At 47.1% G+C, this 110,056-nt stretch overlaps 3 protein-coding genes, 1 long non-coding RNA gene, 1 other non-coding gene and 1 pseudogene across 18 annotated transcripts; 5 read left to right on the top strand and 1 right to left on the bottom strand.

Moving 5' to 3' along the window:
• Positions 1 to 4,255: 4,255 nt before the first annotated feature.
• ZNF135 (zinc finger protein 135) lies at positions 4,256 to 20,462 on the top strand. Its single transcript, XM_055411207.2, is given in 3 exon segments — positions 4,256 to 5,630; positions 6,935 to 7,030; positions 7,790 to 20,462. Coding segments are annotated over 3 exon segments (1,959 nt in total). The 5' UTR covers positions 4,256 to 5,485; the 3' UTR covers positions 9,508 to 20,462.
• Positions 20,463 to 20,474: 12 nt separating this feature from the next.
• On the bottom strand, positions 20,475 to 63,521 carry ZNF329 (zinc finger protein 329). 13 transcript variants are annotated; one of them, XM_055411216.2, is made up of 3 exons: positions 42,607 to 42,868; positions 30,098 to 30,228; positions 20,475 to 23,064 (listed from the first exon to the last, which is right to left on the bottom strand). In XM_055411216.2, exon 3 carries the CDS (start codon positions 23,042 to 23,044, stop codon positions 21,443 to 21,445), a length of 1,602 nt encoding a protein of 533 aa, XP_055267191.2. In that variant the 5' UTR covers positions 23,045 to 23,064; positions 30,098 to 30,228; positions 42,607 to 42,868; the 3' UTR covers positions 20,475 to 21,442. The 13 variants fall into 13 exon arrangements, 5 of the variants coding, with proteins under 5 accessions (XP_055267191.2, XP_055267192.2, XP_055267194.2 ...); XM_055411217.2 differs by lacking the exon at positions 42,607 to 42,868 and adding an exon at positions 33,284 to 33,620; XM_055411219.2 differs by lacking the exon at positions 42,607 to 42,868 and adding an exon at positions 33,390 to 33,620.
• On the top strand, positions 33,639 to 37,152 carry LOC129546364 (uncharacterized). The gene is made up of 3 exons (XR_008683865.2): positions 33,639 to 33,889; positions 34,535 to 34,905; positions 37,031 to 37,152. It is a non-coding gene; the product is annotated as an uncharacterized LOC129546364 (long non-coding RNA).
• On the top strand, positions 50,193 to 76,900 carry ZNF274 (zinc finger protein 274). Its single transcript, XM_055411256.2, has 8 exons — positions 50,193 to 50,324; positions 50,741 to 50,816; positions 51,553 to 51,679; positions 52,418 to 52,510; positions 69,239 to 69,721; positions 73,462 to 73,553; positions 74,469 to 74,595; positions 74,992 to 76,900. Exons 2-8 carry the CDS (start codon positions 50,784 to 50,786, stop codon positions 75,918 to 75,920), a joined length of 1,884 nt encoding a protein of 627 aa, XP_055267231.2. The 5' UTR covers positions 50,193 to 50,324; positions 50,741 to 50,783; the 3' UTR covers positions 75,921 to 76,900.
• On the top strand, positions 57,841 to 57,946 carry LOC129547407 (U6 spliceosomal RNA). Its single transcript, XR_008684080.1, has one exon. It is a non-coding gene; the product is annotated as a U6 spliceosomal RNA (small nuclear RNA).
• Positions 76,901 to 93,877: 16,977 nt separating the features above from the next.
• ZNF544 (zinc finger protein 544) lies at positions 93,878 to 105,021 on the top strand (annotated as a pseudogene). The gene is made up of 4 exons (XR_016035867.1): positions 93,878 to 98,901; position 99,060; positions 99,186 to 99,269; positions 102,585 to 105,021. The product of XR_016035867.1 is annotated as a zinc finger protein 544 (transcript).
• The last annotated feature ends 5,035 nt before the right edge of the window (positions 105,022 to 110,056 follow it).

Below are 110,056 nucleotides of genomic sequence, written 5' to 3'. Positions count from 1 at the left end.
CTGTGCCACCCTGGCAGACATTGCTCATCCATCCCACTGATGGGCCTGGAACTTTCTCAACACAGGGGTCAGGGTCCATTCTCCCAGCTCACACTCCCTCCAGTCACTTGGCCAACATGTACTGAGTACTGCCTGTGAGCAGGCACTGTTCCATGTACTGCAGGTCAGAAACAGACAAGAAATCTCTGCCCCGCGGCTCACAGAGCACTTGAGGAATGTAAATGTGCCATGTGTTGGGCAGGGAAATAAGGCCCCAAAGAGGATGGGCTTGGGCCCCAGGAGGCCTCCGTGAGGCTGTGGCCCACAGGCAGAGACCTGCAGGAAGGGAGAGGGTGGGGTAAAGCCCACAGGCAGAATGCTGCAGGTGGAGGGGACAGCAGGAGCAGAGGCCTGGGGGTGGGACCGCACCGGGCACTTAACGTGAAGACCAGGCACACATGTGGCAGGAAGACGGAGAGCCAGGTCTCCTAGGCCAGCTGCAGGGGCCCGAGGCCTTGGGAAGAAGTTCTGGCCATTTTTACCATGTGCAAAGGACTGGCACACAGTAGGCACATGGAGAATGGGTGAAGATTGAGTGTTCTGAACCCTGGTCAGTGCTGGACATGTGTCGCTGGGTTCGACTTCCACATCAGTCCCACGAGGCGGGATGAGGAGGGACCAAGGCGCAGGGGCAAGTGATGCAGCTGGAGTGGCTGAGTTGGGCCTGAGTGTCGACCCCTGAGGCCCCAGAGCCCCGCGCACGTCCTGCTCCTTCGTGCCTCTTCCTCCAGGTCCCTCTGCCGCTGCTGCAGCAGCATCCCTCCCACTTTCCCCAGAGCACTGAGCCCTTCTGGGGTTTGCATTTTTGCTCCCTCCCTGACTCAGCAGCTATCACAGAGCAACAGGAGGGGTGTGTGTGTGTGTGTGTTGTCTCCACGGCCTCTGCAGTGTGTGTGTGTCTGTGTGTGTTGTCTCCACGGCCTCTGCAGTGTGTGTGTGTCTGTGTGTGTGTGTCTTGTCTCCACGGCCTCTGCAGTGTCCAGACCTGTGCTCAGTAGGACTCTGCAGATAACTGAGCAAGATCTAATGAGTCTGGAAAGTGTGGAGCAAGCAGGGAGGGTTGGTGAGAGAAAAGAAAACCACCCCTCCCTGCCCTCAGCATAATTTGAAGCTGGGTCTGCAGGTAAAGCAACCACTATGTGCTGAGTCCTGGGCACACTTCCTGTGACTTCCCTCATTCCTCCCAATAGCCTTCTCAGGGAGCTTCCAGCAAATTGCAGATGAGGCCAGAGGGGCAGAGTACAGTGCAGAGACACCTGGGGCTGGGGTTGGAATCTCCACCAAGTGGATCCACCGCCAGTCTTCACATCACCACCCCACCCTCGCCCCCCCCCCCAGGCCGTTGTGGTGGGAGAATCTCTAGCAGAGGCGGATTCTGCCTGGGAGACCAGGGTCCAGGAAGTGGGTGGCCTTGTGTCCCTGACCACCCTCTCCACATGGCCAAGTCCTAACTCTGCCCTCCACTCTGGCCATCCATAATACTTGCTTCAGTGATATGAAAATCTTTTTGTGGAGGATGTGAGTGCCCAAACCTCATGCGCCTTGGAAAAAAAAAGCATAAATTCCCCACCTGATCATGGAAGAAACTGGCCTTATTCTCTATTTGTGAGTCTGTTGTTGTTTTGTTTGTTCACTTGTTTATTTTTAGATTCCATACATGAGAGAATGTTCAGTATTTATCTTTCTCTGGCTTATTTCACTAAGCATATTACCCTTCAGGTCCATCCATGTTGTGGCAAATGGCAAAATTTCATTTCTTATGGTTGAGTAGCATTCCAGTGAGTGTCTGTAGGTGTGCGTGTGTGTACCAAGTCTTCTTTACTGGTTCATCTGTTGATGGACACTTAGGTTACTTTCACATCTTGGCAATTGTAAATAGTGCTGCTGTGAACAATGGGGGTGCATGTGTCTTTTAGAATTACTGTTTTTTGTTTTCTTCAGATAAATACCCAGGAGCAGGATTTCTGGATCATATGGAACTTCATTACCCCAATATTTAAAATTGAAGACTAGGAAACAGTCCTCAGGGGTCCTGCCCCTGGACATCCCCACCATTTCATTTTTCTGGCCGCTCTCCATTGCTCTTTCTCTTCACAGTTCCTGTTTGTATTTAGGCATTGTTTATGCACTGTGTAGATTTTGTGAGTGTGCAGCCTGCACATACGGACACCAGTGGATGGTTCAGCTGAGGCATGGGGTTCGCAGCCCCTCTGGGGCTCCTTCAGTCAATTCTGTGACATCTCAGGGGTCCTTATTTGTCCAAGGAGCAACCAGATAGGAGGGTGTAAGTTCCCTGCCTACCCCCAAGGCCCAGAACTCCCATTCTGACCCACTGGAGCCTGTTTTTCTCTCACCTGTCTTTCAGGGAATTGGCTTAGCCCCATGGCCAACAGGCAGTCGATGGACCCAGACTTCCTAAGTTCAGATCCTGGCTCAGCCCTTTCTCCAGGTGGTTTTGGGCGACTCCTGTTGTTGTCCTCCCTGGGTGAACAGTGGCTGGATGTGATCACCCATGGCTGGGGCTATTAAGTGAGTGATCCATGTGCATCTCTCACCATCTACATGTTTGCTCTGATTTTTTTTTTTTTAACGTTCAGAAATTTAAAGTTCTTGATGTTTCAACTCTGGTATCTTCCATAGTTGGCTGACTTTTTTTAAGACCACACAATCACATAATGATATTCTCACTGTGAAAGTGTCAAGCAGACTTAGAAAGCCCCCTTGCTCCTCAATCCCTCCTAGGCTTCCTTCTAAAGCTGCTGCTGGTGTCACTCTGTGCACCTCATTTTCCGGTGCTACTGTACACATTTTCAGACAAATAGGAATTAGAACTCTGTTTTGTTTCACATAAATAGCACTGTGCTGCTGATGTCCCACCCCTGGGATTTTTCCATCTGGAAGGTTATTCCCCAGCTGTGTGTATCAGTGCCCCCCATCTTGTGCTTGGCTACAGGTTTTCCAGAAACTGACTTTGGCTGCTCCCATATGACAGGCGTCTAGGCTATTACCAGTTGTCTGTCATGTATAGACAGTGCAGCAAGGGAGCAAGGTTCTTGGGGGGATAGGGAAGTGGAATTGCCATCATAACTACTATATGTATTTTTAAAAACCTGCCAGTTGTGCAAGTAATCCATGCCTGGGTACTCAGCCACCCTCTTCTCAGAAGGGCCAGACTCTCTGTCCTGTTGTTTGCCTTTTACTTACTGATTTGTCAGTTCTTTGCATGTGTTGGCCAGTAATCCTTTTCCTTTCATTTATGTTGCAAATATTCATTCTGCTGTTAATGGTCCTTGTGGCTTGTAAAGACTGTCATCTAGAAATCATGAATTTTCATTGCTGAATGTATCATTTTCCTGTTGATTCTGTAACAAATCCCAACAAATTCAGTGGCTTAAAACCACACAAATGTATTGTTTTATACTTCTGGAGACCAGAAGTGTGAAATACGTCTCAGGCTGAAATCAAGGCGTCTGCTGGGCTGTGTTGCTTCTGGCAGCTCTAGGAGAGAATCCACTGCCTTCCCTTTTCCAACTTCTAGATTGCCTCCTACGTTCCTTGGCTCCTGGCCCCCTTCCATCTTCTAAGACAGCTTCAGCCATTTGAGTCTTCCTCACATACCATTGGAGAAGGAAATGGCAACCCACTCCACTGTTCTTGCCTGGAGAATCCCAGGGACGGGGGAGCCTGGTGGGCTTCCGTCTGTGGGGTCGCACAGAGTTGGACATGACTGAAGCCACTTAGCAGCAGTAGCAGCAGCACATACCATTACTGTGAGGCTGACTCTTCTGCTTCTTCCTCATTGAAAGACCCTTGTGATTACATTGGGCTTACAGGATAACCTTATTTTAAGGTCAGCAGACTCAGTTCAGTTCAGTTCAGTCGCTCAGTCGTGTCCGACTCTCTGCGACCCCATGAATCACGGCACGCCAGGCCTCCCTGTCCATCACCAACTCCCGGAGTTCACTCAAACTCATGTCCATCGAGTCGGTGATGCCATCCAGCCATCTCATTCTCCGTCGTCCCCGTCTCCTCCCATCCCCAATCCCTCCTAGCATCAGACTCTTTTCCAGTGAGTCAACTTGTCGCATGAGGTGGCCAAAGTATTGCAGTTTCAGCTTTAGCATCAGTCCTTCCAATGAACACCCAGGACTGATCTCCTTTAGAATGGACTGGTTGGATCTCCTTGCAGTCCAAGGGACTCTCAAGAGTCTTCTCCAGCACCACAGTTCAAAAGCATCAATTCTTCAGTGCTCAGCTTTCTTCACAGTCCAACTCTCACATCCATACATGACCACGGGAAAAACCATAGCCTTGCCTAGGCGGACCTTGGTTGGCAAAGTATTGTCTCTGCTTTTTAATATGCTATCTAGGTTGGTCATAACTTTCCTTCCAAGGAGTAAGCGTCTTTTAATTTCATGGCTGCAATCACCATCTGCAGTGATTTTGGAGCCCAAAAAAAGCAACCTTAATTCCATCTGCCATCCTAATTCCTCCTTGCTATGTAATCCTGGGATGGTAGAGACACAGTTCTTCCTACCAAACTCATTTTTCTTCTTTCTGACTTTTAATGTTTTATTTGTGAAGACTTTCTTTGCCATCCATTTATTAAATTAATGGTTTATACTTTTCCAACTTTTTCCTTTTTAATATTCATCTCTTTGCTGCTAAGTCACTTCAGTCGTGCCCGACTCTGTGTGACCCCATAGACGGAGGCCCACCAGGCTCCCCCGTCCCTGGGATTCTCCAGGCAAGAACACTGGAGTGGGTTGCCATTTCCTTCTCCAAATTCATCTCTTTAAGATTTCTCAAATTTATTTATGGTGTGAGGTAGAGATCTACTGTTTTTCCTGCAAAGGGCCAGTTGCCCCAGTGTGCCCCATTGCTTTGAAATGCTCCCACTACCACACTGATGTTCCACTAATGCATGGATCTTCATGTACTTGAATTTAATTTACACGGTAAACAGATTCTTAATAAAATCTCCCAGATTCAACCCTTGGACTTGCTGCTTACTAGCTTTATACCTTTGGGCAAGATACTTAGGTTCTCCCAGTCTCTGGAAAATGGGCTTGTGGCAGCATGGACCCTCTTATCTCTTAAAGAGGGCTTTATTTCATTATGTATACATCATGGACCCCTCAGGTGTGATTTTGGCCAAAGGGTGAGGCAGAGAAACAGCCTGACAGTTTTCTAGGTGCTCCTTCCCCACCTTCTCCCTGAGGGACACCCACACAAACACACTTCCTGTGACCCCTGCATGTCAGGACCACCATCCTCTTCACTGTTACTCCTCGTTTTTTCATCTCAAGAGTCTCTCCTCCAGCAGGGGTCCTGGCCTCCCAAGGGAAACCTGACCCAAATCCCCTGACCTTCTCATCTACCTGGCCAAGGCCCCTGTTCACCAGCTGCTCTCCCCCGATGGCCACGCTGGGGACTCTGAGGATGCATGTGTATGATGTTTCAGGAGCAAGTGACTTTTGAGGACGTGGTTGTGGACTTCACCCGGGAGGAGTGGGGGCATCTGGAGCCAGCCCAGAGGACCCTGTACCGAGATGTGATGCTGGAGACCTTCGGGCTCCTGGTGTCTGTGGGTGAGGCCACCCCCGTGCCCTGATGATCTGCCCCCAGCACAGGTTTCATTTTCCTGGGATAAAAGTGGGAGTACATCTAGGCCTTAAATGGGGATACCTGGGCTGTGTCTTGGGCTTCAGGGACCTGATTGTTTTAGTGTAGGTAATTTTTGGGCTCCAGAATCACTGCAGATGCTAATTGCTGCCATGAAATTAAAAGACGCTTAGTCCTTGGAAGGAAAGTTATGACCAACCTTGATAATATATTAAAAAGCAGAGACGTTACTTTGCCAACAAAGGTCCGTCTAGTCAAGGCTATGGTTTTTCCCGTGGTCATGTATGGATGTGAGAGTTGGACTGTGAAGAAAGCTGATCGCTGAAGAATTGATGCTTTTGAACTGTGGTGTTGGAGAAGACTCTTGAGAGTCCCTTGTACCACAAGGAGATCCAACCAGTCCATTGTAAGGGAGATTGATCCTGGGTGTTCGTTGGAAGGACTGATGCTAAAGCTGAAACTGCAATACTTTGGCCACCTCATGCGACGAGCTGACTCACTGGAAAAGACTCTGATGCTGGGAAAGGTTGGGGGCGGGAGGAGAAGGGGACGACGGAGAATGAGATGGCTGGATGGCATCACCGACTCTGTGGACATGAGTTTGAGTGAACTCCGGGAGTTGGTGATGGATAGGGAGGCCTGGCGTGCTGTGATTCATGGGGTCGCGGAGAGTCGGACACGACTGAGCGACTGAACTGAACATCAGTTACAGTGTTTTGGTTGCAAATTACAGATCCGAGTAAACAATGCCAGAAGCAGAAAGTCCTGGGGTAAAAGGGACTTATCGGTCCCATGACCACAGAACCCCAGGGCAGACCTGGATCTGTCTTTGGTGCTGTTGGGAACCCCCTCCTCCCCCCATACCGCTTTCTTCCTCCATTCACAGATGGACCCCTCTGAAGGTAACTAGACAGCTAACAGTGTGCCTCTCCCGGGCTTGAGACCAGCAGGAGAGGCAGGGTCTGTGTCCCGGGCACCCATAAAAGGCCCCTAGGTTGTCTTGGTTTGGCAGCCAGGTCCCCTCCATGCTAGTCATTGTTGCCACAAGGGAAAGGAAGAAGCAGAGCTCTGATTGGACACACTGGGGCCAGGCAAGGGTTTAGGGACTGAGAGGGGGGAAGGGGCCTCTAAGGAAGGGCAGAAGCTGTTACAACAACCATGCCCTCCCAGAACCGCAGACACGTGGTCCTGGAAGACTGAAGGTGTGGGCAGAGGGTCAGGAAGGCTCCTAGGACACAGATGTTCACTGCATGGGTCTCCCCCTCAGCAGGACACTGGCTCCCAAAGCTGGATGTCATCACCCTGCTGGAGCAGGAGGCAGAGCTGTGGGCAGAGGACAAGGGAGGCCCCTGAGGTGTGTGCCCAGGTGAGATGAAAGCCCTGCAGTCTGGGGGGAGCCTGTTCACCCCCCAGCTTCTCTCTCCATACCCACCCTTCGTTCTTCAGAGCAAATTGACTACTCAGTCTCTCAGAGAACATTCAACAAGCACCTGTTCCGCTGTGAGAAGGGTAACCTCAAATTCAAAGCCTCCAGAGATAAGGACGTGGATATGTTTGGTAGTCTCTGTTCTGCCAACCAGATCTTGCTTGACCTTTTCTGTGTAACTTTTCATTGGAGTGTAACAAATGGGACAGGTGCCCACATCACACTTTTAAGCAAGTCTGGTGTCAGGGGTGGGGATGTCAGGCACCGATGCCATGGCTGTACAGAGAAAGTCAGATCCCAGGGCCAGAAGGGAGGAGGAGGAGATGCATTTGTTTCTTCCTTCAGCACATCCATTGAGCTCTGCTCTGGGCCTGGGGTACTCCAGGCGAGGACATCTGTCAACAGTCTCCCTGGATGCATGCTTTCTCCTCAGCATCCTCTCCTGCCCTCATTCTCTGTGCTCCCCTGAACACCCCGTCCACACCCCCATACCAATGCCCCACCCATGATTATTCTCTGTGCTTCCTTCCCTGATTTATAAAAATGTACTTTTTAATGGACAAAGCCACCTGTGCCTTGGACATTTCAAAACTATGAGTTTTTATTCTTCTGTCCACTCACCACACCCCCCCCCACACACACACAGACTTCCCTCAGAACCAGGATTAGGGGACAGTTCCATTTCTCTGCTTCTTTCAGATTTGGAAACCAGACCCCAAAGCAAGCTATCAACTGAAAAGCAAGGTATAACTGAAGAAATACCCAACAGTGCCCTGGTAGAAAGGTTCCAACAGGAAAGTCTGTGGCACTCTAAGGATGAAGATGCTGCAGGCCACAGGGAACAGGGCCCTGAGAAGTCAGATAGCTGTGTGGTGCAGGCGGCCTGCACGCCTGTGAAGACACTGACCCAGGAGCAGCAGCAGGGGGATGGATGTGGGGAAAACTTGAGTCTGAGGCTAGATCTCCCAACTCAACCAATGACTCCTGAAAGGCAAGGTGCCCCAATGTGGGGAACACGTGGACAGAGGGAGAATTCAGACTCAAATGCTCAACAGAAAACCTGTGCAAAAGAGAAGCCCTATGGATGTCAAGAATGTGGAAAGGCCTTTAGTCACAGCTCAGCACTCATTGAACACCACCGAACACACACAGGAGAGAGGCCTTACGAATGTCATGAATGTGGAAAAGGCTTTCGAAACAGCTCGGCACTTACCAAACACCAGCGAATCCACACTGGTGAGAAGCCTTACAAGTGTGCTCCGTGTGGGAGGACCTTCAACCAAATTGCCCCACTGATCCAGCACCAGAGAACTCACACGGGTGAGAAACCCTATGAGTGCAGTGAGTGTGGGAAATCCTTCAGCTTTAGATCCTCCTTCAGCCAACATGAGCGGACTCACACAGGTGAGAAGCCCTACACGTGCAGTCAGTGCGGGAAGGCCTTCCGACAGAGCATCCATCTCACCCAGCACCTGCGAATCCACACGGGGGAGAAGCCATACCAGTGTGGAGAGTGCGGCAAGGCCTTCAGCCACAGTTCATCCCTGACCAAACACCAGCGGATCCACACTGGGGAGAAGCCCTACGAGTGCCAGGCATGTGGAAAAGCCTTCACCCAGATCACACCACTGATTCAGCATCAGAGGATCCACACAGGCGAGCGGCCTTATGAGTGCAGTGAGTGCGGGAAGGCTTTCAGCCAGAGCACACTCCTGACTGAGCATCGGAGAATCCACACAGGAGAGAAGCCCTATGGGTGCAACGAGTGTGGGAAAACCTTCAGTCACAGTTCATCGCTTAGCCAGCATGAGCGGACGCACACAGGCGAGAAGCCCTATGCGTGCAGTCAGTGTGGGAAGGCCTTCCGGCAGAGCACACACCTCACTCAGCATCAGAGAATCCACACGGGGGAGAAGCCCTATGAGTGTAGTGACTGCGGCAAGGCCTTCAGCCACAGCTCATCCCTGACCAAACACCAGCGGATCCACACTGGGGAGAAGCCCTATGAGTGTAACGAGTGTGGCAGAGCCTTCAGCCAGCTTGCTCCACTCATTCAACACCAGCGGATCCACACGGGAGAGAAGCCCTATGAGTGTAATCAGTGTGGCAGAGCCTTCAGCCAGAGCTCCCTCCTCATAGAACACCAGAGGATTCACACCAAGGAAAAACCCTATGGGTGCAACGAATGTGGAAAATCCTTCAGCCACAGCTCATCGCTCAGCCAGCATGAGAGGACACACACTGGGGAAAAGCCCTACGAGTGCCAGGACTGCGGAAGGTCCTTTAGGCAGAGCACCCACCTCACTCAGCACCGGAGGATCCACACAGGAGAGAAGCCATATGAGTGCAGGGACTGTGGGAAGGCCTTCACACACAGCTCCTCCCTTACCAAGCACCAGAGAACTCATACTGGGTAGACCCACTCCAGTATGTGTGCTGGGACCCAGCAAAGCCTTAAGCCATAGCACGTTGCTTACTACATTTGACCCAGTCATACTCCTGATAAACAAAACACTGTAAACAAGCCTTTGTGCTCAACACACCCCTAAGACTCCCACACAGAGTTGACATTTATAGAAATGATTGTGGGAATAGCAAGCTCTGTGTCATCCATAGCCAGATGGCCAGATAGCCAGTCATCCAGACAGTAGGGAAGTGTGACGTTAATCACTGTTGAGAACCTTCAGCCATGCGTGCCCACCAATGCTTCACTATAGAACCTACAAAAGGGAGAAATGGAAAAAGTGTAGTGGACATGGGGTGGCTTCTAAGAAGTCGCCATATTCTAAACTAGACATTTTCAAAGTGGTGAGAAACTCAGCAAATGCCTTTCATATAAAAGAATCAGATGCAGTCAGAATTTGTCATTACTGCACATGACATTCTTGTGGGTAGGTGCTTATGAAAAGTGCAAGTTGACTTTCATATTTGCTAAAACCAATATGGCAGAATGTTCCAGACATGAGTGGCATTTTTATGGAATCATGAATATTCAAATATCTCAGCACAAAATTATCTGATTTGTGTGTAATTGTTTGAACAAGGTACATGGCCATCAGCCTCACAAATGTGAATGCCATATAGGATAATTATCCATGTACTATAAACATTTTAAAATAGTTGTATGCATTATGTGGCAATAATTTTTATAAGCAATGGAACTGAAAAGATTTGTATAGGAAGACTTGAAAGGTAGAGCCCCTTCCACAGAGTCTTGCAGATTCTGAGATGGCTTTTACTGCTTTGTTCTTGCTTTAAAATTTTCTACCACACTCAAAGGCATTAGACATGCAGATGTTGCTGTTTCACAAAGATTTATCTTTGTTAAGTCACCATCTTGGGGCTTCCCAGATGACTCAGTGTTGAAGAATCCACCTACCAAGCAGGAGATGCTGTTTTGATCCCTGGGTCAGGAAGCTCTCCTGGAGAAGGAAATGGCAACCCACTCCAGTAGTCTTCCCTGAGAAATCCCATGAAGAGAGGAGCCTGGCAGGCTACAGTGCATGGGGTTGTAAAAGGGTCAAACATAACTTAGCAACTGAACAACCACAGAGCCACCATCTCATGTGCAAGTGCACATCCACATTGGAAGCTTATGTTCTGCAAGACTTACCTCTTGAGAAATGTACAAGTTAATCTTTTTTGAGCTGTTTTTTTAAAACTGACTCTTTATCCTAGTGTTTAATAAGATTTTGTTTCTATAAAATTCAACTAGAAGGGAGTCTATAGTAGTTCACTGAACCCTGAATCCACTAACAGCAGTCGCCCTGACAACCATGATCCTTAGATAGTGACTTGTCACCCTTGGTAGAACCCAAATGTAAATTGCATTGGCTGATTTTGGTAACTAGCCATCAGTTAGGGTTATATCAATCAGTTTGATTTTTCGAATCACAATGCTGGAATATATGTTTCCAGTTAACTTGAAATTTCTCCATTGGAGGGGTCCATGTTTGCAAATGGTCTTCAATACTGTTCTTCAGTACCCTTGTATAATGCCTCTTCTTTTGTGGAATTAATTTGAGCCATTTAAGGGGATTTCCCTGGAAGTCTAGTGGTTAAGAATAAACCTTGCATTGCAGGGGATGCAGGTTTGATCCCTGGTTGGGGAACTAAGATTCCACATGCCTTGGAACAGCTAATCCTGCATACTGCAACTAAGACCTGACATAACCAAATAAATATTTTTAAAAACTGATAAAAACCACTTATGAATCAATAAATAGTGCATAGCAACACTCCCCAATTGAAACAATGTAAGCTAGAGAGGTAAATTAAATATATTGTAATAGTCCAATTTAAAAAGCAAGAGAACACAAGTGAAACTAATTTACTATTTTCCCTATATATCCAAATGTTACCACTTTGACATGTTAATATGCTGCTGCTGCTGCTGCTAAGTCACTTCAGTCGTGTCCAACTCTGTGTGACCCCATAAACAGCAGCCCACCAGGCTCCCCCGTCCCTGGGATTCTCCAGGCAAGAACACTGGAGTGGGCTGCCATTTCCTTCTCCAATGTGTGAAAGTGAAAAGTGAGAGTGAAGTTGCTCAGTCATGTCTGACTCGTAGCGACCCCATGGACTGCAGCCTACCAGGCTCCTCCATCCATGGGATTTTCTAGACAACAGTACTGGAGTGGCTTGCCATTGCCTTCTCTGGACATGTTAATATAGAAGGGCACTAATGAGATATTGTGCTTTTTCGGTATACTATGAGATCCAGTGTATTTAACATCTGCAGTACATTTTAATTTGCTGTGACCACGTTTCAAGTGCTCATTTGCCACACATAGCCAGCCAGTAGCTGTACTGAACAGGGCAGCTCAATAGCCTTGATCCTTTGACCAGGTGTTTTTTTCCTCCCATGTATCCTCTGCTGTTTCCCTGTGCTTTGTGTAGTTTCTTGTCCTCAAGGAAATCAGATGTGCTGGGAAGATCAGAAACAGAACAGAAATGAGACAAGTTGGAAACTGGCCAGAGATATTAACATCTGTATTATTGTGTATCGTGGATTGGGAGTTGGGAGGGAGCTCACATTAGGAGCCTCTGCACTTGTGGTTTATCAGTTTTTTCAGAGATTTGCCCTGATGCCTTGGTGAACACCCGTTTTATGGTATTGCTGTTCTTATTTTTGGTGCTTACGTTGTCCCAGAAGTGGCCAATGAGAGTCCCTTCAGGAAGTTCCTGACATCCCTGTGACGTGCCTCCATCATTTTCTGAAGACTTCCTTTCTTTTCAGAATGTTACAAGCTCATCTTGTTACTAACCCTGTAATAAGCCATAGTTCTCCAGTTCCAAAGAACTGGTTCCTTTTAGAGGGGGACTCTATTTAGGACCAAATCTGAGTCCCAGGTTCGCTTTTTGCTAGTAAATAAAGGCACACGTATAAACACACAGATTCATACCAAAAGGTACATGGGTGCATATACATATACAGAAATACCTCCAAATCCAATCTATGATTCCCTCACATATTTATGTCCCTTTTCGATAGAATGCTGATTACCCTCATAAACGCACTAATTTGCTGAATTCTAAAATATTTCTAAAATAGTTTCAGAGTTGCTTTTCTCAAGCCATCATAAAAACAAACCTATTAAAAGAAATTTAGGATGTGTTTGCTGTTCCCCTACTATCACCATCCTGCCCAAGACATGGTGAAACAAACCAATGGATGATTTGATTCTACAAAGAGAAAAATATCGCCAGAGGTCCCCATTTGTTAATATCAGGGGAAAGTGAGTTGGCCCAGGCATTAGGAGTCTGTGCTGAGGGTCTTACCTCACGTCCAAACGTGACGGGAAATGAAACACTGAGAACAAATTTGGTTTAAAAAAAAAACCAAAAACTGGGGAAGATTAATCTGTCCCAGTCTCCCTTTCAGAAGTCTCCACTACTGGAAACCGGAACCTCCATTGCGGAAGCCACACCCCTTTCCCACACTCCTGGGTAGCCTGCTTCCGGCTGGGGCAGGGGCATGGACGGTGTTGTTCTCGGAGAGTTGTCTCAATTTTTGTGTGGCCTCTCAGTAGCACAATTCTGAAGAGAGTTTTTTTGTCAGCCAGAGGCTGGAGCTGGAAAGCTAGTAGATATCACTGAGACTTCTGCAAACTGTCCTGTCTATACACTCAGGTGCTGGTAGGCTGAGAGAGGCCTGGGTTAAGTTATATTTAGAGGCTTGGGTTTCATGGATTTGTCACAAAGTGAAAGAAGCTATACTCCAAGGTCATTCACTAACTCCCGCCCCCCTTCCAAGGTCTAACACCTAATTTTATCTTGGCAATTTTAAATTTTTCCTCCTAAAGAGGCACTCCTCAGTCGTGTGAGCTTAGAATCCAATGAATCTGGACTGATGCCTGACTCAAGATACTTAAGAGAGACATTTATAGTGATGATGCTCATATATTTTATATATGCACTGAAGACATACATACCAAATCTTGTACACAGAAAAATGAGTCATCTATATAGGGTTTGAGTGAACTCCGGGAGTTGGTGATGGACAGGGAGGCCTGGCGTGCTGTGATTCATGGGGTCGCAAAAAGTCAGATATGACTGAGCGACTGAACTGAACTGAACTGATAGACTCAAAAGTCAAAAGTAATAGTTCCTGTGTGCTGGGAACATGAAAAAATACTTTTTCTCCTTTTTTTTTTTTAAGTTTTCCATGATTGGGAGAAGTTTTTTCAAAATGGTGGAAAGTAAATTTTATAGAAGCCCAGTAAATAATTTTCAAGAAAATGTTAAAAGCAAAACCAAATATAAGCAAAATTGCATGACTCCAACAAAACTATTTTAAGTTTTACACTTTCTCTGCTATGATTTGACCACATTCACTGTTTTACAGTTTTATAGTTACAACAAAATAAATATTTATAATTTACTTACTAAGCAATGCTTAGAAATAAATTTTTTTGTGTTCCCACACAGTCTTAATTATCATTATGCTTATTATTCCTTTGAATGATTCTACTAAAATTCAAGTCATAGTTCCTCTGTAATTGGCTTTTTAACTCCATGCAAATGAACATCCTAGTCACTTGTGTATATTTTGCTTTTAGTATCCCACATAGGTCCAGGAAGGATTTAAGCCTCAATGTACACAGCTTTCTCCTTCCCCTGCCCCCCCCACCAACTAATTCTTAAAATAATTTATTTTTGGCCGTGCCACACAGCATGTGGGATTTTCGTTCCCCAACTGGGGATCAGACCCATGCCCTTTGCATTGGAATCTCAAAGTCTTAATCACTGGACCACCAGGGAAGTCACTCCTCACTAACTGTTTAGGAAAAATCATCATGTCTTTACATTTCAAGAAACACAAATGTCAAAGTAAGTCTTAAGCAATTGGACTGTTTGTGTTCCAAGTATTTGCACTGGTTGACACTGATATACAAAGCTCATCAACCCAGGCAATGATGGGGGGCATGTCTGCTTGGGCTGCCATAACAAACAGGTCAGCTGGCTTAAACAACAGAAATTTATTGCTAGAGGCTGGAAGTCCAAGTTATGGAGTTACGGAGGCTGAAAGTCCAAGATCAAGGTGCTGTCAGGGTTGGTTTCTGGTGAGACCTTTTTCTCTAACGTCCTCTGTGCACACTGGGCAAGAGAGAGTCATCTCTGTTCTTTCTTCTACGTCTTGTGAGGCCACCAGTCCTAAGGAAGTAGGGCTCCACCTGTATGACCTCATTTAACCTTAACTGTCTCCCTAAAGGCCCTATCTCTAAATTATGGGTTAGGGCTTCAACTGATGAACTGGGGAGGAGGGGGGCATGTCAGCACATGACTCAGTCCATAACAGAGGGTAGTTAAGCATTTTCTTCACATTGGAATTCATCCCCATCTTGCCAGGTTGCCTTTTATGTGATTTTACCTTCCCCCGTCCCTTTGAACATAGGCACCCTCTGACACAACAGGCTTCCCTGGTGGCTTAGTGGTAAAGAATCTGCCTGCCAATGCAGGAAACACAGGTTCAATCCCTGAGTTGGGAAGAACCCCTGGAGAAGGAAATGGCAACCCACTCCAGTATTCTTGCCTGGGAAATCCCATGGACAGAGGAGCCTGGTGGATTAAATAAACCCTCTGACACTCCGTGTGAACCCACTAACACTCAAGCAGCAGCAACAACTACAAGACAGGGATGTGAATAAGGAAATAAATCCTTGATTATGTTAAGCCCCTGTGATTTGGGCATGATTACAACCGAACTGTATTGCTGGAGAAGACTCCTGAGAGTCCCTTGGACAGAAAGAAGATCAAACCAGTCAATCCTAAAGGAAATCAACCCTGAATATTCATTGGAAGGTTGAAGTTGAAGCTGAATCTCTAATACTTTGGCCACCTGATTTGAAGAGCTGACTCACTGAAAAAGACCGTGATGCTAGGAAAGATTGAAGGCAGGAGAAGAAGGGGACGACAGAGGATGAGATGGTTGGATGGCATCACCGACTCAATGGACATGAGTTTGAGCAAACCCTGGGAGGTAGTGAAGGACAGGGAGGCCTGGCATGCTGCTGTCCATGGGGTTGCAAAGAATCAGACATGACTTGGCAACTGAACAACAGACTTCCTGCCCCAAAACTGACAGAAATAGGCAACAGTATCTATATAAAGCAGTAAAGTTTATGCTCAGGCAAAAAAAAAAAAAAATGAACAATGCTACAATCTGAGACTAAATGCAGAAATCAAAAGATCACCTTATGCAGCCCAAGGAGTTAAGTTCCCCTTGCTCACACAGACAGAGCTCATCAACCTTTGTGTTTTCAGTTGTTTTGATCACAATCCTCCCCAATCCCTGCCAAGTAAAATACACATTTTAGATGACACCCAGTTTTCATATTTAGATATATAGCTGAAAAGTTTCATAAAACAGTATTTGCCTTTACTATATTATGAATTTTGACTTTTTAATTCTATGTCATTACTTTGTAATGTCGGTGGTCACCTGCTGATTTGATTTCACAACTCACTAATGGGCTGAAACACATGGTTTGAAAACACTCCATTACTAGGCTCTGAGTGTTTTTGTGATCTTTATAAGCCACTCCATACCTATACAGACATGTGAGTTAAACTGGAAGATAGTATTTACTGAGGATTCAGACATGAATGTGACATCACCTGTTTATGAAAAGGCCAAAACAGCTGGCAAGATTCCTGCTTGAACAGAAGCCTGCGGAAGTTCTACCAAGAGGAACAGAGACGAGGCTGACTTGGAGAAAGAGCAGATGACACACTTTAAGGCAATTACACACTTTGCACAGAGACCCGTGTTCCAATGTGTGGGTGGTGCTGGAGTGGGCATAGAAGAAAGCAGTCTTCATTCATTCTTGACGGCTTGTGCTCAAGGGTCAGCCCTCTTTAGTTGCGTTTGCAAGACGAGGGTTTCCTCGCAGCCCTTCTAGGTTTCTACCTGCTTTAGCCACATCAGCTCATTTAGAAAACGGGTGGACTTACACCCACACAGACACCACAGGAAACCATGCAAGGGTTTCAGAGGAACCCGATATGTGATTCGGAACATTCAGGCAGGCAGCTGTCCTCCTGTGCCAGCATGTACAGCAAAGTGGCTCATCTCTGCCTCAGAGTGAACGGGGCAAATGTCAATTTCCATGTGTTCTGGGACCCGCCAAGCCTCCGCCGGTCCGGGCTCCACTTGCAGCCCGGTGAGGCCCAGGGCCCTCTCAGACGCACAGACTCTCTCCTTCTCATGGTCTCCTGGTGCCTGGCCAGGGCCAGGCTGAAGTGAAAGTTTCCAGCAGCCCTGCCCACCTAGAGCTTCCTGCTGTGGCTCTTGATATGATCCGTGAAATGGCGGGTCCCCCCACAGGTCTCCCCACAGAGCCTGCAGGCCCCTGGCTTCCCTTGGGACTCCCGACCCCCACCCAGGTTCATGTATTGTAGGGCAGCAGGCGGCTTGAAGTGCCCCTGGCTGCAGCAGGCACCTTCTTTGTGTGGCATTGCTGGTGGCTGCTCCTGCTGGAGATACCCTGCGGTCCTGCCCACCTGCACCCTCTGCGCGAGGCCTTTTTCTTCCCCGGTCTTGCTATGGGGTGCCTGGGGTGATGGGCAGTCGGGCTCTCCCCAGCTGTGCCACTCTCTTGGCTGGCTCCTGGATGACTGACAGCCTGCGGGCTACGGAGAGAAGGCCTAGTCCCCCTCCCGAGGATCCAGAACCTTCTGCAGCTGGCTTTCCTCCCAAGTGGCAGTGCCCCCAAGAAGCAAATGAGAATTTCTCTTGTGAGCGTCTCACACACTCTTTGCTTTCCCGCTGCTCCCTGCTGCCTGAAACAAGGTCACGACGTGAGTGGTCCTGACTCGGGGCTCAGAGAAGGAGACAGCTACAGGAGCAGCTGTGGCTGAGGATGGAGGGTCTGGGCAAGCAGGGAGGAGTGGGCAAGGGCACGCCATCGTCGACGAACTGAGGGAGCCATGGACTCGGGCAGGATCATTTGCTGAGGGCCGTGGCACAGGCCAGGCTGGTCCCCAGTCTGCTTTCCCGTCTCTGAGTCCCTGAGCTCATGGCTGCCTGAAAGACCCTTGCTCCCCGCCCACCTTATCGCTAAAGTGGCCACATGACTCAGTGCTGGCCCAAAAGCACAGTGGAAGGGCTCCTACTGCCTTGAGAGCCAGGTCAGTCAGCGCAGACTACGAGCTGATGTTGGCAATGGACTGTCTGGGTCAGGACTGTCACCAGGAAAGGCCAAATACACCCATCCTGTAACAAATGTTATGCTGGAGGCCCCAACGATGCACTTCTCCTGTGATTTATGCCCTTGGGTACACCCCCTGCTACGCCCGAGCCCACCCCCCCCACACACACATGCACAGTGGCTTGGCCACATGACCTATATAGTCTACCGGACATTAGCACACGATGCAAAGGCTTGATAAGCACCCCCACACAACAGTACTTGCTGTGTTAGTCGCTCAGTCATGTCCAACTCTTTGTGATCCCTTGGACTGTAGCCCAGCAGGCTCCTCTGCCCATTGCGATTATCCAGACAAGAACACTGGATGGGGCTGCCATGTCACGGTGCCTACCCTCCTGGAGTGCTCCCTCCTGAACCCAGCTGCCTGCCACACTGTGAGGCAGTGAAGCAACACGAACAAGAACCCAGGCTGACAGCTTCAGCTGAGCTCTGTGCCAAGGGCCAACGCCGACTGCCGGGAGCGGGTAGGTGAGGCCACCCAGGACACGCCCAGCCTGACTCAAGCCTCCAGGTGACACGGCCCAGCAGAAGCCCGGCTGACCCAGTCAGTCCACAAAATGATAGTACCTAACACTGCTGTCCTTAAGTGACTATGCTTTGGGGTGGTTTTAGTACACGGCAGGAGATCACTGCAGCGGTCAGCATTTGGGAAGGACAGGTGGTGGGCGGATGAGTGAGGTCAAAGTGGAGATCTCTACCGAGGATCTTGGGAAACGTGTTCAATGTCGAATATATTTAGCATGTCTTTAAAACAGGGTGGGGTCCCAACTGAAGGCCCCCATGGGTCAGGATTCCTGCGACCAGCAGGGCTGGGGAGGGGGGCAGTGGTGAGCAGAGACGCCACGGAGGCAGGTCTCGCCCGCAGCGGTGGTGTCTGAGGATCTTTCTCCAGCGAGGCCCCGCTGGTCCCCCAGTCCGCCCTCCCCTGTATGCAGGCACCTCTGGAAACTTCAGCTCCTGAAATGGCGGTGCAGCCAATACTGAGGCTCCTGATCCAGAGAGGCAGGCCACTTCGCATCAGGCCCACGGCGAGGTGCCTGGGGAGCACCGTCCTGGTTCTGCCCAGGGGCCCCATTTCCCAGCCCAGGCCAGGGCTCCGCGGCCGCAGCACTGCTGACCTTCTCAGTGCCGGGCCGCCCTGGGCACGCAGGGTGCTGCGTGGCACCCCAGCCTCTCCCTTGTAGATGCCAGGCCGGACACCCGAAGCGGTCCTCGGACACTGCCCACCACCCGCGCTAAGAACCAATCTATTAGTCCCCGGAGGCTCCTCTGTCGCTCCACCGCACACGGGCTCTGTGCCTGCGCTCGGGGTGGCAGGGCCATGACAGGGCAGACAGACATCGACAAAAGCCACGCAGGAGATGAGATCAGGAGTCCTGGCTGGTGGGAGTGGGAACCCAAGGAACGCAGATGCAGCAGGAAGGGAGAGGTGGGGACCAAGAGCGCACTGGACACGGCCAGAGGGGCAGGAGGAGGCTGCCGTCGCCACAGTGAGTTGGGCGGCAGCGTGTGGTCAGGGGCCACTTGGCCAGGACCCCCCAGGAGGTGATGGGAGGACTCACATCAGAGCCCCTCCCCGATCTTGGGGAGCTCCAATTCCCCCACCTCCAGCCTCAGCTCAGGACCAGGCTCATCCCCGTTTCCCGGGGAGGTGGCGGCCTGGGTGCCCACCCTGCTCCTCCTCTGGCCTCCCTGGGGCAGCTGGGGGTGCACTGATGATGGGGGGAGACGCTGACAAGCCAGGGTGGACAGGCCTGGGAGAGGCCGGGAGAGAGGGTCCTCCGGCTTCCACTCAGCCTCTGTGAGCTTGGCCTCCCTGATCTCCTCCACGACGTCCCCCTGTTCCAGAAGAACAGGGTCTGGAGCCGGAGAGGCTGGGAGAAGGGAAGGCAAAGCTGAGGACACTCAATCTCAAGGCTTTGTTGTTCAGTTGCCAAGTCGTGTCCGACTTTGTGACCCCATGGACTGCAGCTTGCCAGGCCTCCCTGTCCTTCATCATCTCCCAGAACTTGCTCAAACTCATGTCCACTGAGTCGGTGATGCCAACCATCTCATCCTCTGTCATCCCCTTCTCTTGCTTTCAATCTTTCCCAGCATCAGGGTCTTTTCCAATGAGTCAGCTCTTCTACCATAAACCTAGCAGCTTAATATAATGCAGATTTATCATCTCACAGCCTCAGTGGCCTTCCCCCCCGACTCTGTCCCTAGGAGCTAGTCACAATTCTGAGGGGAGCCACCCGGGGCTCTGAGGCCACCCTGACCAGAGGCAGCAGGTCACAGTCAGTGCTGCTCAGCCTAGGAGGGAGGCCCCAGGTCCTCCTAGACCTCTCTGTGGCCTACTCCTCCCATCCTCCACGGGAACACCCTCTCATAATCCAGGTTCTGAACAGAGAAATTATCCTCGTGCCCTGAGCTGTGGATGCTAAACCCAGAGCAGCTTCTGCCTGGGTGCTCCCATCCATGGCAGGTGGGGTCCCCCCTGGATACCCCTCCTCCATTTCCCCATCCATCTCTACATAAACTGCCCTGAGACCCTGACCCAGGCACTTCTGGTCTGAAAAAGGTCCAAAGAGACCCCACCTGTTCACTCAACAAATTACTGAAACAACAACACATGATTTGTGATGGAGGAAAAATCACACACAGTCAACAGTCCCTTAGGAAAACCACATTTATTTCTCTGTGGTCAACTTCCAACCTATATCTGTATGTGCACATGCTTTTACATGGCTGCAGCAATGCAAATCTATTTTATGCTTTCAGTTGCTGGCCATATTATAAGTATTTTCAAGACAACAACAAAATCTTTATCGTTATGATTCGGCATGGCTGCACACATCACGAGCGTCCCAAGTGAACGATGAGAGGTGACAACATAAACATGACAGCTCAGTGTTTTCTGTTTGCTTGGCTCAACAACTAAAGCAATGTCTCGTGTTTCTCAGCAGCAGCCCCTTCCCTCTTGGAGGAATCTACTCAGTCTCCTCTTAGAAGAAACATCATTGTTCATTCACAAGCAACTTCCTCACCCAGCTGCCCCTGCTGAAACGAGTCCACAGCACCTGGCAGGGCAGTAACATGGGAATCCATTCAAACAGCGATCTACTGTTAAGTCTGCAGTCGTTGCAGGGTGTAGTAGTTTGTAGGCTTTTGCCGATACAGATAAGTGTGTAAGGTCTCCAGCCAAAAGTCTCCCTCACTGGACGCTACTATGAGTCTGCCTACTGACTGTGAGGCAAACACCCCCTGTCAAGGACTCCTCACGACACCCGATTACAGAGGAGCCTTGCGGTTCCAGGATTCCAACGTTCGGGCAGGTGGTTTCTCCAGGGGAGCGCAGGCTTTACTCCAGTGTGTGTACTGTCACGTGTGTGCACTGTCGTGTGTGTGCACTGCCACACGTGGCACAGGTGGAGTCATCCATGATGCCTTCACCATGTCTATTACCATCCTGTATTCTCTTCAGGAGTTCCCGAACCTACAGACCAAACGGTGTGGCTCAGGAACATCTCACATCTGTCGATTCACTGCAGGGCTCAGAGAAGTGCTTTCCCCTGAGAGGGAGGAGCCACCCCTGGAGACCCTCCTCCCACACAAAGGTGTCTGAGAGTCAGTCGGGAGAGCGTGTGGCCCCTGTTCACTAAACGCTCACGGGCTGCTCGCCGGGGTGTGAGCTCTGGTGTCGGACGAGGGCGGAGCCCCTCCGGAACGTCTTCCCACACTGGGGACAGTGGCTGGGGCCCTCCCTGCTGTGGAGTCTCTGGTGCACGGCCAGGTGAGAGTTCTGCCTGAAGGACTTGCCACACTCTGGGCACTGGTATGGCGTCTCCCTGGTGTGGATCCTCCTGTGCTTGGTCAGACAGGAGCTGTCCCTGAAGGCCCGGCCACACTGATTACACTCGTAGGGCTTCTCACCAGTGTGAGTCCTCTGGTGCCGGATGAGGCCAGCGATGTTCCTGAACAGCTTCTGGCACTGGTCGCAGCCATAGGGCTTCTCGCCAGTGTGAATCCTCTGGTGCCGGATGAGGTACGCACTCTCGATGAAAGTCTTCCCACACTCTTTGCACTCGTAGGGCTTCTCCCCAGAGTGAATCTTTTGATGCACGATGAGGTGGGAATTGCGGTTAAAGGACTTCCCGCACTCTGTGCACTCAAAGGGCTTCTCTCCAGTGTGAGTCCTCTCGTGCTGGGTGAGGTATGAGCCGTCTCGGAAGGCCTTTCCACATTTGCTGCATTCATAGGGCTTCTCGCCAGTGTGGATCCTGAGGTGCACGGTGAGGTGGGAGATGTCTGTAAAAGGCTTCCCACACTCGTTACATCGGTATGGCTTCTCCCCCGTATGAGTCCTCTGATGGAGGATCAGGGACGAATTTCGGTTGAAGGTTTTCCCACATTCCAGACACTCATAAGGTTTCTCCCCGGTGTGAATTCTCTGGTGTTGTGTCAGAGCTGACCCGTCACTGAAGGCCTTCCCACATTTACTGCACTTGTAGGGCTTCTCTCCTGTATGGATTCTTTGGTGCACAATTAGGTTGTAGTTCTTGCTGAAGGACTTTCCACACTCGTTACAGGTGTAAGGTTTCTCCCCAGTGTGAGTTCGGTGATGCAAGACAAGAGAAGAGTTCCGCTTGAAGCACTTGCCACATTCAGTACATTTATACAATTTCTCTCCAGGGCTGCTCCTCCTGCTTTCACTAAGAGATGGACTCAGGGTTAAAAGGTCCCCAAAGTCCTCGCCTTCATACAGTTTCTTCCCTCGTGTCAAGATTTTCTGTTGGCCAAGAGGGGTAAAGTGATTGAGAGACTTAACACTGTCAGGGTATCTATAGGGCTTCTCTCGGGTCTGAGTTCTTCCAAACTGAGTCAATTCCATGGAATGGCTGAAGGCTTTGCCACAGGAGTCCCTGTCACCCACTCTCTTAGCTGCGTAGCTTTTCTGACCATTGTGTGAAGCTGGGTCACAATCCAGACTTTTAACATCTGAGCCACGTACACGGAAACCGTTTGTTGCAGGAACTCTCTGACATCGTGGAAGATCTGCGCTCACGCTCAAATGCTTCCCAAACCCAGGATGTTCAGGAGCGGCCTCCCAGGCCCCTGGCTCCTCCTGAGTTAAGGCGGATCGCCTCGAACGTCCCTCTGGGTTCTCAGGGTCCCAGCTGATCCCTCGAGTGGAGAGACGAGGAGCCTCTCTCGCAAATGCCGTGGACAGTCCTTCCTCAGGCACATTCCAAGCTGTCATTTTCAATCCTGTGTCCCAGGCTGGAAAGTAAAGAGTGAAAAAGACAAACTTAAGTACACGAAGAAAGCTGATCGCCAACGAACTGATGCTTTTGAACTGTGGTGCTGGAGAAGACTCCTGAGAGTCCCTTGGACTGCAAGGAGATCCAACCAGTCCATTCTAAAGGAGATCAGTCCTGGGTGTTCATTGGAGGGACTGATGCTAAAGCTGAAGCTCCAATACTTTGGCCACCTCATGTGACAAGTTGACTCACTGGAAGAGTCTGATGCTGGGAAGGATTGGGGGTGGGAGGAGAAGGGGACGACAGAGAATGAGATGGCTGGATGGCATCACCGACTCGATAGACATGAGTTTGAGTGAGCTCTGGGAGTTGGTGATGGACAGGGAGGCCTGGCGTGCTGTGATTCATGGGGTCACAAAGAGTCGGACATGACTGAGCGACTGAACTGAACTGAAGCACACAAAGCTGAGTCTAGAAGAAGAATGAAAAACGGTGACATGCCAGGTGTGTGTTTGTGTCTTTTCACCTGTCTTTTTGTGTTTTTTCACTTGTTTTCTTTTTGAAATTCAGATATGAACAAGGCAGAGAGACAGTGAAAGGCAAGGACGGAGCCAAGAGCAAATTCAAGAAGAATCATGTGGCATTTCCCTCTTCCCAGAGACCAGACAGGAGGAATGGTGCTGGGGGTGACGATCACCAAGAGGACTAGTCTGAGACACAGGAGACCAGGGGCCATGTCACCGCTCACACAGGAGCACCATCTCAGCCACTCTGAGCTTGTCCCCGTGACCCCCTCCCCACCAGTGGTCAGCACACATTCCAGAGCAACACCCAACAATGGTCTTATGTCAGCACTGAACAGGCAGTCCTCAACCCACCTTTGTGGTCAGAGCTCTGCCTTTATGGACTGGACAAAGCACAGGCCTACTTTCCTGAAAGTTCTGACATTCCGAGATCTGTCATCAACCTCCCTGTAAAACTTCCAAGTCCACAGAGCAGTGGTTCTCAATCCCCAAAAGGCACCAGGCACCATCTGGGGACAGTTCTGGTTGACACGACTGGGAAGCAGATGCTACTGGAAACGAGGGATGCTGCTGAACACCCTTGAAAACACAAGACAACCCTTCACAACAGAGTGACCGGACCCAAAGGTCAATAGTGTTGCAGTGGAAAAATCCTGTTAGAGGAGGAAAAAATAAAGACAAAAAACCCAGATTGATCCAGAAGAAGGTGGTAAGGGTAAAAGTTCAGAAAGGACACATTAGAATAAAAAGTATAAAATAGGACATCACCAATAACAATAAATGTAAATGGCTTTGATGGGTACGATAAAGACACCATGTCAGACTGCATTAAAAAAATGTGTTTGTAACAGAAAACACAGAAAAAAGCAAAACGACACAGAAGACAAAACCAAAGTTGCGAGCAGACACATGCTCTCCAAACAAGAGACTGTTGGTTCTTTGCTAACCAAGAGCAAACTTCAAAAATGACAACAGGGCTCTGTAACAGTCTACATTAACATTTTGCCTGGAAACACACAGCAAGTTCAGCAAATATAACCATACTGGGTAGGTTTAACAAGCCTCCTTCAGAAATGGAAATAAAGAAAGACTGAACACAGACATGCATGAGAACGTAATTAGTCAGCCTGGCCACACACCTGAATGAAGGACCACTGCCAACAATCAGAGCCAAAGGCTTCCCAAGCACAAGTGGAACGTACGCTATACTGGCCATAAACCAGGCCAAAGAATAGGTTCAACAAAGGCCAAACCGCAGTCTTTTGACTACAGATGTGGTCAAGTTAAAAATCAGTAATAGAAGGTGTGGCGGCCTGGGTGGGAGTATGGCTTGGGGTAGACTGGATACGTGTATATGTATAGCTGAGTCCCTTCGCTGCTCACCTGAAATTATTATACCACAACATTGTTAATCAGCTATACCCCACTACAAAATAAAAAGTTTAAAGTTAAGGGGGAAAAAAATACAGTAACAGAATGAGCACCAAATACACAAAAACGTAATTAAGTTTTTTAAAACCCTCTTTATTTGGAAGAGTGAAAACTTGTTTCTCAGTAATTCACAGATCAAATAGAAATCCTGATGAAAATAATGAGCAAGCACTGACTTAGAAAACAGAGAACAGAACAACTGATGATAATGACACAGCTCAAAACACGTGGCAAAGGAAGATGCAGCTATAGTAGCTCCTCGGCAGAAAATGTTGGTCTTTAATGCTTTGGCATCTGGGGAGAGGGCTGAGGTGGGTTGGTTTGCTTGTTTGTTTGTGCCCGAGCTGCACTGCTTGCAGGATCTTGGTTCACCAACCAGGGACTGCACCTGTGCCCTCAGCAATGAAAGCACGAAGTCCTAACCACCAGACTTCCAAAGAATTCCCTAATGCTTGTATTTTAAAGAGAAGATGGAAAGTTAGTGACATCATTGTTCAAATTTAAGAAGCTACACAGAAAACCAACAGGAGGTGGTAGGAAAGTGATAATAAAGATAAAAGCAAAAATTACAGAAGCCAAAAACAAGGAAACATCCAAGAAGATAAGAAAACTGAAAGTCTGTTACATGAAACAACTAATGAAATCATTTTTGACATGAATAATCATTAAAAAATAAGAAAGCATACAAGGTGATATTCAGTATAAAAGGGGGATTTAATTATAAAAGAGAAAAAAGTTATCACAATGGCAATGTTGGATTTATCCCAGGAAAGCAAGGACTATGAAACAGAATATCTACTGATACGATCCCCCACATTTTCATCAACATAGAAGACACCCCCTACACCCAAGAGGAGAGTGAAAAAATTGGCTTAAAGCTCAACATTCAGAAAACTAAGATCATGGCATCTGGTCCGATCACTTCATGGCAATTAGATGGGGAAACAGTGGAAACAGTGGCTGACTTTATCTTTTGGGGCTCCAAAATCACTGCAGATGGTGATTGCAGCCATGAAATTAAAAGACACTTACTCCTTGGAAGGAAAATTATGATCAACCTAGACAGCATATTAAAAAGCAGAGACATTACTTTGTCAACAAAGGTTCGTCTAGTCAAGGCTATGGTTTTTCCAGTGGTCATGTATGGATGTGAGAGTTGGACTATATAGAAAGCTGAATGGCGAAGAATTGATGCTTTTGAAGTCTGGTGTTGGAGAAAACTCTTGAGAGTCCCTTGGACTGCAAGGAGATCCAACCAGTCCATCCTAAAGAAAATCAGTCCTGGGTGTTCACTGGAAGGACTGATGCTGAAGCTGAAACTCCAATACTTTGGCCACCTGATGCGAAGAGTTGACTCATTTGAAAAGACCCTGATGTTGGGAAAAATTGAAGGCAGGAGGAGAAGGGGACGACAGAGGATGAGATGGTTAGATGGCATCACCGACTCAATGGACATGAGTTTGGGTAAACTCTGGGAGTTGGTGATGGACAGGGAGGCCTGGCGTGCTGCGATTCATGGGGTTGCAAAGAGCCAGACATGACTGAGTGAACTGAACTGAAGCAAGTAAAAAGACAAGCTACCAAATCAGAGGAAATATTTACAATGCATGAATCTGATAAAGGACTTGTTCAGTTCAGTTCAGTCGCTCAGTTGTGTCTGACTCTTTGCGACCCCATGAATCGCAGCACACCAGGCCTCCCTGTCCATCACCAACTCCCGGGGTTCACTCAAACTCATGTCCATCAAGTCGGTGATGCCATCCAGACATCTCATCCTCTGTCGTCCCCTTCTCCTCCTGCCCCAATCCCTACCAGCATCAGAGTCTTTTCCAGTGAGTCAACTCTTCTTGCTGCTGCTGCTAAGTCACTTCAGTTGTGTCCGACTCTGTGCGTCCCCATAGATGGTAGCCCACCAGGCTCCGCCGTCTCTGGGATTCTCCAGGCAAGAACACTGGAGTGGGTTGCCATTTCCTTCTCCAGTCAACTCTTCTTAGAAGGTATTAAAAAAATTCTGATAGCCCAATAATAACAGGACAACCCAAATTTTTTAAATAGGCAAAGGATCTGAATGGATATTTCTCCAAAGAAGACTAACAGATGGCCAGTAAGCACATGAAAAGATGATCCACATCACTGGTCATTAGGGAAATGTTAATCAAAATCACAGTGAGGTGCCACTTTACACCTACTAGTGTGGCCAATATTAAAAAAAAAACAGACAATAACTGAGAGTTCCCTGGCAGTTCAGTGGTTAGGACTCAGTGCTTTAACTGCCATGGGCCTAGGTTCAATCCCTGAGGTGGTGGGAAGTGCCCTGGTGGTTACTGCAAACAGAACAAATGATCTCAAGTATATAGGAAGACATTATTCCTGTAACTCTTGTAACCCAGTCATTCGTGTGCCTCCTTCATGAGGATTCAGTGCGGCTGTGATGCTGTTATCCCTCTGATAGGAACTCTAATTCAGTGTAAAGCCCCAAAGATTTGTTACTTATTTTTATTTTATATTGTACTATATTTTATTTACAGTGTTTGTTTCAGGTGTATAGCAAAGTGATACAGTCATATATATATATATATATATATGAATTAACAAAAGCAGTTCCCATCTTTTGATGGGGAGCTTGTGGTTTATAATATAAATGGCATTATTTTGAGAGAGGGATAACTTAGGTATGGCATTGGGTTTTTTTTCTTTTTGCAACTTGAGGCAGTTGTAAAATAACTTAATGTAGCTTTTTGCAACTGTGTATTCTATAGTATTTTTTCACTTGGTGAAATTTTAACTGTTAATGTTTATGGCATTGTGCTTTGTACCATTTATTAAATAAAAATTAAAAAAAAATAAAAGATTACTTAAGAATAAAAAAAAGTATATAGGAGGACATTAAGGCAGACTTCAGGGAAACAGTATTAAATTAGGGTAATTAATGAAGGAACTGAACTGAATTTCATTAACTACGGTTGTTTTTAAAATCTCCTATTATTACCCTCATACATATCTGTGTATTGCTACTTTTGGCAGTACAATGATACAAAATTATGTGGTAAAAAATTCATCCCCATGCTGTTCACAAATTTGGGGAGTTCTCGGTTTCCTACACACACACACACTCTCTTTCTCTGACCTGACCTCAGATATTCACAACCGCTTCTCTGGAGCCCCAGCATGACTAATTTCCCCTAGCCTTCTCTTCCCCATGGCCACCAAAGATGGTGGTCTTTATGGTTTTTTACACTGAACGGTGCCCCAGCACATGCTGAGACTTCAGCTCTGTTTGGAGAACTGTTTTCTGCAGTAAATCATCCTGATGTTGCTCCACTGTTACAGTGGAGTGGGTGATGGATCCCACACCTGTCACCCCAGATCATCCAGACAGCCTGGGTTGCCTTATCTGAGTTAAATGCTCAGAACCTGCTTCCACCAAGGTACGTTCTTCCATTCCTATTTAATACACCTGGTCTGGATCCACCCACAACACTCATGTTCCAGCAGGATCCAGTCACACCTCCCCTCATTCAATTTCACTGAGGACAATGAGTTCTGACTGTCCTACTTCTCTTAATCCAAACCTATAATCTCCAGCACCAGACTTCTTCCTATGTCTTTAAGTACCTGTGCCAAGCATTTAAATACAGAAATACATTTTTTAATACAAATGCCTTTTATTGATTCCTTACATTTATTTTTAAAAATTAGATGGATATTTAATATTATCCATAAAATTCTTTTCAGGATGGTCAAAGGCACATTGCAACTATCGATCTTAAAGAGTGAACATTACAGAAAAATTAAGTCTAAATGCATCATAAGCGTAAATATACAAGCTAAAACTATAAAACTCTTAAAAGAAAAACACAGGCATAAGTCTTCAGAAACCTAAATATAACACTAAAAGCACAAGTGACACAGGAAATAAAATGGACTGATCAAAACTGTTTGTGCTTCAAAGAATGTTACTAAGAAAGTTAAAAACACAATCCATGAGACTGGATAAAATATTTCAAAATCATATACCTGATAAGGCACTGGTATACAGAATAAATAAACTATACTTACAATTTAATAATAAAAAAGATCAATAACCCATTTCATAAATGGGCAAAGGATCCAAATAGTGTTATAAAAACAGCCAATAAGCACAATGAAAAGAAGCTTAGTATCACTATCAGTTCAGTTCAGTTCAGTTAAGTCACTCAGTCATGTCCGACTCTTTGCAACCCCATGAATCGCAGCATGCCAGACCTCCCTGTCCATCACCAACTCCCGGAGTTTACCCAAACTCATGTCCATCAAGTCGGTAATGCCATCCAGCCATCTCATCCTCTATCGCCCCTTCTCCTCCTGCCCCCAATCCCTTCCACTAACCATCAGGGAATTATAAATCAAAACCACATCGATATACTATTTCACACCCCCAAGGATGGCTACAATTAGTTCCACTCCCAGGTTATCTAAGAGAAATGAAGACATATGTCCACAAAAAAACCCCCACAAAACTTGTATATGAATGTTCACAGAAGCATTATTCTATGAAAGCAACTTAGATGGCTATCATCTGATGGATGGATAAAAAATTTAATTATTCATACAATGGAATATTATTCATCTATAAAAATGAACCAAGTACTAACACACGTTACCATGTGGATGAACCTAAAAACAGTGTTAAGTGAAAGAAGTCAAAACAACAGATGACACATCGTATGACCATCAATGTGAAATGTCTAGAATAGGCAAATCCAGAGGCGGAAAATAGGGTAGTAATTGCCTAGGCCTGAGAGGAATGGAGCAAATGGGAAGTGAGAGCTAGTGCTAATGCGCTTTTCCTTTCAGAGGATGATGAAAATATTCTAAAACTGATACTGGTAACGGATGCACAACTTAGTGAATTTACTAAAAAGCACTGAATTGTGTATCTTAAGAAGGTTTATTATAGGTATGTGAACTATACTTTAATACAATTATTAAAGAAAAAAAAAAATAGCAGGTACTGAAACTGTTGGGAGTCAGAATTACTGGTCCAGACTCCACTTGGCATGTTTCTGGTACCTTGAGATTTAAAGCTTGTGGAGAATTCCATTCCCAGGTACTCACCTCTGAAGGGCTTTCCCCCCAGTCTCTATGACCCTGTAGAGGAATTCATTTAACCCCGACAGCTGGATGCTTGACATCAGCGGTTGCTAGACCTCAGCTGTCTGATCCCATCTGCATGGTTCTTGACATCTCTGTGGACCAAACATGATAATGTTTACTTGTTCAAATAATACATTCTTTAACAAAAATAAACTGTTTGCCACTAACGTTAGCCCTGTCCTAATAAAGTTACCCATCTGATTACCAATTGTGATTAACAGTCTGCCTTCACTTTTGATGACTGTTGGCAACTTTCAACTGCCATCCTCACCCCACCTACTGCCCCTTCTATTTCTGCAAACTAGGCAAACAAACAAGAAAGCCTGAAAAAGAAAAGAGGGAGAACCAAAGTGCTTTCTCCCTGCAGTTGGCAGGAAGTTGAAACCATCCAAGCCCCAATCAATGCAAGGCCACCATCATCCCAATTCCATTCTCTAATCACTATAAAAGTCCAAAGAAAGACTTCAATGATGGTCCAGTGAGTAGGACTCTGCACTTTCAATGCCGAGGACCTGGAGTTCAATCCCTAATTGATCCCACAAGCTTCTCACTGATAAATAAATAAAGCCTAGCAAGCTTTTTCCTATTCTCGATTTTTTTGGATCACTTTAGGAAGCCTGCCTTGCTCTCACAAGATAAGTCTCATCCTGTGGGTAACAGACCTTTTATCTTCTTGGGTTGTCTGTAAAATACAAAAAAGAGTGTGTCTTTATGTGTTTGGAGCTTCCCTGGTGGCTCAGACAGTAAAGAATCCACCTGCAATGCGGCAGACATGGTTTCCATCTCTACGTTGGGACAATCCCCTGGAGGAGGGCATGGCAACCCACTTCAATATTCTTGCCCGGAGAATTGCCACGGACAGAGGAGCCTGGCGGGCTACAGTCCATGGGGTTGCAGAGTCAGACATGACTGAGCGACTAAGCACAGTACAGCACAGTATGTGTGTTTGAGGCAGGGAGAAAAGAAAAGTAAGCTAATGAGGCAAAGTGTTAATAACTTGATAATCTGGATGGTTTTACAAGTGTTCATTGAAGTATTCCTGCAACACTTCTGTAAGTGTAATACTTTTCAACAGAAAAAGTTTGGTAGGAGGAAGAGAAACAAGCAATAGAAGGGAGTAAAGTTACTGGCTGTGGGTGGAAAAAAAACAAAAAAAGCTTGGTGTTCAAACATACTTTTACAAGCCCAAGTCCTTAACAAACTTTTTTTTTTAATTGACAAAAGATAAAGGAGTATGTCAAGGCTGCATACTGTCACCCTGTTTATTTAACTTATATGCAGAGTACATCATGTGAAATGTCGGGCTGGACGAAGCACAAGCTGGAATTAAGATTGCCAGGAGAAATATCAATAACCTCAGATATGCAAACGACACCACCCTTATGGCAGAAAGTGAAGAACAACTAAAGAGCCTCTTGATGAAAGTGAAAGAGGAGAGTAAAAAAGCTGGCTTAAAACTCAACATTCAAAACACTAAGATCACGGCATCTGGTCCCATCACTTCATGGAAAATAGATGGGGAAACAATGGAAAGAGTGACAGACTTCATTTTCTTGGGCTCCAAAATCACTGTGGACAGTGAGTGCAGCCATGAAACTAAAAAATGCTTACTCCTTGGAGGAAAGTTATGACCAGCCTAGATAGTATATTAAAAAGTAGAGACATTACTTTGCCAACAAAGGTCCATCTAGTCAAGGCTATGGTTTTTCCAGTGGTTATGTATGGACGTGAGAGTTGGACTGTGAAGAAAGCTGAGCACCGAAGAACTGATGCTTTTGAACTTTGGTGTTGGAGAAGACTCTTGAGAGTCCCTTGGACTGCAAGGAGATCCAACCAGTCCATCCTAAAGGAAATCAGTACAGAGTATTCATTGGAAGGACTGACACTGAAGCTGAAGTTCCAATACTTTGGCCATCTGATGCAAAGAAATGACTCACTGGAAAAGACACTGATGATGGGAAAGACTGAAGGAAGGAGGAGAAGGGGACGACAGAGGATGAGGTGGCTGGATGGCATTACCGACTCGATGGACATGAGTTTGAGCAAGCTCCTGGAGTTGATGATGGACAGGGAAGCCTGGTATGCTGCAGTCCACAGGGTGGCAAAGAGTCAGACATGACTGACTGAACTAAACTGAAAGGATCTTTGGGGGTAATGGTAATTTGGATAAAGGTTTGAATTACATATGTCACAACTCATCCAGTGGTGCATTTCACTGTAAGTCAGTTTTCTCTCAAAAAGGTAAAGAGCAATACTGAACTCTAATTGATGTTAAGCACAGTGAGGTGTTTGAGGGTGCAAGTAATAATAATAATCTGTCATTTATTTTGAATGTATCCCCAAAAGATTTTTGAGCAAACTCTGGGAGACAGTGAAGGACAGGGAAGCCTGGCGCCCTGTAGTCCATGTAGTAGCAAAGAGTCAGACATGACTTAGCAACTGAGCAACAACACAAAAAGATTAGTGGATGGCTAAAAGGGTGGACAAAGGGAAAAAATACAGGGCATATAGCAAGCAGAGCAGACATTAATGGATTAGCATAAGGACAAACGAGTAACTCAACTTCACTATATGCAGGAAAAACTTACCCTAACTTACTGGATGAAGAAGAGCTAAGGAAAGGAACCACTAAACCAAGAAAGAGGACTTTCCTGGTGGTCCAGTGGCTAAGACTTCACTCTCGCAGAGCAGGGGGCCCCGGTGTGAGCCCTGGTCAAGGAGCTAAGACCCAGAGCCGCCAAATAAACAAATATTACAAAAAAAAAAAAAAAGTCAAGGAAGAGGAAAGTGAAAAGGCCACCAATAGGTAGGGAAACGCGATTTTCACTGAGAACCCCGGCAAGACCTGATTTTGCAGCTCTTAGGTGGTGAAATACAGGTGATCTGACACCTGCTGGTCCGCCGGGCGGTGGGAAACCGCACAGCCCGTGGGCACAACGGGGCCACCTTGGCCCGACACCTACCGATGCCCACACCGGCTCGCCCGACGCCTGGCAGGAGAAGGGCGGCAGACCTGGGGGTCGCCCAGCAGCCAGGCTCGGACACCTAGCTGCCAGGGGCAAAATGGTCCCTGCCGAAGGGCCGGCTGGCTCCTCACGAGCGCGGAAGCGCAGGGCCATGCGATGGAAATGTCTGGGGCGTTCTCACCAGGAGAGGGGACGTCCACACCCGCAGAGGCGCTTCCAGACTCGCAGGGGGAGTGTCCACACCCGCCGGGGACATCCTCACTTGCAGAAGGAGGGGGCGTCCTCACCGCAGGAGAGGGGCGTTTACACACACGCGGGCGTCCTCACTGCTGCCGGCCGACGCGGCGCTCTTGAACCACTCGAGCCCAATGGACACCGCCGCCGCCACACACAGCCCGCCCTCGAGGGCAAGCCGCGACACTGAAGAGCGAGCGACGCGGCGAACTCACCCTCGGTAGGTCAGCAACGTTGGCCACGGCGGCGGCCATGTTCCCGCGAATGCGCGTGCGCGCGACGGGACCGGAAGTGCGCGTCCGGGGGCTCCGGGGCTCCCGCCGGCCCAGCGCGACGTAGAGACCCGCGCCTTTCGCTTCGGACCCGCGCCAGGGCGGACCCGCGCCGGTGTCCGGTCCCCGCTCCCTGGGCTGGGGTGGGCACCAGGGTTCCGGGCTCCCTCTGCCTGCCCTGCGCCCAGCCTTCGCCTCTAGCCCGGGGCTTCAAAGAAGTGCGTTGGGACAGAGATGTCGTTTCGCCGCATCTACTAATTCAGTTATTTATGGCGATCAGTGTGGGTTCGCCGACATTTATTTTCGCCTACGGCTTTCATCCGAGGACATCATTATTGCATTTTGTGTACTGCATAGATTGCCGAAATAATTCTATGCCATCCCTTGTTTGTTGTTTTTAAGGAAAATATGTTCAAATTCAGATAAGGGCAATTCAGTATCAATTAACAGTACAGTTATTTACTTAGAAATCTAAACAGAAGCTACACATTTTTGGATTTGATGTGACAATTAGTTAAGGATTTTTTTTGATGGATTAGGACTGCGAATGTATGTATGTGTTGTGGAAAAATCAGTATACAAAAATAATATAACAAGTAGTTAGAAAGTATGCTTTGAAAAGATATCAGTTTTGTGTATGTGTATAAAACAATCTAAAAAGAAATCATTCGTGTATATACAAAAAATAATAAATTGCCATACTTCCAGCATGAATGTGGGGGTGGGGGGTGACCCTCAGAGTAAGCCCAGGCAGGACATGTCTGGGAGGCCTAGGAGACCAGGCTCAAGCCCTACACAGCCAAAGTCAAGGTTAAGGAAACAATTCACAAAGAATCTCGCCTAATAGTTATACCTTTCTGCCTTCATATTGGTGATTGTAGGGTTTTTTTAAATTGAAATACAATTTATTTACAATATTGCTTTAGTTTCAGGTGTGTGTGCCTGCTGAGTCACTTCATTTGTGTTCGACTCTGCAACCCCACGACTGTAGCCTGCCAGGCTCCTCTGTCCATGGGATTCTCTGGGCAAGAATACTGGAGTGGGTCGCCATGCCCTCCTCCAGGGCATCTTACTGACTCAGGGATCAAGATGATAGTTTACGGTGAACGATGTTGGATTCGTGATATCCGAAGATAAAGATTGAGCTTCGGTACCAGGGACCAGGCTTCAGACACTCAGAACTTCCTGTGGCAGAAGGTTTATTACCATGAAGGACAGAGAAAGCTTCTGACGGAGACATCAGAAGGGGGATGAAGAGTGCCCACTGGTTAGGTTTCTGGGTCTCCTGCTTTCGCAGGTGGGTTCTTTACCGCTGGCTCCATCTGGGATGCCCTTAGTTTCAGGTGAAAACCAAAGTGATTGGGTTATTTTTTTCAGATTCTTTCCCTCAGTAGGTTATTATAAGATACTGATTATAGTTCCCTGTGCTATACAGTAGATCCTTGTTGCTTATCTTTTATACATTGTAGTTTGAATCTGCTAATCCCATATTCCTAATTCATCCCTGCCTCCCTCTCTTCCCCCTTTGGTAACCCTAAGTTTGGTGCCAAACCAAATGCCAGTGCTGCCCTCAACTCCAGCTCCTCTCACAGTGCTGCCTGTCTGGATTCCTAGCGTTTCCACTCTTTGCCTGGTGCAGGCCAAGTCTTCACTGATGTCTGGATTCCCCTAACTCATATCCTACCTGTGACTGGGCAGTGTGTCCTGCCAGCATCATGCTGACCCCCTACCCAGAATGCAGTCGTCTCTGCCTGCCTGACAGCATCTCTTACAGTGATCCTGTCATCAGCCTCCCTGCTGTCCTTGTCCTCAACTCAGTTGCCCCATAGCAGCCAGAGGGTTCTCCTCCCTCCTGCCTCCTTTGCTCAAAAGTTTCAAGGGCTACTGCCCCCCAGTGGGGAAAGTCCATACTGTAGCCTGAGAGGTGGCCAGCTCAGCTCAGTTGCCTTTCTGAGCTCATCATCCATACCTCTCTGCCTCAGCTCCAGCCACACCGGTCCTCTCCCTGGTGCTCACATGCACAATATGCTTCCACCACGGGGCCTTTGAACATGTTGTTCCCCCTTGCCTGGAGTAGGTTTCCACCAGATACATGCTCAGCTCATTCCTTCTTCTAAGTCTTTATTCTCTCTGGCACATATTAGAAACTTAATGAATATCCATTGGCTGAAAAGTAGCCAGTTGAATTGTTGTTCCCAAATTTTCACTGCCTTTCTTCAAGAAGGATTACATGTCCTGACGTGTTACTCAGTTCAGTTCAGTTCAGTTCAGTCGCTCAGTCGTGTCCGACTCTTTACGACCCCATGAATCACAGCACGCCAGGCCTCCCTGTCCACCACCAACTCCCGGAGTTCACCCAAACTCATGTCCATCGAGCTGGTGATGCCATCCAGCCATCTCATTCTCTCGTCCCCGTCTCCTCCCGCCCCCAATTCCTCCCAGCATCAGAGTCTTTTCCAGTGAGTCAACTCATCACATGAGGTGGCCAAAGTATTGGAGTTTCAGCTTTAGCATCAGTCTTTTCAATGAACACCCAGGACTGATTTCCTTTAGAATGGACTGATTGGATCTCCTTTCAGTCCAAGGGACTCTCAAGAGCCTTCTCCAGCACCACAGTTCAAAAGCATCAATTCTTCGGCGATCAGCCTTCTTCACAGTCCAACTCTCACATCCATACATGACGTGTTGCTAGTGACTTGCAAAGTATCCCTGTGCAGGTGGGAAGGAGGAATATATATGTGACATATATGTATGTGTATATGTGTGTGTGTGTGTAATATACTTCAGTTCAGTTCAGTTGCTCAGTCATTCCTGACTATTTGCGATCCTGTGGACTGCAGCACACCAAGCTTCCCTGTTCATCACCAACTCCCAGAGCTTACTCAAACTCATGTCCATCGAGTTGGTGATGCCATTCAACCATCTCATCCTCTGTCGTCCCCTTCTCCTCCCGCCTTCAATCTTTCCCAGCATCAGGTCTTTTCCAGTGAGTCAGTTCTTCGCATCAGGTGGCCAAAGTATTGGAGTTTCAGCTTCAGCATCAGTCCTTCCAATGAATATTCAGGACTGATTTCCTTTAGGATAGACTGGTTTGATCTTGTTGCAGTCAAAGTGGCTCTCAAGAGTCTTTTCCAACACCACAGGTCAAAACCATCGATTCTTCAGCACTCAGCTTTCTTTATACATAAATGTCCATATTTGCATATGGGTGGTGCAGTGGTAAAGAATCCACCTGCCAATGCAGGAGACACACGAGACATGGGTTCAATCCCTGGGTCAGGAAGACCCCCTGGAGGAGGAAGTGGCAACCCACTCCAGTATTCTTGCCTAGAAAATCCCATGGACAGAGGAACCTGGTGGGCTGCGGTCCATAGGGTCGCAAAGAGTCAGACACGACTGAGCACTTACATTTTTTTTTCCAGGTCGGGAAACCCAATTCAAAAGCAGAGTTAACCAGAAAGCAGAGCATTTCTCCTAGAATCATGTGCTGCCTGAAAATAGATTCATAAAGGATGAACTACATCCCTCCACGTTTGGCAGAGACTAGTTCTTCAGACAAACTTCATTTGGTAAGTTTGTTCCCCCTACCCTTCACCCTCTACTACACTCTGCTGTTTTGAGGCAGCAAAAGACAATTTACAGGCCCCAAGCCCTGTTTTTCTGTGGGCATTTAGGTGAACTCTTATATGTTCACTTTAATGTTAAATCTTAAAATTTGGTGGTCTCTACCCACCATCAGGACTCAAGCCAGATTACTTTCCCCATATGTAATTGTTCCATAGTGTAATATACTATGCCTAGAAACCTGTATTAAAGTTGAGATTAAATGAGTTGTAGCCTTAATCTTTTGTTGAAAATAGTTTTAAACATGATCTTTTAAAGTGAAACTTTAAAGAAGGCAATGGAGAAGGCAATGGCAAGCCACTCCAGTACTCTTGCCTAGAAAATCCCATGGACGGAGGAGCCTGGTAGGCTGCAGTCCGTAGGGTCGCTAAGGGTCGGACACGACTGAGCAACTTCACTTTCACTTTTCACTTTCACACATTGGAGAAGGAAATGGCAACCCACTCCAGTGTTCTTGCCTGGAGAATCCCAGGGACGGGGGAGCCTGGTGGGCTTCCGTCTATGGGGTCACACAGAGTCGGACACGACTGAAGTGACTTAGCAGCAGCAGCAGGAACAAGACATGCAGATGACACCACCCTTATGGCAGAAAGTGAAGAGGAACTAAAAAGCCTCTTGATGAAAGTGAAAGAGGAGAGTGAAAAAGTTGGCTTAAAGCTCAACATTCAGAAAACTAAGACCATGGCATCTGGTCCCATCACTTCATGGCAAATAGATGGAGAAACAGTGGAAACAGTGTCAGACTTTATTTTGGGGGGCATATTAAAAAGCAGAGACATTACTTTGCCAACCAAGGTCCATGTAGTCAAGGCTATGGTTTTTCCAGTGGTCATGTATGGATGTGAGAGTTGGACTGTGAAGAAAGCTGATCGCCGAAGAATTGATGCTTTTGAACTGTGGTGTTGGAGAAGACTCTTGAGAGTCCCTTGGACTGTAAGGAGATCCAACCAGTCCATTCTAAAGGAGATCAGTCCTGGGTGTTCATTGGAAGGACTGATGCTGAAGCTGAAGCTCCAATACTTTGGCCACCTCACGTGCAGAGCTGACTCACTGGAAAAGACTCTGATGCTGGGAGGGATTGGGGGCAGGAGAAGGGGACGACAGAGAATGAGATGGCTGGATGGCATCACCGACTTGATGGACATGAGTTTGAGTGAATTCTGGGGGTTGGTGATGGACAGGGAGGCCTGGCGTGCTGTGATTAATGGGGTCGCAAAGAGTCGGACACAACTGAATGACTGAACTGAACTCAACTGAAGGGAGGAACAAGACTCACTTAAAGCAGCTGTAGGAGAACCAGGAGAGAGAGGTGGAATACATGGCCCTTGAGGAAACACTGTTTCAAGACAATGGGGGCAAGAATGATACATTTTGGGGAAAAGTTAATTAGGACTGTCCTTCCTTCTTCCTCTATTCAATGACATCAGAGAAATCATACTCAAGAGGGATCATACAAATATATCGAGACTACAGAAATATGAATAGAGCTCAGCCCTTAAAACCATGAACAAATTCTCTCAGGAGACACACCTTACAAATATGTGAGTGTAGGAGAAAGATTGCCTTTCAGTACATTTTAGAACTTATACAGGAGAAAAGTCCTATAAATATATAGGCACCAACTATCCTTTGCTGTGTATGAGAGAAGTTATACTTATGAGACATTTCATATTTGCAGTGAATTCAAGAAATTATTTTCAAGGTGTGGCTGCTCTATGCTACAAGTGTCTGTTAAGAAACCCTACAACATATTCATCAAGGAAAAAGTTTCATGGTCTTCTCCTTTATTCAACATCACAGAGCACACACACTGGAGAGAAACCTATGGATATAAGCATTGTGGGAAAGGCTTTAAACATAGCTCAGCACTATGATGCGACATCAGAGGACTCATACTGGGAAAACCCTACACAAGTACACAGTGTAGAAGAGCCTTCGGGAGGCGTTCTCCCTTTTTCCAACACAAGAGGACTCATACTGGAGAACAGAATAGAGACAAGGTTGGCCGACTTTCAATCATGGCTTTCATGTTATTTGACACCAGGAAACTCATAGAGATTAGAGAAACTCACTGAACATAATCAATATGGAAAAGCTGTTGCTTGGAATTTCATTCGCTGTGACATCATAAAGAAATGAAGAAAAAAAAAAAAAAGAAATGAAAAAGGAGGCAGAATCCACAAGTTATCTTTGCCCCATAAATAGGCTGTTGTTTTTTAATCACTAAGTCATGTCCGACTCTTTGTGACCCCATGGATTGTAGCCAGGATCCTCTGTCCATTTGATTCTCCAGGCAAGAACACTGGCACCGGTTGCCATTTTCTCCTCCAGGGGATCTTCCTGACCCAGGGATCAAACCCGAGTCTCCTGCATTGGCAGGTGGATTCTTTACCATTGAGCCACCATGGAAGCCCTGAATGTAATACGACTGTGCACTTGTAGCTCCCCATAGTCACAGACGATGAAGTATGAGCAGTTATGCTCCATATATGCCCTTGATTTGCTGTAGAAACATCATTTAGTGGGACTCAGGGTCTAGGCCTCAGGGACAATGTCTCAATGAAATGATGCTATAGATAATAAAATGTAAATGTTATCAGTGACAACACCCTATTTTTTGCATAATATAAAAGCCAGAGAACCATCAAATTGAAGTGTCATGCGGAGATCATTGATCTTTTAGTATCACAGGGATTAATATACTACAATTTTATACCAATCACAGAAGAGAGCTGAAAAATATGCCATCCATTTCTTTCTTGCATAGTCCTGTCACAGCAGACAAATTGCACAGTTTTATACTAACTCATGAATGTTTCACAAATGGCATTCTACTACTAAGTTTAAGAGAGGAATCATAAAGAGCTGTCTGCATCTTCGTGTTTCCAGGGGCACAGCCAGTGTCCAGGCAGGACTAAACAGACGTACCCATGTGCTCTGCAGCCCACAGACCACGCGAGAGAGAAGCCCTTGTGCCTCAGAGAAGACCCAGTGCAGCCAAAAACAAACAAGGAAATAAATAAAATTTTAAAAAGGAAAAAACAAAAAGGGCAGAGGATTTGAATAGACATTTATCCAAAGACAAACAGATGGTTGACAGGTGCCTGAAAAGACGTTCAGTATCATGAATTGCCAGGGAAGTGCAAATCAGAGCCACAATAAGATGTCATCTCACACTTGTCAGAATGACTGTTATCAGAAAGACAACAAATAGTAAGTGTTGGCAAAGATGTGGAGAAAAGGGAACACTCATCCACCATAGCTGGGAATGTAAATCAGTGCAGGCACTGTGGAAAACAGTATGGAGGTGCCTCAAAAAATTAAATCAGGGAATTTCCTGGTGGTCCACTAGTTAGGATTCAGCGCTTTCACTGCCATGGCCCAGGTTCAATCCCTGGTTGGGAAACTAATATCCCATAAGCCACTTGACATGGACACAAAAATAAATAAAAAATAAATTGAAATACCATATGTTCCAGCTAGTCTATTCCTGTGTATTTATCCAAAGAAAATAAAAACAGTAATTTGAAAAGACACATGCACTCCTATGTTCACTGCAGCATTATTTACAATGGACAAGATGTGGTCCAGATCTCTGCTGCTAGCAAGTCCAGCATTTTCGAGCACGAGCTGCTCTCTGGGGGCACGCGGCCCTACAACCCAACTGGAGGAGAGGCTTCTGGGGCAGATGAGTTTCCCCCAAGCTGACTTTTGTGCCCGCCACCGAGAAGAGGTCAGCTCCAGATGCCAACACATCTGGAGCCACACTTTTCCAGCTTTTGTCAGAGGCAGGACATGGATACATGCGTCAACCCTAGCCAACGGGGCCTGAGAAATTCTATGGAAAGAGGGCTCGAGAAGAGAATGAATTCCTTCCTTGTGGTTGGCAGGGAATAGCTCCTCAAAGCTGTTTGCATCCTAACAGCTGGCACCAGTGACGTTTACATTACAGGGCAAAGAGCGCTTTGCAGGTGCAATTAAGTTTTATGGCCTTGAAATGAGATTATCTTGGGGCCGATTACATCACAGTTGTCCTTGTTTAAGAAGCAGCAGGACAGGGGCTTCCCTGATGGTCTAGTGGTTAAGAATCTGCCTGTCAATGCAGGGAACGCAAGTTTGATCCATGGTTGGGGAACTAAGATCGCACATGCTGTGGAGCAACGAAGCCCACAAATCACAGCTCCTGAAGCCGTATGCTCCAGTGCCTGAATGCCACAGTTGAGAATCTGTACACTGCAGTGAAAGATCCTGAATGATGGAAGGAAGATCCCGCATGTGGCAACTAAGACCCAACGCAGCCAAATAAAAAAAGAAAGAACCCTCCAATTATCTTCAAAAAAAAAGAAAGAAAAGAAGCAGGAGAATCAGAGTCAGTGGAGGCAATGTGATGATGAAGCAGAGGTCAGAGAGAGACTTGTAGATGCTACCCCACTGGCAGGAAGTCTCTAGAAGCTGGAAAAGGCGAAGAAGCTGGTTCTCCCCTGCAGCTGCTAAGTTGCTTCAGTCGTGTCCGACTCTGTGCAACCCCATAGATGGCAGCCCACCAGGCTCTCCCATCCCCGGGATTCTCCAGGCAAGAATACTGGAGTGGGTTGCCATTGCCTTCTCCCCTAGAGACTCCAAAGAAGGCAGCACTGCCAGCATGTTTATTTTGCCTGGAAAGAATCTATTTTCCCTTCTGATCTTCACAGCTGTGGGATGATACATTTTTGCTGTTTCAAGCTACAAAATTTGTGGCAATTTGTTACAGTGTCAAAGGAAACAAACACTCCCTGGTGCCAATATCTTCAGCCAAATATTGTATGGCTTCAAGTGATGCATGAAACAACCACCTTGAGACCACGAGGGCAGGAACCTCTGGAAAAACCAAGACAATATACTGGGGAGCGATGAGCAGGCAATGGAGAGTGCCTGCAACCACCCCTGGGAGCTCTTGCCTTTGGGCTGCATGCGATGTAAGATAACGTATGGTGGTACATTCTGCGACTTGTGGCCAAAAAAACCCCATCTTACACAATAATTCTTTCTTGTTCCCAACCAACTTCTTCTCTCCAATCTCATTTACTCATGCTGAGCCAATTTAGCCATAGACTTGGCTCCTGCTGCTGTCCTCAGTCGTGTCCGATCCTTTGTAGCCCCATGGACTAGCCCGCCAGGCTCACCTGTCCAGGGAATTTTCCAGGCAAGAATGAGTTGCCATTTCCCATGCCAGGGGATCTTCCCAACCCAGGGATCGAACCCATATTTCTTACACCTCCTGCTCTGGCAAGTGGATTGTTTACCACTAGCGCCATCTTGGAAGCCCCTTAGGGACTCCTAGAAGAAGTCATCCCAGGTTATCAGGCTGTACAGGCTCAGGCTGACCCTTGCTTACCTGACTCAGAGTCCTTTCTCAGGAGGTGGACACACCACAAGGAGCAGAGACTGTGGTCAGCAAGATGGGCCAAGCTACCTCAGCTGCAGTCTCAGAGGCACTGCCAAGGGGCTACAGAGGACAAAGGTAGATATTGCAGGCTCCAAGGATACAATGTGATAATCCACGGGACCAAGGGCACATGGTGGATTCATCAAATTACACACGCAGATGTGGGTGCAGTATCCCCCTGAGTCTTCATAGTGGGTTACAGGAGTCCCCTCTGGATGAAAAAAAAAAAGTGCTTGAAAAAAAGCCACACACTTCAATTAAAAAAAATTATGCCAACTTGCTGAACAAGATGAAACCCCTGCAGCCACCACCACACACACGAGAAAAGTTATATGATTGTTACTGCATGCTGTTGATGGCTTTGAAGTCTAAATTTACAGGAAAGAAAAGAATTTATTGCCACTTGTACTTTCTGGGAGCATTTCTTAAAAGAAAATGAGTTTGAATCCAAGTAGTTTCCCAGTGAGGATGGTGGTGAGTTCCATCACATTTTCAAGAGGAAGGAAGCAAAGAGCCAAGTCCAGGGGCCAGACACCCAGACAGCCCACGGTGGTCCTGTAATCCAAGTCCAGGGGCCAGACACCCAGACAGCCCACGGTGGTCCTGTAATCCAAGTCCAGGGGCCAGACACCCAGACAGCCCACGGTGGTCCTGTAATCCAAGTCCAGGGGCCAGACACCCAGACAGCCCACGGTGGTCCTGTAATCCAAGTCCAGGGGCCAGACACCCAGACAGCCCACGGTGGTCCTGTAATCCAAGTCCAGGGGCCAGACACCCAGACAGCCCACGGTGGTCCTGTAATCCAAGTCCAGGGGCCAGACACCCAGACAGCCCACGGTGGTCCTGTAATCCAAGTCCAGGGGCCAGACACCCAGACAGCCCACGGTGGTCCTGTAATCCCACTTGCTCTTGTATTAAGCCCAGTGATGGTCTGCAATTTATAGTTGGCCTTCCCAACCTGGAGCATGATGTTCATCTTCATTTATACAATTTTACTTGTAATTCTTTCCAGAAACGTATCTTCCTGTAGATCCCTTGCATTTCCCAACAAACTAATCCCAGACATCTGTCTTTGTGCTTCATCTGTGCACCTTTCCAATATACTTGTTTGTGAAGATTTTGTTACATGTGTGTTGATTCACGTACCTTTCTCACTGCCTCATTTACTGCATCCTGTTTTAATTTCCAATTGGATTTTGCACATACGATAATGTTGTGCTCAGATGCTCAGTTGTGTCCGACTCTTTGTAGCCCCTTGGACTGTAGCCCGCTGGGCTCCTCTGTCTGTGGAATTTTCCAGGCCAAGAATACTGGAATGGTTGCCATTTCCTCCTCCAGGGGATCTGCCTGACCCAGGGATCGAACCCAAGCCTCTTACATCTCCTACATTGGCTGGCAGATTCTTTACCAGTGTTACGTGGGAAGCCCAAGTATTCTATTGTTACCTATTTGTAAAAGCATTTTTATATTTTCTTTTCCAGTAGTTATAGCTCTTAGGTCTGTTTCCTGTCTTGCTTGTGATAATAGGAACACCCAGAAATCTTAAACTTAAGGTTGCTGAGACCAGATACTGTCTTCTGTCTGGGATGTGTACCTCAATCCATGGTACTGAACAGAAGAGTGAACAGACAAGAGAATGAAGAAAGGTCAGTTTTCATTGGAGAGGAAAAGGTCAGTTTCCTAAGGCAAAGAGAAATGTAGAAATTGGTGGTATTCAGAACCATAAAGAAGGCTAAGTGCTGAAGAACTGATGATTTCAAACTGTGGTGCTGGAGAAGACTCTTGAGAGTCCCTTGGACTGCAAGATCAAACCAGTCAATCTTGAAGGAAATCAACCCTGAATATTCATTAGAAGGACCAATGCTGAAGCCGAAGCTCTAATATTTTGGCCATCTAATGCAAAGAGCTGACTCCCTGGAAAAGACCCTGATGCTGGGAAAGATTGACAGCAGGAGGAGAAGGGGACGACAGAGGATGAGATGGTTGGATGGCGTCACCAACTCGATGGACATGAGCTTGAGCAAGCTTCAGGAGTTGGTGACACACAGAGGAGCCTGGTGTGCTACAGTCCATGGGGTTGCAAGAGTTGGACACGACTGAGAAACTGAATAACAAAAGGACTAGCAGTAAGCAGGTTTTTGGCTTATTCTTTGTCTACTGTCCAGTGGCCAGGAAGAAGGGTGGCACACTCCTACACTTATGAGAGCAACAGAGAAAGTAAGAGTCTGGTCCTGGGTGACACTGGCAGCTTAACCAGTTCCAGGACGTTCATTTTTGAGGAAACTGTGTTTATGATAGCTGAATTTTCAGTTATTTATGGCCAAACACACCCTATAGGATACAGGGTACAAAGCTATGACAGGGATTCCAAACCCGACTTGCTGGTTTGTCTGGTTTCTGTGGACTTCCCACACTCCTCTTTGAAACAGATCACTTCTGCATGCTGCGTGTGGTCTGTCTCTGCTCAAAGCTGATTCTTCACCATGTGCTACACCCAGTGTGGATTGTCTTGATTTTGAATCACCCTTTATCTTGGGGAGAACAGGCATAGAACAAATATGTAGTAGTCACAACCCCAAGCCTGTTTGGGGAACCAGTTATGATACTAATAATTTACAGTTAATGTGCTGATTGATTTATTCCTGCTTCTCCAAGCTGAAGTTCTCAAGCTCTGAGGAGTTCTGAGACGTGTCCTAGAGGCTCATGTTTTAAAGACAAAAACGTACATCTTTCTTCTCTTTTTTTAAAATGAGTTTTAAACACATGTTCCCCTTCACATGAAACACCTCTGAGATGCTCTGTGTGATGAAATAAGACAATAATGATGAGTGGAGACCAAATCACAGGTCCATTGTTGAGTGGACTGAATGCCACCAGCTGCTATAGTGATTTGGTCAATATATAGTTTTATATCTCTTTTTCAGCCAATAGTGCACTGTTGATTTTAAAAGCATATGAAAGAATACTAATCTATTTCAACAATTCAGTATCTCAGTAAACATGCTTGTTAAACTATATAGAGTATACAAAGAGAGATGAAGTGCAAATTAAACCCTGCAATTGAATGAAACTGTTATTGCTAATCTAGCCATTTTCATAAATGATCCATAATGCCTTTTCTGCAATTCTAAAACCTTTTCTAATGAAGAAAGTTTCTTCCCCTATTCAGTTCAGTTCAGTCGCTCAGTCGTGTCCGATTCTTTGCGACCCCATGAATCACAGCACGCCAGGCCTCCCTGTCCATCACCGACTCCCGGAGTTCACTCAAACTCATGTCCATCGAGTCGGTGATGCCATCCAGCCATCTCATTCTCTGTCGTCCCCTTCTCCTCCCGCCCCCAATCCTTCCCAGCATCAGAGTCTTTTCCAGTGAGTCAACTCGTCACATGAAGTGGCCAAAGTATTGGAGTTTCAGCTTTAGCATCAGTCCTTCCAATGAACACCCAGGATTGATCTCCTGGACTGGTTGGATCTCCTTGTAGTCCAAGGGACTCTCAAGAGTCTTCACCAGCACCACAGTATGCATCTGCAAAATTTAGCTGAAATAACAAGGCTGTGTAGGGCTTCCCAGGTGGCTCAGTGGGTAAAGAATCTGCCTGCAATGCAGGAGACACAGGTTTGATCCCTGGGTTGGGACGATCCCCTGGAGGAGGAACAGGCAACTTCTCTCCAGTATTCTTGCCTGGAGAACCCCATGGACAAAGGAGCCTGGTGGGTTACAGTCCATAGGGTCACGAAGAGTCAAACACGACTGAAGTGACTGAGCACAACACAGCTATTTACAGTTTTTCTCCAATTTAGTATGACCCCTTATCTAGTTTGCTACAGATACACCCAGATGCTGGCCCAGACCTGTTGGGGTTGTCACATGTGGTGTGGTGTGTTCACCTTCCTATACTGCTAAAATTCAAACGTTTGTGAATTCCAAAATACTTCTGGCCCTGAAGGTTTTGAACAAGGGATAAGGGCCCTGAATGCGAACAGGATGCATAACATTTTGGTAATTTATTTAAATTGGAGGCTAATTACTTTACAATATTGCGGTGGGTTTTGCCATACATTGACATGAATCAGCCATAGGTATACATGTGTCCCCCCTCCCACCTCCCTCCCCATCCCATCTCTCTGGGTCATCCCAGTGCACCAGCCCTGAGCACCCTGTCTCATGCATCGAACCTGGACTGGTGATCTGTTTCACATATGAAAATATACATGTTTCAATGTTATTCTCTCAAATCATTCCACCCTCACCTTCTCCCCCGGAGTCCAATAGTCTGTTCTTTACATCTGTGTCTCTTTCACTGTCTCGCATATAGGGCCATCGTTACCATCTTTCTAAATTCCATATGTATGCATTAATATATTGTATTGGTGTTTTTCTTTCTGACTTACTTTACTCTGTATAATAGGCTCCAGTTTCATCCACCTCATTAGAACTGATTCAAACGCATTCTTTTTAATAGCTGTGCAATATTCCTTTGTGTATATGTACCACAGCTTTCTTATCCATTTGCTGATGGACATCTAGGTAGGATGCATAACATTTTTGACATTTTATGTACATAACAGTTAACATTCATCCGAAAATGTGTTTATTTACTTATTTATCTTTGGCTGCGCTGGGTCTTTGCTGCTGTGCACAGGCTTTCTCCAGTTGCAATGAGTCAGCTTCTCACTGCAGTGTCTTTTGTGGAGCACAGGCGCTAGGCAAGCAGGCTTCAGTAGTGTGGCGCATGGGCTCAGTTTCCCTGCGGCACTTGGGATCTTCCCGGACCAGGGATCAAACCTGCGTCCCCTGCATCGGCAGGCAGATTCTTAACCACTGAACCACCAGGAAAACCCCCAGATATACTTTTAATGTAATCAAGTTACAGCAAATTAAATAGCATTCTTAATTTACTAAATGGGAAAAAGAACATGCAATTTATTATTAAAAGTTGTACTAAAGTGAGTTTCATGAATCAATCTTAAATAGTATACTTTAGATCACCTTTTAACCTAAAATCATGTTTTTACTCTATAGCATACAAACAGAAAGAACTGAAAGAACTTCCAAGAAGGCCTGTTTCCTTAAGATGTTAAAGCCTCCATCAAATTGACAGTAAACCACTAAAAGGATCCCTAGTCATAACCGGAAGAAAACAATATGGTTAATTAATTGTCTTGTCCCACTACCAACACCATTTTTTTAAGTGAAAATATGAGAAAGAGGCTTGAATTATTTAATGAATGGGGATGTTGTTTTAGCTGTAACAGCCAAGAAAAATTCAGGGAAATGCACAGTTAATGACTCAATACTAATATGCACAAGTCAACAGACACACTGTCTTAATTGCAACAAATAAGATGAATAATGTGCAGCCCACATGTGTGGATATTCTCCACAGTGGCCACAGAAATGTACAACTGCTGGAACAAGCATAGCATGCAGTGGACAGGATGACTCAAACAGAGGCATAAGGCCACCGAAACCTGCTAGGAAGTGGAGACAGAGTGCACCAGGCCCTGGGTCTCAGTAGCAAAGTCCCAAGCACCAAGGAGGAGAGAGGATATCAGAGTCTGGGCCCTGGAACCTCAGGAAGATGGAAGGACACCAGATACTGGACTTTGAGGAAGACATGAGACTATTTTATCCTGGGCTCCAAAGAAGGATGAGAGTGGACTGGGCTCAAGGAAGATGGGCACACACCAGGCACTGGGCAGGGAGACTTCTCACATTTCCTGGACATGGGCACCTGGCTCACAGATGAGGACCCAGGGCAGAGGAGCCTCCTGCCCAGCCCACACCACACCAACACCCTGATTCTCCACTGAGCCAAACGTCAGCAAGGTTACTCTGGACCTTCTCCCCAGTAAGGCCCGTACCTGTACTTCCTCATAGAATCCCATTCGAGCAAGAATCCCTAAGTCAGTTTATGAAGACCCCCCGATTCTTGATATCTGATCCAATTCCTCACCCCTACTCTCTCTCTCTCCCAGGTGACACATCATCACCCTGGCCTGCCTTCCTTAAAACAGTCTATTAGCTTTGTCCAGCTAGAATTCCCCAGACAGGATGTCTCCTTCTCCTAATTTTCTATCCACTGGTACCTCTCCCCTCACTCCTAGGTCATAAATCCCCACTTACTCCAGTTGTATTCAGAACTGAGCTCTGTTCTACACTGGAGTCTCCCCCTTCCTCCGGTGCACGTTTATTGAACAAAATCTACTTTGACCGCTTTAACTTCCGTCCAGCTCTGATTAACCCATGGACAACCCTCCCTCCACTCCCCTGCCTCGGGTCCACTTGCCCTGCCCTTCTCCTCACAACTTGAGTGGATAGTTTAGTCCTGACCCCATTCCCCTCCCTGAGCCTGGAGAACATTTAGCCGCACCCTCTGCACATTTCCCTGGTGGTTCAAACCATAAATAATCTATCCGGATTCCATCTCTGGGTCGGGATGATCCCCTGGAGAAGGGAATGGCAACGCACTCCGGTATTCTTCCCTGGGAAATCCCATGGACAGAGAAGCCTGGCGGGCTACCGTCCGTGGGGTCGCAAAGAGCTGGACACGACGAGCGACTAACACTTTCACACCAGCACAGTTCACGGCAGGCCCTTACCTCTTTTCCTCCCAGAACCTCGGGAGGATTTCAGTCCCGCCTTCAGAACACGTCCCACCGTCCCAAACTGACCCTTCCTCCTCTCCCTTAGATGTGAATACACACTTAGTACCCTCTTCGCCGAAACTTGGCAGGGCTTTGTGCTCAGCTGTATCAGAACCTTTGGCCTGAAGTTCATCAGGCTCCTCTGTCCACGGAATTTTTCAGGCAAGAATACTGGAGTGAGCTGCCATTTCCCGCTCCAGGCGATTTTGCCAACCCAGGGATCGAACCCGCGTCTTCGTTGTCTTTGGCACTGCAGGCCAATTCTCGACTGCTGAGCCTAGGGGGACCAACTTTACTGCTGCCTCAAGGCACCTCCGGGAGAAGGTAATGGCAAGCCACTCCAGTACTCTTGCCTAGAAAATCGCATGGACGGAGGAGCCTGGTAGGCTGCAGTCCATGGGGTCGCTACAAGTCAGACATGACTGAGCGACTTCACTTTCACTTTCACACATGGGAGAAGGAAGTGGCAACCCACTCCAGTGTTCTTGCCTGGGGAATCCCAGGGACGGGGGAGCCTGGTGGGCTGCCGTCTATGGGGTCGCACAGAGTCGGCACGACTGAAGTGACTTAGCCCCCCAGCAGCAGCAGCAGGGCACTTCCGGCCCGCCCCTCCCCTCTCTACGTCCGGCGTGAGAAGCTCGCCCCGCCCCTCAGCACTTCCGGCCCTGCCCCTCGCATGCCTTCCCTTTCCCCATTTCCGATTCGTCCCACGCATTGCAGCCCTCGAGGCCTGGCGAGGCTCCCTCTCAGCCCTGCGTCACCGCCCATGCAGGTGCTGGGACCCACTAGCGGCCCAACTTGCCCCTCGAAGGCCTCCTCCTGTCCAACGGGATCGCCAAGGGCACTCTTTCCGCGACCGGGGCTTCGCCTACCACCCCGAGTTGGCCGCCAAGATGTCCGCCGCCCACAGCGTGGGGTGCGCCGCGCAGCGGGGTCTCTGGGAGTTGTAGTCCAAATGGACGCACTGACGCACTTCGCCGGGGGCTGACAGGCGCCATTGTGCGGCGCCCGCGCGCAGGGTGAGTGTGGCGGGAAATCTTCGCCCGTCGGGGGCTGTGTTCCAGGACCGCTCCGCGGGGAGCGCCCAGTGGCTGCCCCTACCCCGCCGATCGCAGGAGCCCAGAGCCAGCCTCGTCTGCCGTCCTTCCGCCGTGGGGCCTTTAGGGCAGTGAGAGTCGGGGATCGGGGCCCATAGGGGCGCGAGGCGGGCCGACCCCATCCGGGCGCTCGCGGGCTGGGTAGGGGGCCGACTCCATCTGGGTGAGGAGGTTGGGAAATCGCCGCTGTGGGTGTTCGAGAACAGGTGGAGACGACTTTTTAGAGCATTTTCCGAGATTGGAGTTAGACCTGTCATTTCCTGTTGATTGGGCCAAGCGGGCGGGGGCCTTGGTCTAACTCTCACGCCCCTTCCACCTCCCAAATTCGACCTTCTTAGGACTCTGCCTACTCCCACGGGACTCGTTGAGGAAGAGGAAGTTATGGCCTCCGGGCTTCCGACGGATTGGTTCCGTGTGAGTAGAGGTTTCTTGATAAGTTTCAGAGTCTACCGCTGGATTTAGGAGTGGGGGTGGAGGGGTGATGCAGGCACACGCGTTCCCTGGGATGCCCCCAGGCCCCCTAGCATCTAGATAAGGGGTAGGGGACTGCAGGAGGAAGAGAGACCCTAGTGAGCGGAGGGATAGCAAGTTGCTTAGCTTTCCAAGGGAGCAAATAGAATAGAGGACAAATCGCTGGGGATTCTAATTTATCTTTTAAACGGAGCGGGGAAAGCCATTGGCAGGTGTAAGCAGGAATCAGGCTTCACTTAGGTTTCAGTAGTACTTTGGAATTAAAGCTTAGTCACTGGGTGAAAAGAAAGATGGGGATGAATCCCTGATAGGTGAAGAAAATGGCAGCAGAATAGCCAGTGGATGGAGGCTAAAGGCTGAAGTGTGGTGATTTAGCTTACAGAATTCCGTAGGAGAAAGGATACACCTGATATCACTGTTGGAACCTTCAGGTTAGTAAGAAGTGGAAAGGTTTTCAGAGAATGAAAAGTTTTCTGACCTCATGGGTTGTCCTACTTGCTGTGACCTGATAGGATCAAGCTTGGGTTTGCTGTTTCAGACAAATTCAGGAACTCATGATGAGACATCTGGAATGCTCGAATCACCTTGTTAATTGTGCCTACATTGCTCAGTCACCCTCCTCCTCCTGTCAGCATGGGTGACAACAGGCCCTGGCTGAACAGGCACCTGTGGGTTTTAGGAACCAGTGACCTTTGAAGATGTGGCCTTGGGTTTTACCCCAGATGAGTGGGGAAAGCTGAACCTCGAACAGAAGTCCCTGTACAGGGAGGTGATGCTGGAGAACTACAGGAACCTGGTCTCAGTGGGTAAGGATGGCCTCTGTGTCAATAAAGATTTGTGCTTTGCAGCCCGAATGTGGTGCCTCTGAAGTGTGTGTCTGCTTTGGCTCAGTCTGCAGGGGTCCAAGTTCAAGGGTCAAGGCCCTGGAGCCTGAGGGAAAGGGCAACTTTACATGTAACTTTTGAAACTTTTACCTAGTCCATCCCTCAGAGGTGTTCAATACCAGGGAGGTGGGCCTATCGGGCACGTTTCCAACTGCTGATGGATGCTTACTATTTTTGTAACAAGAATTCCAGAACATGGTGTCAGTGTCTGACAGCTCAGGTGTATCATCAGAGGCCTTGCTCCCTTCCATCTCTGCATGGTTAGTGTGAAGTTTTCATTCTTAGGTTAGCATGTGCCTGACTGATGCCAAGCATTATGTCCATCCAAGTTTAAGGCAGAAAGGAATGCCAGAGGCCTTGACTGGTTCTCTTTCTACAACTATCACACTTAACAAGAAAGAAAAATGCCATAGGCCCCCAGCTGACAAACTTCCCTTAGTGTTTTACTGACCAGAACCAAGTCCCACTGCCTCTTTTACAGTCAAGAGAATCCAGAAAGGGAAGCGGCTGGCAAAGGGGATGGGTGGAGTTAGCAACACTGCCCTAGACCAGAAGCCGTGTCTACCGGGGAGAACACAGGAACAGAATTGCTACAGCAGGAAAGTACTTTGTCCCGAACACAGACCCCCCCCCAAGCACTGTCTCTTTTCCCTTGGGCAGAACATCAGCTTTCCAAGCCAGATGTGGTATCTCAGTTAGAGGAAGAGGAGCTCTGGTCGGTGGAGAGAGGAATTCCTCAAGACACCTTTTCAGGTGAGAACCAGGCACATGGGAGTCCTGGTGTGGGAGTCCTGGTTAGTCAGGAACTAGTGCCTTAGCAAAGGAGTTGGATGGGGAAAACCCCTAGTGGAGTGTTGAGAGGAGTAGCTGCCAACATGCTGAATCAAGCTCTGCATTTTCCTTGGCTTCAGTCAGGGGGCACTGCTTGGCAGAATGGGAACCTCTTGCCGATGCCAGGTTGGCAGTAGGGGTATCCTCACCCTGCTTCACTCATGGTCTATTTGCCCTTCCCTTTTATAATTTCCAGTAACTTGTGTGTGGCTCTGGCCAGATTTGTTTTAATCTTTACATTTAGGTAAGTTTATGTTTTGGGGGGTGTGACCATACTCAGCGGAGACAGGTTTGCATCGTTCATTTTCACAAATGCAGTGTAGACCACATGTGACTTCTTTGATGGACATTCAAGTAGTTGTAAAAAAAAAAAATCCTTGCATACAATTTTTTGCACAATCAAGTTGGATTTTTTGTGTAGATAACATTTCTAGAAATAGAATGTAGAATCAAGCAAGATATAAGTGAAAAAATTTGGTAGCAACAAGTTGCTGTCTTAAGTTCCTTTAAAATACATATAGTTGCTCAAAAACATGAGACTTCCTTTTCCTCTTTGTAAGATTACTTATAGTCCTATTTTTAAGGTTTACAGATCTGATAGGAAAAGATATATTCAGTTTGGTTTCTAAGTTTACAGATTATTTATACTTTTGCTTTTGTGAGTTTTTCTATTTTCCTTTTTTCCCTCTGTTGGTTTGTCTTTTGTGTGTGGTGGTGGGGAGGACTCTACTATATATTATGGATAGTAACTGCAGGTAACAGTCCAATATGTATCTCCTACCTTTATTTAGTCTCCATAAATAAGTTTTATGATTTCATATACTTTTTTTTCTTTCAGATCTGTCTTTATTCCTAATCTAAGTTTCATGCCATACATGGGCAGATTGTACAAATACTTTATTCTGGTATTTTTGGGTTTTGTTTAGCTGTTTCATGAACTGGGTTCTTTGTGTAATTGGTGTGGGGCACAAGTTTTTTCAATGCTATTTTCTGATTATTGGAACACCATCTTTATCCTCTCTCTCATAGTCACTGTTGTATGCCGGCCTTCTTGGCCCCCTGTGGTCCCTTGCTCTCTGTCAGTATCTTAGTAAACACCGTATTACTGTACTTACTGTAGCTTTATAACAATCTTGGATAAACAGTAGGCCCTCTATTTTTTTAATTAAAAAAACCTATTATCTGTTCTCAACCAGATGAATACCTTCCATCAGCTTGTCAGGATTCATTGAGAAAATGCTATTAGAATGTATATTACATTTAACTGCATTCAGAAATTTGATCAGAACTGGTCTCAGTCAAGTTCTGGCACAGGTGTACAAGGAGGGATCCACTCCTCTCACTGCGCTGGTCAGTCTTTCCACGTGTGGTTCGGCATTCCCTCCAGTTGCGGTCTTATCTGCTCAGGTTACCCCTCCTGTGCAGTCCTGCGTAGTTGCTGCAGATGAACCTATCCTGCTGCTAAATTCTTATTTGTAACAGTTTTGTTAGGTTATCATTAATTTTCTCAATACAGAGTCATATTATTGGCAAGTATAAAGTATTATTATTTTACTTCTTTTGCATTCAAGGTAGGTGAGGAAATAATTACATTCCTCACAGCCGCTGCTTCCAAAACACTGGGCTGAGAATGTGACGATTTTAAGTATCTGGTCTCTGACTTAAAAGGGAAAGTTACTGATTCTGCTTTGATTCATATCACTTTTTATCTGGATAAAGGAACAGTCATCTCACCCTTTCTAGTAACTGAAAATTAGTAATAGCCCCAATTTTCCCTCCAAAGCCCTCCAAGGTGATCATGGAGATTTTCTCTTTTGAACAGTTAACAGTGACATAATTATAGATGTGCCCCTGTTGTAATGTCCTGATGTCTATTAACTTTTTTAGGATTTCTGCATCAATGTTCATAAATTACTTTGGTGAGGTGGGTGGTTTTCTTTGTATTTGTTATTTTTGGACACTTCTGTATCAGAGTGTGATGGCTTTGTAAGAACTTCTTGTGTTCCCCCTTTGTTCTCTGTGCTTTAATGCAAGTGGCTCTGGAACGACCTGGAACTTTCACAGTGTCCAGCTGTGAAATCTGTACCTGGCCTGCATCTTTGGTGATTACGTTCCAGCCATGCATATCTGGATGATCTAGCAGTTTCCTGAATCTAGTTGCCATGGGGGGCATTGGGCACTTACGGTTCTGCACATGTCAGAAAAGCTGGCTTCCCAGGGGATAGGAGATTCAGGGGTGGTGTCCTAGAACGAGAGATCCTGTGTTACAAGCTAGGCCTGGGGTGATAGGTGCCTAACAGATTTATGCTGCATCACAAAGAAAACTTTATGTGATGTTCTTCCTCCACTGTCTCCCCTTGACCTCAGAAATATTTGTGGAAGGCCCCTTGTGTCCTATGCAGTATAAAAAGAGAGAGTGTGTACTTGGTAGTAAGCCAAAGACCTAGTGTAATTCCCTGTGATTGTAGACTCCTCAATCTAACAGATGAGCACCTTCTACCAACACACCACACTGATGTAACCGAGTAATGCCAGTTAACTAGTGGTATGAATGGAGAAGAATAACATGGTGTAAAGCAGGGAGCAACAGGGAATTACTCTAGAGGCGGGGTCGGGGCACTGCAGGGCCAAGATTTTAAGCCAATGCCTGAAGAACAGAAAGTCAGCAGATGGGCAAGAATAGAGGCAAAGAGCTTAGTTTCCAGGTGCAGAAATGCCACTTGGGGTTACCCTGAGAATGAAGCAAGCGTGGCACATTCTGGGAATGGAAAGTCACTTATTAGGCTGGAAGGAAGTAACCGCAGAGAAGGCAATGGCAAGCCACTCCAGTACTCTTGCCTAGAAAATCCCATGGATAGAGGAGCCTGGTAGGCTGCAGTTCGTGGGGTCGCTAAGGGTCGGATACGACTGAGCGACTTCACTTTAACACATTGGAGAAGGAAATGGCAACCCACTCCAGTGTTCTTGCCTGGAGAATCCCAGGGACGGGGGAGCCTGGTGGGCTTCTGTCTGTGGGGTCACACGGAGTCGGACACGACTGAAGTGACTTAGCAGCAGCAGCAGCAGGAAGTAACCGAGGTGTACTGATAGGCAAGTTAAGTTTGGGGCCTCCACTGTCAGGGGGGTTTGATCTTCCTTGAGTAAGTGTGCTGTGCTTTCTACAGCTCATTCTGAGGACAGAAGGGCACACATGCGAGCAGGTGGGGGGCTGCAGTGGTAGCACATAGGGAAGAGGTGGTTAATATCTGCCCCAAGAGAGTAGCAACAGGGCTGGGAGAAGCTGGCTCCTCTCCGTGAGCGGTGGATCCAATGAGGCCAGTTGAGTAACTGATCAGGAGGGCACAGAAAAGGAAGCTGCAAAGAACTGTTCACAGGTGAAGGCTTCAAGGGATTTCTTGTGACTATTCTTTGTAATGTATGTATTTATATGCACTTTTCATACACACTTAAAATGTATCAGTATCTCATTTTTAAAATACAGTAACAGAGATGAGATGGTTGGATGGCATCACCGACTCAATGGACATGAGTTTGAGTAAGCTCCAGGAAGTGGTGATGGACAGGGAAGCTTGGCGTGCTTAAGTCCATAGGGTCGCAAAGAGTCGGACACAACTGAGTGGCTGAATTGAAAACAGAGGTATTACTACTCTGGAATTTTTGGCATTGGTCAGTGACGTGGAAGTCTGGTAAAGGGTGGAAATAGGTTTTCTTTGACTTTTATTTTTATGTTGAAATAATTTTAAGCAAACGGATGAATCTTACAAAGAACTACCTAATAGCTTCCACCTAAATTCACATGTTTCTGCAACTGTACCATGTATGAAGTATGAATAGGAGACAACTTAGAAACACCCAGGTAAAGGTCTGTGAAGGCAGTGGCATGCCCCTGTCTCAGGTCCTGGCAGTGCATAAAAACATGGGTGTCTTAGGTGTTTGGAATGGCCTGCTTACTGTTAGGAGAACCATCTCCTTCAGTGGTCTCTTTCTCCCAGCACTAGTGTAGCTGTGCCTCTCAAGGCAGAGAACTGGAACTGAATGAAAGCTAGGCCTCACTAATGCAGCCCAGTTTGCATGTGTCTTAGCTCTCCATGACAGCAAAAATGGCAGCACAAGCAGTGGCTAAAGTAGAAAGGAACCTGGGTAAATGCTTAAGACATGGAATTAATCTTCACGGAGGCACTAATTTGAAAAGATGCTGTGAAGATGAGTGTGGACAATGCAATGGAATAGAGACTATTTTGAAGGTCATGATTATAGGAAAGCCTGCAGGACAGTTACATTTTATTTGTCAAGAATTTAAGCAGAAGAGCCCTGTAAATATGAATGTGGCATCTCAAATTAGTATAGACATTAGTGAAAAAAAGGCTAGTATAAGAAGATTGTATTGTTGGGAGGAATAGAAGGAAATTCTTCTCAAGATTTTTTGTGTAGCCTGAGAGGACTCACATGGGCTATAAAACCCAACATGTGGGGGATGTGGAAAATCATTTGTTTTATACAAAGGATAATTCTTTCAGGAACGAGAGTAAATAAATATGTTTAGTGTGAGAAAGCCTAGTTTTAGCTCGGCTCACAGAGGAGACTCACATGGAAAAACCTCAAATGGAGGAAGTCCTTTTCATCATGTGTTTTTCAATATGAGAACTCAAATGGAAGAAATCTCAGGAATCATAGCAGGAAATGCTTATAGCCTGATTTGAGAGAATTCATACTGGACAAAAAATTCCAGTTGTATTCTGTTTGGAAAAGTTCTTACATCAAATCATTGTATCTAAGAACCCTGAAATCACGGGGAAATGGTTGCTGTGGAGAAGTTTCATAAACAGTTCTGTTTCCAACATCATAGAAGTAGATATTGGAGAGTGTCTAAGAATGTAATCAATGTTAGGCATGAGGAGTCTCAGAACCCACTGACCACAAGCCCTTCAGTAGGAGTCCTCATTGTGTTCAGCATCAGAGGACTCATATGAGAGCAGATTCTCAATGTAATCTGCAGGCAGATCATTCAGCTTAGCTCTCCCCTTGTTTGACAGAACAACAGAAAAACAGACTGAAGAGACCCACACTGAATAATAGAAATGAAATGTCTCATTCTGTTTTTACACCAGATTGTTGTAAGAAAGACAAACTCTTAAAACCTTGATCACATTAGGACAGCCATCCCTTGATATCCATGGGGGATTGTTTTAGGACTCCTACAGATACCAAAATCTGTTGGTGCTCAAGTCCCTTATATAAAGTAGTGCAGTACAGTGCTTGCTTCGGCAGCATGCACAGTAAAATTGAAACAACACAGAGAGGATTAGCATGGCCCCTGTACAAGGATAACAAGCCATTCGTGAAGTACTCCATGTTACTTTAAAAAAAATACAATAAAATTGTGAAGTATAGACATGTGAAGGGTCAACTGTGTGAATATATAGTTAAACAGGTTCTGTTTCTTCAATTTGGGTTCTATTATCTATCTGAACATCTAGAACAAATATTAAGTTGCACGAGTGAACCAGGCATCCTTATTTCAGTTTCCTTCGCATGTTCCCAGTTGCTAGGAAATGACTTTGACGTTACAGCTCAGGAAACTGCTGACTGAATAAACAGTTGGAAAAATTACAAGAGATGAGGAAATCTTCAAAGAGGAGAGTCTGAAGACCAGGCCAGGCTCCAAGAGGAGCATAGGTAAGGGTTGATAAAAGAAATGTTAAAATAGTACTACAAAGAACTTTGAAATGGTTGCATTCCTGGGCACAATGTCAAAAGTCTATAACCTTGAATGGCTATCAAACATGTTTTGGCAGGAATCCAGCCTATCAGGGTGTGGTCACATACTGTGCAGTCTTTATTCAAGAATACTTCATGTTCTCTGTTACCATCCATTTGCTCTCTAGGACCCATGTAACCTTAATCCTATTATCTGAGGACCACTTTTCCTAGTGTCTAGGTACAGTCTCTGGAGTAATTTCAAGACCTGAAGTGCTTTAACTATTAACTGAAAAAGAAGGAAAGTAAATGAACTAAGCATTGGACCCAAACCTTTTTTGAGGAGGAAAAAACTTCTAAGAATCCTGAGGGAAAATAAGATAAAAACAGTAGTAAGTCAGAAATGAAGAAGAAAAAAAAAGCCCATTTTCTGGATAGACAAGAGTAAATAAATGGCAAGTTAAAAACCTATACAGAGAAAAGAAACTATGCAGATATTCAGCAATACATGTTCCCATTATAGTGTTTTAAACAACTGTCAAAGAATAAGCCTGCTTGGGACCTCCCTGGTAGTCCAGTGGTTAAGACTCAGCTCTTCCACTGCAAGGGGTGTGGGTTCAGTCTCTGGTTGGGAAACTTAGATCCCCTTGCCATGTGGTATGGCCAAAGAATGAAGAATAAGCCAGCTTTATGTACTGATATGAAACAATCACCAAGAGATATTTGTGTTCCTTAAAAATATATACCTTTTAACACATATTCCTTAACGTGAACGTGTGAAGTTAAAGTATTAGTCACTCAGTCCTGTCCAACTCTGCAACCCATGGACTGTAGCCTGCCAGGCTCCTCTGTCCATGGAATTCTCCAGCCAAGAATACTGGAGTGGGTAGCCATTCCTTTCAACAAGGGGTCTTGTCAACCCAGGGATCAAACCTGGGTCTCCTGCATTGCAGGCAGATTCACCATCTGAGCCACCAGGGAAGTCCACCTTAACGTACATAAAGATATACAGACATACAGGATACCAATGTCTTTTTTTTTCCCTTAAAAATATATATGCAAACATACACCAGGTATTAATATAGCAATTGTTGCCATTGGGAGAATATAGAAACTATAGAATGTGATTGTCTCCAGAGAAGGAAATTGGGTGGGAGGGTGACCTTCCACTTTCAGAGGTCCTGCCAGTGGTATGATCATAAAATGGAAGACTGTCATCTTGCTGTCACCAGCTCCTGACAGAGCATAGGTGCTCAGTAAGTATTTGTTAAGTACAGGAATGAACAAAAAATAAGATGGAACGATTTCTGGAAAAGTGTAAAGTTGGCCCAAGAGAAATGTTAAAACCAACTTTTTCTTAGAACAAAGTAGATAATTAGTTGCGTCTCTGTATTAACCCAGGCAGTGAATATTTTCTAGCTTCCTACTAAAAGATAGGTTTCCAAAAAAAAAAAAAAGATAGGTTTCCATAGAACATGAGCTACTCAATGACAGAACACGAGGTGCTTTGTTAACAGGTTCTTTCTGCAACCTATACATAGCATTGTTCTCATTAAAGCACAAAATGAGGAAAATATTGAAAAGGAGAAAATATCTGTAGCTTGTAATAATGAACACCTGTTTTATCTATTTTTAGATAATGTGTTTAAATAAAAAAACTTATCCTCTTAAACAGTTATAAGAGTTGAGCAGCTGCAACAGAGTATAAAATACAAAAACTTAATACCTGTGGCTTAAAGCAGGAATAACCACTTTAACATAGAGGAATGATTTTGTTATTGATACTTTTTTGAAACGGAACCTAAGAATAAATTGGTAAGGAATGAGCAGGCTCTATTTGGAGAAAGTTATGTTAGAGGGCCATGTAAGACTTAAGTATGTAAAAACACTGACTTCTTTTGAGGGGTTAAAAGGCTAGAAATGCATGAAGTCCCTTTCTTAAGTCCTATAATTATTCCAGCCAGCAGCCCCAGAGAAACTCCACAGCCCCATTCATGCTGTAGGAGCATGAACACAAGTCCCTGACCTGGCTTGTCTGGGAAGAAACAGGTGGGGGTTTAAACCAAGGTCCTCTTACCCCATGACCTGCTTAGGCTCCCGAGTAAAAGATGGGAACTTTGCAGCAGCGGCTATCTTCCCATGATAACCATACAGATGGGACACAATTTCAGTGCCAATGAGACTTCCTGAAATTTGAAATATGGGCAAGCATAAGGCTGAAAGGCCCAAATGTCTTGGTGCACTGTTCACCAAAGCACTTAGAAGCTGTGCTGTGTCAACAAATACTGCTTGAACACCTGCCAAAATGCCAAGTGCTGTTATAGGGAAGGGTCACCATGATAAACAGGGTGGAAAGGCCCCTGTCTCACTGGGCTTACACTCATTCCAGAGAAGCTACTAGCCTGTGTTGCTGAGTAAATGTAAACCTACTAAAACAAACTTACCAGTTCAGTTCCTTGGTTGTGCTGGCCTTTCAAATGTTCACTGGTCACTTGCAGCTAATGGCTACTATGTTGGACAGTGCAGATCTGGAATATTCCCTTCACCAAAGAACGTTCCACTGAGCAGTGCTGTTGTAGAGGTGGAGAGAGAAATTAATGAGCCAGATGCTTAAAGGTGGCAATCAATGGTAGGAAGAAAAATGAAACAAGAGTATATATATGGGGAAGATACAGGAGTGGGGAAGCACGGGTGGGCAATATTGGTTTAGAACTGGGTGGGAAGATAGCTCCGAGATGACATCTGACTTGAGAGCTGGATGGAGAAGGAGAAGCAGAGATGTTAGGAAAGACATCACCTGGCAGGCAGGTAGCAAGTGCAGTGACTTCTGGATGAGACACTCTTGGGCACATTTGAGGAAAAGATTGTAGCTATGTGAAGCCCTCTTTGGTATAAAAGGCGTAAAAGAACAGGGTATGGTTTCCAGGTGCTCCCTTCTGCAGATTCTTAGCGTCTCCCAGTGTTAATCTGTGTTAAAAGTTGGTTACTTGCTTAATGGGGCTGTGGTGTTGTAAAAGCCCAGGCAGGTCCTTGGAGGGCTTCATGAAATGGTAGGTGCTATTACTGATTTGAAGGCCGACTGTAAAGATGATCATCAACAGCTTTGGCACATCCTCCTCTTGGCTTGGCTTAGGAGTTTCCAATGCGTGAGACCCAGTTAGCAGCCTCAGCAGGCCAGTGAGGGGAGACACGTTTAGAACGTGATGTAGCAAGATGTCCAGAGCTGAGGAGTAAGAAATTGGGAAAGGAGGAGACAGGGTGAGCTGAGGGCATCCTAGACAAAGGGAGGGGGCAACAGGGATGAGGGGAGCTGCCCCTGCCCCACCCCCAACAAGCTGGTAGAAGGACATTGTAATTAGTTACTGTTATTTTTGTGGTCTGAAAGCAAAGCTTTCACTAGAAAACTGGGCACTGTGAGAGAGACAGCTTACCTGAAGGTAGCAGAGAGAGTATGAGAGAAGAAAACAACAGCTCCCATCAGCCTTTACACTCGCAGTACCTGCCTGAGGTCTCTAATCACTTAGGATGGGGAAACTGAGGCCCAGAAGGATTAAGCCCCTTGCCCAAAGGCTCAGTGAATTTATAAAATAGCCCCCTAGCTAGATAGGGAATTGCAGGTGGGGGCACTAAATTCCCCCAATCCTATCCCACCCCCCACCCCTGGGGGTTTTTCAGCTGGTGGGTTGAAAGCCAGCACTTGGGATTTGTGGCTGAGGGATCATTTTATGCAGCTCCCAAGGCAGGTGGGTAGGTCAGTCAGTCCTCCCTGAGTGAGGTGTGGATCCAGGTTCAGCCTTGCTAGCTAAGTACACAGAGCTTTCATTTTCTGTCAAGTGGGGCCAATACAGACAGCTCTGAGGGTTACCTTTAGAGGGACTGCGGAGTTGTTCCTGAGATGAGACAGAAGACTGAGGTGCCCGGAGTGACACTTACCCACGGCCATTTCAGGTACTGCACAGCATCCAGTAGTTGTTTATGATAACTGCATAACCAGTGTCCACCTGGAGGGTTGGTACAGCAGGGAGAGGTCGGATACACTGGAGCCAGCAACAAAGGAAAACACCCTGGTGCCCCCAACGATAAGGAGGAAGTAAATATATAATCCAGATTAAAGAAGGGATGGGGTTAGAGGGAATGAAGTAAAATAGAAAAAAACCCAACTTTTTTTTTTTTTTTTAGGGAAAAAGCACTAAATAAAAAGTCCTCTGATTAACCAAGGAATAAAAAACGGAAATTTAAGTGTCATGCATTATTGCTCAAAATGGTGCTTGTGGCCCAGCACGGAGCCCCTAGGGAGCCCCACCTTGTTATCCCCAGAGAGAAATTCTAAGCCTTAAGAGCTGTAATTGAAAGAAAAAACTGTGCTTTCAAGTCAAGAATGATTGGAGGAGGCGGCGGAAATCCGTTCTGTTCAGTCATTCAGTTGGGTCCGACTCTTTGCGACCCCATGGACTACAGCACGCCAGGCTTCCCTGTCCATCACCAACTCCCAGAGCTTGCTCAAATTCATGTCCATCGAGGCGGGAATAAGGCTTCAGAAATCCTGAGGAACAGGAAGGGAACTAAATAAATGCTCAAGATAACGCAGGTATGAACTGAGGCAGCCAAGTATCCACATGAAACTAACTCAAAGCCTTATTTGAGAGGAAGTTGGGGGAAGGGTCTGGAAATGGAAGGTCAAATGTCTGTCATGATTTTCATCAAGGAAAAAGTCACTTTAAAAGTAGGAAAGGAGTGACCGGGCAGCGGCCGTTAAGTGACAGCGTGGCCCAGGAGCTGTTTTTCGACCCTGGAGCGCCCAAGGCCAGTCTGGATGGGCGGCCCCAGCTGCCACTGGGCGACTTCTGACCCCGAGCTGACTCACTCGTGGGATCACGCGCCATAACGGGCAAAACCCGTGAGGTCCGTGGAGGCCGCTGCCGAGTCGAGGTGTGTAATCAGAAAGTTCGGAGAAAGGAAGACAAAAAGCCCTAAGGAGACAGGCAAAGAATGTGAGGGCGGGGAGGAAAACGGGTCGGGAATCCAGGTGCTCGTTACTCTCGAGGAAAGTGGCCGCGCTCCCGACACCCAGCGTCGCCCAACAAGCAGACTTGCAGCTCGGGAAGGTGTGTATGGAGGCTCCGCCGCACTGACCCAGGGACGCCAGGAGAGGGAACGCGAGAGGAGGAGGTGAGAGGCGAGTGCGCCACAATCCCGCCAGGCCTCAGAGGAACCCAAAGCCTCAATATGGCGGCGCCGGAAGTCCCACGACTTGGAGGTTTCTGGGAGTTGTAGTGCGGCGGGAGTATGACGCGTTTCCGTCCAGGCCGGAAGTCCCGGCCCTAATCTCCTAGAACTTTGAGAGGCGCCGGTGAGGCTGTGAAGGAAGCGTAGGCGTCCAAACTCCACCCTTAGGAGGAGGGGCAGGGCGGGCTTCGTCCACAGTCGTCTGGTGTGGCCACGGGCTCTGCCAAAACCAGCTCTGCTGCCGCCGCAGTTAAGTGCGCGGCGACATACGCAGCAGGTGTGTGAGTGGCCACGGACGGTGAGGGAAAGCACGGAGACGGCGATACAAGCAGCCGCTACTCCTAGTCGCTTTCAGATTTTTTTAAAAGCAGCTGCAGTTACTCCACAGTAATATAACTGACCTCGTGTGCGCCAGGCGTAGAAAGCCAAACCAACAGCGGGAGTTTGCTGAAAAGTAAAGGTTTATTCAGTTCAGTTCAGTCGTGTCCGACTCTGCGACCCCATCAATCGCAGCACGCCAGGCCTCTCTGTCCGTCACCAACTCCCAGAATTCACTCAAACTTATGTCCATCGAGTCGGTGATGCCATCCAGCCATCTCATCCTCTGTCGTCCCCGTCTCCTCTTGCCCCCAATCCCTCCCAGCATCAGAGTCTTTTCCAATGAGTCAACTCGTCGTATGAGGTGGCCAAAGTATTGGAGTTTCAGCTTTAGCATCAGTCCTTCCAATGAACACCCAGGATTGATCTCCTTTAGAATGGACTGGTTGGATCTCCTTGCAGTCCAAGGGACTCTCAAGAGTCTTCTCCAGCACCACAGTTCAAAAGCATCAATTCTTCGACGATCAGCTTTCTTCACAGTCCAACTCTCACATCCACACATGACCACTGGAAAAACCATAGCCTTGACTAGACGGACCTTTGTTGGCAAAGTAATGTCTCTGCTTTTTAATATGTTATCAAGGTTGATCATAACTTTCCTTCCAAGGAGTAAGCGTCTTTTAATTTCATGGCTGCAGTCACCATCTGCAGTGACTTTGGAGCCCAAGAAAATAAAGTCTGACACTGTTTCCCCATCTGTTTCCCATGAAGTCCATCTGTTTCCCATGAAGTGATGGGACCAGATGCCATGATCTTAGTTTTCTGAATGTTGAACTTTAAGCCAATTTTTTCACTCTCCCCTTTCACTTTCATCGAGGCTTTTTAGTTCCTCTTTACTTTCTGCCACAAGGGTAGTGTCATATGCATATCTGAGGTTATGGATATTTCTCCAGGCAATCTTGATTCCAGCTTGTGCTTCTTCCAGCCCAGCGTTCCTCATGATGTACTCTGCATATAAGTTAAATAAGCAGGGTGACAATATACAACCTTGATGTACTCCTTTCCCTATTTGGAACCAGTCGGATGTTCCATGTCCAGTTCTAACTGTTGCTTCCTGACCTGTATACAGGTTACTCAAGAGGCAGATGAGGTGGTCTGGTATTCCCATCTCTTTCAGAATTTTCCACAGTTTATTGTGATCCACACAGTCAAAGGCTTTGGCATAGTCAATAAAGCAGAAATAGATGTTTTTCTGGAACTCTCTTGTTTTTTCCACGATCCAGCAGATGTTGGCAATTTGATCTCTGGTTCCTCTGCCTTTTCTAAAACCTGCTTGAACATCTGGAAGTTCACGGTTCACGGATTGCTGAAGCCTGGCTTGGAGAATTTTGAGCATTACTTTACTGGCGTGTGAGATGAGTGCAGTTACATGGAGACAAATCCTAGGAGTGTTTTTAAGGGAAAGATTGGAGAGGCTGGGGTTAATCCTGTTTTTTGCCAACCCACATCAGTATTCTTGCCTGGAGAACCAGCATGGACAGAGGAGCCTGGTAGGCTCCGTAGCGTTGCATAGTTGGAGGCGACTTATCACGATGTCTCTGTCCAGGTGATCCATGGCTCCAGGATCTGTTAGCTCATCTTGCCCTGGAGAGACAGCTTCAGTTTGTATTAAAGTATGATGCTATTGATCACAGCAGTTTTGGTTGTCTGACACTGGTTGATTATGTTCAGTTAGCGCAGAATTGAAGTCAGAGGGGACAAGAAAGGGGATACAGTTTTGGATAAGAGAGGTTAAGCGTAAATTCGGCAGGGAAGTCGTTTTTAGTGGGACTCGTTTTCAACAGTAATTTCCTGTTCTGCTTTTTACCGCGTGTGACAGGAACATTCCAATCTTGTCATAGTCCCCCTAAAATCAATGTACTAATTTTATAATGTTCACACGGGGATCTTTCACAATTTTGTTGACCTGTGTTTCAATACTACCTGTGTCTTCCAGTTTTACTCCATCATTTACCACATTGCTCAGGAAGTGAGTGTTGTGGAAATAAAGCCCACTCAAAAGAGGACATGCAGAGGCTATTACTCAAGAGTCGAATCTAGCAGAGGAGGTCAACCACCATCCTTTGTGTTTAAAGTGAAGTGAACTGAAAGTCGCTCATTCGTGTCCAACTCTTTGCGACCCCATGAACTACATAGTCCATGGAAATCTCTAGTCCAGAATACTGGAGTGGGTAGCCTTTCCCTTCTCAAGGGGGATCTTCCCAACCCACGGACCGAACCCAGGTCTCCCACATTGCAGGCGGATTCTTTACCAGCTGAGCCACAAGGGAATCCCAAGAATACTGGAGTGGGTAGCCTATCCCTTCTTCAGGGGATATTCCTGACCCAGGAATTGAACCGGGGCCTCCTGCATTGCTGGCAGATTCTTTACTAACTGAGCTGAGAGAAAAGCAGATTGGGAGAGGGAAGATCATGGTGAAAAAAAAGAGAAGGTTCTGATTAGAGATTATTGGTTTGGGGGTAAGAAAGAAAAACTGGAAGTTATCAACCAAGTCCTGAGAGCTGGGCTTGTTGCCACAGAAGTTGCAGTTCAGAGTTCTGTTGTCTTATGCTGCTGCTGCTAAGTCACTTCAGTCGTGTCCAACTCTGTGTGACCCCACAGACGGAAGCTCACCAGGCTCCCCCTTCCCTGGGATTCTCCAGGCAAGAACACTGGAGTGGGTTGCCATTTCCTTCTCCAATGTGTGAAAGTGAAAAGTGAAAGTGAAGTCGCTCAGTCATGTCCAACCCTTAGCGACCCCATGGACTGCAGCCTACCAGGCTCCTCCATCCATGGGATTTTCTAGGCAAGAGTACTGGAGAGGTTGTTGTCTTATGCTAGCTTTCCTTTATCTGTGTATTCATTCTGTGGGTATCACAGAAGTCATGTCTTTCATCTCTGGCTGGCTCCCTGCTCATAAGTAGATTAGTATGGTAAAGTTCCTAGGCATCCATTGTGAATTCTTTGTGTACTCAGATCAGTTCCCTGGTGGGGATCTTGGGAACCCTGGGCCGCGCCGAGGTATAGCAAGTGGGGTAGGCGCTGGTACAGCTGTTCTGAGGCAGATCAGAGGCTCAGCATGGGCTCCATTCAGCTAGACTCTATCTCTGGGCTGGAACAGGAGCCACCCTGCCAGGGCCCCTCCCACCTACCAGCTCGTCTGGGATGGCTACGCTGATGAGTCCGATTGAGGTAAATGCTTTGTCCACTGGGCCCCTCAGCCAGCTATTTTTTTTTTTAATAGTTTTATTTTGCTGTTGCTGCTCTGGCCTTTCTCTAGGGGCGGAGAGTGGGGTCTACTCTCTGTTGCGGTGCTTGGGCTTCTCATTGCGGAGCTGGTGCTCTAGGATGTGGGCTCAGTAGTTGTGGCTCCTTGACTCTAGCTGCTGCTGCTAAGTCGCTTCAGTCATGTCTGACTCTGTGCGACCCCACAGACGGCAGCCCACCAGGCTCCCCTGTCCATGGGATTCTCCAGGCAAGAACACTGGAGTGGGTTGCCATTTCCTTCTCCAGTGCATGAAAGTGAAAAGTGAAAGTGAAGTCACTCAGTCGTGTCTGACTCTTAGCGACCCCATGGACTGTAGCCCACCAGGCTCCTCTGCCCATGGGATTCTCCAAGCAAGAACACTGGAGTGGGTTGCCATTGCCTTCTCCCTCGGCTCTAGAGCACAGGCTAATTATTTGTGACACAGAGGCTTAGTTGCTCCACAGTCTGTGGGATCTTCCCGGATCAAGGATGGATCCCATGTCTCCTGCATCAGACTCTTTACTACTGAGCCTGGTGGCTCTTGCCAGAGATCCAGGTTTGATCACTGGGCCTGGAAGTTCCCCTGGAGAAGGAAATGGCAACCCACTCCAGTATTCTTGCCTGGAAAATCCGTGGATGGAGGAGGCTGGCAGGCTACAGTCCATGGGGTCCCAAAGAGTCAGACACGACTGAGTGACTTCACTTTCACTTTGGCTGGCCTTTGTCTGTGTGTTCATTCTCTGGGTATCACAGAAGTCATGTCTTCATATCTGAGTGGCTCCCTGATATAAGCAGATTAGTCTGGTAAAGTTCCTAGGCATTCATTGTTAGGCTTTGAGTTCATGCTATAAATTCCTTTCCAAGTAGAGCTGTGCTTAACCACTTATACTTACAATAGCAAGGGTGAAAGTATAGGTTTGCTTTTAATATCAGCCATGCCATTTCTGTCTTTATAAAACAAGTCTAATTGAAAGTAAATCATAATTTGTGTTATTTAGCTTTTTAAATTTATTTTTTAAATCTTTAAGTCATCCAGAATTAGCATTTCTTTTTGGAGTTGTAGAGAACTTGTTTCCTGTTACTTTGTGCACATTCCTTAGCATTTCAGGGCCATCCTGGAGTTCTGTTTAGCAAATGCTCTCTGGACTCTGTGCCAAGACCCAGCATCCCTGCCTTTTCCAGATATTTTCATTCTTGGCTCCCACGGAAGTGGGATCAGGTTCAGTTCACCTCATGGTTGCAGGCATATGTAGCAACACGGTTCTGGTTGTCTCTTGGGGTTTTGTTGTTGTTGTTACTCTGTGTTGAGATATAATTTATATATCATAAAGTTCACCCTTTGAAAGTAACAGTTCAGTGGTTTTTATTATATTCACAAGATTGTGCAACCATCAGTATGATCTTATTTCAAAACAGTTTCTGTATCCTAAAGAAGCCATCATCCCCCAACCCCTTCAACTCTCCTATCTCCTGGAAACCACTCATCTACTCTCTGTCTCTCCATATTTGTTAATTTTGGACATTTCATATAAATAGAACCATACATATGTGGCCTTTTGTGTCTGGTTTCTTTCACTTAGCATAATGTTGTCAATGTTCATTCATGCTGTGGTATGTATCAAAACTTCATTCCTTTTTATTGCCAAAGACAAATGTATTGTATGGATAGATCTTACTTTGTTTCTTCATTTATCATTTGACAGACATTTAGGTTGTTTTCCTTTACTGGCAATTATGAATAATGCTGCTGTGAACATTCTTGTACAAATTTTTGTGTGGACATGTGTTTTTAATTCTTTTGGATTGAAACCGGTGTATCATGATATAACTCTATGTGTAACTTGTTTAGGAGCTACCACACTGTTTTGCAACATAGTGTAGTGTTCTGTATTCCTACTACCAGTGTGCGAGAGTTCTAGGTTTTCCACATCCTCACCAACAGCTATTACCACCCATCCTTGATAATAGCCATCCTAGAGACTGGGAAGTGGTATTTCACGGTGGTTTTTGTTTTGTTTTGTTTTTTCACGGTGGTTTTTGACTTGTATTGGTGGCTAACAACGTTGGGAAACTTTTCATGCATTTTTTTGCCCATCTGTCTTGCTCTGTTTTCAACTTTCAGAGTGTCCTGAGGCTCAGTTGGAACCTCAATTGGATCCTTTTCCTGCTGGGAATCCCCTGATGAAGATCGAGGTGGTTGAAGTCCTCACCCTGAACCAGGAGGTGGCTGTTCCCCGGAATGCCCAGATCCGGGCCCTGTATGCTGAAGATGAGGGCCTGAGCCCAGAGGTTTTCAGGGAGCCCCCTCAACATCTGGATAAGCTTACAGCTGATCCTGAGATGGCTCGGCAGAGGTTCCGGGGGTTCCACTTTGAGGAGGTGGCCGGTCCCCGTGAGGCGCTGGCCTGGCTCCAGGAGCTCTGCCGCCAGTGGCTGCGGCCCGAGGTGCACTCCAAGGAGCAGATGCTGGAGCTGCTGGTGCTGGAGCAGTTCCTGGGCGCGCTGCCCGAGAAGCTGCGGCTGTGGGTGGAGTCTCAGCACCCAGTGGACTGCTGGCAGGCAGTGGCCCTGGTGGAGGACGTGACCTGGATATCTGAGGAGGAAAGTGAGTGCCATGGAAGGGTGGGAAGATGGCTGTTCCTGGGAGGGTGTCTTGAGGGTGGGAGCAAAGGAACCCAGGCTTCCTGACGTGGCAGAAGGGTGGTGCCCACTCCATCTAGGCCAAGGGCATCTGCTTCCTGCCCTTCCCCGACCCCATTTGGGGAATCAGAGTTTTAGATCATCAGTCCCCAACCTTTTTGGCACTAAGGAATGTTGTGAAAGACAGTTTTTCCACAGACATGCGTGGAGGGTGTGGTTCAGGCTGTAATGGAAACCATGGGGATCAAACGATGGAGCTTTGCTCTTTTACCTGCCACTCACCTCCTGCTGTGTGGCCTGGTTCCTAACAGGCCTTGGGCTGGTACCTGTCTGTGACCCAGGGGACCCCTGCTGTAGATGTTTCCTTGCTGACATACCTGTCACTACCACTAGGTCAAAGGACTTGACAACAGCCTCATCCCTAAACCTGTTTGTGGAAATGGAAGCTCTCAGGCCCCATCTCAAAGCTGCTGAAACTTGGGTGGGGCCTAGCACTGTGTCCCTTTTTTTTTTTTTTTAATTGGAAGATAATTGCTTTACAGTGTTATGTTAGTTTCTGCTGTACAACAATGTAAATCAGCCATAAGTATACATATGTCCCCTCCCTCTAGAACGTCCCTCCCACCCTGGCACTGCGTTAATGAGCCCTCCACACATTTCTGATTTAAGCCAGCAGATAATGTGCTTCATTTTTATCTTTCTGGGATCCCTGCTGCATCCATTTCAGTCACACAGGTGTATGTATATGTATTTCTGGTGTGATTTCTAACATCACACACTCATTCGGGGCTGTGGATAAGGTGGTAACTGAGACAGACAGGACTCATGGACTCATGAGCTCAACAAGCCTCCAACCTAGCAAGAAAGATGGGAGTCTGATAAATGAACATGCGTCTGACAGCAATGGGGGTGAGTGGGTGACGGTAGCGGTGGGCCAGGGAGATGGTACAAGGTTGGGATGAATTGGGGATCCAGCCTTGATGAGCCTTGATTTTCATTAGGCTGAGTTCTATGGAGCAGGGACACCTGTTTGCTCACCTCCATTTTCTATGTCCATGACTGGTACTCTAAAGATGCTTCTTGAGTGAATGAATGATGGACTGATTGACTCTGATGCTTGAGGAGGGGTGGGGGGAACCTGAGCCTGGAGAGTGGCATCCAGAGAACAGGGCTTCCTAGAGAAGCAGGTGTGGGGAGAGAGCAGGGCTGGCAGCTGCAGGAGTGGTCTCTTCATGGGCACTGAGTCTGGGGTGCTGTGGTCAGCAGGCTGAGGGTCCCAAAAGTACTCACATTGGAACCCCTTGAACCTCACATGGCAAAAGGGACAAGGGACTTCACATGTGTGATAAAGTTAAAGATCTAGAGAGGGACAGGTTAACCTGGATTATTTGGAAGGACCCAAGGTCATTGCGAGGATCCATATGAAGACAGGCAGGAGGGCCAAAGTCAGAGTAGGAGATGTGACAGCTGAAGCAGCGGTGCTATAAGGGAAGTGTAGCGAGCCTCTGGGAACTGGAAGGAGCAAGGATTACACTCTCCCTAAGCCTCCAGAAGGAATACAGCCCTGGGAGCACTTTGATCTTAGCCTCTTTAGTTTGTGTCAAACTTCTGATCTCCATAATTGTAGCACAGCAAATTCGTGTTATTTTGAGCCACTGTCATGGCAGCTCGTTACACCAGGGAACTAATACAGGTGCCAGGAAGACAGCTGTCAAGCTCGTGAGATGAAAGTCAGTGAGTCTGTGTCACACTATGGGGGTGAACGAAACCAATTAGTATTACAGAAGACGATGGAATAGGCTTTCCAAGGAACCCTGCATTTTTGGTCAGCATATCTGTTGAACTTGGCTGTGACCACTATGAACTCTTGCAGAGTGGTCCAAGGGAGAAATAGAATTTATTGAAAATTTCCAGAGTGATTCATGTTCAGGCATGGCTAGACCCAGCGGTTACAAATGTCTTCAGGGCTTGTCCTCTGCTATATTACTCCTCTGGTTCAGTTCAGTTCAGTCGCTCAGTCATGTCCGACTCTCCGCGACCCCATGAATCACAGCACACCAGGCCTCCCTTTCCATCACCAACTCCCGGAGTTCACTCAAACTCATGTCCACAGAGTCGGTGATGCCATCCAGCCATCTCATTCTCTGTCGTCCCCTTCTCCTCCCGCCCCCAACCTTTCCCAGCATCACAGTCTTTTCCAGTGAGTCAACTCATCCCATGAGGTGGCCAAAGTATTGCAGTCTCAGCTTTAGCATCAGTCCTTCCAATGAACACCCAGGATTGATCTCCTTCAGAATGGACTGGTTGGATCTCCTTGCAGTCCAAGGGACTCTCAAGAGTCTTCTCCAACACCACAGTTCAAAAGCATCAATTCTTCGGGGAACAGCCTTCACAGTCCAACTCTCACATCCATACATGACCACGGGAAAAACCATAGCCTTGACTAGACGGACCTTTGTTGGCAAAGTAATGTCTCTGCTTTTAATATACTATCAAGGTTGGTCATAACTTTCCTTCCAAGGAGTAAGCGTCTTTTAATTTCATGGCTGCAATCAGCATCCGCAGTGATTTTGGAGCCCAAAAAAATAAAGTCTGACACTGTTTCCACTGTTTTTCCATCTATTTCCCATGAAGTGATGGGACCAGATGCCATGATCTTTGTTTTCTGAATGTTGAGCTTCAAGCCAACCTTTTCACTCTCCTCTTTCACTTTCATCAACAGGCTTTTTAGTTCCTCTTCACTTTCTGCCATAAGGGTGTGTCATCGGCATATCTGAGGTTATTGATATTTCTCCCAGCAATCTTGATTCCAGCTGTGCTTCTTCCAGCCCAGCATTCCTCATGATGTACTCTGCATATAAGTTAAATAAGCAGGGTGACAATATACAGCCTTGACGTACTCCTTTTCCTATTTGGAACCAGTCTGTTGTTCTATGTACAGTTCTGACTTTTGCTTCCTGACCTGCGTACAGGTTTAGCTTCACTCAAATGCACACTGTTTCCATGTAGGGGCTCCCAGGATGGGATTTCTCTTTCCTATATGTTCCAGCAGGTGCCTCTTTGGCTCTCATTGGCTGGCTGGGGGGCCAGGGTTTGTCCCTGATGCAGTCATTTTGGACAGGAGGAAGTGACAGCCTGGCAGGCCAGCCTGGGTCATATCGTGTGTCCCCTTGATAGTGGCGGGGGTGGGGGGTGGGGGGGAGCACATCATCATTACAGAAGCCCAAGGACCATGTGGGGACTCATGGGGAGAGTCACATCAAAGCATCACAGAGCTGGGCAGAGCTGTTTTCTAAAGTGGAAGAAACTTGGTAAAATTGCATCAAGATTGTTTGAGGAAATGAGTCTGGTCCTGGCAGCCAGAGGAAGTCCCACCCTCTGTGGGGAGGGTGGAGGGAGGGAGGGAGGACTTGGAGGCCAGCAGTGGGTTTGTGTTTGAGGAGGTGTGAAGCCAGCGCTGAGGTGGTGTGGCAGTGACTCGGCTGCCTCAGTGGAGGGCCGGGCTCCAGAACAGTCCTTGGAGAGGCAGGGAGAGGGGCCAGCAGGAGGGACACCAGTGCCCGGTGGTCACATACGTGGGGTTTGGGCACAGGTCAGAGGGGGCACTGATGGAATGAGCTGCGGGTGTGTGCTGGCCCCAGGCATCCCAGAGCCAGAGGTGGGCTGCCCTTGCCCTGCTCACCCTGTGCTGACGTCTCTTCCCAGCACTGCCCACCCAGGTCCCCCCTGGCGCCCTCCTTCCCGCAGCTCAGCAGGAGAAGGACACAGCTACCTGGCCCACGAAGGCACTGCCTGAGGTGAGTGGGGAGTGTCACACTTTCCTTCTCTGGTCCTGACTTGCCCGGCAGGCCTGCCGTCCAGTGTCCATAATGCCATTGGAGACCATGATGGGGCACAGTGACCCAGAGTCAGGAAATCTGGACCGAAGAGGAAGAAGGGCCAAGTGAGGGGCAGGCAGCCTTGAGCCCTGGCATGCAAATGACAGCTGGATCTCAGTTAAAACAAAAGAGACTTCATTCTCTGGAAACACAGATTTGGGTGTTTATGACTAAAACAAAGCCTGGTATTTGCTTCAAAATAACCAGAGCCAGGGTGTGGACAAAATAGGACTGGTCCTGTCTAACTGACTGTTGAGGCTCAGAAAGTGGCCAGTGATGGTGTGTATATGGCCTTGGTCAGGGCTAACACCTGGCTTGAGCACAAAAGTGGTCTCGTGTAACGAGTGGTCTGAGGCAGGCTTCAGGCTTCATACAGGCAGGCATGGCTGTATTCAGGTGCTCCAGGCTCTTGCTTCTCAAGCAGGCTCTGCCCCTTGTGGGCAGAGTGCTTCCCAGACATAGGGCAGTGGAAGACCTCTTACTCCCAGAGTCCTGGTCGGCATCTCGAAAGGACTAACCATACTGCAGCTGGTCTGCTGCCCCACCCTGAGGCAACCGGAGGGGTAGGCCCCTGTGGGACATCATGGGGAAAGAGGAAGCAGTTTGTGGCACTTGTAGTCGTTGTGAAGGAACTCCAGCCTGGGCCCCAGACTCTGGTTTCATCAAAACACACTCATTGGACCTCTTACGGGCCCCAGGCAGTGTTTCCCAGTAAACCCCCAAAGCTGGGGAGCACCAGCACAGTGAGCTCTGTTGGAATGTCCCTGCTAGCCTCTCTTCTGTACCTACCAAGGACTCTGACCTTCCTGCTGAGACATGTGTGTGACGTTGCAGGATCCAGTGACCTTCCTAGACGTGGCCGTGGACTTCAGCACGGAGGAGTGGGGGCTGCTGGACCCGACACAGCGGACTGAGTACCACGATGTGATGCTGGAGACCTTGGGACACCTGGTGTCTGTGGGTAAGGCCCCGCCACCGTCCCCTGGATGCCCCAGAGTCTCTAAGTCCAGGCGTATACCTCCTCTGGGCCCAGCGCAAGGTCTACATGTGCCCTCAAGAGTCCCCTGCAGCCTCCAGGCCTTTAGCTGACGCTGTAGACCTACAGGGGCAGGCAAGGTGTGGACAGAGGCAGCCTCGGGTCCAGTGAAGGACTGATTTGCTATCCAAATCCCAAGGGGATATGAGAACCCAGACGCTCAGCCTTCTGCCGAGCTCTGCTGCTTCAGTGCGTTGGTCTCCCTCCCCAGCCTGCGTGGCTGCACTTGGGGCGGGAGGAAGCTTCTGGATATCTGATTATGTCGTACTATCAACCCGAAACTTTCTCTCCACGCGGTCCACACGTCTGGGTTTCTTTCAGGGTGGGAGACGACCCTGGACAGGAAGCAGTTAACGCCCCAGCCTGGCCCTCCTGAGGAGGGGACCGCCTGCCCCCTAAAGGAGGAAGAGGGGTCCTCGGCGGATGACGCCCGGCCCTCCACCTCCGGAGAGGCTCTGCAGGCCGGGGCCCCGGGGGTCTGGGATACAGCGCTGAAACCGGTGACACTCACTTCGGAAAAAACGCTGCCCCCGCAGCCGCCGGGTGACAGCCCCCAGCCCCAGGCGAGCACAGGCCCAGACCGCGTCCGCGTCTCCCTTCAAAAGGCTGTTCCTAGAAAGCGCTTGCGCAAGCGCGACCCCTGGCTTAAAAAGGGGACACGCGGCGCATGCGTAAAGCTTCCTCCAAAGCGCAGAGGCGCCGGGAAGGCTGTGGAGAGCGGCGGCGGCGGCGGCGGCGGCCGCGACGGGGGCGGGAGGCCCTGCGCCCGGAACGCCCCTCAGATCACCTTCACGCGAATTCACAAAGGGAGCCAGGTGTGCCGGTGCAGCGAATGCGGGAAGACGTTCCGGAATCCCAGGTACTTCTCGGTGCACAAGAAGATCCACACGGGAGAGAAGCCCTATGTGTGTCGGGACTGCGGGAAGGCGTTCGTACAGAGCTCCTCCCTCAGGCAGCACCAGAGGGTTCACACCGGGGAGAGACCCTTCGTGTGTCACGAGTGCGGGAGGACTTTCAACGACCGCTCGGCCATCTCCCAGCACCTGCGGACCCACACCGGGGCCAAGCCCTACCCGTGTCCGGACTGCGGCAAAGCCTTCCGCCAGAGCTCCCATCTCATCCGTCATCAGAGGACTCACACCGGCGAGCGCCCCTACACCTGTAGCAAGTGCGGAAAGGCCTTCACGCAGAGCTCGCACCTGATAGGGCACCAGAAAACGCACAGCAGGATGAAATGCAAGAAGAAATAGCCTACCTCCCAGCCCTCAAGCCGTTTGAGGAGGCGTCACCTTTGCAGCATTGTCACCTGAGGAAACCTGGTTGGGATTCGGATATGAATGAAAAGTCTCTGGTGATGAAATTCTCAAGACCAAAGGACGACCAGGGACACCGCCCTGCACTTAAGAAAACCAGTGGGGAGTTACTGCTAATGAATACATCACTCGCTCCTAGGTGTTTGCTCAGTTGATTTGCTGTTCTAATTTGTTTGTTCATTGGTTGTTAAAAGTGATACTAGTGAAACCTGAAAATGCTTATAACGTAAGTTTAAAAAAATAGAGATACCAAGAAGTCTGTGCACTGATATTTGTGGTAAAGTATTTATGCATATATGGACAAGGGTTGAAAGAGAACATGGATAAATAAACTATGTATTTCTGTAGTAGGGTCTCTGTGTTTTTTTCCACCTATTTAATTAAACATCTTTTCACTAATGACTTAGTTAAAAGAAGCAATGTTAAAACAAAAGGATGGGCCCTGGGTGGACATGGGAATTTGTCCCGGCATGCATAAGAGGAGTGTGTGGGGAGACAGGTAAAGGAAATGTTCTGGAAGCATGATCAGCAGGTAGGAGGGCATCTATCAGGATTATATGAGCAGCCTGGATGGTGAGCTAGAGGATGATCAACCAAGGGAATGGTGGATGATGCCACCAGGAGGGCCAGCAGTGACCTAGTCTCATGGCAGGAGCCTCTGTACTCACCACTCTGTCACTAAAATAAACGTGGAAGTAATAAAGTCTCAGTTGGTTAAGATTTCAGGCTGTGGGTAACTTCATGTCTTAAATTGACTGCTTCAGAAGGCCACAGACACCTCATCTCTGATGTGAATGTAAGAGTTCACATTTAACATAGGATAAAGTGATGCAGGATTTATTACATTGTGTCAGCTGAAAGCTGGAGAAAATGGAGAAGGGTCCCATTCACAAGCTAAGATCTGGCTTTCTTCTGCCTCATATCCACAGATCAGAGAACATAGCAACAACCACCATTACAGCTGTTCTTTTGGAGCTGGAATTTAATGAATGCCAACCATCTGGACAACCAAGAGAACTCCCATGTGGCTTCAGTATCTTCTCGGTGTGCACAATAACCTTCCCAGGTTGGCAGTCTTCTTTCTATTTGTGGGGACAGAACCAGTGAGCAGCAGAGCCAAGAGATCTACATATATTTAGTTATTTGCTCAACAAGCAGGCCTTGAATGCCTACAGAAAAGAATTCAAGGGCTACATGAGAATCATCTTCCAGCCCCTAGGGGCTTAAATTGTAATTGGAAAAATACGGCCAATGGAAAATAGAAGAAGGTAAAGCTGAAACATAAAGGATGAAAGCAGGGCTCTAATAACTCCAATACTTTGGCCACCTCATGCGAAGAGTTGACTCACTGGAAAAGACCCTGATGCTGGGAGGGATTGGGGGCAGGAGGAGAAGAGGATGACAGGAAATGAGATGGCTGGATGGCATCACCGACTCGATGGACATGAGTTTGAATGAACTCCGGGAGTTGGTAACGGACAGGGAGGCCTGGCGTGCTGTGATTCATGGGGTTGCAAAGAGTCGGACATGACTGAGCAACTGAACTGAACTGAATAAGGGTCAAATAAGGACTTTGGTGTATGAGAGTGGAGCTTTTTCAGAGTAGGGAATGAGCTAATGGATGACCAATTCCTCAGGATCTTCATCCACCAAATTACATGGTCTTCCTTTTTCTCCTAACTCTTCATTCACAGTTGCCACTTCCAGCATTGTTTATGATATTTGTGTATGTCAAGACCTACTGGAGGTTAGTGTCAAGTTTGAAACAATCTCTCAAGGGACACTTTAAAACTTGGAAGTATGTGTTTATGTCTAGAATTAGAATTATATGACTTATACTGGAGAGTATGAAGAGATTAGTGTGGTAAATCTATTAAGTGGAGTTCTCATTTGGTTGTGTATTAAAGAACTCGTACCTAAGAAAAACTGCATAATGTGATCCGTGGTGGGAAGTCTTTCACCTGGTGCTTCCAACTGTTGACATTACATAATTTGTACTACAAAGAGGCTCCATGAATGCCATGGATGTGGGAGGCTTTCTGCGGGAGTTCTCAACTAATTAGGCATCAGAAAACTCATACTGAAGAAAAACAGTTCTGTTGCAATCAATGTGGGAAGTCTTTCAGTCATTTCCTTTATTTTAATGTCTATCAAAGAATGGAGAGAAGTCTTAATGAGTACAGTTAATATAAGAAATCTTTCCTTCAGAGCTCTGACATAATTTCACATCAAAGAACTCACTGAAGAGAAAGAAGCCTTTCTCTTCAATGTGAAAGTGTAATCAGTTGGGAAATGCTTCAGTTGGAGTTCTCACTTTGAAGTGTCACTTCAGAGAACTCACACTGGAGAAAAACTTTATAAATGTCATGGGAAAAGTGTTCCCAATGGAATTCTCATCTTATTGGACATCAAAGTATCCATATGGGAGAGAATCTCCGTAAATGTAACCAATGTGGGAAATCTTTAGATGGAGATTTTTATCTTACTGTGAATCAGAAAATTCATATATAGGTGGAAAAACCACATGAATGTAACGTGAAAAAGCCTTCAGCAGACCATCTAACTTACGGAACACCAAAGAATTCATAGTGAAAAAAACCTTATGCATACAATTAGTGAAGATATGCTTTCACGTGGTGCTTTTCTATCAGAGAACTCATCCTTGAAGAAAACTATTAAGTAACAGTTTTTAGTGTAATGACAAATGGTCAGTCTCTGCTCCTCTGCTTTTGTAGGACTCCTTAAAAGACAATCCTACTAAAGGTGATCAGTTAGACAGTGTTCTTAATAGCACTGAGGCCTAGATTTGAGAAGGAACAAGGACAGTAAAATAGGCACTGATGTGGGGAAATGTTTCCTTAGATGATTAAAGATTGAAACAGTTGATGGAAATGTAGTATCAATGTTTTCTCTTATGGTATCAATGTTTTTTACTTATTTTACCGTTTGAGGATATTTGCATAGTTTCTAATCTGTTTTATATGGATTCTGTAGTTTCTAATGTTTATGTAGATTCTGTAATTATATGAAGTGAAAAATACATTATGTACACAATCATGCTGTCATGTTTAAAAAAATGTTTGCACATGGACGAGCATAGAAGTGGAATGGGTAAATAGTTGATTGGTTCCATTTTAAAATATTTAAATGCTCCTATGATAACAAATTTTAAAAAACCAGAACAAAAACAGAATCATGTGGACGATCTCCCCCTTTGTCTGAGGATATCAGGAAGAAGTAGGATAAGGAACTGAGAAGCTAAGTGTATCTACCTTCAAGGAAGTAAAAAGTATGTGACAGCCACACCTCCTATCATTCTTAGGTTCTAGGGATTTACCGTTAAAGAGTACCCAGTAGTTCCTCTGGAGGGAACTTGAAATCCATTGAAGAATCTCATCACAGAAGTGAAAGTTCCAGATAAGAGACCAGACAAGAAATTCAGGCAAGGCTTTACTGGGATTTGTGCTGCAGCTCAGGGGAGGGAAAAAAGTAACAGCTTCCTTTGCTGGCTTCCTGAGGAGGAGACAGCTGGTTCCATATGTGGTGAGAGAGCAGGGCTGTGTCCAAGAGTTGGGCTGGAGGGGTCACTTAGGTGGTCTGCCCACCCCCTGGGTAGCGCCATGCACAGGGTGCATGCCAGTACCCTGCTTCTGCTCACTTTTTGGTCTTTATCTCATCATTGATAATGTGCCCCAACTGTGTAGGCACACAGCTAGTTTTAGTCCCTTTTAGCTTCTTAGTTTTTTTGTTGCTGGAAGAGACCATTTGTCCAGGTGCAGGCACTGCAGCAAAGGATCCCAGGGTTCAGGTCCCAGCCTGTCTCAGAAGGGAACAGCTTCAACCACTGCCCATCTCCTGAGTGTGTCTCACCTGAGTGTCTGACATGAAACAAGCTTGGGATCCATTCCACGAGCTGGCTATGGTTTTCCTGCTGGTCAGTGTTTGCTGCTTTCACTTAATGAAAGAAAATATGTCTTTTAGGGAGGAACAAGAAAAAGTTAAACCTAAAATTGTTTGCACATCCTCTCCCTCCCTAATGTGCAGTGTGCATCTACATTAGACATTAACCAGAGCTCTTCAGAGATGGGAGTGCCTACTTGACCATTCTTCTGACACCAACAATGTAACTGCTTAAAGAGAATAGCATTTGTTCCCACCTTTGTAGTGGGTCCTAAAGCTCCTTCCCTATTGGATCCTACTGTTTGTTGAAATCAAGTCCTCAGCAACAAGAAGACCTCTGTCAGGTTCACTTGGCACTACTCCAAGGTTCATCTTAGGTGTTAAGTTGGTGTGAGGTGCCCACTTGCAAACTGTTTAAATAGGACATCTAGCAAAAGAAGATATTTCCAGGAGCATAAGAGTAGAGGCTTCTTCCACTGCTGCTGCTTCCAGGAATACAGGCCTGGGTCTCAGGGTGGGCATTCTCACAGGCAGCCCTGTTAACATCTTAACAGAAGTGTATCATCAGGGCCACAATGGTGATGAGACAGAATTAGAGATTGTACTTAGAGGTTAATTAACATTTACTGACGCAGGATGCAGCAACAGGTGGCTGACAAGTCTCCTTACCTCTGCGAGGTGATCCTGTGATAAAGCAGGGTATCAAGTGGCAGAGAATATCCCTGCTGCCTTTTCAGTGGGAAGAGCCAAAGGCAGGAGTTCCTTTCATGACACCAAAAGAAAGAAAAGCTAAAATCTCACAAAATGGGAAAGAAAGAGAGCAGTGTTCTGCATGGGAGGGGCAGCCCCTGGAGTTGTGTGATGCTCCATCCAACAGAGCAAAGATTGTTCCTGGAATTATGAGCACACCCAAGCCTGCAGGGTCCAGCTGGTAGGAGAGCTGTTCAGCAGTGTTCCATCTGTTCCTGGGTGGGGTGCTGGGATTCTGCCTACAAGCTCCACTCATCATGAGGCAGAGTGGTTCCTGCCAGTGACACCAACAGTCAGCTTTTACACCCCAACTTTGAGGGCTCCCCTGGGAACAATGAGAAAATTGATCTTCCAGGGAAGAGGAGACATGGCCAAGACTAAACCAGGAGTGGAGGAAATCTCAGATTTCCAAGTCTGGTCTCAGTTCGGTTCAGGTCAGTTCAGTCGTGTCCAACTCTTTGCAACCCCATGAATCACAGCACACCAAGCCTCCCTGTCCATCACCAACTCCCGGAGTTCACTCAAACTCATGTCCATCGAGTTGGTGATGCCATCCAGCCATCTCACTCTCTGTCGTCCCCTTCTCCTCCTGCCCCCAATCCTTCCCAGCATCAGAGTCTTTTCCAGTGAGTCAACTCATCCCATGAGGTGGCCAAAGTATTGGAGTTTCAGCTTCAGCATCAGTCCTTCCAATGAACACCCAGGACTGATCTCCTTTAGAATGGACTGGTTGGATCTCCTTGCAGTCCAAGGGACTCTCAAGAGTCTTCTCCAACACCACTCTTCAAAAGCATCAATTCTTCGGTGCTCAGCTTTCTTCACAGTCCAACTCTCACATCCATACATGACCGAAGGAAAAACCATAGCCTTGACTAGACGAACCTTTGTTGGTAAAGTAATGTCTCTGCTTTTTAATATGCTGTCTAGGTTGGCCATGACTTTCCTTCCAAGGAGTAAGCGTCTTTTAATTTCATGATTGCAATCAGCATCCGCAGTGATTTTGGAGCCCAAAAATATAAAGTCTGACACTGTTTCCACTGTTTCTCCATCTATTTGCCATGAAGTGATGGGACCAGATGCCATGATCTTAGTTTTCTGAATGTTGAGCTTCAAGCCAACTTTTCACTCTCCTCTTTCACTTTCATCAAGAGGCTTTTTAGTTCCTCTTCACTTTCTGCCATAAGGGTGGTATCATTTGCATATCTGAAGTTATTGATATTTCTCCCGGCAATCTTGATTCCAGCTTGTGCTTCTTCCAATGCAGCATTCATGATGTACTCTGCATATAAGTTAAAGAAGCAGGGTGACAATATACAGCCTTGACGTACTCCTTTTCCTATTTGGAACCAGTCTGTTGTTCCATGTCCAGTTCTAACTGTTGCTTCCTGACCTGCATACAGGTTTCTCAAGAGGCAGATCAGGTGGTCTGGTATTCCCATCTCTTTCAGAATTTTCCACAGTTTACTGTGATCCACACAGTCAAAGGCTTTGGCATAGTCAATAAAGCAGAAATAGATGTTTTTCTGGAACTCTCTTGTTTTTTCCATGATCCAGCGGATGTTGGCAATTTGATCTCTGCTTCCTCTGCTTTTCTAAAACCAGCTTGAACATCTGGGAGTTCACGGTTCACATATTGCTGAAGCCTGGCTTGGAGAATTTTGAGCATGACTTTAAGAATAGCAAGGAGAGATAAGAAAGCCTTCCTCAGTGATCAATGCAAAGAAATAGAGGAAAACAACAGAATAGGAAAGACAAGAGATCTCTTCAAGAATATTAGAGATACCAAGGGAACATTTCATGCAAAGATGGGCTCAATAAAGGACAGAAATGGTATGGACCTAACAGAAGCAGAAGATATTAAGAGGTGGCAAGAATACACAGAAGAACTATACAAAAAAGATCTTCATGACCACGATAATCACGATGGTGTGATCACTCACCTAGAGCCAGATATCTTGGAATGTGAAGTCAAGTGGGCCTTAGAAAGCATCACTACAAACAGAGCTAGTGGAGGTGATGGAATTCCAGGTCAGCTATTTCAAATCCTGAAAGATGATGCTGTGAAAGAGATGCACTCAATATGCCAGCAAATTTGGAAAACTCAGCAGTAGCCACAGGACTGGAAAAGGTCAGTCTTCATTCCAATCCCAAAAAAAGGCAATGCCAAAGAATGCTCAAACTACCACACAATTGCACTCAGTCTGGTCTAGAACTGGCATATATTTGGGGGGTGGGGAAAGCTCTGCAGCAAGATGACCTGGGTTCAAAATCTTGGCCTTTGCTTCTTACCAGTTTTGCCACTCAAGTTAACTACTTAACCTCTTTGTGCCTCGGTTTTCCTATCTGTTTTAAGCAGAAGTTAATATAGGGTTGCTAAGAGGAGTACTGAATCAATACACAGGTGTGCTTTACCAGGCTGGTAGTCGGCAAACTCTTAAGCTATTACTATTCTTATTACTATTATTACTAGCTCCTCTTTCAACACCTGTCAGTTTATAAGGGCTAAATAATAAACAAGAGAGAAAAGCCAGAAACACCCTGAAGATGACAGGTAATGTGGGAGGGCCAACTCTACTAGATAGTAAACCATATTATGAAGCATCTATAATTTTAAAGTTGTAGTACTGGCACATGAGTAGACAGACCAATTCAACAGAAAAGAAAATTCAGAAATATATTCAATTGCATGTGTAAAGTAAGTGATAAAAGGGGCACCTCAGAGAGGAAAAAGTAGACTTTAGCTAAACTACTTAGTATACCATATACAGGTATACTTAGTATACCTGCAAAAGAGAAAATGAAATCCATTCCTCACACTTCATACTAGGATGAATTCTGATTGGATTAAAGATTTAAATGTAAAATATGACATACAAGCACTAGGAGAAACATGAGTGATTTCCCCAAAACTTGAGAATATTTACTACCCATGAATCAAAATCCAAAAGCAATAAAGGAAAATACTGATAAAATTTTATAGTGTAAAAATAAATGTTTCTATTTATTGGATAAGAAAACCAATTGTTGTTGGGGAAGAAAAACCCCACAACACTGTTAACATGAACAGATTACAAACTGTCAAAAATTGCAATTTGCAAAGTTATTGTTACCAGTAAGGAACTTTCAAAGCTAAAGTAAAAGATCAACAAACCTACTGAAAAATGGCTACAATATCAACAGTTCACAAAACAAAAAAATGCTTCTTAAATATATTAAAAATGCTCATAACTAGAGAAATTCTCATTAGAGGAATGTAAATTAGAAGGATTTTGAAATAACACTTTTTACTTATCAGATTGGTAAAGATTCAAAACTATGATGCCATAACCAGCTGATGAGACTGAGGAACAGGCCACACCAAACACTGTTCAGTTCAGTTGCTCAGTCATGTCCAACTCTTTGCAACCCCAAGGACTGCAGTACACCAGGCTTCCCTGTCCATCACCAACTCCCAAAGCTTACTCAAACTCATGTCCGTTGAGTCAGTGATGCCATCCAACCATCTCATCCTCTGTTGCCCCTTCTCCTCCCGCCTTCAATCTTTCCCAACATCAGGGTCTTTCCCAATGAGTCATTTCTTTGAATAAGGTGGCCAAAGTATTGGAGTTTCAGCTTCAACATCAGTCCTTCCAATGAATATCCAGGACTGATTTCCTTTAGGATGGACTGGTTGGATCTCCTTGCAGTCCAAGGGACTCTCAAGAGTCTTCTCCAACACCACAGTTCAAAAGCATCAATTCTTTGGTGCTCAGCTTTCTTTATAGTCCAACTTTCACATCCATACATGACCACTGGAAAAACCAAAGCTTTGACTAGACAGACGTTTGTTGGCAAAGTAATGTCTCTGCTTTTTAATATGCTGTCTAGGTTGGTCATAACTTTTCTCCCAAGGAGCATGCACCTTTTAATTTCATGGCTGCAGTCACCATCTGCAGTGATTTGATGGGATGCAAACAGGTGTAACCCCAAAGGACAAGAATTAGGCAAAATTAAAAACATACTTACCTTTGACTCAATATCCCACTTCTAGAGATCTATTCCCGGAGAAGGCAATGGCAAGCCACTCCAGTACTCTTGCCTAGAAAATCCCATGGATAGAGGAGCCTAGTAGGCTGCAGTTCGTGGGGTCGCTAAGGGTCGGACACGACTGAGCGACTTCACTTTCACTTTCACACATTGGAGAAGGAAATGGCAACCCACCCCGGTGTTCTTGTCTGGAGAATCCCAGGGATGGGGGAGCCTGGTGGGCTTCCATCTATGGGGTCACACAGAGTTGGACACGACTGAAGTGACTTAGCAGCAGCAGCAGCAGAGATCTATTCCAAATTTACACTAGCAAAAATGCAAAATGATGTAGGCACAGGAATATACATCGCTGCACTGTCTGTAAAACACTCAATACAGCTTATGTGTCATCAGTAGCATGCTGGGGGAAGGACTGCAGTCCTGACACACAATGGTGCCCTGGCAGTTGCCAGAGAAAAATCTCCCACCAAACGATTAGGTGGAAAACAATGAAGTGTGTCACAACACTACGCAGTGAAGTTTTTACCCAAGGAAGAGTGTGGGATACACTTACAGAATGTATTGCTTGTACTTTTTAAACGGAAGGATAATCTAAAACTTATAATTACCAATGGGAGAGGACAGGGATACAGGGATGAGAAGCCAGAGGTTAGGCTTCTCTTCGTACACTTTTATGTCTGTAGTTTTTATGTTGGAACCATGAAAGTACTTTGCATAAATTATAAATTAGTTAAGTTTTAAGTGATGTCTAAATATTGAAAGTATTCGTGAAGAGCTTATCACAGATAACCTCTTTCATGAAGAGCCAGAGTGGTTCCCGCCAGAAGGCCGGCCTAGGAAGGTTTCCTGTGGGGTCTCCCACCTTGAAGAGCCAGGGCGGGATAGCAGGTCTGTGGTCTCGGCCCCACAAGGCAGTGAGGCTGAATATGCACACAACAGACCATATAAAACAGAACTCTCTGACCCAAAATCTCTGTAGCAACGGGTCCAAAACAGTCAGGACTTGCTCACTAACTGCCAGCTTCCCTATTTTTTGCCCCTGTCCCACTTAGGACCAACTGGAAAAAGCCAAACAAACTTCCCTAAGCAATCACATAGGATGACGCACTCCTATGTTAGCCGGCCTCCAACTTTCATACTCCACACTCAGAACACACCCGAGGCCCTACCCTCTCCTTGGCGGGCCTTTGAGCCTTTGCCAAACACCCTCTGTGACAGACTCCCCTGCTCTAGCTGCCTCTGCGAAAACGTCTTCCGCGCTCCTCGGCAGGTGGTTTCCCTCGACTTCCACGCCCAGACGCCAAAGGCCACTACGCTGCCGCCGCGAGGAGGAACGTCTGCTGCGGCAACTGGAGAAACTGCCACCTGAGCGAGAAAAACCGCCCCCGGCGCGCGACTTTCTGGGACTTGTAGTTTCTCGCGCCGAGCGGCGCGCTTCCGCCACCCACCGGAAGTGCCGCCAATACTCGCGCGCGCTGGTGAACCTGGCCCGGGAACGCGCGCGGAGGTTCCCCACAGGCCTCTCGAGCCAAGTACGTGGACACAGATCTTCCACTGGTACGTGGGTTTCTAACTCAGCTTAAAGAGAAAGTGTATGTTGTTCTGGTGGACAGAGAATTACGGGCAGTCTGGCAGAGCAAAAGGCACCGGCCCGTGTTGGTTGTGTTTGGTAATGCTGCCCCGGGTGGAGAGATCGGTGTGAGAAGGGGCTGGAGGGGTGAACATGACTGGAGGTGTGGTGAGCGGGCCACAGAATTGCCGGGTGCGCGAGGGCTGGGGTTTGGGTTTCAGAGCCTCAGTAAATAGTAGCATCCGGCGGTGGATGGCTCAGTGGAGCGGCAGTGCCGAGGGAGTAGAAAGTGTGAGGGAGGGTTCTTGAGTTTCCGGCTCTAGTGAGGAGCCAGGATGGAGGCCGCAGTGCAAGGGATGAGGGAACCCTGGACTCGATCAGCTGTGTTGAGTCTGTGGACGATGAAATTAATCAATAATTGCTCTAAGAAAGAAATGGGACATTTTATTCAAGCCTGAGGATTATAACTCAGGAAGTAGCTTTTCAGAAAGCTCTGAGGATTGTTCCACCCTAGAGGTCAAAGCACAGTTATATACTTTTTGAGACAAAAGGCCATGTGTCAGTTGAGGAGTTGACAGTTGATATAATCCAGCCCCGCAGTACAAAGCTGGTAGTGGGTCATTATGACCCCTTAGAAAGAAGGAAGTTTGTCTGTCTCCTAATCAGATATGGTTAATGCGGATGCACCATGCACACTAAATGGGAGGGAGGAGGCCCAAATGAGCAACGAAAAAGTTTATGTTTAAATTTTTTTGTCTTGTTTTTTGTCTTGCTGTGAAATACGATTTTTATTTCAAGTCTCGAGGCATGGCTGGTTATGGAGGAGAGAATGGCAATGGTAGGGAGCCTGGGAGGGAGGTCTGGGCTGGACATAAGGCCTGGGGCAGTACTTGAAACCCCACCCCGACACAGGCAGGGAAAAAAGAAACTAGAAAGAGAAGGAGAAAGAGAGGCCTCTAGAAAGAGGTCCAGCATGAGGGAAAGGCATTTTATGTCCAGGTGTAACCAATAGAATTAAATTTGCTGTGGCCCCTACTGTGTGTCAGCACAAGTGTTAAACTCTGTAAATGCAACTCTTGTAATCATCACAGCAGCACCACAAAGCAGGCCTGCTCTCCCAGATTTCTGCAGCTGAGGCCCCGAGAGGCTGAGGAGGCCTGTTCAGTGTCCTCCAGAGGCAACTGGTGGAGGTAGGACTTTGAAAGCAGGCAGTCTGGCTGTGGAGGGGAGGTGCTCCCAGCCCTTACACTGGGATGTCTCCAACAAGGAAGAAGAGGGCCAGAGGGTGAAAATGAACAGGCATAGTAGGAGATTGCCCATGGATGGACAGGAATGTCAGAGCAAGATAGCTTCACATGGAGCCTTGAGCGGTCTTCTTTGGTGTGGTGTACACGTGTGTGTTTGTGTGTGCATGCTTCCACATGCGCAGCATGGGTGTGTTTTTTGTACAGACAGAGTGAGAGGGAGTCAAACATGGGGAAGGGTTTGGGATAAGATCTGGAAGGATTTCTGCCTGGCTGTCTCAGTGGGACTGTCACATGACTACAGCCAAGACTCTAGATGAGCAGAGTATGGGAAGCAATGGCAGCATTAAGGGAAGCAGGGGATAATATGTATGGCTTCTGGCCTGTTGGGCAGCATTCCAGCAGGTCCAGAAGTTTGATACCCCCTCACAGAATGCACTTAGTTGTCTTCCTGGGGATTTTCATATGCTCCTTGTCCCCTTCCCCCACCTCCATTTTTAGAAACCGGCTGATGTTTCACTGAGATATTTTTTTAAATTGTACAATCAATTGTTTTGACACTTGCTTCATTTCTCTCTGTTTAGTATTTTGAGATGACAGGAAAAACTGGCCCCTCCTTTATTTGAGTGTTGAGGTACTGCCCTTTGCTCCCTAGGGGATAGTCCTCAGCTGGCACTGGTTACTCTCGCCTTTGGGCATGGGGGTGGACTTGGGAGTGTGGAGGCACTGAGGTAGGGGCTAAATCCCTAATTGTTCCCCCAACCCCAGCCCTGCTTTCTGAGGACCTCTGCCTTCTCCACAACAGCATCTCCAGGTATGAGGAGGAAATGGAGGCATATTTTCAGCAGATCCTGTCCCAAGTGAACTGGAGACCTTTGCTCTCATTGCCTTAGTCTCTGTGGCTGTAGAATGTGTCCAGGAGTAACACCCACCCCCTCAGGTCAGTGCACATGAGAGTTCTTGTAATGCTTCCCTGTGCCTTGGGGTGAAGTGTACGGGCTCCCACATGAATGAGCCAGGCATTCCCCAAACCTGGGTCTCTGCATCACGTCTCTTCAAACTTCTTCTTCATGGTGTTTGCTCAGTGGACCCTTGAAGGCGAGTAGAGCTGAGCCTTTCTAGAACTTAATACTCCCTTAATGCATCTTTGCTTCTGTACTTTGCTTACTGCTTGCTGCTCACAGGACCAAAGTTACTCCATTTTAGAAGTGGACGCCATCTTGGGTAGGGATTCCTGGAAAATCCCCAACCCGGGAAACTCCCTCCTTAGGGCCAATCAGAGAATAACAAGAAAGCCCCAGGATGAGCAAATTTAAAGAGTCCAATCAGAAAGCACCAAGTGCTCTTTAGGTAAAGGTCAACCAGTCACTTCTAGGCTGATACAGTAGTCGCTAACTCTTGCAGTACTTTCGCGCGCAATATACTATATGCTGCTGCTGCTGCTGCTAAGTCACTTCAGTCGTGTCCGACTCTGTGTGACCCCATAGACGGCAGCCCACCAGGCTCCCCCGTCCCTGGGATTCTCCAGGCAAGAACACTGGAGTGCGTTGCCATTTCCTTCTCCAATGTGTGAAAGTGAAAGTCAAGTTGCTCAGTTGTGTCCGACCTTTAGCGACCCCACGGACTGCAGCCTACCAGGCTCCTCCGTCCATGGGATTTTCTAGGCAAGAGTACTGGAGTGGTTTGCCATTGCCTTCTCCAAATATACTATATAAACCTCTGTATTTTGAGAGTCTGGACTCCTATCCAGATCTGAGGCATCAGTGATGGTAGGGGTCCCTGCTCAAGCTGAATAAACCGACCCTTGTGTGTTTGCATCGGAAACTGGCTCCTGCAGTGGTTATTGGGGATTGCGCGACTTGGGCATAACATTTGGGGGCTTGTCTGGGATCCCTCCGAAGGACACCGATCCGAAAGGTTGCCGCTAAACCGGTAAGACTTTCTCCACTCTCTCTTTTTCTTAAAAGGCCTTGCTTCTGAAACCAGTATACGATCCTAGCGGACGCACTGGAGAATCACTAATATGGGTCTAGGGGAGATGTCCCTGACCCTATCTGTGGGGATGGAGTGCCCCTTGCTTCGGAGAACGGACACGGGTCGCTCCCACAAGCCGGTTGGAGACTGTCGTCCTACTTTCAGTTTTGCCTCTAGACGTCGGGAGGTCTGTTCTTTCTGTCATTTTGTTTGTCTTTGTGGCTGACTGTGCTCTCTGTATTGATTTACCAACATTTGACTGATTTTCCGAAAATGGGACAGAGTCAATCTCATCCTACACCCCTTTCCTTGATGTCTGACGGTTTTAAGGAAGTTAAAGGGCACGCCCATGACCTCAGTGTAGAAACAAAGAAAAACCGAATGATCACTTTTTGCAGCACCAAATGGCCCACTTTCAATGTGGGTTGGCCTCTGGAGGGAACTTTTGATCTTGAGACAATGCACCGAGTGCAAGACATCATCTTCTGCCCAAGGGTGGGACACCCAGACCAGGTCCCCTATATCTTGGTCTGGGAAGATATTCTAACGTGACCCCCACCCTGGGTAAAGCCTTTTTTACCTCAACAGGTCCCTTCCCCCAAGCAGGTGCTGGTGACTCAGACGGTGGGAGGCCCAAGAACACGGAAGGAAACTAAACCTTCAGCGCCACTCTACCCAATTTTGCAGGGTGGGGCCAATGAGGACCTCCTTTTTCCTCCCCCTTACCAACCCTCCGACCCCCAACTGGTGCCAATCGCTCCACCCATGGGGCCACGGGGGATCAAGGAGGTCCGGCACAAAATACAAGAAATAGGCGAGCCATGTCGCCGGCTAGCCCGGCAGACTCTACTGTTGCCCTCCCCTTAAGGACAGCCGGTCCCCCTGATGAAGATGGAAATCAGCCTCACCATTATTGGCCCTTTGCTACAAGCGACCTCTATAATTGGCGATCTCAAAATGCAAAATTTTCTGATAATCCCCGAGATCTCATTAATCTCCTAGAAACTGTCCTTTTTATTCATCAGCCTACCTGGGACGACTGCCAACAGCTACTCCAGATCCTGTTTACTACAGAAGAAAGAGAAAGGATACAGGCTGAGGCCAGGAAGAAAGTCCCAGGAGCTAATGGAGAGCCCACAAACAATATAGATGAAATTAATGCTTCATTTCCCTTGTCACGCCCAGAGTGGGACTTTAAAACGGCACAAGGTAAGGAGAGGCTCCGGGTCTACCGCCAGGTTCTGTTGGAGGGTCTTAAGGCTGCAGCCCGTAAACCTACTGATTTAGCCAGAGTAGGAGATGTTCAACACGGACCAACCAAGAGTCCTGCCACCTTCCTGGAGAGGCTCATGGAAGCATTCAGGCAGTACACCCCAATGGATCCCGAGGCCGATAATACCCAGGCGGCCTTGATCATGCATTTCATTAATCAGGCAGCACCAGATATTAGGAGAAACCTCCAGAAACTAGAGAGGTTAGGCGAAAAGACTATACAAGATCTGGTGACAGTGGCCGAGCGAATCTGTAACACACGAGAGACTCCAGAAGAAAAACAGGCAAAGGCCGCAGACCGTCAGATGCGAAACATGGCCCGCATCTTATTGGCGGCCACAGCTGCCAGCCCAGGAGAAAGAGAGCTCCAGATACAGAGACTCGCGGCAGAAGGTAAGGACCGACCCCGAATGCACCCTCCGCTGGGGAAAAACCAGTGCGCGTACTGTAAAGAGGAAGGACATTGGGCTAAAGAATGCCCTAAAAAGAAAAAACGCCAACCCAAGGCCCCAATCTTGGCAATGGACGAACTGAGTGATTAGGGGAGTCGGGGTTTGGACCCCCTCCCCGAACCCAGGGTAACCTTGAAAGTGGAGGGGACCCCCATTGACTTCTTAGTGAATACGGGAGCTCAACATTCGGTCCTACTGGAGCCCTGGGGGAAACTGTCCAACAAGACTTCCTGGGTCCAGGGGGCAACTGGGATGAAACAGTACACATGGACTACCCGGCGGACAGTGGACCTTGGCATGGGTCAGGTCTCCCATTCCTTCATGGTAATACCAGAATGCCCCTTTCCACTACTGGGCAGGGACTTGCTTACAAAAGTGGGAGCACAGATTTACTTTCTCCCGGAGGGAACTAAGGTCTTAGACCAGAATGGCAGACTCATCCAGATCCTCACCCTCCAGCTCGAAGATGAATACCGGTTATACCAGAGACCAGACCCGCCTCCTGCAGACCTGCAGGAATGGCTAACAGAGTTCCCTGAGTCCTGGGCTGAGACTGGAGGGATAGGGCTAGCCAAACGAAGGCCCCCCATTTACACAGATCTCAAACCAGGAGCAGACCCCGTTCGAGTCCGCCAGTACCCCATACCCCTAGAAGCAAAACAAGGAATTATGCCACATATCCGCAAGCTTCTAGCCCAAGGGATCCTCCAGCCTTGCCCGTCGGCCTGGAATACTCCCTTGCTCCCTGTCAAAAAGCCCAACTCCGGTGACTACAGACCAGTGCAGGACCTGCGAGAAGTCAACCGCAGGGTCATGGACATACACCCCACGGTGCCTAACCCGTATAATTTGTTCAGTTCTCTGTCACCACACCATCAATGGTACACTGTCTTAGATCTCAAAGATGCCTTCTTCAGCCTCCCGCTGGCCCCTAAAAGCCAGAACATCTTCGCCTTCGAGTGGTCCGACCCAGAAGAAGGAATAAATGGCCAACTTACCTGGACCCGGCTACCACAGGGGTTCAAAAACTCACCTACCATCTTTGACGAGGCCCTCCATGAGGACCTAGGTGAGTTTCGGCATTTACATCCCCAATTGACTTTGTTACAATATGTAGATGACCTCCTGGTTGCTGCTTAAGACTACCAGACATGCCTGGCCAGAACAAAAGACCTGCTCCATATCATAGGAGAATTAGGATATAGAGCCTCAGCCAAAAAGGCTCAGATCTGCAAACTGGAGGTCACCTATTTGGGGTATGTGTTAAGAGATGGGCAAAGATGGCTGTCAGAAGCCCGAAAAGAGACTGTACTTAAAATTCCCTCGCCGGATGACCCCTGAAAGGTCAGAGAATTTCTACGGTCGGCAGGATTCTACCGTCTATGGATTCCGGGTTATGCAGAGCTAGCCAGACCTTTATATGAAGGAACTAGAGACCGAGCCCCATTCAAATGTACAGAACACATGGAGGCCACCTTCGGGGCCATTAAAACAGCTCTGCTGTCCGCTCTGGCTCTGGGGTTACCAGACGTCACCAAACCCTTTCTCCTATATGTAGATGAGAAACAAGGAGTGGCGAAGAGGGTACTGATGCAACATTTCGGACCCTGGAGGCGCCCAGTGGCTTACTTGTCCAAACGATTGGACCCTGTGGCTGCCGGATGGCCTCCTTGTCTCTGAATGATAGCTGCGGTGGCCTTGATGGTGAAAGATGCTGATAAACTGACGCTGGGGCAAGAGTTACACATAACAACCCCCCATGCAGTCGAAAGCATCCTCAAACAGCCACCTGAGTGTTGGATCAGTAATTCTCAGCTGACTCATTATCAAGGTCTGAAGGAGCTGCTGTGATGACATTTAGAAAATCAGATTAGGGAAGCATGATGTCTCTGAAAACAACGTTGTGCCTGGGCAAAACATGCTTGAAAATAAGATGTTCTGCCAAGAGTCTGTACACAAAGCTCTGTGTTATGTACTTCTGAAAACAGGGAAGTGCGCCTTCTCCATAGCTGGATGAGGGCGGGCTTCTGGGCAGACTCTGTAGACGAGTGATGTCACAGCATGCTAGCCCCCTGTGTAACCAATCTGCTTGCTTAAAATGCAAAATTGTATCCATGTATGGTCACTGCAAGGAGATCCAACCAGTCCATTCTAATGGAGATCAATCCTGGGTGTTCATTGAAAGGACTGATGCTAAAGCTGAAACTGCAATACTTTGGCCACCTCATGCGACGAGTTGACTCACTGGAAAAGACTCTGATGCTGGGAAAGGTTGGGGGCGGGAGGAGAAGGGGACGACCGAGAATGAGATGGCTGGATGGCATCACCGACTGTGGACATGAGTTTGAGTGAACTCCGGGAGTTGGTGATGGAAAGGGAGGCCTGGCGTGCTGTGATTCATGGGGTCGCAAAGAGTCGGACACAACTGAGCGACTGAACTGAACTGACTGATGGTCATAGAAAGATTGCTGCTGCCCCTCCCTGCATTGCTGAATGGAAAGTATAAAATAAACCGCAACCTGTGTTGCGTAGATCTTTTTTCTCCTCTGGCTGGAGCTTTGTGTGTCTGTCTTTTGTGTTGTCTGTTTTGTCCATTTCGTTCGCAGCAAGGACTGCTGCTAAACCCCTCCAGAATTATTTTTCAGCAACCTACAACTCTTAATCCGGCCACCCTCCTGCCCAATCCAGACTTGGAGGCCCCACTGCATGACTGTACAGAAATCTTGGTTCAGGTACACAGGGTCCGTGAAGACCTAAAAGATCAACCTCTCCCAGATGCAGAGGCCATCTGGTACACTGATGGGAGCAGCTTCGTTCACTACGGACAAAGGTATGAAGGGGCCGCAGTCACTACGGAAAATGAGGTCATATGGGCTGAACCTCTACCTGCAGGGACATCAGCCCAGAGAGCTTAACTATTGGCTCTGACAAAGGCTCTCCAGCTGGGAAAGGGAAAAAATTAAATGTCATTACTGACAGCCGCTACGTGTTCGCCACAGCCCACATTCTCGGGGTGATATACCGCGAGCGAGGGCTATTGACAGCAGAGGGAAAGACCATTAAAAACAAAGATGAGATACTGGCTCTCCTGTCGGCCCTATGGTTACCCAAGATATTAGCCATCATCCATTGCTGCTACTGCTAAGTCGCTTCAGTCATGTCCGACTCTGTGCGACCTCATAGACGGCAGCTGACCAGGCTCCACCGTCCCTGGGATTCTCCAGGCAAGAACACTGGAGTGGGTTGCCATTTCCTTCTCCAGTGTGTGAAAGTGAAAAGTGAAAGTGAAGTCGCTCAGTTGTGTCCGACTAGTAACGACCCCATCGACTGCAGCCCACCAGGCTCCTCTGTCCAGGCGATTTTCTAGGCAAGAGTACTGGAGTGGCTTGCCATTGCCTTCTCCGCCCAGGACGCCAAAAAGCAGAAACTCGCACTTCAAAAGGCAACAACTTGGCTGACTAAACAGCCCGAGATATAGCCCTGGAACCAGTGCCGGTAGCCTCTCTGCAGCTGCCGGACCCCGGCAGCCCAGCCCTGCCTGACCTACCTACCTATACCACGGAGGACTTAGATTGGATAAAGAGCCTGCCTATGACTCAACAACTGGCCGATTGGTGGCGCGCTGCAGACTGCTCCCTGATACTCCCCGAGCAATTGGGAGAACAAGTGCTATGAAAGATGCACCGGGCCACCCACATGGGCACTCAAAAGATGCAAGATCTCGTCAGACACGCCAAGTTTACAATCAAAGGTGCCCAATCTAAGATAGAAGATATCGTGGCAAAGTGTCAGGCCTGCCAACTAACAAATGCCACTCATCACCCCTCCAACCCAGGATCCCGGGAACACGGGACGTGACCAGGCGCTTACTGGGAGGTAGACTTCACCAAGGTAAAGCCTGGTAAATATGGTTATAAATACCTGTTAATGTTTGTAGACACTTTCTCGGGATGGACAGAAGCCCTCCCAACTAAGCGCGACACGGCTCAGGTTGTAGTCAAGAAGCTACTGGAGGACAGTCTACCTTGGTTTGGGTTCCCTCTGCAGGTAGGATCCTACAACGGGCCTGCATTTGTGTCGAAGGTAAGCCAGGGATTGGCGGGAACGCTAGGGGCAGAATGGAAGTTATACTGTGCCTATAGACCTCAGAGATCTGGACAGGTAGAAAGGATGAATAGGATTCTTAAAGAAACCTTGACGAAACTAACCTTAGAAACTGGCGGTGACTGGGTGGCTCTCCTTCCCTTTGCCCTGTATAGGGTACGCAACTCCCCATACAAGCTGGGACTCATCCCCTTTGAAATTATGTATGGGATTCCCCCTCCCATTGTACCAAATCTAAAAGCAGAAGTATTGAGGGACATAGATGACCAAAAACTACTCTCTTCTCTCCGATCCCTGCAATATACCCATAGGGATGTATGGAAGAGACTGAAAGCACTGTATGAATCTGGGACACCTCCAGAGCCTCTCTGTTACTGGCCGGGAGATTGGGTGTACATGTGCCATCACTGCCAGTGGAGCCCAGATGGAAATGACCTTATCTAGTCGTTCTGACCACTCCAACCGCGCTAAAGGTTGACGGCATCGCCTCCTGGGTACACTACACCAACGTATGTCCGGCAGACCCCTTCGCCTTGAGAGAAGACTTCCTGCCCCAACGGAAGGCTGAGCCAAACCAAAACAACCCACTTGAGCTCAAAGTTCACAGACAACGATCTGGTTACTGGTTTTGCTTGCTCCACTTTCGGTAATGGCAGCAGCCTCACCCCACCAGCCTATGAACTTGACCTGGATGATCATCAGCACCACCACCGGAGAAATCGTCAACTCTACCTCTGCCATACACCCTAAGAACACCTGGTGGCCCCCACTGGAATTTGACCTCTGCCTCTTGGGAACAGGGTCTTCAGGAATATGGGACCCTCCGAGCTGTCCAGGTATGGACCCGGCTTGTCATTACTCGGGATGCGGAGGCCCTAGAATGGCCACGGCATTGAGAGAGACCCCTTTTTATGTTTGCCCAGGTGGGGGACAAAACAAAGAAAAGCTTAGGCGATGTGGGGGAGCAGACAAATTCTGTTGTGCTGAATGGGGATGTGAGTCGACAGGCACGGTCCCTTGGGGTCCCCCTACTAAAAGTGACCTAATTTCCTTAAGAAGGGTGTCGGGAGGACCTGGTCTGACAGGAGGCTGTGGCTGGGACCCGAGTCCCTGGGGCGGACCCTGCTATAAAAGCGAGGATGATCCAAAGAGGCCCGTCTGCAACCTGGTTACTCACCTTCACAACAGAAGGACAAAAATTCTCAGCTGGGAGGCTGGGCATTCATGGGGCCTGAGGTTATATCAATCCGGGTATGACAATGGGCTACTGTTTACTGTCAGGCTAAAAATAGAACCTATACAACAGGGCCGGCCCAGGCTCTTGGACCAAACATCATCCTAGCACCCCATTCACCCACCAGGGCGCCAGCATCTAATCTGTCAGCTACCCCTAGCCATGTCCCTCTGCAAAGCAGCACTAGTGAGCACTACCAGACAGAAAGAGCCCCCCTATTTGAAATGATAGCACCTTCCCGGTCTTAAACTATTCCCAGCCAGACTTAACTGACAAATGTTGGTTTTGTTATGATATCAAACCACCCTATTATGAGGGAATAGCTTTCCGAGGCAGCTATAATCAAACCAAAGACCAAAGCGCCTGCCGCTGGCAGCAGAAAGGAAATGTTAGACTCACCTTGCAACTGCTGGTGGGGCAAGGCGTCTGTGTAGGCCAAGTACCCCCATGCTATCAGCACCTCTGTAATGATACCCACGAAATCAACTCGACTGATTATCTGATACCCCCATGTGAAGGATGGTGGGCCTGCTCCTCAGGGCTTACTCCCTGCATACATGGCCAAGTACTTAACAAGACTAAAGATTTTTGTGTTCTAGTGCAGCGCGTACCTAGATTGTTTTACCATTCAGATGATGACCTCTACCGCCGATTGGGAGATTTCTCCTGACCAAAGAGAGAACCGATTACGGCCCTCACTCTCACCGTTCTATTGGTCCTTGGGGTAGCTGGGGCAGGGACGGGTGTATCCTCACTTGTTTTGCAGAACCAACATTATAATAGCTTAAGAGCAGCCATCGACCTGGACGTAAAAAGGTTAGAGAGCTCCATTAGTCATCTACAAGAGCCTCTAAGCTCATTAGCTGAGGTGGTTCTGCAGAACCGGAGGGGTTTAGACCTGGTGTTTCTACAACAGGGCGGCCTCTGTGCAGCCCTCGGAGAAGAGTGCTGCTTCTATGTAGACCACTCTGGTGTGGTAAGAGAGTCCCTGGCAAAAATAAGAGAAGGTCTAAATCAGAGAAAGAAAGAGAACAGTCTCAGAGTTGGTTTGAATCTTGGTTTAACTTTTCCCCTTGGTATGCTACTCTGATATCTTCCCTGATGGGACCTTTAATCATCCTGCTTCTGCTCCTCACTTTTGGGCCTTGTATATTAAATCGGCTGATAACTTTTGTAAAAAACCGCATTAATACCATCCAATTAATGGTTTTAAGGTCCCAATACTCGACGCTTAAGACAGAGGACTCACCTCCCCTTATGGGGGACCAGATAGAACTAAGTATAGACCCATGATGGGTCTTCTCGGGGACTTAAGAAGGGGGGAATGTAGAACTTAATGCTCCCTTAATGCATTTTTGCTTCTGTACTTTGCTTGCTGCTCACAGGAGCAAAGTTACTCCATTTTAGAAGTAGACGCCATCTTGGGTAGGGATTCCTGGAAAAACCACAACCCGGGAAACTCCCTCCTTAGGGCCAAGCAGAGAATAACAAGAAAGCCCCAGAATGAGCAAATTTAAAGAGTCCAATCAGAAAGCACCAAGTGCTCTTTAGGTAAAGGTCAACCAATCACTTCTAGGCTGATACAATAGTCGCTAACTCTTGCAGTACTTTCGCGCACAATATACTATATAAACCTCTGTATTTTGAGAGTCTGGACTCCTATCCGGATCCGCAGCATTGGTGATGGTAAGGGTCCCTGCTCGAGCTTGAATAAACCGACCCTTGTGCGTTTGCATTGGAAACTGGCTCCTGCGGTAGTTATTGGGATTGCACGACTTGGGCATAACACCTTCAGAAACAGGCAGCCACTCTGGCCCATTGACCCTCACCAAGACCACTCAGGAGGGCAGCTGAGAGTGTGCCCGTAAAGCACCAAAGACACCCTTAGATGGCTCACGTGTGGATTCACGAGGAAGCAACTGAGATCATGGCATTAGCTTCCTAGAAACACACCACAGCCCTGATTTGTCTCACGGCTGTGCTGACCCCTGATTTAGAGCATCCTCTTTGTCTGGTTTCCTATCTGATACTGTACAGAAGCTGGGGGTGAAGATCTCCAAGAGGGGTCCCCGTTGTTCCCAAAGCAGAAAATCAGGATCACCGATGCAACTAGCAGTAGATGGAGATACCCAGAGAAAAATAAAAACACCCTGGACCTGACTCTGAGTCTGATCTGAGCAAGGGGTTCTCTCTCCCCTGTGCTGTCCTATCCCCAGCTTCCTCATCAAGAAAGCAGGGCTCCATGGTAACACCAGTGATGTTTCAGCCAACTGTGAGCTTCAAGGATGTGGCTGTGACCTTCACATGGGAGGAGTGGGGACATCTGGACCTGGCCCAGAGGACAGTGTACCATGAAGTGGCTCTCGAGACCTGTAGTCACCTAGTCTCCCTGGTTAAGGCAGTCATTGCCCATCGCGAACCCAGGGCGCAGCTCATTTCAGGCACGCCTGGACTGGCCCAGAAGGTGCTGGAAGTGGGTCCCTTTGAGATGCAGGTCTGGGTATTGCTGCTTATCCCTCTTCCAGGGCAAGTCTATGGCTTGTGGTTCAGGGTGTGGGGGGTCTACTCGGGAGGATGGGGGCCCTTCCTAGTCCATCCGCATCTGACCCCAGGGGTGAGAGCTCTACCTGTCTCCCAGCAGAAGACCAAACCCTCTGTTTCTCCTCCATTGACCAGGACTTCTGCTCTCGAAACCAAATGTGATCTCCCAGCTGGAACAAGGGGAGGACCAATGGCAAGTGGAGCAGGGACCTCCCCAAGGTGAGAACAAGCCAGCAGCTCAACAGTTAAAGTCCAAGGAGCAGAGGCCGCTTGCAGGGAGTTTGCTAACGTGTTCTCTGCTGCCACCTCATGCCCACCATAGCAGCCGTGTCCTCCTCCATGTCAGGCTGTCTGCCCGGCCCACCCACGGAGAACACGTGTTGCTGTTGTCAACACACGTCTCACGCAGGAGTTCACTTCTGTCCCCGTCTCCCTGAGTCTTCACTCCTCTGCTGCCGTGTGTCATTCCCAGGTCCTCATGCCTCCTGTGTTCCTCCAACCCCTCATCATAACTTCCATCCAGGGTGGCAGCTCCTCAATCCTCCCCTTCCTGCTGGTCTTTGCTCTGCCATTTGGGTGTCCACCCGTCTTCCGTGTTGGACAGTCTCATGACTTTGGAATGATCCCAAGGGGTGGTGAGAACCCGTGCTTTCCAGGATTCTTACTAAATCACCATTCCTGGACCTGCTTTCCCACCTCCCCTCATCCCATAGGCCCACCGCCTACCCTGCATGTCAGCCTAATAGAAATTTTTTTTTTCTCTTAGAGCTATGTGGAAATATTAAAACAATTCTCATACCATACAGTTCATTTGTATAAAGCATGCAAAGTTTCTTGATACAGTTGCAGCTTGTGTATTTATCATCGTAGTTTATTTTAGAACATGGTCATCTCCCCGACTAATTGGGCTGCTTCTGACTTTTTTATGGTTCTGTTTTAACTGATAGACTTTGTTTTTTAGAACCAGTTTCATCCTTACAGAAAGTACAGGTTTTCTCTATGCCAGCCCTCCCCATGCAGTTTCTCCTACTATTAATATCTTACATTCAGTGGTACATTTGTTACAATCGATGAACTTACATCAATTAATTATTACCATCAGAGGTCAACAGTTTACGTTAGGTTCACTCTGGTGTTGTACATTTTGTGGGTTTGGACAAATATATGATGTTATATATCCACTGGTGTAGTGTACAGAGTAGTTCCACTGCCCCAAGAATCCTCCGTGCTCCACCTGTTCATCCCTCCCTCCACCCTAACTCCTGGAAACCACTGATTAATTTACTGTCTGTATAGTTTACTTTTCTAGAATGTCCTGTAGTTGGAATCATTCTGTACATGGTCCTCTGAGAGGCTGCTTTCGCTTATCAAAAACCAGCATGTATGTCCATCACACTACCTTCTGCCAGCCTAGAGGTATTTGATTTATCCCATGTGTTCCTGCTCCTTCTTACCCTGTAACTGTCATGTCTGCAGCCTCTATTGTTTCTTACTTGGAAGTCTTATCTACTTTTACTTACCCTTGGCACTCAAATTACATCGTTCTGAAGTCAGTTTACCAGCAGTGTCTTTCTTCTCTTCTACCCTAGACATTACTTTGTTGCTGACCCACACAGTCTGTCTTCCTTATTTCAAGATTCTCATGCAGATGCTGCTGTAGAATTTTAACCTTCTTTGCCCATTTTTTCAATAGCTAGGCATATCTTAGACATAGCTTAACCACACAAAGATTCCTTGCCTCCCCTTCATCCCCAGATACCCTTTCACTCCCCTTCATGAGGCTGCTGTTTCATTTGAAAACTTCTTCTCATCAGAGATTCCAAGGCAGCACCCCAAAGGAACACAGCAGGTCTTGGGAGGGAGGACAGTGTTGGTTGTGAGAGTGTTGGGCAGAGATTAGGGGTTTCCCCAAGAGGGAAAGGTCTGTGTTTGGTGCAAGGAAAACATCTTCCTGGAAGTTATACTCTGCCAAATGGAGGATGCTTGTTTCCTTGGCAGGCATGGGAGAAAGGAATGGGAACCTGGACAGAGGCCTTAATATTACTGGATGTGGGTGGCTACCCACCTAAAAAGGGCAGTTGTGTGGGCATAGTGACAAGTGAAGGGGGAATCAGGATACTCGGAGTGTCCTGAGCTGGGAGCCCATTGTACTCTTTATTAGAGGCCTACTACCAATGGCTCAGCAGTAAAGAATCTTCCTGCAAAGCAGGAGACTCGAGTTTGATCCCTGGGTTGGGAAGATCCCCTGAAGGAGGATCCCCTCCAGTATGCTTGCCTAGAAAATGCCATGGACAGAACAGCCTGACAGGTTACAATCCATGGGGTCTCAAAGAGTTGGACCTGACTGAACAACTGAGCACAGTATCTTCAACAGATGGAGGAATCCCTCTCATGACAGTAACAAGAATGGTGACATCATCAGAACCACGTATAGCATGGTGCCCTATGCACCAAACACTGTGGGAGACTCACAAACTGATTCCTTTTGGCCTCAAAGTAATCCTTGTTAGCTAAGCATTCTTATTCCTGGCTCACCACTAAGGATATGGGACCTCAGAATTTGTCAGCTGCTAGAGTCCACTGGCCAAGCACACTGCTTCTGGGACCCTGGTAATTTTCTGGGGAGTCTGTGGCATCAATTCTGGCATGGTTAAAGAGACCTTTTTTTCTCTGTGGGCAGCCTGAAGCAATGGTAGAAATGGTCCGTTAAGAATGTTAAGTCATCATTGGTATTTGGGATCTCATTTTAAGATCCAGCACCAGGAAATAGACTGAGTGTGAGTCATCACTTTGAGGCACATTTTAGGACCTTGTTTCCTGTGACTTCTGTAACAGATTGTCCGCTGGGTAACTTAAAACAACACACAATGATTCTCCCACAGCTCTGGAGGCTAGAAGTCACAATCAGCATCATTGGGCTGAAATCAGTGCACACAGGCCATTCTCCCTCTGGAGGCTTCATTGGAAAAGCTGTTCCTTGTTTTCTTCCAGGTTCTGGTGGCTGAGGGGATTCCTTGGTCAGTGGCTACATCACTTCAGTCTTTCAGGCCAGCACCTTCAATTCTCTGCTCTGTGTTCAGATTATCTTCTTTGTGTGTATCAAGTCTCCTTCTTCTTCCCTCTTATAAAAACACTTGTGATAACATTTGGGGCCCACCAGATAATCCCTGGGCTTCCCTGGTGGCTCAGATTGTAAAGAATCTGCTTGCAATGCAGGAGACCTGGGTTCAATTCCTGGGTTGGGAAGATCCCATGGAGAAAGGAATGGCTACCCATTCCAGTATTCTTGTCTGGAGAATCCATAGACAGAGGAGCCTGGTGGGCTACAATCCATCCAACACAACTGAGGGATTCACACACACACTGATTTCCTGTTTGCTGAACCATCCCTCCATTTCACATCCTGCATGAAATTACAGTCCATAAATTAGAAACAGACCCACAGATATATCTCTCATAATTGGAGGTCTGTTTCGTCTCACCCTCCCCTTCTAATGCATCTCCAGTAATTCAGGCCATTTGGATTTCTTTCAGACTGGAACAACACACTTGAAAGAGTCAGCTTCTGAAGAGGATATTGCTGTGGAAGGGCCATATTACCACATGGAAATGAAACACCATGTTCAGGAGGAGGGCCCTGGGTTGGTGTCATTAGGAGAAATGTACCATTGGCAGGACCAGCTAGGGAAGAACCAGAAGGACTCTCTGAATCAAACAGTACTCATCTCAGAGAGACATTTTGCTCAAGGTGGGAGTTGTGAGCCTGTGCTTAGGAAAAGTATGTCAGTTTAAGCCTTCTACCTCTGACATTGCCCACAAGAACACATTTCCATAAGCTCAACTCATAGGGTAAAAAGTTGAAACAGAACTCAGTTTTCATTAATCATTAGACTGGGCTGATCTGAAGCCCTGTGAAGATTGTCAAAGTGCAAGAGCCTTCTGGCAGATTATTTACTTGAATAAACTTGCAGATTTTGAAACAGGAAATAAAAAGCCTTATGATTATACTAGTCAGTAGTGACTCTTTCAACTATGGTACCTCCTTTCGTTTTCTTAATAGAATTTTTTCAGCAGAGAACAGCAAAGATGGTAAGAACTATGGAAACATTAATCATAGCTTGTCTCTTAATGAACACAAGCCAATGCATTTGGAGAGTCAGTGCAAATGTGACAGATTCCTTGTACAGACTGAAATCAGTCATCCTGGAGAGGCACTATTCAGATATGAGGAGGACTGTGATGCCTCCCACATGGCCTCATCTTTACTAACTGTGACATCATTCAGACTGGAAAGAAGCCATATGAATGTAATTAGTGTGCAAGGTCTTTCAGCCATTGCTCTAAGCTTGTACACCAGAGAACACACATTGGAGAAAAGCCCTATGAATGTACTCAATGTAGAAAGACTTTCAGCCAGAGCTATGACCTTGTTGTACACCGGACAACTCACATGGGAGAAAAACCCTACAACTGTGTAATCAATGTGGGAAATCCTACACCCAGAGTTCCAAACTCATAAGGTATCAACGAACTCACGTTGGAGGAAAACCATATAAATGTCATGAATGTGGAAAATCTTTCAGGTGGAACTCTAACCTTATTGTACATCAAATAATTTATACTGGCGAGAAAACTTATGAGTACGTTCATTGTGGAAAGTCCTTCAGTCAGAGCTCTGACTTTGACTCACACTGGAGAGAAATCCTGTGAATATAACCCTATGAATATAGTGGTAAATCCTTCATTTGAAGCACTTAACTTATTAGGCATCTGTGAATTCACACTGGAGAGAAGCCATATAAATGCAGGCAGTGTGATAAAGCCTTCAGTGGGACCTCTCACCTTACTGAACATCAGAGAACTCATACTGGAGAGAAACTATTTGTCATCAGCGTGGGAGAGGCTTCACTGGGAGCTCTCACCTTCTTTCACATTAGAGAATTCATTCTGGAGAGAAACCGTATGTGTGTAACAACTGTGGGAAGGCTTTTTGGCAGCGAACTCAGCTTGTGCATCAGTGAACACATACTGGAGAGAAAACTTATGAATGCAGTCACTGTGGCAAAGCTCTCAGCCAAAGGTCTCCACTCTGTGCATCAAAGAATGCACACTGGAGAGAAGCCCTGTCAGAGTGACCTGTGTTAAAGTCTTTAGTCAGAGGTAGCAGCTTATTGAACATCAGAGAACACATACTGGAGAAAAGCCCTAAGAGTGCATGGACTGTGGGAAGATCTTCAGTGATCTGTCATCCCTTACAAAACACGAGAAAACACACACTGGGGAAAAACCCTATGAATGTAAGCATTGTGAAAAGGCCTTTAGCCAGCGATTTCAGAGAAACCATACTGGAGAGACCCTATGAATGTAAAGAATGTGGGAAAGCTTTCAGTTATAATACATCCTTGATTCAACATGAGAAAAGTCACAGGGAAGAAAGCCTGTGAATAATCAAGATGAAAAAGCTCACTGCCAGACTTGCTTTACTAGACATCAGGTGACCAAGGTATGACTCTTTGTAGTCTAATGACTGCAGGCATCAGAATTGCTTGGAGTGTGTGAGTCGAAAGTGCACATTACCAAGCTTACCCTGAGCTTACTAAATCAGAATATCTAGCAGTAAAACTCGGGAGCCCACAGTTTCCAAAAGCAACATGAAGGACTTGTTTGTACACTAAAATATATTTAGTTCTGCAGTTAGGTGAGAAGCTATGAACATGATCACTGATGAAAAACGTTGTCAGAGCTCTCAGCAGGAATTAGAAAACACAGAATGAAGCTGTACCCACCAGATAATCGTTTGTAGTCCAAACAGCCACCCAATCTCAATCAGACAGTGTCCCAGTAACACATTCCTGGAAATGATAGTGAACTGAAAAATATTCTTGACACAGAGCTCCAAACATTCCACCTAAGAAGAAACCATCACATGAGGAAGATAGTGTTACAGATGAAATTTGGGGCCAGCTATGGTCAGTGACTCACTGGAAAAGACTCTGATGCTGGGAGGGATTGGGGGTGGGAGGAGACGGGGACAACAGAGAATGAGATGGCTGGATGGCATCACCAACTCGATGGACATGAGTTTGAGTGAACTCCGGGAGTTGGTGATGGACAGGGAGGCCTGGCGTGCTGTGATTCATGGGGTCGCAAAGAGTCGGGCATGAGTGAGCGACTGAACTGAACTGAACTGATGGTCAGTGTAAACCAGCAATAAAAAACAAATTGAAGGAATACTAAGGATGGGAAGTTTCATAAAATGGTTTTTATTGGAGTTAAAAGTAGACTCAGTTTTTTGGGGATTCCATTGTGCTCTTTCTTGCTCAGTTAGGCTGACTAATCAGAAGTGAGTCCACAGCAATATGAAAAATGTCAAATGAAGTGAAAACAGGACCAAAAGCAGTATGTATGCAAAATATTACAGCTCATAAAAATTTGTACACAGATGGTTGATTAAGGTCAACTCAGCAACACATTAAAAAACAGTATATTTGTGTGTGCTTAGTTGTGTCTGACTCTGCAACCCTGTGAATTGTAACCCACCAAGCTCCTCTGTCCATGGGATTTTCCAGGCAAGACTACTGGAGTGAGTTGTCATTTCCTTCTGCAGGGGATCTTCCTGACCTAGGGATCAAACCCGTGGCTCCTGCATTGGCAGGCAGGTTTGTTTGTTTGTTATAACCACTGAGCCACCTGGGAAGCCCTCCATAAAAAAGACTGAAATGTAAATCTGCAATGGTGAAGCAAGTAGGAGAGGCGTTAATTGCAGGTTGAGTGAGGTGACAGCACCTGGAGGTGCAGAGTGGGAAAGGTTGAAGTCAGGAACTTGTAAAGAGGGGTACTGCAGCAGTGGAGGTCACAGCCGCCCCGGCAGAGCTATAGACAAGTGGAGCAGGAAAGTAGGGTTCACTGAAGGACTATCCGTGAAACTCCAGATTTTCTCCTCTTAGGTATCTGGCTGTGGGCCAGCAAAAAGGGAGAGAATGAGTTATGTTCTGACAAAGGGGAAAACAGTTCTGAGGGACTAGGGAATCTGCTGTATTGTGCTTCAGAACAAGAGCTTCCTTATTTTGCCATTCCAAGGACCTTCATCATCATTGTTAGTTCTTCCCCTTTTCATCCCAAAGCAAAGTGTGCCATTAACCAGCCCCACCCATCTGGGGAGCTTTTCTTTGCCTTCTCACGTTGTTATTTAGTTGCTAAGTCATGTCTGACTCTTTGCCACCCCATGGACTTTATCACTCCAAGCTCCTCTGTCTCGCCCTTTGGGAATCACACAAGGATGCCTGTGGGGGGCGGGGAGGAATGGAAGGACAGCAGCTGCTGTGTACACATGAGTGCTTCAGCTCCTGTTCTGGGAAGGGTTTCACCCTTTTCATAAATCAAAGCAGACACTTCAGGGGCCAGGAAGCAGGCTCACTTGAAATAGGAACCTGAGACCTTTCTTCCCAAATGGTTCTCATATCCAGAGGCCAGTGGTTCCAAATTGGAACATGCATAAGACACACATGAAAGCAAGTGTTAGAATTACAGCTTGCTGGGCCAGTCTTTTTAATTAGTTAATTATTTGGCTACGCCAGATTGTAGGTGCATCGGGTGAAATCTTTGATACTGCAACATATGGGGTCTTTATTTTTTCTAAGTTGCGGCAGGCAAAATTTTAATTGTGGCATATGGGATCTGGTTCCCCAACCAGGGATCGAACCCAGGCCTTCTGCATTGAGAGCACGGAGACTTAGCCACTGGACCATCAGAGAGGTCCCTGGACCCACTTTAACATTGTAAAGACTAATCTCACAATTGTATATCCGTATATCTATTTCATTTTTGTTGGTTTCACTTACGTTTGCGGGTTATTTTTTAAAATCCCCTAAATATGGCAGCCCACTCCAGTATTCTTGCCTAGGAAATCCCATGGACAGAGTCTGAGCCTGGTGGGCTACAGTCTGTGGGGTTGCAAAGAGTTGGATGCAACTTAGTGACTGAGCACACAAATACAGGAGACCCAGGTTCAGTCCCTTGTGTGGAAGATCCCCTCAAGAAGGGAATGGCAATACACTTCAATATTCTTGCCTGGAGAGTTCCATGGACAGAGGAACCTGGCAGACTACAGTCCTTGGGGCAGCAAAGAGTCAGACATGACTGAGAAACTAACCTAAACACAAAATGCCACACCTGTGTTACATATGACCCAGGGGCTCCTTCTAACAGAAGTCCATTCTTCCTGCTTTTAAACAGAGAGATCTGAAAATATTGCTGAATATATTTTTGATACAACCAGCAGTGGAACTGTTGGGGGTCCACAAGGCCATTCCCACATCAGGATACTTTCTAGAGGCATTCATGAGACTCAGGATATAGTTTCGCTCATGGCTGAGATTTACGGCAGTGGTGTTACAGGGATGCGCAAGCAGTTGGATCATAAGGGAAAAGGCAGGCGAACTCTGGGTGAATCTGTGTGCAGCTCTCAACACTGTGCTTCCCCTGAGGGGTCATACAAAGCCCAGCAGGCACCAGGCAAGCAGACACCTGCCCAGCAAGTACCACGATCCAGACCCCCAGGAGGCCAGCAGATGCTCAGTGTGAATGACATTGTCTCCACAGTCCAGGCACAGTACAGACAGCACTAAAGGCCAAGTTCCTGGAGGCCAGCCAGATTTCAGGCTTGCACGTGTTCAGCGTGTATGCTGAGTCGCTCAGTTCAGTTCAGTTCAGTCGCTCAGTCATGTCCGACTCTCCACGACCCCATGAATCACAGCACGCCAGGCCTCCCTGTCCATCACCAACTCCTGGAGTTCACTCAAGCTCATGTCCACAGAGTCGGTGATGCCATCCAGCCATCTCATTCTCCGTCATCCCCTTCTCCTCCCGCCCCCAACCTTTCCCAGCATCACAGTCTTTTCCAGTGGGTCAACTCGTCGCATGAGGTGGCCAAAGTATTGCAGTTTCAGCTTTAGCATCAGTCCTTCCAATGAACACCCAGGATTGATCTCCTTCAGAATGGACTGGTTGGATCTCCTTGCAGTACAAGGGACTCTCAAGAGTCTTCTCCAACACCACAGTTCAAAAGCATCAATTCTTCGGGGAACAGCCTTCTTCACAGTCCAACTCTCACATCCATACATGACCACGGGAAAAACCATAGCCTTGACTAGACGGACCTTTGTTGGCAAAGTAATGTCTCTGCTTTTTAATATACTATCAAGGTTGGTCATAACTTTCCTTCCAAGGAGTAAGCGTCTTTTAATTTCATGGCTGCACTCAGCATCCGCAGTGATTTTGGAGCCCCAAAAAATAAAGTCTGACACTGTTTCCACTGCTTTTCCATCTATTTCCCATGAAGTGATGGGACCAGATGCCATGATCTTAGTTTTCTGAATGTTTAGCTTCAAGCCAACCTTTTCACTCTCCTCTTTCACTTTCATCAAGAGACTTTTTAGTTCCTCTTCACTTTCTGCCATAAGGGTAGTGTCATCTGCATATCTGAAGTTATTGATATTTCTCCCAGCAATCTTGATTCCAGCTTGTGCTTCTTCCAGCCCAGCGTTCCTCATGATGTACTCTGCATATAAGTTAAATAAGCAGGGTGACAATATACAGCCTTGACGTACTCCTTTTCCTATTTGGAACCAGTCTGTTGTTCCATGTCCAGTTCTAACTGTTGCTTCCTGACCTGCATACAGGTTTCTCAAGAGGCAGGTCAGGTGGTCTGGTATTCCCATCTCTTTCAGAATTTTCCACAGTTTATTGTGATCCACACAGTCAAAGGCTTTGGCATAGTCAATGAAGCAGAAATAGATGTTTTTCTGGAACTCTCTTGCTTTCTCCATGACCCAACGGATGTTGGCAATTTGATCTCTGGTGCCTCTGCCTTTTCTAAAACCTGCTTGAACATCTGGGAGTTCACGGTTCACATATTGCTGAAGCCTGGCTTGGAGAATTTTGAGCATGACTTTACTAGCATGTGAGATGAGTGCAATTGTGCAGAAGTTTGAGCCGTGTCTAAATCTTTGAGACCCCCGGACTGTAGCCCACCAGGCTTCTCTGTCCACAGGATTCTCCAGGCAAGAACACTGGAGTGGGTTGCCATGCCCTCCTCCGAGGGATCCTCCCGGCCCAGGGATTGAACCCACGTATCTTACATCTCCTGTCTTGGCCGGCGGGTTCTTTATCACTGGCACCACCTGGGAAGCTCAGGCTTGCACACAGGATCTTCTAAAACTTGCAGCCTCAGGCCTGCTGTGTCAATCCATTTTTCTCAAGCCTTCCTGTCTCTTTAAACATTAATACAGCTAGCGGTATTTACAGTATCTGTTCCACTAAACTGTTTAAACTGCAGTTCTGGGGGCTTCCCCGGTGGTCCAGTTAAGAATCTGCCTTGCAATGCAGGAGACACCCATTCCATCCCTGACCCAGGAACATCCCACATGCTGCAGGGCAGCTAAGCCCATGCACCCTGTAGCCACGCTCTTCAACAGGAGAAACTACTGCAGTGAGAACACCCTGGACCACAACGAGAGAGTATGCCCCACTCGCTTCAACTAGAGGAAAGCTCACAAACAGCATTGAAGACCCAGTGCAACCAAAAATAAACTGCAGCTATGAAGCTTGTTTTAGAAAAGGCAGAGGAACTGGAGATCAAATTGCCAACATCCATTGGTTCATTGAAAAAGCAAGAGAGTTCCAGAAAAACATCTATTTCTGCTTTGTTGACTATGCCAAAGCCTTTGACTGTGTGGATCACCACAAACTGTGGAAAATTCTGAAAGAGATGGGAATACCAGACCACCTGACCTGCCTCTTGAGAAATCTGTATGCAGGTCAGGAAGCAACAGTTAGAACTGGACATGGAACAACAGACTGGTTCCAAATAGGGGAAGGAATACGTCAGTATATTGTCACCCTGCTTATTTAACTTATATGCAGAGTACATCATGAGAAATACTGGGCTGGAAGAAGCACAAGCTGGAATCAAGATTGCCGGGAGAAATATCAATAACCTCAGATAT

The sequence above is a fragment of the Moschus berezovskii genome, chromosome 22 (assembly GCF_049115385.1).
Source record: "Moschus berezovskii isolate FMDL1 chromosome 22, NW_MosBer_1.0, whole genome shotgun sequence".
NCBI lineage: Eukaryota > Metazoa > Chordata > Mammalia > Artiodactyla > Moschidae > Moschus > Moschus berezovskii.
The sequence above is the reverse complement of the archived record's forward strand: the minus strand, read 5'-3'. Positions and strand labels throughout refer to the sequence as shown.

What these genes read in the sequence shown, in the direction of transcription:
- ZNF274 (XM_055411256.2), top strand. Translation starts at nt 50,784, where the DNA reads ATGGCCTCCGGGCTTCCGACGGATTGGTTCCGT. An exon ending in CTGGATATCTGAGGAGGAAA is followed by an intron (nt 69,722 to 73,461) that starts GTGAGTGCCATG and finishes GTCTCTTCCCAG; the next exon opens with CACTGCCCACCCAGGTCCCC. An exon ending in GGGACACCTGGTGTCTGTGG is followed by an intron (nt 74,596 to 74,991) that starts GTAAGGCCCCGC and finishes GGTTTCTTTCAG; the next exon opens with GGTGGGAGACGACCCTGGAC.
- ZNF329 (XM_055411216.2), bottom strand. Translation starts at nt 23,044, where the DNA reads ATGACAGCTTGGAATGTGCCTGAGGAAGGACTGTCCACGGCATTTGCG.